General features: G+C 40.8%; 11 protein-coding genes and 1 long non-coding RNA gene across 13 annotated transcripts; 3 read left to right on the plus strand and 9 right to left on the minus strand.

Moving 5' to 3' along the window:
* Positions 1-10,825: 10,825 nt before the first annotated feature.
* Positions 10,826-22,007, minus strand: LOC145446141 (cytochrome P450 2B6-like). Its single transcript, XM_080324366.1, has 11 exons — positions 21,701-22,007; positions 21,464-21,629; positions 18,143-18,252; positions 18,013-18,078; positions 17,813-17,953; positions 17,662-17,742; positions 17,468-17,594; positions 16,618-16,733; positions 14,278-14,460; positions 14,065-14,206; positions 10,826-11,318 (listed from the first exon to the last, which is right to left on the minus strand). Exons 1-11 carry the CDS (start codon positions 21,938-21,940, stop codon positions 11,116-11,118), a joined length of 1,575 nt encoding a protein of 524 aa, XP_080180492.1. The 5' UTR covers positions 21,941-22,007; the 3' UTR covers positions 10,826-11,115.
* Positions 22,008-24,681: 2,674 nt separating this feature from the next.
* LOC145446140 (autophagy-related protein 16-1-like) lies at positions 24,682-39,882 on the minus strand. Its single transcript, XM_080324365.1, has 15 exons — positions 39,104-39,882; positions 38,926-39,040; positions 38,151-38,318; positions 37,027-37,108; positions 36,787-36,956; positions 36,655-36,714; positions 36,229-36,282; positions 36,135-36,167; positions 35,290-35,398; positions 29,579-29,684; positions 29,174-29,316; positions 28,102-28,337; positions 26,277-26,432; positions 26,070-26,216; positions 24,682-26,008 (listed from the first exon to the last, which is right to left on the minus strand). The coding sequence occupies exons 1-15, from the start codon at positions 39,189-39,191 to the stop codon at positions 25,921-25,923; spliced, it is 1,755 nt and encodes a 584-aa protein (XP_080180491.1). The 5' UTR covers positions 39,192-39,882; the 3' UTR covers positions 24,682-25,920.
* Positions 39,883-42,922: 3,040 nt separating this feature from the next.
* LOC145446809 (uncharacterized) lies at positions 42,923-45,139 on the plus strand. Its single transcript, XM_080325175.1, has 6 exons — positions 42,923-43,083; positions 43,770-43,914; positions 44,225-44,352; positions 44,411-44,493; positions 44,549-44,610; positions 44,809-45,139. Exons 1-6 carry the CDS (start codon positions 43,044-43,046, stop codon positions 44,861-44,863), a joined length of 513 nt encoding a protein of 170 aa, XP_080181301.1. The 5' UTR covers positions 42,923-43,043; the 3' UTR covers positions 44,864-45,139.
* LOC145446808 (zinc finger HIT domain-containing protein 2-like) lies at positions 44,518-48,438 on the minus strand. The gene is made up of 3 exons (XM_080325174.1): positions 46,929-48,438; positions 46,434-46,859; positions 44,518-45,711 (listed from the first exon to the last, which is right to left on the minus strand). Exons 1-3 carry the CDS (start codon positions 46,993-46,995, stop codon positions 45,026-45,028), a joined length of 1,179 nt encoding a protein of 392 aa, XP_080181300.1. The 5' UTR covers positions 46,996-48,438; the 3' UTR covers positions 44,518-45,025.
* Positions 48,439-50,794: 2,356 nt separating this feature from the next.
* On the plus strand, positions 50,795-54,910 carry LOC145446884 (mediator of RNA polymerase II transcription subunit 18-like). Its single transcript, XM_080325258.1, has 5 exons — positions 50,795-51,076; positions 51,418-51,547; positions 51,743-51,865; positions 54,224-54,302; positions 54,359-54,910. The coding sequence occupies exons 1-5, from the start codon at positions 50,950-50,952 to the stop codon at positions 54,545-54,547; spliced, it is 648 nt and encodes a 215-aa protein (XP_080181384.1). The 5' UTR covers positions 50,795-50,949; the 3' UTR covers positions 54,548-54,910.
* LOC145446885 (uncharacterized) lies at positions 54,238-55,597 on the minus strand. The gene is made up of 2 exons (XR_013917379.1): positions 55,459-55,597; positions 54,238-54,719 (listed from the first exon to the last, which is right to left on the minus strand). It is a non-coding gene; the product is annotated as an uncharacterized LOC145446885 (long non-coding RNA).
* A 99-nt stretch (positions 55,598-55,696) lies between these two features.
* Positions 55,697-59,844, plus strand: LOC145446883 (NADP-dependent oxidoreductase domain-containing protein 1-like). The gene is made up of 6 exons (XM_080325256.1): positions 55,697-56,004; positions 56,103-56,302; positions 57,071-57,251; positions 57,322-57,485; positions 58,002-58,194; positions 59,681-59,844. The coding sequence occupies exons 1-6, from the start codon at positions 55,829-55,831 to the stop codon at positions 59,832-59,834; spliced, it is 1,068 nt and encodes a 355-aa protein (XP_080181382.1). The 5' UTR covers positions 55,697-55,828; the 3' UTR covers positions 59,835-59,844.
* Positions 59,845-61,967: 2,123 nt separating this feature from the next.
* On the minus strand, positions 61,968-106,266 carry LOC145446881 (protein GREB1-like). Of its 2 annotated transcripts, none has more exons than XM_080325254.1 (40): positions 93,041-106,266; positions 92,747-92,981; positions 92,004-92,151; positions 90,642-90,816; positions 90,465-90,572; positions 89,532-89,587; positions 87,856-87,953; positions 86,506-86,748; positions 84,097-84,528; positions 82,148-82,356; positions 81,965-82,037; positions 81,179-81,345; positions 81,000-81,120; positions 80,823-80,936; positions 79,940-80,190; positions 79,401-79,527; positions 79,236-79,329; positions 78,351-78,443; positions 78,162-78,291; positions 77,997-78,103; positions 77,220-77,373; positions 77,033-77,158; positions 76,681-76,743; positions 76,506-76,618; positions 75,099-75,271; positions 74,053-74,190; positions 73,347-73,447; positions 73,103-73,200; positions 72,896-73,045; positions 72,306-72,366; positions 72,089-72,245; positions 71,638-71,750; positions 70,952-71,122; positions 66,390-66,618; positions 65,718-65,874; positions 65,037-65,255; positions 64,493-64,630; positions 63,973-64,147; positions 63,438-63,579; positions 61,968-62,648 (listed from the first exon to the last, which is right to left on the minus strand). In XM_080325254.1, exons 1-40 carry the CDS (start codon positions 93,068-93,070, stop codon positions 62,473-62,475), a joined length of 5,865 nt encoding a protein of 1,954 aa, XP_080181380.1. In that variant the 5' UTR covers positions 93,071-106,266; the 3' UTR covers positions 61,968-62,472. The 2 variants fall into 2 exon arrangements, with proteins under 2 accessions (XP_080181380.1, XP_080181379.1); XM_080325253.1 differs by having other exon boundaries at positions 90,642-90,823; positions 92,005-92,151; positions 93,041-106,265.
* Positions 106,267-109,282: 3,016 nt separating this feature from the next.
* LOC145446882 (uncharacterized) lies at positions 109,283-130,843 on the minus strand. Its single transcript, XM_080325255.1, has 22 exons — positions 130,110-130,843; positions 127,799-127,966; positions 126,535-126,679; positions 126,062-126,121; positions 125,523-125,623; positions 124,964-125,112; positions 124,805-124,894; positions 124,700-124,741; positions 124,522-124,632; positions 124,123-124,288; positions 123,296-123,438; positions 122,136-122,309; positions 119,458-119,646; positions 119,265-119,378; positions 118,985-119,180; positions 118,795-118,915; positions 118,402-118,505; positions 117,262-117,372; positions 115,144-115,300; positions 114,790-114,897; positions 110,855-112,646; positions 109,283-109,364 (listed from the first exon to the last, which is right to left on the minus strand). The coding sequence occupies exons 1-21, from the start codon at positions 130,234-130,236 to the stop codon at positions 112,397-112,399; spliced, it is 2,826 nt and encodes a 941-aa protein (XP_080181381.1). The 5' UTR covers positions 130,237-130,843; the 3' UTR covers positions 109,283-109,364; positions 110,855-112,396.
* Positions 130,844-136,801: 5,958 nt separating this feature from the next.
* Positions 136,802-137,978, minus strand: LOC145447113 (putative methyltransferase DDB_G0268948). The gene has a single exon (XM_080325532.1). The coding sequence runs from the start codon at positions 137,814-137,816 to the stop codon at positions 136,974-136,976; it is 843 nt and encodes a 280-aa protein (XP_080181658.1). The 5' UTR covers positions 137,817-137,978; the 3' UTR covers positions 136,802-136,973.
* Positions 137,979-138,873: 895 nt separating this feature from the next.
* Positions 138,874-139,869, minus strand: LOC145447101 (putative methyltransferase DDB_G0268948). Its single transcript, XM_080325521.1, has one exon. It carries the CDS (start codon positions 139,847-139,849, stop codon positions 138,992-138,994), a length of 858 nt encoding a protein of 285 aa, XP_080181647.1. The 5' UTR covers positions 139,850-139,869; the 3' UTR covers positions 138,874-138,991.
* Positions 139,870-139,925: 56 nt separating this feature from the next.
* Positions 139,926-141,359, minus strand: LOC145447100 (uncharacterized). Its single transcript, XM_080325520.1, has one exon. It carries the CDS (start codon positions 141,270-141,272, stop codon positions 140,121-140,123), a length of 1,152 nt encoding a protein of 383 aa, XP_080181646.1. The 5' UTR covers positions 141,273-141,359; the 3' UTR covers positions 139,926-140,120.
* Positions 141,360-144,179: the final 2,820 nt, after the last annotated feature.

Consider the following 144,179-nt stretch of genomic DNA (forward strand, 5'->3'; position numbering starts at 1 on the left):
AATAATATTGTTACGTGTATATGAGCAAGTGGTGTCCATTCTTATCAATTACTTCGTTGAAGCACGGTTATTTGGTAACCTCTGGTAAAAATTGACTAAACTTTAAAGATTGGAATCGCTGATACATACCACACCAAATTTAAAAAAACTCCTTTGATCCGGCTCGTTCGATTTCAAATTAGCACTTTTTAATGGGAGGTGGCAATATCTTCCTGTTCCAGTCGGATTTATGTCGGAGGGGTCTGATTGCAGAGACAGGATCATTCGGCGCCAGCCATTTAAGCACCCGCAAATCTAGATCGAAGACTTCGGAATACATGCGTCGGTTTTATGGCCGTCAATCATTTTGGTAGCGTACTTTATACGGAGTCGCATGTAGCCTGCTTTATATGTCTTCGTGAATCCCGGAACGGAATTTGCCGGAACTAACAGTCCCCAACCGCCATACTGAACTGACACCCATAGACTCAATCAACCAACGACCTCGGGCTACTCTAGTGTATCTACTGCTGGTACTATTGTATTCCCATAATTGAGGATGCAGCTACATTCAATTATGGGTAGTTGCTGAAGGATTTTTTTAGGGATACCAATAATAAAATCAAGACATGTATGGACTGGACACTAAATCGCGCGAGGCGCGAAGAATTCTTTAGGTTGCATTCACATTCCCCAAAATCCTGTAATATTTATTGATTTTATGAAATTTCCCAAAAATTATTGCCCCATTCACCCTCCCCTGGCTACGCCAATGGCTCCAATAACGATTCATTAGTCTTTGGAAAGCGTTGTCGGGTATCGCGCGCGCACGTCATAGTTCAAAATATAATGACGTTTATGATCATGATATTTCTTGTTTTGCTCGGCGTTGTACTAACGTAAAGTTTTAAAAACTTGAATGTTGTTCGCAGACTACAAGCTGAAGCTACTATGCTAGCATATTATTATTATTCGTCACAATAACTACTATGACTGCATGGTGTAAGTAAGACGATGGGGGTTTGGGACTGAATTTCCCTGCGTAAGAGGGATATTCTTGTTTACTCGCTACAAAATGCCTCGGACAATACGGCACTTTCAGGAAAACAAGAAATTAGATTAAAACTATAATTAGAGCATAGAGACATTTCATAAATTAGATCAGAATTAGAATTAGAGCATAAGAATATTTCACAAATTAGATTAGAATTAGAACTAGAGCATGAAAACATTTCACAAATTAGATTACTGGCTTTTTGCTCTAGTGAAATTAAACAACTATAGGCAACTTGGTAATAGGATCGAATGCAAACATCCGATTAGCCTAATAGCCTCCATTGCTCTTCCATTGTTATCCCATAGAATGGTCACGGTAGGATAAAGTCAGATAAGTCAGGACGTGCTGCTTTTGTTTTCGCTGCGTTCAAAGCGGTTCGTGGTGCATTTGAGTTTTAACTAGCAAAACTATTCTTTCATATCGTTGATTAGTCGGGTTGTAGTTAGACGCATAGGTGTCGAACAAGGTATGCTTGACACGCCGTGCTTGCATTATAATTGCTGTGGGTATGCGGCAAACCTACAATTTCGTCATCAGCGTAACCTTGCTGACCAATTGTGGGATTTGAAAATAAACGATGAATTACATGTAGGCCTATGTATTTTGCGAAACGTATACTGATCGTCATCAGAGCAAGCTAAGGACACTTTCGAAGTACCACACATGATCATCATCGTAATCAGACGAATCTACACGAGCAGATAAAAACTTGATCGCGTTAGAGATTGCGACACAGAGATAGAGAGTCTATATTTTTCATTCAACCAAAATACATGACCAATAGATGGCAATGATGGTGGTACAGAAATATGCATGCAAGATATTCGGTATCAGATAGGAATGATCAATGTGACCTTGAAGGTCAACTAGTCTGGTCACACCAGCATCAAACAGAGACTTGTCTCTATACAGTCTGGCTGTGGAAATGTTATTCATACAAGTGCGCTGAGAGACACCTTATCCTATCTCCATAGACGAGTTACGCGTTTTCCGGATTAAATTGTTCTTCCGCCCATAAGCGCCGTCAATCGAAATCACCATAATTCGCGAGTCACATTTTCGTGATAGTCTGATGGCCAGTCATCTGACAGCACCGATATGGGACTTATGGTAGGGTTACCATATTTCTGCAACCCAAATTACGGCCACTCTTTAGCGCCCACTAGTGGATTTTAAAATGAGTCATGACGTCACACTAGCAAAGCTTTGCTCATAGATCAGAGGCGGTCACGATCCGGTTCAGGAGTATGTGGCGGTGTGTTGTGTAACCGGGACCGAAAGCACATGTTTTGATCCCTTCCCGCCCAAATAAACAATGATTTTGAGCCCAGACTATAAGGCGGTGGTTCCCAACCTTTTTCCACCCGCGTACCATGGACTTTTATACAGTGCTCGCGAACCACTAGGCGGTCAAATATGTTTTCACCATTTATGACGTCATAATCACGTATTTGACTTATGCGGGGTGTAATAAATTGGGCAAGTTTTTGAAACTTTTGAAACTTTTTTACAGCCAAAATACTGAGAAGTTACGTAGTATGGCGTTTTAAGCTGTTTGGAGGATTCTATGGAAACTTTTTTCCATTTTTTTCATGCAACTTTTTGTACCTTCTTTCGATTTTTCATGTAACTAACTTTTTACTGGAAATATTTGGCACTGTCTTATGCAAAGAGATCGCTTGCTTATTTCACTGTCGTTTAAATTTGAGGTCCTTTCTGATTAGACGTACATTCAGGATAGACCGCGGAATAATATATATTTTTACTGGGTCAATTTTTTCAGGCTATTGATTTTGTCGAAGTCTCCAACAGTGAGTTTTGCTACAGTGCCTTGGATACGGATCGATTCGAGTATCGCATACTCTAATAATTTCAAGGAACTTGTCCATAAATGCAACTTGTGAGTGTAACTTTGTGAAAATAAATGCAACTTTCCACGAATTTGACTGCAACAAAAACTTGCCCTAATACCAAATTCTGTTAAACTAGGCAATATCTGTCAGGGTTGATGGGGTCCAAAGAATTGTTTTATTCACCACCAGCCACAAGATGAACGACATAGTGAAATGAAATAACAACAAAAGTAAATTTATGTAATGTGATGGCTGCATTCGTTTATTTTCCACTATAGCTGGTCGATGCATGACATACGTTTGCTCACAGCGCATCGAAAGTAATGCATGGGTGCAACAAGTCGGTTTCGTTTCTTCGACTTGATAGTCATCAGGAAAGAAATCTTTGCTCGCACTCCCCCGTAGAAGGGAAAATTAGCAGCTGGAGAATAGCGTGAGAAGCTAGCGTCGAGTACGAGGAGGTCATGCCAAGCCAGAAGTCTATTGAAGGACTAACTTCTCAAAATCAACGCCACCTGAACTAATAATAACTCTCTTGGGTCGTAAAAAAAACAGAATCTATTCGCGTACCACCTGGAAGACCTTTGCGTACCACTAGTGGTACGCGTACCACAGGTTGGGAACCACTGCTATAAGGTAATCGACAGTGTTGGGATGACTCGAGTCATGACTTGACTCGAGTCAGACTCGAGTCACCTTTTTCGTATGACTTGACTTGACTCGAATCACTTTGCTAAAATGACTTGACTTGGACTTGACTCGGCGTATCAGAAATGTGGATTGACTCGTGACTCGGAGCAAAATTCACGAGTCAATTTCAAGTCAACAAGTAATCGTTGTCGACAAAAATCACTGTATCTTGCAAATGTTCGGATTGTTCGCGAAACGCTGGTGTAACCCGTGAAAGCGACCAATCAATCAATGATCGTGCGTTTTACTGAGCCTCCATTGTTCTCTCACAAATAAATTGACCGCAAACGAAGTGCTCGAAGCTTACAGCTTACGCTGTCGTAAACTGGTAGTAAAGTAATAGTAGCAAAATGTCTCTTTCTGTTCCCTGTTCTTACCTTAACCAAACCTCTTGTTTTATCGAAATTGAAGTCCTCAACCATTGGCGCAGGGTCGAATTGTATCATATCAATTTGTAGATTAGTAATGCATTGCATCTTATCAATTCGTTTGTCTATTCTATATTTTGGCTGGTAACTATAAATTGAGGCTATGCAATCACTTGTGTAGTTTAACAGGGCCTTCTTGCGTGTGTTGAACTCTATATTCGTTCATCGCTTCGGAATCAATGGCTACGCAATCTGTAATTCATTCAGTTCAAAAAATGCAACGACATAATCATGCCTCACACTTCGAAAAAGCAACTTGACTTGAATTGTGACTTGACTCGTGACTTGAGTTGACTTGACTCGACTTGACTCGAGTCACCTTCAAAAATCGAGTGACTTGACTTGACTCGAGTCACCTTCGAAAATCGATTGACTTGACTTGACTCGAGTCAAAATGTGCAATGACTCGAAATGACTCGTGACTCGAAGGTAGTGACTTGATCCCAACACTGGTAATCGATGCAACTTTTGGGGGAGGGTGCTTGCTATATGAATCTGGTTTCTGTATGCATCTGGTCGTTAAATTATTTGAATGAATTCTGTCAATAATATTTGTTGTTCCATATAATGATATTTAGATACTACTCTCCGCCAACATGATCAGAGTTAGCGGTAGAACTGGTGGAGAATGATGAGCTCGAAAATACAGGGAGCGTATAATTGCACATCGTTAAGTCATGTTCATGTCATACCGATAAGATTGTTCATTAGCTTCATGCCGGTGCGCCCCACGGAGCTTTATAAACACCCCACAACCATTGGTTTCTGACCTTTTATGGTCACGACTTCATCTCCAATTTGAAAATGTTCCGTGGCCTAGACCAAAATTTGACGAAATGATTGCTAAAAGAGGTCAGCACCTTTGCCCAGACTTACTCACGGGGTATTTTGGTAGCTGATTACGGTCAACATATTCGCAAACCCAGAATAAAGGCAAACGACCCCTCTCACACGTTTGGAACCACGATCTCTAGGAATATACCGTTCTCCTATAATTGCGATTACAACTAGGCTTATTCCAGTAAATAAAGGTTGTTCTTATTTATATTTTATTGCAGTTTTTAAGGGGATGATATTCTCCATAATAAAATCAATAAAGGTGATGGTAAATCGCGCGCAGGGCGAAGAAAAACTATCATGCATCAGCATAAATATTCCCAAAAAATATTATTTTTATGCTGATTTACGAAAAAACTATGAGCCTCCGTCAAGTCTTTAAAATTCCGGACATTTGGCATATTTTAGAAATTCCTCCCGGACGCTAGTTTGAACAGTGAAATTCCGGACGTATGGCAACCCTAACTTATGGGTACACAAGCCACCTGCTTATCCAGGGGTCACAGGTTAGGTTCACTGTTTTGGCCTTAATAGATCCCCACAACTCAATGATTTAACCCCGACTATGCAACATTGGGAAACTGTGACGAACTGTTGTCTGTCCTGGTCTATACAACAACAGTGTTCGAGGAATTACGTATCTAACTAACACTTCTGGAGTATTGAACTTGCCTGCAGATAAAATTTTTATATCACACCGAGATATACGTATGGTACATATAATGATAAATTGGATAGTAATCATATGAAACGATTCATTTCCTTACGCGAACGAATGGATGGATTAACAGGCGCTTATAACGCCGTCGTAACGTTTAGTTTTGCTCCAAACTTAAGCAACTGAGTAAACGGCCCACCGAGTAAAGGTTCAACTGAATATTGAATACAAATCGAAAGAACCTACCTATATAAGTGCTGAAGATATATCCAGGCTCCTAATCTCCATCGGACCCGCAGAGGCCTAGATGAAAAGCGAGCTTTGCTAAAACTCGGCAGTTCGGGAATAGTATGCTAATGAGGAATATCGGCCATGAAGTGTCAAATGGCCAAAGTAGCAGAAACACTATACTTGAAGGGGCACTGCGCTCTAAAAATGATGTGGTCTCAAATTGAAGGTCAAAACGAACAAAATTTTTGGCCGCGGCCATTTCCTTCAAAACGCCACCGTAATGGAGCTGCAACTTGTTGAAATTTCCACACGACCTTCACGCTCCAACTGCCGCGGCTGCTTAACCCGTAACATGGAACGATGTCTTCACGGTCGCATAAGGCAGTCACGCAGAGAACGAATTTTAGATAGTTGTCAGCCGATGTTATGAAGGAAATATGTCTAAAGTTCGTTCTCTGCGTGACTGCCTTATCGCGTCGAGCAAGTGCGACGGTTAAGACATCTTTTCCGTGTAACGGGTTAAGCAGCCGCGGCGGCTGGAGCGTGAATGTCATTTCAATAAACTTCAGCTCCATTACTGTGGCGTTCTGAAGCAATTGGCTGCGGCCAAAACTTTTTGTTCCTTCTGCCCTTCAATTTGAGACCACATCATTTTTAGAGCGCAGTGCCCCTTTAAGGACGGTTTCAACGGTCGGTTCACGTTCACATTTGAATCGACCTTACCCAATACCCAGACAAATGCACTACGAGAATATATATGCTGGGCTGGCTTGGCGACTATCAACATTCGAATGAGGCTGGCTATATGATTATCACCGAAGTGTATAGGTATGCTCTGATGCTACCTACGAGTAGCCTATATACGCTAGCATTGGTTCTTGAACTTTTTGGACCTCGACCCATGGCCATACCTGAGTTATATTTTACCTCGCGACCCTAGCTTCAAACATCGACACGAATGCATATTATGTCAGTGTGAGTATAGTACAGTTACTCGATCGTATCTATGAAGTAAAGAATGCGCAATTGCGCATGCGCAGACAACCAGTTGCCAGCAATGCAGTTCTGTGACACATGTGTGACGCACGCGATTTCAAATCGGGAGTATTATTTTCCATTCGGCCATTTCGAAGACCATGCATATCAATATTGAAGGTTTTGGTCAATCAGCCAAGGTTTTATCGCATTTTCCGATGTTGCTAGCACCGCAGTTTGGCTAGGCCATGTAGGCCAAAACTTCATGTGTTCGTTCATGTGTCCCAGCGCGGGCAGAAAGGGTGGCCTCGAAATGCCGTTGCACACCCCCAGACTAAAGCACCTCAACGGTCTCCGGTGGCGTTAAGCGATACAATGAATGCAATCAGGGCCGTAACAGCACTTCGTCAGGCCCCCCCAAAAACGTTGGTCTTGGGCCCCCCATACGGTGATAACCCGCCCTTTCCCCCATCACGTTGTTCGCTTTTGTCACGAAATTAGTCGTACTGTCTAGTGAGCCAATTTTCGAAAATTCATGATTAGGGCTGGGCAAAATCGAGTACCTGAGTTATTCGATTTTGAATCACGTAATATGCTTCGAGTCGAGTCGAGTAATCGAGTATCACCCATTATGACGCCATGACATAATATAATACGTCAAAGTTCAAATATCTAAATCTTATGTCACCACAAGTAATTTAATGCCTGTTATCCGTCTCATAAATGATATTTTGGTATTTTTTTCGACCATACGGATTTCATTTCACTTGGTGATGATGTTGTGGGATAATCATGACTTCGGAAATGTGCTACATCCAGTAACCTTCGTAGCTTTGTAGCCTACCATATGTTTCGTATGCTACGATACAGCCAATCAAGGTTCCAAGGCTTCTACAGTGAAAATGAGTATCGAAACTATTATTCTCGTTGATAAATTAACATTCTGTGGCGAGAAGAGTACAATTTCAGTACTCGAAAAAATCGTGCTTTACTACTCGACTCGAATCATTAAAATTAATACTCGATTCTGATTCGAGTACTCGAATCATTGTGCCCAGCCCTATTCATGATAAAGGCAGACAATAAGATCTGGAATTGCATATATATTGCTATCAATTTCTTGTCCTCTCTGCTCACGTTATCAGATTTACAGGAAACTGTAGGGTCCGTAAATAATAATTAAACATCTTCGGACGGGCGGACCCGTTGGTATGACTTCGTTACATGATGTGACGTGACGTGACGTGACCTCCTGTCTGCTATATCAAAAAAATATAGAATAGCCCAAACGTACTAAACTAAAAGACGCAGACGATTTCAAATTGATATTTCTTCACTGGCATATAATTTTTCGATGCGGGATGGTATTTGTCTTGTGAGGTTCAGATTGCCAAGACAGGAACATTTGGCGCCAGTCATTTAGGCGCCTATTGACAATTAAACCTATATGTATTTTGTATATATAACGAAGTTTTCGGACTGCGTAAGGGCGGTCCTTTTCGGCCAAAGTTTTCGCACTGCCGATCGTTCTGGAACACTTCCTGGAGTCGCATATAATATGTCCTAAATCGTTCTATGTCTTGGTGCGGTAATGGCCAACGCCGATATGTCTATTTCTATAAATCTTGCGTGTTTTTTCTTGGAGGAAGAGTAGGCTACAAATATTGAACATGTTTTGTAGCTTGACATCGCGCGCAGCGCGAAAATTTTTTTAAAAAGTTGCATAAATTTTTAAAAAATGCTCTTCAATTTATGCTAATTCACGAAATAATTTTGGGCCCCCTTCGAGCTCGCCCCCCCCCCCAATTGGGGGGTTTGGGGTGCGGCAGTTACGGTGCTGAATGCAATGCTCTTTCACAATTGCAAATATAGTTATTCATTTCTGTAAAATTAAAAAATATATATATATTATCGGGTGCGGCAGTTAAGGCCGCGCTCTTTCCCTCCCTTTACCCTGTCCGAGTATTACACGCAGGGCCGTAACAGCACTTCGTCAGGCCCCCCCAAAACGTTGGTCCTTTTCGATAATTCAAGATAAAATCAGTCAATAAGATCGGGAATTGCATATATATTGCTATCAATTTCTTGGCCTCTACACTCTGTTGCTCACGTAATCAGATTTACCGGTAGAGCTGAGTCAGGTGTTGTCTTGGAAAATGTAGAGCCCGTAAATAATAATTAAACATCTTCGGGCAGGTGAACCCGTTGGTATGACTTCGTTACATGATGTTATATTTCGTGACATCCTGTCTGCTATATCAAAAATCTACAATCGCCGAAACGTACTGGACTAAAAGATCTCACGATTTCAAATTGGTATTTCTTCACTGGCATATAATTTTTCCCTGCGAGGTGGTATTCGTCTTGTGAGGTTCAGATTGTCCAGACAGGAACATTTAGGTGCCAGTCATTTAGGCGCCTATGGACTATTAAACCCACATGTATTTTGTATATATAACGAAGTTTTCGGTCACCATAAGGGCAGTCCTTTTCGGACAAGGTTTTCTCGCTGCCGATCGTTCTGGCACACTTCTTGGAGTCGCATGTTACATGGCCTAAAACTTTATATGGCTTTGTGCGTCGTGGCGAGGTAATGGCCGACGCTGATATGCCCATTTCTATAAATCCTGAGTATTTTTTCTAGTGGGAAGAGTACCCAATACTCAAGATATTTGGCAACTTGAAATCGCGCGGAGCGCGAAAAATTTTTGATAAAGTTGCTTAAATTTTCAAAAAATACTCAATAATTTATGCTAATTTACGAAATAATTTTGGGCCCCCTTCGAGCTCGCCCCCCCCCAATTGGGGGGTTTGGGTTGCGGCAGTTACGGCCCTGATTACACGCGCAGGTTAGACCTCTCCAGGGAAACGAATGTCAGACGAATCTTGCTTTGACATCATATTAAACCAATTTGCGTAATACAGACTACAGAGGTCGGTATATTTTCATGACCAAGCCATTTTAGTAACCACTTTTCTGCGTGTCTCGCTAATCGGCCAGGCCATTGTACCCAACACAGTCGCCATGTATACTAGTGGTCGGGAACCTATGGCTCGCGAGCTATAGATGGCTATTTGACAAATTTATCAATATTGCAGCAACTTGTTGGTAAATTTTCATGCAGGCCAAAATAATTATTCTCAGACAGTGGGGTATCCAAGGTTAGGGAGTCGTCACCCCCTTTTTGAAAATCCTCAGATTTAAGTTGCTGTCGCGCCGGCCACTAACACCACTCGTGAATTCGATCTACCCGCCATCGCGCGCCTCGAGCTCTTGGATTGCGCGATACCTTGATTGATCAGAGAGAATAGCAGTCATGGCGACGCTTGTGGGACAATGCAGTTTTCAAACATTGTCTTCTTGATCTACGCCGCGAAATAAACTGCCTTGGAAGTGATATTCACAAATACAAATTCAAATTAAAAACAACTCCATAGCTATCCACGTTCTTGATTGGTAAGTGACTTTCTAGCACCGCCGTAAAATGTAGGTGCGTACTGTGTAGTGCAACGTTATGTTACGCCGAATACCTTAGAAGTCGATCCATATTTAAATTTTCGGAATCGGCGACAATTACGTTTGATTAATATCAGTGATTGGAAATTCTAAGCTATTTACGATGAGTTGCGCTATCACAGGTGAGGTTTGATACGTCACGTGTGTTCCTCACCTGTGCCTTACCTCTTCTTTCGCGCATTATTTTCGAACAATAAATATGAAATTCCGTGATTTTGGGAATATAAATGTTCATAAACATCGATAATACTAATAATCATTGAAGGTTTCACAATTTTCCTTCACTCACCCCTGACGACATGTGAGGCACTGCCTCGCTTGCCTCCCCTAACCCCACGTCACTGACGTATCACACCCTGCATTGGGGATGTGCTGCTGTAGTGGCAATGTTTAGCTCCACCTACGCACGTGGGTAGTAAAATAAGGCGCACACTATACGCATATCATTGTTTTTAATGTGTATTACAATGTTGTGGCCTGCAGTAGCCTTTTGAACCACAGACTATAATTATTTGTTCCAAGTTACTCCAACTAAACTTATTACTACGGAACAACACGAATTCTACAACTGCTTTCGTTAGCGCGGACAGGGACACTGAATTGTGTGTTCAGTATATAGTTTATTAATACCTTCATCAATCCAATACACCACAAGATTTCGATACAATAAGAAGGAATAGGAAGGGGTGCAAACGTATTGGAAAGGATGTATCAAACATACACTAGGCTTGACCTAAATATAGTATTAAAAATTGAAGAACATGCTGACAATAGCAGGCCTGCGGAGGTGGGGTCTCAGTCACAGATATATTGTGGTGGTAAAGAGGACCAACTCCACAGCCCTTGACAATAGGCATACGGGGATACATCAATGCACACACAATTCCAACCTAGCCACGTCGTGAAACCAGAGTAACAGGAGTATCATCCGGTGCGTTTACTGCAAGTCCGGTACGATACACGTCGTCAAACACCCACGGGCGTTCGCATCCAGGCTGTGGAGTTGGGATGACGTCAAACTTCTGGAACAAGGTGACGAAGAAGAAGAAGACTTCCAGCTCAGCCAACCGACGTCCAATGCATTGGCGTGGACCTAGAAAGAAAAGTATACTCAACCATGGCCTGCTTAATAACAAAACGTTCTAACGGTTTCAGGCACGGGCGTACGTAGAAAAGCAATAACGTAGCCCAACTCCAAACTTTATAAGTCAATCAGAGCGAAGTCATTGGCGTCGGAATTCGTGGAGGGATTTGTCGCTCGAAATGTGACTATACTGCTTACGCTTTAGATTTAGAATACAGTTAGCTGAGTAACCGATAAAGTTCGAGTATGTACTAAATATACGAGCCTACCAGATGGCGATACGCTTAAATCTTCTATATTCAATAGTATCAAATTGTGGTAGTATGAAAATACGCCAAAACTGTTGGCATTTCCCTACACACAATAGCAAAATTTGACATAGACGACTAAATTTTTCCTAAATGGTCAAGGCTCCGACTATACTGCAAAGTTTAAATCCGATGCAGGTCTTTTCATACAAGCTATATAGCAGGGGTTCTTCACCTTTAATTATCGCATACCCCCAAATTGTGGTCCTTCCATTTTCTACAATTTACAACAGGGGTGGGCAACATACGGCCCGCGGGCCGGATCAGGCCCGCGAAGGGATTTTGTCCGGCCCGCGGAAAGTTTTCCGTCTTACATGATAATGTGGCCCGCCGGCCCCAGTCTTCCGAGATTCCCCACTATACTTGCTCACATACATTTTAGTGATTGTATGTTTTTATACATATGTATGTACGGACAGCGAGCGAGGGTGGAGCTTACGCGTAAGTTCGTCGAAGCGAGAAGACTTGCATTATCGGCATTTACGATGTACTGAACCCTAATGTCATTTGTGGTAATAATGGTGTTTGTCGACGACAATGGTCATATACACCAGGCCGATATTTCTTATTTTTGATTCCGTAACCGCCGACTTGTAGCACGGCGCACACTTCTAGGCTTTTGTAAGACACCGATTATGCCAGGTGTCGCCAACTGAAAACGGGTCGCGGGCCAATTTCAAATTTCAAGGCCGCGGCCCGCATGAATTCAATATCGAGATAGACAGGCCGCACAGTTTAACAACCACGCTATCTCGTCACCTACTTAACCCTAATGCATTGATATCTTGGTAAATTTGGGGTACCGGGCTTATTGAATGCCTTGAAATCTTAATGAACGATTGCACCGTGTGTTGATTGATCAGAGAAAAGCAGACATGGTGGTACCTGTATGACAGGGGTGGCCAACCTGCGGCCGTAGAAGCAAATTCGTGCGGTCGTGGACACGTAATTCAATTAGTAGGTGTTGGCGGCCGTCGACGTATAATTTGAATTTACGAATTGACTCCCGATTTTTTTGAAAGATTTTAATTATTCTTGAAAGTTTCTTCGCGCAGCAGTGCGCGATTCAATGTGACTTTATTTTTCGATTTTAATATAGTTGCGCACTTTGCAATCAGAGCCCCACAGTACAGTTGCGAACAGATGCGCCACATATAGAAATACCAACTCGGAATCGTGTTCTCCTCACTATATCGACAATCCTGACGGGAGGTCAAGACATGCAAAGAACAGCATGCAACAAAGTGACTAATAATAATTGGCCTGCCCTGACCGACCCTCCACCAACTCTACCGGTGAATCTGATCACACATGATGAGAAATAATATGTAGAACTACTCATTTTAATGACGAAATTCATGAATGAATCTCAAAAAAATTTTCGCGCTTTGCGCGACTATGAACAGCCTACATTATTTAATAGATTAGTACGGAGTTCGCCGGAAATGGACATAGACACTTTAACATGAGCATTTGGCGTCCTGCTAGTTCAATACGACTATTCCCTGGAATGCGGCCGTAGGCTACATGAGTAGTCGAAATGCAGCCGTGACTGGCAAAAAGATTGGCCACCCCTGCTGTATGACAGTGCTGTTCTCAAATCCACACTGTCTTCGTCATTATTGGCGAGAAATGGCTTTGAAGTTGCATTGCTGTCGTTAAAATACATTCATTAAATACGATTTATTCCTTGTATACGTGGATAAATGGGCGAATAATGTATCGATTCAGCAATCCGGCCCGCCAAGTACTTAATTTTCCTATATCCGGCCCGCCGACTTGGAGAAGTTGCCCGCCCCTGATCTACAACATAGAAACCACCGAATCCACGTTAAGTTACAACTTACCAATACATACAAAGACGTAACCATTTTTTCCTAACACAGTGATTTTGTTTTTATGTGCTATTTATCGCGGTGTTTGTTTATATATATGGTCAGTGAGCATTAGGTTTGTCCAAAAATAACTCCAAATCTGCTATACACCGTTTTAAGACAACTTAACAAGTCCATGGCATAGCCAGTAAAATTTCAAAAATATTATTCAAATTCAAAATTTTCAACCCTAGAGCTTCGCTTGTACAGATTGGAATAGCGCAAAAATTAGTATACAGCGTTGTTTTAACCAAACCAACTATTGTATCAAATAGCCAGTACAATTTGAAGAAATAAGTTATTTTTGAACAACCCTAATGACCATCGATTACACTGACCAGTTACCATTGATCATCTTACTACAGCAGATCGATATTCTTATTGGTAGGTAATTGCTTGGATTTTGCAAGACACTGCTGGTGTGGAATATAGCTTCTAGATAAATATTCAACACGAGGATGTCTGGAGTTGATCCCGGTCGGATTAGAGTTCGCAACTGATATTTCATGAATCAGTGGATCACACCACTATGCTATGGGCCACCATCTCTGCTAAGGTTGATATGTGCCTTACCAATTCCGAAAGGAATCAGGTATTTGGTTGTTATCACTTTGCCGTCTTCGTCGATAAATCGTTCGGGGTTGAATTCCTCCGGCTTGTCCCAATATTTCGGACTGAAGTGCACAGCATGCACATTCGCCAGTATCGTGCTATCCTGAAATTAAACAGGACCCCCACCAATAAATGAAATCTATTTCTTGTCGGTATAGTGTCCCGTAAACTTACTTTCGGTATTTCGTAACCCTTGAATTTGACATTTTCGTGCACGCAGTGTGGTACGAGCAGAGGACCCACGCTTCTGCATCTCATCACTTCTTTTATGACAGCATGGCAATATGTCATTTCTTCTTTGTGTGTGTAACGAACCTTTCCGTTCGGCCCTAGCACCTCGTCTATTTCTTGATGAATCTGAGTATAAATGGACAATTGGACATATAGCACTAGTATAACACATGTGACGTAAAAATTCTGAAAGAACGTAGGGGAGATGTGAGATCTATGAGACAGGGACCGAAAATACTTTTAAATTATTTATGACAATCTTATGATTACACCCCATGAGTTTGTTTACAATTGCATGCTGACAAAATCCTTCCTCACATCCAAATAACTTGGACCTACGCGATATATGGAGTCTGCGGCATGTGTTTTCTGTTTTGGGAGTGAAAATTAAATTTCGATTGACGCGTAATTTTTTATTTGTAACCTTCAACACGAACAAGCGAGTAATTATTTTTCATGTAAAGTGTTGGGCTTATATCAGGCTATATGACGTCACATACTTTTTATTCAATACCATCATTGAGGGGAGTTTTTCAATTCAATTACACAATTTATAGAGCAGTGGTTCTCAAACTATTTTAGACAAGCCCCTCTTTATGACAGTTAAAACTTTCGCACCCCCTCCCCCTATCGTCTTATCACAAAATGAAACCAGAATGGTATCAATCCAAATGGATATTTTGATGGCATGGAAGGTTATGGCTGTTAATAAGAGAATTCTCAAATGTGAAATTCGGACTATACACAGAGCAATAACCATGAATTGGAGATAAATCGCGCGGAGCGTGAAATTTTGTTCAGTTAACCCCAGTTTCTCCCCAAGATGTTTTAACGCCCCCATTGGGGACGCGCGCCCCAGTTTGAGAACCGCTGTTATAGAGTGTGGACTGGTGATATTATAGTCAAATCAAGCAAAATAGCTTGGATCAAGCTGTGGAGCCAGCAAAAGATCTCTTGTTCTCGGATGAACATTCGGGGGCTAGGGAGCATTTTGTAATTTTTGATCCATCGGCACCGCATCTTCCATATATCAGATGAACTACGCACTTGCTCGACTGATCTCAGTGATCATGGCGGGGGCGGCACTATTTACCCAAGACCAGGTTTTAAGATGGTGTCGTCGCCATATATACTGCTACTGCTGTCACAGGGACCGATAAAGCTCGACTCCACAATGTATACATATAAAATATAAAGATTTAATATGCAGATTATATCGGCCTGGCGTAAAATTACTACATATGCCGATACACTGTGATTACAAAACAATAACAACACAACGGGGGCATGTAATCATTTTCCAACATTCATCGCAGTCCAAACAGTGATAAAACGCCTCATACCCCCTTTCATGTCGTCTATAATTTGGTTGCGCTTCCAGAACAATTATGATAAGATATACAGAACTTCCGTTCAGAATTAAAATGAGTATGCCATCCTATCAGTTTTTCATTAAGAGTTCATGATCAGAAATACACCGGTATATTTCGATTATCCAGTTATCCAGTTAAGGGCCTCTGATTGGAATGAATGCGTAACCGAACCCCCATGTCATTGAAAAGCTGTTAAGCCGCTGTAACTGCTGGTATCAACAAGATATCACAAGCTGGAGAATCAGAAAAAGTCTTTACAAGTTAAATTGAGTCGAATCGATACTGCACGATTTATCTCAAACAGTGCCGATTTCAGTTCGTTTCACAAGGAAGAGGAAGAGATTGATCATATTTGTAGGTAAGACGACTAACGCTCTGTCAGCGACACAATTCCGTGAAAACTCCAGGACAGACCCAGTCAACAAATAAAATCGTGCTGTGCGGCGCACAACAGTTCCAAGGCCATCGGACGTCGTCGTAGTGCATTACGTGCTTAAAACATCATCATGCTACGCACGCGTTTGAATTTGTTTTCAGGGCTTGCGCCCGCTGTATTCATGGTTTGGTTGATTGATTAAAAAAGTCATTGTTGCATCAGAGTGGTGACTATTTCTGATTGAATGAGTTTCGCGCAAATCGAAAGACCCGACGATGTATTCATCCGTCAAATTGTGTATACTTATAGAGCTATTAATTTCCGGATTTTTTCAATCAATGTTCTATAGTGCATAACGGCCAATCGCCAAAATTGGAGCTAGCGCCCCCTCCCAGATCGCTGCCGCCCCTTCTGACAACCACTGACCTAGAATTTAGACGACCTCAGTAGAACGCTGTGACGTCGGTAATAAAATCTATCGTTTTCAAGTGAGTTATTCTTTCCTTGGTTAAGCCCATGCAGGAGCCCGTATACCTTCTTCCGGATGTGTGGCCGGTTCGCAAGCATGAGGCAACTGAAAATCATTGTCAATTCCGTTGTTTCCAAACCCCCGCCGAAGAGATCTCTGACCATTAAAACCAGCATTTCGTCTGAAAATATAGTAATCGTAGACAAATTAGTGGTATTGACTCGACTTGTACTCGAATATTGTGCATGACTCGAACCAAGTCATACGACTTGAGACTATAGGTCGGTCAAGACAGACATTTCATTGTAACTTCGAAGAATAATAAAGTCACCCCCTAGTGTTTCGTCTGTCAGTTCAGATACTTGGAAAATAGGGCCGGAAACTGTTGGGACTGAGGGAAATGACGATATTACGAATGCGAGCCATTCTACATCGCTCGAGCAAAGTTGAAAGTGGGTTGAACCGGAATGAACTCAAAACTGAACAGTGAACACGATGACTTGGACTCGGGCTCGAGTCACAACAATATGATTCGGACTCGACCCTTTACTCACTGACTTGGACTTGAATCAGAGGTGAATTGAAAATGACTCGATTCGAATTGAGTCAAAACTATAATAGTGAGATTGAGCTGTGACTCGGAACCTTGTGACTTTGTTACAACCCTGGCGATAGCCCCCAGCGAATACTATATGGATAATGCACCTTGCCGGTAAGAAATCGAGTCGCTGTTTTGTCGGGGCTTGCTTGAATATAGAAAATGGCTTCCAAGTCCGATTCAAGATCAATTCTGCGTGACCGTGGTTGCCTGGCAACCAGAGCAGAGTTCCTAGGTCGAGTCACAACCGCAAAGAATATCTCATAATAATAATAACAAAATACCGAAGCAAGAGATTTCATATTAGTTAACCATGCCTGTGTACAGATGCTTGGTGCCATTATTCTTTTGCTCGATAAGAAATTCATCAATGAAATCCTTAGGGTTTGCGGGATCCAACATTTCTTTATGTTCTTTAACGCGTTGACGAATGAATTCCTCGTGCTACCATATGGAGAAAGACCAAGTTTTAATAACTGAAACAACATTTCGAAACTGCTGTATATCGAACCTTATGTAGTGAAGTTCGGACGTACGTCGCGGATTGACGGAGCTGCGGAAGATAGAGTAATGACGGGCTGATCAGGGCCGCCTGCGAATTAAGAGCGTCAAGAGCGTTCTACTAATTTGAGTAAGGTCCAGAAGGCTGCTAGGGCTATTACGTTGAAGGCAGGTGCTCCGAGGTGAAAGAAATCCGCCCACCCATTCCTCGTAGCTAGAAATTCTTCGTCCGTCAAGTCTGGGAATCGCTTTCCGGTTGTAACCTGTGCCAGTATATTGGCTGACGCGAATTGAATCTTTATCTGTGATTTGATCAATCGTTGATACAAAAATACGACGAATCAATTGTACAAATGCTAACCTTCGCTGCGTCGTCTAATGGAACTTTCCCATCTCCCAGAGATGCAACCAATCGAAGAGCTTCATCCTAAAATGTATGCACGAAAATTCTCGTCGGTCAGTCACTATCTCATGGCATTATCGTAACTTACAAGAACAGGGACTTCCATGGCTGACTTCCCGAAGCCTAACTTTCCGAGAACACCATGAGCAAAGTTTCTTTGGGTCATAAAATCCTGAGAATAGTCGCTTCCCGAAAGCCCTAAAATCGAAATAGGTCAATTCCTACTGCAGAGAAAGGGCTTGGCAAGCATTTGCATGAAGCGTGCCAAAATGTCAAACAATGTCAAAATATTACCAACTCGCGTGCCAAACATGTTTGATTTTGTCATATTTAGCGTTTCAAGCAAGGAATCCCACCAACTGCTTAATTGCAGCTGACAGCGGCATCAGTTACGTCAGTGCATTTTAAAGTATTGGTCGCGAAGCGTATAAATTTTGGTCACTGCCGCACTAGACCCAAGCAAAGCATTAGACCAGTGGTTCTCAACCTTTTTCTTATACACGCCCCCCTTTATGACAGTGAAAAATTCCGCGCCCCCCTTATCGTCATATCACAAAATCCAACCGGGATGCTCGCAACCCCAACAGATTGTTTGATGGCATGGAAAGCTATGACTGTTGATGAGAGAATTCAAAAACATCAAAATCGGTCTATATATAGAGAAACATGCGTGTATTGGAGGTAAATCGCGCAGAGCGCGAATAATATTTTCAGTTGACCGCTTTTTCGCGCCCACCTTCAGATGCTTACACGACCCCCCCCCCCCCCTCAAAGGGGGCGCGCCATCCAGGTTGAGAACCACTGCATTAGACGCTGGATTTACGTAGTTTTAGCATCATTTATTTTCATTCGCGCTGTGATCGCGCTTTGGTCGTTTCCAAGTCCGCCATATTCGGTACCATAGCCAATCAGTTTGTTTGTTTGTTTGGGGTATTCATGGTGTTTGTCGACTACGGTGGTCATTTACACCAGGCCGACCAATAGCACGGCCCACCTCTAGGTTTTTTGTAAGACACCGCTTATGCGGATGAGGTGGCGAGGAGATAGCCAATTAGTGACAGGCACATCAATTTTGTTACGATGATATGGCCTGATTATGAAAAATGTGCACCCCCTGGACCATACAAGTAGGTTTGATGTTACTTTAGGTTGGCCCGGCACTAGATTTGTCTGCAAAGCTCAAAAGTTCGCGGTAAATCGGTCAAGGTCGTTGTTCCAGATACATTGGAATAGCTTACACGTATCAGACGAAACTAAAAGAATATCTCCTTTCGTGAGACGAACACGATTCTAAATTCCCATTTCGACACGGGGCTCGTTATTTTCCTCGGCGGGTCTCCTTTCATACGTAGGGCTCAAGCTGTGGAGCATGAACTATCCGACAGTGGACTGGACATATCAATGTCGAACGTTTTGGCCAACACGCGGCGGTTAATTTTTCATTATCACCGCCAATCATTTTGGCAGCGCACACACCACATGGAGTAGCATGCTATGTTTAGGCCGTGACTCTGAGCGTGAAAATACCCAGCGCCGAAATGCCGGTTAATATACTAGTGGCGCTCCCGCAGGCTGCACTAAAGCTTCCGAACGGTTTCATACGATACTAGGTTGCCGTTCATTCATAATTGCTAATACAGGTGAACTCATTTTTGTACATTATGCAAAAAAAGTTATATAAATATATAAATTTTTTGGTGTTCCCCCATTATTATCAAGTAATTAGGTTCCAGTAAATCAAGCCGCGCGCGGAAAATTTTCATATGCAAATAAAATCTGCACCAAAAGACTATATTTTATGTTGATTTACGAAATAATTTTAGGTCACCTACGAGCTTTGTACATTAAAAAAAAAACTTTCAGATCACTTTTTGCAAAAACATGGCCATAATATGTTGTGTGCGATAAATAATTTGACGTGCCATGTAAAACTATCTCGCGTGCACAAATGGCACGCGTGCCAGGGATTGCCGACCCATAGGTATGTCTTATTACCTTTAGTCAGGTATTCTGACCCATACGCCACGGAAGCATTCCGTAGTTAGAGATATATGTGAAATATATATAGCTACATGGAAAATTATGAAGCTGGCGAAAAGCATAGACTTATTATATACAAATACATAGCAGTAATATATGTTGAATATCTAAAATCTATTGCATTTGACGTTTTCGGGCGATTCTCATCAGGAGGAAACACCAGTAAATGCGGAGATCGAATTCGAAATTATTGTGGCTGTGACGCAATCATGATGAATAAACGGGCTCTGTAATGGCATATGACTATGTAGATTGTAGATAAGTAACCTACGGTTAGTTATCTATAATATGACAACCCCACGGTAAACAGCAGTGGGAAGAAATTCGACTAAATAAAAATAAACGGAGTCAAAGTCCAACAGAATTAAATAATTTCAGATTTATGTGACGTTCAAAACTATATGTTTACTTAATTGTCACTTTACGTCACAAAGACAGAATTCTATTTATACATCTTCAAAATCGGAAATTGTGCGACGAATATAGGTAAGCACCACTCAGTGGTGGCTTTTGGGGTGAGCGAGCTGGGCAGTCGCCGCCCCCCCCCCCTGGTCGAAGGGCCCCCCTATTGGGATTTTGCGCTTTTTTTAAGGATAATGACGAATAAACATGGAAATCCGTGTACCAAGCAAGAATATGATTCCGCACAGATGTGTCAATCATCATCAAATCACTGCATATGTTAGAAAAGTCCCGTATCCCGATAATCATTACGTCTGTGCATGCGGTAGAATTACTTAGTTTTGACGTAGTCTATCCTTTCCCACATGCAAAATAGACGTGCCCCCCTCCCCCCCCTACCCCCCGTTCGTAGGGCCACCACTGGCACCACTGCAGTGCTAGTAAATATGGTAGGGATTGTTTCGCACGATAAATGATTGAAATCAATATACCTATTGTCACGTAATTTGATTAAATAATTCCGCCAAGTCGCAGATGAAATAGGCAAAGGTTGATTGGAATTTTGGCAACAATTCAGCATAATTGGATTATAGACCGTTCTACATATAGTCAATTCTTCTAACCCTCTTAGCAGCAAACAATTGCCTTATATTACTTCGCTGTAGTTTTATGGAGAATGGACGTATATGTTCGCGATATTTAAATAACTTAAAGGGGGTAACAAACTTATTTCAAAACAATTTGCAAACCACCCTACAGAGATTGAATAGTATATCCATATTGAAATGAACCCGAATATTTTCGAGTGACACTCGTCAGGTGTAATCGTCAGCAACTGGCAGAGAATTGGAAAGAATGTTGTATAACAATCGTATCACATTCACATCACAGAGAGAGAGAGAGTCTTTATTTTCGTCACCGGCATGAAAATGCGAATAATCGGGGCGAAGAGAGCGATCAAGCTTACCCGATTTCCGTAGGCCTTCGGTGAAAAGAATATTGTTGGGACGGCTTCCAAAGGCACTTCCATACTTGACTAGCGCCTCTTGGATTTTTTCATACGAATTCAACACCACTGTATAGTTGGACCCAACCTTGAACCCTATCACATCTCCGTACTTTTCAGCCCATTTCTGTGAAATAGTAAGTGGTTTGTAAAAAATATATTTGCATCAGGTTAATATAACATTTAACGAATACGTACTCTGAATGTAACTTCAGGCCTTGTCCCGATAGAAAGAGCAACGCCCAATATCGGCAATCCGGTTGGCCCCGGCGGAAAATTCTTCGGTTTCTTCGGAAGATACACGAAAACGAACCACAGGGACACCACAAAAGTTGCGATGAGACTGATATTAGTCGATATGAGATCTAGTACAGCGTTCATTCGGGCTATGTCAACTGTTTTAAGTACAAAAATTTCCACAAATGACAAATTGCACATTTCGCCGTGCTGCTAGTCAGCTGGTGCATAAATACTATCGCGTGGAGTATCAAAAAGTACCTGTCCACTGTCCAGTTTCGTTTTAACATATGGTACCTCTTAATTAGTCAGGTTCTCAGTCAGTATGTACAAATTGTACAAGTACACTCGTACAGATTGTACACTTTACAGCAACGCATAACTGTTTAAAAGTCGAACGCATTTTATTTTTGGCCGCGATGACTGCAAACTTTTTGATTATAAATATCTTTCGCTTTGTCGTTTCGATTACTTACTCGGCTTTTCGTCGTGACGCAATATTGTTAATATTAAATACGATAAAATTAGTCAACGAACGAAACCTCTCATATCTTATCGACTATGTAATTAGAGCTTGTCACGATAACCACTTCCCATTCAGATCGATACAATTATATACCGGCTAGTGCTATATAGTGACGCCGTACAATTCTTGCAATTGTGAATATCAAGCAAATAGCTTGATAAAAATGATAAATAATAAACAAGTTGGTGGTATATAATTCCATACTCACCTATCTACCCTATTTATTGTGTAATGTATCTCCTGATAAAATTACAGAAACCATCAATATATATTATTTAAGATAGGTAAGGTTAAAAACTGTTATAAAGTCTTCTCTGATAAAACGTAAACGACATTATCACTGCAACTGCACCTTTACGGTACCTGCCTGATTCACGATGCTAGGTCGAGAGAATTACGCGTACGCGTACGCCGTACATCATTTAGAAATCAATCACTCATACGATTGCTATGAAATAGCAAAATTCAATGCTTCGTCGAGCGTTTGTCTCGCTGCCGCAAGCGGCATGATTATTGAGACGAGACGACTATACGTTGATACGAAAACGAAATGAAGAATAGAAGAAACGGAGTATGATCAGTGCTCTTTGGCATTGCCCAAACGTCCACGCCCATGCCATTTGTCGCGACTATACTCATCCGTCCCGGCATTCCCTTTCTAGCCGGAAAATGAGAAAGTCGCTCATTTCCGTGGCTCATCTGGCAAACGTGAGGGCTTCTGTGAATGAACTGAATTTTTCCTGTAAGCACTGACGTAATTAAGCCGCACAAGCCTGCATCTAAACGAGAGGACACTACTCTTGGAGTAAGCAATAATGATATGCCTACGAAGTTGGTAAGAAAAATTAAGACCGAACGTTGTATGACAAATCATAACGTATGCATCATTCTGTTTATCTACATTGGTCAGAGTTGCTGTCGTAGACGTGAGTGTCAGAAGTTGTTTCGGTCGCCGACGCCAGCCAGGCGAATCCAGTGTGACAACGAACGACTCAATGAAGGTGAAACGGATGAGAGCAGCAAATGCGTGTAGCTATAATAACTCTGAGTTGAGTACATAACTGCGCAGTGCGCATCACCTTACAAATCTTCAGAGATACAAGTCTGCAGTTTATCGAGTTGCTCTCAGAGCTCATAAAACGATACTTAATACAACTGTGGATCGCCTTACAAATCCTCAGTGATAAAAGTCCGCTCGGGGCCTATATCGTAGATTCGGTCCGTAGTTTATCGAAGCTCCTACAACAGATCCAAACGATATACTCGCATATACTACACACTTCGTCAATATACATTATACAAACATACATGTCTACGTTGTCTAGGTCTACACAAGAGTATTGTTTGCTAATGCGTCGCCTCATCTTTACAGACCAGAACTTCAAAAATGTAGCCTACTTTCGGTTACTAATAACGCGCGGAGCTCCCAATAATATCCCTCTTTGCCTTTAGTGAGGTCCAACAATCAAATAACTACCCCGACCAATCGCAAGCACTAAAATATAATTTGTTATTCCTAAAACAGATTTTACAAATATTAATTTCGTACGGGCTATTATAGTGATATGTCCATCATTGGCATATATGATTGCCGAAAGATTGTTTGCAAAGAATCTAAGAAAATAAACCTTGGTAACTGATACTATCGCACCGAATTTGCGTCGTTTCAATGGTTAGGCTCACGCGGACGATTGAATTCTGTCCGAATAACGATTTATAAATGGAGCGACATAAAGTTGTCATTCCCACAAAACAATTAGAGGTATGCAATTTTCACATAGGCCTTTATTTCAACGACACGATGACCTGTAGACTGAGGCTCACAGCAATCGCCATCGTACCTACTGCATATAATAGTAACGCGGGTCCTACGATAACTTATCGTAGGCCCCGAGTAACGTATTACTAATATAATAATATAAACCACAGTAGTCTGTCAAGGATACAGTTGGCACACGAGTTGTGCCATAGGCTTATTACTGGCGCACGATGAACTGCCAATTTGAGTGACAGATTTCTAAAATTTATCGTTTTCAAAAACCGCCAGTCTAAAATATCGAGTATTTGCATGTCCGCAAATGTACGTGTAGTGTGTTTTGAAAATATTTCCCTCGAATGGCTCTTACTCAATCGGATATTTGCATGGGATGTCGGTCACGTGACAGGTTGCGCAAAGCACGACCGAACGGTTCGCAAGCTACACTGTACCGCGTACGTGCTTATGGTAAGGTTGTAATTTTAAACCTTCGATTAAGTCATTGAGGTTTATAATGGGAACTATACCAAAGCACATAACGAAGATAGCTTGTTTATCAGTCGACCGTCGGTATCCGCAACCAACCAACAATCATTTAACAGAACCTTCTCGGACTGGGACTGCAGCTAGTAAATATTCTTTCCACAGGGTAACATCCGATGCAATACAAAAAATTTATTACGCAAGTGCATATCAAGTATCAGCGAACATCGACTCACGGTACACGACAACCAAACCAAAGCGGCCGGCGACCACAGATGACGGCCCAGAAAGCGGTATATATAATAGAATAAAAACCACGACATGCCGGGCCACATCGGAGAAGCGCAGAAATAATTACAAGGATTGCGACTGCGGAAACGACGCCATGAACTCCGCGAAACGTGACATTCGAGTATCTGAATCCGAGCAAGAGCAATATAGCAAAAGCCGCAACTGAACAGGAATAATCGGACCCAAGACGCAATCAAATCAATTTTATTACCGTTAGGGATGGGCAAAATAGAACTGTAACGGGATTCGAAACAGATACTGAAAATCAGGCTCGAACAATCACCAGTCACCACCCTTCCATATTATTTTATCGATGGAAATTAACAGCGGTACATTGGGGAGTCGAAACAAAATCCAAAGCATAGATCTATTGCGTAATCAATCAAAACAATCATGGATCAGAAATGACCTTAACAGCGTCAGTGTCGCACTGCTCCCACAATAGGAAATGTAGTCCTTTCGGGGCGCTAACTGCAACGGTTATGGGAACCTAAAGACATCTATTCGCCAGTTTGGATAAGTCAAAAAGATCTGGCCGAAATGATCAACCTGATATTAACCACATAAATACACCGCAATGCCGCATCACATGTAACTGCCACCGACCATTTCCATAGGAAAGTTGAGCAAATAGAGGCGTTTCAGCAGCCACATTAACATGTATGAGCGAGATTCTTGAACGAGCAGTCAAGTGTTAACAAGATTGAAGTGCTTCTTCGCAATGTCGCTTCAAGTTGAAAAGGATGGATCTCTGAGCACGAGATCGCCTCATACAATTACAGTTACGACTGCACTCTGAGAGCCCTCAATCAAAACCGTTGAGTCACCAGCGTTGTTTTCCTCGGCTCGACACGACATCTCCGATTCGAGCCGTACATAGCGTAAATGATTCTATTCCGAATCAGCAATCCGTTTTACCTATCCCTAGTCATCACAGTCTCTCCTTATTGGAGCAGCATATACACTACAGTATGTGTGTGAGTGCATGTGACATTCACATTGCGAATATCTCTGCCTTTCCAAGATATACGAGATGACCACAAAATCCGCAGTCACTGGGATTGGAGATCGATTGGGAGCCCTGCTAGTCGAATAGCATGGAGATTCCGTAATGCGATCAGCGATTCAAGTGTCCGTCCACAAGATACAATTTTTACCCTTATCGCCAGTCAGAAGACTGCCGCCGTTCCACGAACACGATAGAATAGGATCCCTGCACAAATACAGCAGTGAGCTATCCTAGCAATACTTCAATAGTAAGCATTCGAATATACTTATGCCCGGAAGCAGTAGTCTCAATATCTCCGCTCACCACGTCCCAAACCAACAATGAACCCTCCATGGAACCGACGGCCACATACTCGCCGTTTGGGCTGTACGCACAGCGGCACTGGTCCGTAGCTACACGAAACAGTTCATGTCTAAAAATGGCAGATGTTAAATAAGCCTGATCGCTGCAGAAGGCAACACCGCGTCCTTACTCGAATGATTTCAGCACGGCTCTTTTCCGCAAATCGACAATTTCCAGAGTGTGATCTTTGGTGCAGCAGAGAATCGTGTTTTTGTCCAGAGGAGTGTCGAGCGACGTTATCCTTCCGCGGACTGGAATCTCGAAGTTTGCGGACGACCCCCCTGACCTGTAATATGCAGCCATAATGTATCAATATTGAAATAAACCTGAATATTTTCGGCTGACATTCAACAGGAAGAATCGTCCGGAACTAGTAGAAAATCGGAAAGAACACTACATATGAACAATCGTATTGCCAAATATGACGTCACCGGCATGAAATTTCATATAATCGAGGCAAAGTGATCACGTACGCTCGATGTACTATTTTTAGATGGTTCACGAACTCCTTCTGGTTGGCTTATTTTAATAAAGTCGACGCCAAGACACACAAACGAAAGCGAACAGCTTCTCCCGACGACTCCGAATCTGTGGTCTCGATAATTTTTCACATTTTTCAAGAGAAATATCCAACAAATGTTTCCCAATGGCAGAATTCGTGGTCTTTGCCTGTTCTGAATGATGCGGTCCTACAAACGTTGTGTCGTTCTTCCCACGTAGCCACAATCGCAGTGGCACTTACATTCACAGACTACAATACTTTGTTGAAGTGCAGGGAGAGAGGAAAAATTTATAATTTATCTGTCTTGTTTGTTTTTGGTGTTGTTTGGTGTAGTGTTGCTGCTTCAGATACTAATGCCACACAATTTCAAGCAACAAAAAATAGTATCTGGGTGTCTGCCTAATATGAGTTTTCTCCCTCGCTGGTGCACACAACATGAATAAACGCAGCGAACTCCTGAATTTGTCAATATATACTTAGACTTTTCGGAGTGCTCAAGTCGGTTTTCCTTAATCGCACCACTTACTCAAGTGTTCATGTTTTCAGACTACTTCCATATCTACCGAACAGTTATTTTAGCAAAACTACGTGGATTTTGTAAAGTAGAAAGAAGTTTTGGACTGTGTAAATGAGCTGTAAGAGCAGAATTGTCAGACTACCGACTGCAACTAGGAAAAATAGCCTTCTGTATCATGGTATCGCCGTATATTTTTGGAAAGAGTATGTATTATTGGCGTCTCGTTAAGCATGAGCCGCAAGGAGCAACCCGTAATTTTTACTTCCTACTAGTACGCGACCCCTCGATCAAATTTACAACGTTACCTCGGACAAACGATGACGACTCTTTTTTGCCATCTCTGTAGACTCGACAAGTTAAATTGCCGCCGTAAATACTATTACTAGGGCTGAGCACAATCGAGTCCCCCAAGTGATTCGATTCAGAATATTTTATTTCACTATATGACAACACTGTGGGTTCTTCGCGTCTTCACAGATATGTCATTTTCGCTAACGCTCGCAGCTTTGATACGATACGACCAATCGAGGCTCACAGCATTCCACAGCGGGAAAGAGCATCGAAACTAGAATAACCGTTGATATATTAACTCCTAGTGCCAAGGAGCGTATAACTTCAGTCCCACAAAAATCATCTCACCACCAGATTCGACTCACATGACAATCAATACTTGATTCAGATTATCGTACTCAAATAATTGTGCACAGCCGTAACTAATGCTTCCAAAAATTTTACTGGACTTCTACTTGTTAGAGTTGAGCCAAATTCGGCCTTGTCATTACGCAACCTAATAATTTAATCATCGAAACTGTCAAATTTGGACATTTGGAGAACAGTCCGTGCTTATATACCTTTATATACGTGCGCTTGCGTACAGTAACGCATGCAGTCAATCTGTGACCGCAATTTCTGCGGCCATATCCCGTGCGTTCCTACCTCGTGTCGTAAAACCGCAGTTTCTTATCGAAATGCCCGCTGGCCACACATTCGCCAGACTGGTCCGTCGTGACGACGTCGTTGCAAGACGAGCCGGCGAGGTAAGTCTTAACGCAGGACCCCCCCTTCAAGTCCCAGATCTTCACAGTGCGATCGTTGCTGCCCGACACCATCTTGGACCCGTAACTCAGGTATCTGGCGGCGAGAACTTTTCCCGAGTGGCCCGTCAAAGTCAGCTAAACGGAACCGGTAACAAACGTTCTTCACATCCATAGTAGCAAACTCAATGGATCTCACTCAAGGTTATCGAATGGGATTCGATGCGTCAATACACAAAACGTCAGAATAGAGTTCCTTTTGATGTATCGGAGAGAGGTAGAATGAGATGAAACAAACCCAGGGCAAATTGAAAATTAGATCGAAAAGTTTGAATATATAACTTTTATTTGGCCAAAAATAATATAATGCTAGTTGCACTACAATGAAGATGGTTTGGTATTTTTTGACCTTGACCATTTCATAGTGCTCTATGACAATGCTCCTAGTAAGTCACTATTTCACATAATCGTCAACGTGTGCAGCATTGTACTCCATGTTTTGGACGCAGGCATGATTTCAAGGCTTCCACGACAGACAAGATATTATCGACACTGTAATTCTCATTGACTCAGTGGATATGGGCGTATAATTTCACTACAAGGTTACATTCAAGTGCAATGGCACTGCACACTGTTTGACTGCCCTTGTAAGTTAGTATTAGTCATGCTGGGCTTCCTCCATCAATGTGTGGTAATATTATGAAGAATGAACATAACCCGGGTTGCTGACTTTGTTGACGCCGTTCATTAGATATCATATCATATACATTTAACTTTGTTACCTAGACATCAGAATTCGGATGGCTTAGTGATCAACATTCAAACGGGCCTGTTAGGGAGTACCTGTCATTGCCTGATGACCCATGATAAATATTTATAATGACACAAGACACAAGAACTATTAAACAGGCTATTTTCAATTGCGAGATATCTTCCAATTGGCTGTGGCATGCTCTTGTTACCATGCTACTTACTTTGAGTCTTTGTATTGATAAAGCGAAAAGTCTTATTGCATAGTCGTTAGAACAAGCGATCAGCAGTTGCTCATGAGCGTCGAAATCAATGCATGTGATTCCACCATTGCTGCCATGCAGCGTATGACTCAAAACACACTTGTCTGTAAAAATAGAAGGACAAATGAATTCGGGCTGGACAAGATTAGGTATCTGATTGATTGATTGATTGGATTTTGAGTCGAACATTCAAGAAACACTGACACTTAGATTTTTATACTATTACAATTACAAATCAAACAAGCTTAGCTACGAAGAATCCATAATTGTTCCAGATCCCAGTGAGGAAAATGGGGACTTCATAAAAATGGAAGACATTATAAAGCCTGCAAATTTGTAATCGAATCACGTTACATTTCCACAAACCTCCTAACGGATCCCATATCTTGATCAACTTGTCCGAGCCACCCGTCGCAAGAATATCACCGGACATTGAAAATTTCACAGACGTCACTTCGCCCTCGTGGGCTCTCTGTGAATACATGCAATGCTTACGACTAAAAAAGGAAAAGGCAACTACGGAAACGCTGGCGATAGAGTCAAGTTCTAGCAGAAAACAATCAAGAATAACTTCATAAAAGTAGAGTCAATCTTCAATGACGCTACCTGCCATCACTACTGAAGTAGAATTCACAGCGATTGTGAAATTTTTAACTAATATGTGCAGCATGTAGTAGTTTGGAGGGTACAGGAATTAATGTCATCACCAAAAGAGGAATGATACTATTGTGTCATAACAAAGTTGGAACAGAAAACAATAGTCGCTATTACAATCAATGTAATTTCACGATCAGATAATTTTACACATATCAGAGAGCCCACCGGTGAACCTCGATGACTTCGCAATATATGGCAAGCGATCTAACTAAAAATGACCATAAATACAGGAGCCACCATGCAATGACTTCATACAGAGATGGTGGGCATTCTTAATGAAATAACAGTCATATGAGCTGCTGTTTTACAATACCAGCTATATAGAGAGGAAAGGAAATTCATAGCATTCACTATTCGTTCTACTTTGTTTGAACATGATTCATTTGGAATTCCCTGTTTGAAATCATGGTTTAAACCAGTGATTCCCAATCGCGGCCCCCAGCTAGCCTTTCTGCGGCCCCCACAAAAATATTGAGAAATCGATTTATGAAAATAAAATATTATATTTATAAAATACTCTTGCTCGGCTTGGAGTCTGGAGTTTTCAATTAGGATTGCAGGAAAGTTGTGAGTAGACTGCTAAGATTATACGTCATTGCTGTTTCAATGCAAATGTGCGCTAACTTTCCAGTTAAACGAGCAGTACCTATAGATATAGGTATAGATATATGTATTGACAGGACCGTAACTGCCGCACCCCATGTCCCCCAATTGGGGGGACCGAGCTCGAAGGGAGCCCAAAATTATTTAATGAATTAGCATGAATAATAGAGTATTTTATGTAAGACCTTGGTAGCTTTCACACTCTATTTAACGTCCACTTGCGAATGAATATAACTTTATTAGTTACACGAGCTTTCGGAGCGCTGCTCCATCATCAGGTGTCAAAGCGAAAGTAACGCAAAAAGAGCAACGCAAAAATATTTTCAATTTGAACATATGCATATTATGACATCATAGGGAATGAGAAATTCTAGATTCCGAAGTCGCGTACTCTATGACGTCATAGACACAAATATCAAGTTTTGATTTGAAATGCAAATAGTGAGTTGTGTGCCTAAAATCGGATTGGATAAGGTGTTTATATGCTAATTTGAAAAGAACAAAAGGTGTCAAGTCAAGCATTCATGGTGTGGTGAGACATACATCCTCTATCTATATTCAGCCCTTGTCGGAAAGTATCAAATTTGTCGATATATTTTTGTTCTGTAGCCTTGCGGAGAGTAGCGTGCTTCCATGTTCCCGACCAATACATTGATAGTCATGTCGCTCTCCGAGTGCCCAGCGGAAGAAAAATGATCACCGACAGGCTTCGATATGTTACCTTTCGAGATATCATGTCGGTGACCATTTACTCTCTTGTGGAGAGGTTGACTGGTTTCTCCTACGTACCATGCATTCGTACATCCTTTTCGACAGCGAATCAAATATACGACATTACTTGATTTACAAGTAAAATGGCCTTTGATGTTGTGCCGGGCGGGTCCTCTTGTAATCACCGTGCTGTGATTGAGAATAACACACGTCTTGCATGAGGACTGTCCGCAATTTTCCACGCCATGTTCTCGTCTTGACCGAGGTAGCCTACTATTTACCAAAATGTTACGCAAGTTGCGTGGTTGCCGTATGGCTAAAATAGGTCTTCTCGGGAATACTTCATTGCATTTCGGATCGTTGATTAGTATTCGCTGATGTTTTCGTAAAATCTTACGGATCTTTTCTGCTCCCGGGAAATAAGTAGTGACCAGCGGCACTCTGCGACCTTGTGTTTCCTCATTGTGATTTCGACTGCAATCAAGGAGCTTTTCTCGTGGTACATTGAGGGCCCTTTTTATTTGATTCCTTATTAGCTGTTGATCGTAGCCAGATTTGATTAGTTCGTGTTTCAAAACTTCCAAATGTTCATTTTTGTCCTCTTTCTATCTTTTTAATCAAATAAAAAGGGCCCTCAATGTACCACGAGAAAAGCTCCTTGATTTATCGTTTATATATATCGTCTGCTATCGGCGCAACAAAGTATTCAGAGTATTTTGTGAAATTTTATGCAACTTTTTCAAAAATTTTTTGCCCTGCGCGCGATTTCAAGTTTCCAAGTACCTTCATTATTGAATACTCTTCCACCAAGATAAAATATGCAAGATTTATAGAAGTGGGCATATCGGCGTTGGCCATTACCGCGCCACGGCGCACGAAGACATAAAGTTTTAGGCCATATAGCATGCGACTCCAAGAAGTGTGCCAGAACGATCGACAACGAGAAAACCTTGGCCGAAAAGGACTGCCCTTACGCTGACCGGAAACTTCGTTATGCATATACAAAATACATATAGGTATAATTGACCATAGGCGCCTAAATGACTGGCGGCGAATATTCCTGTCTTGGCAATCTGAGCCTCACGAGACAAACAGGCTACCATCCCGCAGGGAAGAATTATACGCCAGTGAAGAACTACCAATCTGAAATCGTGTGTATCTTTTAGTTTAGTACGTTTGGGCGATTCTATATTTTTTTATATAGCAGACTGGAGGTCACGAAATAATATCATGTAACGAAGTCGTACCAACGGGCCCGCCCGTCCGAATATGTTTAATTATTATTTACGGGCCCTACAGTTTCCAAGACACCTCACTCAGCTCTACCGGTAAATCTAATTACGTGAGCAGAAAGGACAAGTAATTGATAGCAATATATATGGAAATCCCGATCTTGTTAACCTATTTTATTTTGAATTATCGAAAATTTTAGCGCTCCACGCTGGCCTCACTAAACGGCAGTGTTGGGATGACTCGAGTCATGACTTGACTCGAGTCAGACTCGAGTCAACTTTTTCGATGACTTGACTTGACTTGACTCGAGTCACTCTGCAAAAATGACTTGACTTGACTCGGCACTTCAAATATGTGGATTGACTCGTGACTCGGAGCAAAATTTACGAGTCAATTTCAAGTCATCAAGTAAACGGTGTCGACTAAATCAATGTATTTTGTGCATGTTCGGATTATTCACGATACGCCGTTGTCACTTGTGAGAGCAACCAATCATTCACTGATTGTACGTTTCACTGATCCTACATTGTTACATCACAAATACACTGACTGCAAACGAAATGATCACAGCTTGCGTGGTCGTAGTAGCAGAGCAACGTATCGCTGATTGGATGGCTTTGTCCGTACATTGCAGGACGCTCACCTTTACCAACCCTCTTGTATGATTTAAATCGAACAAATATATTTTATGCATTTATATTCTCACGGATGTGCATAGATGGCTAGTATATTGTACGATATCAATTTTTTTCATCTTGTCGAGGCTTCGTATTCGATCCTCTATTTTGGCAGATAATAAGAGACTTTAGCATGTAGCTTAGAGTTGTCAAACTCAACTGACGTCGCGGGTCGAATTCAAATATTCAGATTACTCGAGGGCCACACCAGTCAAATGATTCCAAAATATTACTAACTCCTAACTCAATATATGCACTTTTCGCATTCTCAGAAGTCGAAATTGGATGTCCATGTCAGCGTTTTTCTCCTGGCGATGACTACAATCACCACTCCGCTGTCGGATGGTTGCTTGAAGGAATATTTATTAGTAGTATTTTTTGCCACAAATTCGAGAAATGTGTTGGATAAAATCACGCAATTTTCAACATATAGCCTACTCAGAATTTCTTCGCGGGCCGAATGAAATCATTTGACGGGTCTTATGTTTGACACCTCTGATGTAGCTATACAGTTACTGACGTATTTTATTAGCAGTTCTACGTGTGCGTGAGCGATACAATGCATTTTTGCATGCATATTTAACTTTATATTCGTTATTTGATTCAAGATAAATGACCGTGACCAATGTTCCCTCTAATTTTGGACGAGTCTGCGCACGCTCACTAATTCACTGCGCAGACCCTTGGAAAACAGTGCGTGACGACTAAAAAAAAGGTCATCACTTCGGATTTTTTGCGCGCAACTTGGATTTTCCGTGCGCAGAGACCGTGAAAGCACTGCGCATTTGTGCACGTGCGCAGCTTAGAGGGAACATTGACCGTGACCAATTGATCTCTTTAACACGGCTAGTAAAATATAATGAATTTGAATTTGCTCACTCATACTTCGAAAATTCAATTTGACTTGAATTGTGACTTGACTTGACTCGAGTCACCTCCAAAAAACGACTGACTTGACTTGACTCGAGTCACCTTTGAAAATCGATTGACTTGACTTGACTCGAGTCAAAATGTGCAATGACTCGAGATGACTAGTGACTCGATGGTAGTGACTTGATCCCAACACTGCTAAACGGTGATCCTAATTTCGTGGCAGAAGCGAACAACGGGACGGGGTCGGTTTATCACCGTATGGGAGCTCAAGACCCAAGTGTTTTGAGGGGCCTGGCGAAGTGCTGTTTCGATCCTGCCAACGGGTATACGCCCGAAGATGTTTAATTATTATTGAGTGGTCCTACCTTTTCAAACACAACTCACTCGGCTCAACCGGTCAATCTGATTACGTGAGCAGAGAGAGGATAAAAATTGATACCAAGATATTTTCAATTCCCGATTATATTGACCGATTCAATCATCAATTATAGAAATTTTTCGCGCCTGGCGCGATTAGTCGAGAGAAGCTGCCTAAGACGGACACCCGATTTAGATGATAAATAGCGGTAAACAGCCATCTAGCCTGAGGGGGCCAAGAGCAACGTTTTTTTTTGGGGGGGGGGGGCAACGAAGGGCTGTTACGGCCCTGGGTATTGATAACTAATTTACGGATAGATGTGCAACAAGTGACTCACGATTGAATAGTGAATACGCCGAGATGCGTACTGCTTAGCCGGCAAAAATAGCATAATTGGTGGTCCCATAGCTCGCGACCCAAGCGTCCGAATATTTTGATATGACGGTGTTTATCGAAAGGACGTGTCGCACTGATTCGAAAAATGCGAATTGAAATCTCGCTAGGGCAATAAAACTATTCCGAAATAGCCAGTAAAGGTTGATTTTTCTGAACAACGGGAGCGTGGCAACACAATGGCTAATGGCGTGAAGCGAATGATCGGAACAATGCGAATTTTCATATCTTGGTGACTATTTTGGGTTCCTTTCATTGCCCTGGTATTCGTGCGGCCCCGACCGTACTCTGAAATTCTAAATTCGGCCCTGCCACCGAAAAAGGTTCGGAACCACTGGTTTAAACAATTGCTCATCATTGTGAAGTAGCAAATTTCAAAGTCAACTATAGTGAATGATGAAACTATCACATTTGGACTCCGCCAAATGTTCAAGGAAAAAATGCATGTGCCTTTTCACTCCACCCAACAACATGAATATCTTTTCATAATTTGCTAGGGACTGTGGATTTTATCATGAAATTAGGCAAGACCGCAGGGTAAATTATTCTCCAAGCAAAAATACGCAACTTACCCATTTGCAACGTGCTCGATTGGGCAGTCTGACATAAATACATCCCTGATGTGAAGGAGTGCGTTCAGGGGCCGACTCAACTGAAGGGCTACGGGCAGCAGGTTTGCTCCTATAAATAAGTTCACATACGATCTTGTTAGAACTGCGAAAACAGTGATTTCAAACCATCTGCTACTTACCACCGAGTAAAATGAAATTTGCTCAAACGCATTGACAATACAAGTCAAGTTTACGAAATACGCAGTTTAAGCAAGAATGTTAACTTAATCACATGATTGGTAACTAAGGAAATTATGCTGGCAAAGGGCCAATTTGCAAGATATCAAATGCATTTAATGAAAAACATTTTTGTATAAAATCAACTCTTGCAAAATCAAGTATCAATTTCGGGCACCTCAACACCTTACCGATGAATTAGGTATGCTGAAGTTTGTGTGCCCACAAGTTGTATATACTCCAAGTTACTTATTGTTTGAAGCAGTTGGGAATCACAGTTCTGGAAGGCAGCGAAGTAGTATCTTGTGAATTGAGCAGGCCTACTGGTTGATAGAGTCAGCAGCATAAGCATAGTATCCGGGCTTCACCAAGAAAATGATAGTTATGCATTTTACTAAGTCATCAAAGGCCATTCAATAACATCATGTGTCAAGGTTTTCAAGACTTTAAACACTATCGCCAGATGAATAGGTGTGTCTGCAGTAAAAGCTACTATGCAAAATATCGAGTTAGCGACTGGTTATGACTTGTAAATTCTACACAGGATAGCAAGTAATATGACACGCCACCTATCACCACGATGTCATGCAGTCAATAGATTCATAGAAACCAAGCGCTGATAACTGTACCTGAATATGTCCGAAGCTCTTTGAAAAAACGATCTACAGAAAGAAACGATTACTCCATGAAGTTCTGTTTCCAGATCAAACGTAAAGCACTCACCGTTCATTCGCACTTTTTTGCGGACTACCGTCATTGCCAGGGGGAAAGTCATTTCTGAAACGAAAAACTTCAAAATCATTTTCTAAAAAGAATACAGTCACTTCTTTCATCATTTCTCTTTTCATTACATCTAATATTTACTACGATGATAACATAGCTCAATTGATTGATTGGCGGTATTTAAACTGTGAAATAAACACAATCGATTCTGTACCATAAATAGGCAAGCAGAATAATAGTGTGAGTTTTGAAATGGCTTCACGTAGTTCTTAGTCCACAACCCTGCATAGTGCAGGGAAAACGGGAAAGTGGGTCTATCGATTCAGGACGCCAAATATGAAAAGAATATAAAAAATCGCCTTCCAATAAAACACAGAGTCACTTGAACTAACAAAATTATAAATTTCCAATGTAATGTGGACTTACGTGCTTGTCATGGCAGGATTATTTGGATGAGATGGATTGATAGGTGTAGGTTCTATTCGCCTGAATGTAAACAGTATCATAGATATTAATTAGGAATGTACGTTTGAATGGATCCAGCACAAGAACACCTACATATTATGAGCAGTTCGTTCCTTCTCAATCTGATCCGCCTGATACCTTTTCAACTCGAGAAGCTGCTTTTCCATTTCGCTATTCTCAGACTGGCATGCCCGTAACCTAAGTTCCGTTTGATTGTACAACAAATGAAGGGCCTCGTGTTCGTCTTTGATCATTTCGTTCGACTGGAATGACAAGAAGTGTCCCGCATTAAAAGACATAGGCCTAGATTATGGAACATCTCAAAGCCCATACCTTCTGGCTGTCCGCGTATTTCTGCTTGATATCTTCGAGTTCTTGCTTCAAGCTTTCGATCTCTTTCGTCTTTTCAGCTAATCTGTGTGAATGCAAAAAAATGTACGCTGATGATTAGAATTTTCGGGGCAAATTCTACAATCCGATTTGCAATACAAAGTATCGTGTCGTGTGTATGGATCATTAACAGTCATTAATAAATCCCACGCAGTGCCCAGTATGAGTGTGACTACCGTTTTATTGCAAGCTAATAGGTTATAACCTCAATCGCACTATCATCTGAAAGGATAAAGAAATGCAGCAAACAATGCTAAGCTCTTGTGCGCAGCGTGAAGCCTGGCGACGAGCGACGTTAATCAGTGTCCAATAATAATGAGCCATAATTGAGGAACTAAACATATTACAGCATACGGCAAGTTGTGATATATCAGTCATATGTAGAAAAACCCAGTACTGAAATACTTCTAGGAAGTTAGTCAACGTTCCCTACTTGCACCACTTACTCAAGTGATTGTTTTATACTACTTCTACTTCAACATGTATCCATGCAGAACTAAATATTTTCCAACCTTTGCATAATGAAAAGTAGAAATTAGTTTTGAAGCAAGCCTGCATAAGTTATAAATGAAATTTGTCATGAAAAGCACAAGAAACAGGCCCTGTACCACAGTAAGAGGAACTTGCAACTCGCAATATTTTCGAAGATTGTGTACCTATTTGTAGTGGTCATTATTCATTTCGCAACAGTCCCGAAGATGCATCTACTCATTTCAGAAGTAGCCAACTCCGTTAAACTGCTTAAGTTAAGCGACCCTCAGTCCCCCAAATATATTTTGTCGAACTACTGACTTGAGTAGTTTCCAGACCTTCATATTTCTAGTTTCAAATGAAGTAGTTTTGACAGGTCTTGAAAATTTCTACTAGTACTACTCGTAATTGAGAGATTAACAACATTACTTATACTTCTATTTGAATAGCAACGCTGACTACCTTGACCCCCACTGGAAAAGCCCGATATACAACAGTAACCATCAATACGAATTTTAAGACTTTGGACTTGAAGAGGAATTCTACAGAACACTATAAACATGATACTATTATGGCTGCTGATGTTAGCCACTCACAAATCATTGGAAGAATTCTTCTCCTTTTCAGTCTCTTGCAAAGCCAGGTTGAGATTGATAAGTTGCTGCGCGTTGGCGCCTTTGGTACGATGAACTTCTGTTAACTCCTCTTGGGCGCGGAATAGTTTTTGCTCAAGGGCGGAAAATCGTTCGCTCTTTTCACCGCCGCTAAGAATCAAAACACGCCTTTGAAACGAAATGCTACACTTTGCCTACAAATCGGGAAAAACTGCCTCAGGAAAGGTTTGCTCACCCGCGGCACTGCCGGGTCATGATATTTTTTATCATAAGGAGAGGAATCTATTAACTGCATCATTAAATAAATTACAGGCGGCTACCGTCATGTTTTGCATTCCGCTGTCAAACCGCAGCAGATTAAATCGGAACAATCGTTTGATGTAAAAATATTTCTCCAATGATGAAAATGCAAAATATCAAACACTGCCTGCTGGGCCAATTTATCTTGAAAATATTATTGTGCAGCGAGATTTACAGTGCTCAAAACAAGTTTGAAATGCAAAACGAGTCAGAAAACCATTACGAGAAAAGAAACATAGCATTAGCAACTGTGATAACATAGGGAAATTTTTTTAGGTTTCTTCCAGCTTTATTAAGGGCATTGACGAGTTATTATTAGACAATAAAAAGAAAAAGGTATGGCCTCGCGATAGATATGAAATGCTTGATGATAATGATCGAAATACATATTTTCATCAAATCATACGCGTGACGTATGAGCATTCCTGGCGAGAAATACAGAAAAAGTACAGCCCACCCGGACTCTAACTTTATTCTGATGTCCTCGTTCTCGCGTCTTAGAGAGCTCAGCTCATGTGTCATGCGTTTTGTTTGCTGCCGAAGAGATACCAGCTCGTCAGATTGTTGGTTATCTGTAAAATGTTGATGTCGTGAGTATGATACCGAAGCACTGCAAACGCGTATCAGATACATACTCGTCTGGATCAGATCTCTATACAGAGATACCTCCGCATCTCTTTTTATCAGTCTTTCCAATATCAGGCTCTGGTATTGCTCGACCATTGTGTACAGCTTCGTTAAATTACAATCCCGGAATGTAGCCGCTAGCTGGTCAAGGACACTTCATGCACATTACTGGTGCCACGAAGTTGAAACGTCAGGACTTTGAGTTTAGGTTCATAGAAAATAATGAAAGGATATCTGAGAGTGGAAGCAATAATGAATCAGGGTGAAATATAACATGTGACGAGGCAAAACAAATCTATAATAAAGGCTTGTAAAAGTATAACATTTGTCGTGGCCACGAGACCTCTATTTTGGTCGGCTAGTGACTACGTACCATTTACGTCGAACTGAGAATTTTGACTGCCACGGACTTCATTCTAGCGTAGTTCTGGTTTTGAATCACCAACCACCAGCCGGGTTGGCAATATCGGGTTTATCGAATTACTTTGTGGACCGCGAACAATAACTTGGTTCGACTTGACTCAATTACGCCGGTACAGGTTTGGATCGGAAAGGATCAATTATTCGGACGAATCAAAAATGTATCACAATAATAGCATGGTATAGCATGTGAGCAGAGCAGATCACATACTACTGCGCGCATGTGTTGTAACTATGAAAAACGCAGACGGTCAGAATTGGGCTACCATATCTCCTCCTTTAGGAGGATTTGTCCTACTTTTTAAAAGAATGTCCTACAAGGATGCTTAAATTACTCTTTTTTTAGTCAACCTAATGATATTTTCGGTAAAAATTATCTTATTTTTTTTTCTCGTCCGCTATTATATCTTTTTTTACTCTTTTTCCGATCACAAAATATGTACGGTAAGTATTTTTCATAATTGATAACCCTAAAGTCAATGTTTATTGTTTTACACAGAACTTACTCTCATTAGAGTCGTGAACGTGTGGGGATTAAATAGTATAAGTTCTTTCACTATCACTAACACTAGCTAGGACTCTACCAAGAGATTAACGTAAAGACCTGTGCAACTCAGCCATCATCAGGCCGTGTTATTTTTGGCATTTCAGGAGCCAGATGCCAAAACTGCCAAAAATAAAAATTTGAAAATGCCAAAAATAACACGGCCTGCCATATAGTGTATTTCGTTCATGGTGTTGTGTTAAAAGGACCGCGTTACAAGCGAGAAGAGCGTTTATGAAAGGCAGGTTTCTTAATCTGGGTCCAGCCCACCCATTAGGGGTGAAAGCATGGTGTCCTAAATGGTGTGGGCACAGCGAGATTGAACGGCTGACTGCATTTGGTTTACGTCATACTTTCCATTTGTCCAAAGGCAATTTTACGAGCATTTTTGACCGGCTTGTCGAGCGCTAAATTTGATAAAACGGGTATCTATGAGAAGCTGCCGCAGTACTAAATATTAAAATATAAATTATATTCTGCTCATGGAGCTGGAACCCCCAAAATCAACCACGATTTTTGCATTGTGATCGAGTTGAGCATTGTGACGCAACAAACTGTCTGGCTATTTCTAAGCTGCATAGTCTCGTTTCGCCAGACAGTCTTGTTGCGTCAATGTTCTTAAACAAGCTAACCTTCCCAGGACTCTTCCATGCGAGTGGAGTTGGTAATACTAAAGCCACCTGATGTGACAAAAGTCCTCCGAAAATATATCGGTACACTGACGGAGAAATGATAGTCGGGCTGTGTTGAGAGACAACACAGGAAACTCCTGGGAAATGATCGGGAAGAAAATTCCTTCCGCGATGAGATCAATGGCACTGGCGAAGTGATCTCTTTTCATGATGCATGGAAGCCGGTTCGGCCCTCTAAAGATTTTAAAGCTCTGAAAACCTTTTATGGATGACTGCCAACATTCTTTCCCTCAACGGCTACTGTTGAAGCCGATATTTCCCAGATTTGCTGGGCGAGAAATGAATTTAGGAGAAATTTAGCTGATCTGAGTTTGTAAGCACTGTTACAGTGCAAATGATTTAAGTCTATTCAAGAGCTGTAACAATCAGCTGTAGAGCGTGTTTGTTAGGCTTTTTTTTGCTTATTGGCACCGACTCCGATGGATACTGCACATTTTGTGGTTTCGTTTGATATTATTAATCTATGAAATCGTTAGGTTTTTTCTTCTTCTTATTGTTTGTTGGCACTGATTATACGTGGATGCTGCACATTTTGTGGTGTCTTTTGACAAACTAGCCCAAATAAAGCGTTTTTGTGACTAATTCGAGGCTGAAACTATCTATTTAGAGGACGATGCCAAAACTGCCAAAAATAAAAATCGAAAAATGCCAAAAATAAGTTATTTTTGGCAGTTTTGGCATATGCCAAAAATAACACGGCCTGGCCATCATCAAAGCGATGCATAGCTGATACGGGTGTACGGTACGACCCATTTCTCTGTTTGTCTCTTAGGTGTTGCAGTATCACCGAAAACTGTTGAATGACTGCGTGGGCGACGGGGGCTCTGTAAGCGACGAGACCGACGATCATTGATGTCCCAATGTAGTAAGCCCTGGATGCAAAATCTTTGGTAAACGAATGTCCACTTCATAATAATAGCATAGCCTTTATAAAGAATATGATAATAGTGTCAAAATATCGTCACTATTATATATAAAGAGGTATGGGATGCGACGTTTTGGTGGAATTATTTTTCTTTCGAATTCGAAACAAAAACGGAACGAAGATGAACTAGACTAGACTAATATTGCTAATGGATAACGAATGACATCACGAATAACCAAGAACCCAATGTATTTACTGCAATTTCACGACCTCAAATGAAAGAATGGTGTGAGAACTGAGAAGTATATTTAAAAGATGAAAACAGAAAATGCCGCAACTGCAACGCAACAATAACAAAAAACGACCAATAGTCACGACAATCAACCACTGAGCTATCAACTGATCCGCGTCCGATGTAACAGCACTGAGCTATATAAACAGTCAGTACACAAAATCTACACAAAGGCACAAATGGTATTAGTGACATCATCATTGGTTTATTAGCAATTTTATCAGTTCAATACACCACAAAAAATGCGATACAATGAATAGACAGGAAGATGTCGAAGCGACTTGGATTTGTCAATGGAATCGGACACCCACCTTGGCCTAGGCGTAGTAAAGAGGAGGCATGCACACTGAATGAAAGTAAAGAATACAGTATAGAAAAAGAAAGCGACAAGAAATAGGGCGGCATGTCATGGGAAGCGAGATCGATAGGTCAGTCGTGGTCCGGTAATCTTGAGGATGGACTGTATTTCAAATACTTTGTCACGTGCAACATATGTGATTTGCACTGATTCATTCCATGATTACCAGGAAAATTCAATTCAATCCAATTTATTGCTAGTAGTAGTATCATCATTTCAATACACCACGAGACTGCTATACAACGAAAGATAGGAAAGTGTCGAAACGACTTGGAGTAGCAGACACCCACCTGGCCAAAGCGATATAAAAAGGAGGCATGAACACTGTTGCACAAATCATGTCCGGCATATTTGATAGAGCGATGATCAATTTATAGATTTATTGGAACATACCTTCATCGTAGAAGGGATTAGTCGCACAGGCTGTGGTTAAATTAGAGATTCAACATTACTGCATTACTTGCGTCGATCGACATAATTTTCAACCTTCATAAATCATACAAAGTCACATTGAATTGCATTGTAATTCGCAGTGTGCTGTTATTCCGAATTCATCATGTATTATGAGCTTAACAAAATGTTTTCAACGTAGTCCTAGTGGTACTCATTGTTCTCTTCGCATTCGTTGAGAGCATTAGTGGCGTAGAAATATTCAAATCACCACTTAAAAACAGTGGTCATCGCAAACATTGCCGACTCGGGTAATTGTGGTTGGAGCGTAAAGAAATAGTGTTAGACATTCGGTAACTCAATTGGGACATCGAGAACTAACCAGATATGCCCCGCTCGAGGTCTAGAAGTCCAAGGAGGGGCCATGGTAAGTACCAGTTCAACCTTACTTCGATCGCAGTTTTGTGGTGTTCTGAAATGATGAAAATATTAATAAACTGATACTTATCCTTTTTAGTTCATATGCTATCTCTGCTTCGCACTGTATATATGTTTTGGGTTTGGTTGAAACTCGAAGAAAGGAATCCTTCAAAGACGTTCCAACCTCTTCCTATTTTTATATTTTGTCGCATTCGTGTGATGTTTTAAAATGATATTGTTATTGATACACATGTTAACAAGTTTATTCACGTTCCGCCCAATTACTGTTTTTATGCTCTTGAAATTTGAATTGGAATATAAAGGAGGCCCGGGGTGCATAGTAATTTCTATCCAATTCATATAAGATCGAAATTAGCATCTCTGACTCACAAATCAACACCTATACCGTTGTATACAATTTGGTAATCTAGAGTGGAATTGGTGGTAACGTCACGCAGAACTTTCTGTTTAATTACTTAATTATTCTATGCAGAAAAGCTCTCAGGATTTATTTCAAAAAATGAACCGAGATTCCATAGGGGTTGGTAATGATATCCAATTGATAGTTGGAAAATTCTGCTGCGACTCCACGCAATCCAATATTGTTTCTCGGCAATGATCAATGATGATACAGATCACACCCCCAGAGGTAGAAAACGTAGAGCCTGTAAATACGAGTCTTTTCTTTTATAGACCGTCATCGTAGGAAGCGAAGTCGGTCACCGTACCAACCGAGTCGACGACATAGATCAAGATCACGCTCCCCAAGACGGAGAAGATCGAAATCTCGGTCACCAGTATCCAGAAGGCCCAGATCACCTTATGGCCGCCATCACTAGTAAGCATACTTAGTCAACCAGATTAATTCTAGTTGTCCAATTAGAGCGAGATCCCGGTAATCTAATTCTGATTTGTGAAATATTTCTATGAGACTTTAATTATAATATAATTTCTGGTTTTCCTGAAAATGGATAGAGCGAAAGGAGCCACGTTTGGCGTACAGCCATTTGCCCGACGACTACGACTTGGTTTAACTCAATTTCCAAGTTTTTAAATTCAGTAATTCTACTTCTAATCTGATTTGTAATATCTGAAAATTTCCCAGTTGCCTAACTATGATCCTGAAGCTCGTGTTCTTCCTATTTTAGCAATCGCAATGAACGCGAGGACGGGTGGAAACCAACAGCCAACCCTGCTGATATGACGCTAGGAGGAAGCTTGGGGGTTACAGGTAAAAAGAAGCAAAAGAAGAAGAAGGTTCAAAACACGCAACTAGGTAACCTCCTTCGAACTCTATCATCGGGCACGATAACTAACTGAATTCAATTGATTAGTGATGGCTGACATGACCGAGATGACTGACGAAGACAAAATGATGCAGCAAATAATGGGCTTCCAAAGCTTTGACACGACGAAGGTTAGTTGTGGCTGTCTTCTCTAATTTTCTATCGCAAATCAATTTTTATTATCAGGGTAAAAAGGTCGAAGGAAACAATGCCTTTGCCACAAACAAAAAGGTAGAAAGGAAATACAGGTATGAATAACACAGGATTAATCCATACCCATTACAGCACGTAATGCTATTTTTTGCCTCTAGTGTCTTGTTAAAAACAAACGTTTCAATTGATCAATTGGTCAACCTTAATCTTAATGTGTCTTCATTAATGAATATAATCAAGATTTTGGTTTCATCCGTGAAGTAAATAAACATGAAAAAAATCTATTTTACCAGGCAATACATGAACAGGAAAGGAGGCTTCAACAGGCCGCTAGACTTCATGCCGTGAACAAGTGTTCGTTGATCACAATTCATTTGGACGGACTATAGGCTGGAATATGCGGTGTTCTGATTTTCCAGCACCAGATGTCCGTGACTGTGACATTTTGGTGTTTGAGGCAACAAGTCACCATCCCAGAGAGCGGTGAAAGCCGCAATAAAGGACTGATGCTCAGAGCTCTGTGATTAAATCTCTCTTCACTGGAGGGTGACCTTGATGACTTCGTGACATTTTATGCATTTCGTGTTCGCTGAATAGACTGATTTTGGATTTGTATATTCCAAACACTCTCAAAGCCAACACAGGAAATTCCAGAAACGCATGGTCAGCCCAAGCGTACAGAAACTCAAGTTTTCTCAGTGCATTTTTAACAAGTGTCCTATTCACAGTGGATGGCAGTTCGCGGCAGCGCTTCAAGGCGGTGCAATATGAGTGGCATTCCGCCAATGACACCTTGGTGTACAACGTAACATTGCCTTTATCAGGACCCAGTAGGATGTGATAAACATCCAGCAGCACTTCAATCGTTTCGTGAGGGACAGCTGTGTCCCTGTTGTGGTTTGAACAAGCGCTCATTGTTATTTCCAGAGCTTCTTCAAGCGACGGGCGTGTTAATCCGTTCAGCAGAAAGGTCGAGCCAGAAATCAGGTTAAAACCTGATTCGCTAGGCAAGTCTGTTGTGGCGCCGTTGTACTTCCGACAGTGATAGGCATACGTGTATAGAACCTCAACCAAATTGTTGGATACGAGTGGAGACGGTTCTTTACTTTTCAATAGCTCGGTGAGTTTGGGCACATTCAGTTTTCGTTGTGGGATTGCAGAACTTGTTGCGCATTTCCCTTCCACGCTCGACTCATCTGTAAAGTATAATAATATTAACACTTGTTCTAAAACTTTGTAACAAGTATGTTGAGAATTGTGTTATCCTTCGTGTTTGCACCTCAGTCAGGATATTCTGCATTTTCCATGCATCATCCATCTAATGCTAATCACTGATTTCTAGAGGTGGTCAGTAACGAAGTAGCTACGGTACTTCTAATTGTTCCTAGTACTCGAGTGGATACGTTTTTTTACTGCTTCACTTCTTCAAATCAAAACTACATACTTTTTACCCTTCAGATCTTGTAAAGTAGAATTGTAAAGTAAATTGTAAAGTAGTAATTGAGTGGAAATTTACAACGTTACTTAAGTAGCAAAGGTGACTACGTTGATTACTTCTGCGATTTCTCACCATCGAATATTTAGTGCAGGTATTCATTTTGAAGTGCATATGTCATTGTGAGAATTATCAACTGGTTTTAAAACAGATAACTTTACATATGTACTTGTACAGAAATTAATTTGAATACTATATTCTTATGAAAATGAACCCGAACATTTTCGGCTGACACTCGTCAGGGATAGTGATCAGCAACTAAAGTTGGAACGAGCATTGTATATCAACAACTACATCAGTGATATGTAATACAATTCTTTACTAGTTCTTGTCGATTACTCCTGACAAGCGTCACCTGGAAATAATACGTTTTATTTCAATATGAATATATTTTATTCGATTGTATACTGAAGTTCTGCTCACCCAATTCCACAACCAAGTTTTTTTCATGAGAAGTCCACCATGGTTTCCACTCATCTACGAGTGTCCCGTTTTTGACACCATCCAGAAACTCCGCTTGTTCGTCGGCAGTCAATTTCTCCCAAACACTATCATGATCGTCCAGATTTATACCTTCCAACCGACTGTGCAGCGAATCGTCAAATTCAGCTTCATCAACGCAGTCCTCGTCAAGATTTTTAATCATTTCCAATATCCTCAATTTCTCGGAAGTGCTGACCGCTTCTTTTGACTTCATCTCCTGAAGGAAGCAGTCTTTGTAAAACGATTCCGAACATCCAGCATGCTTGGTAGAGTTGTAACACAGCAAAGAGCAGTATGATAAATTACATCTGGGACACGTGTACTTGCTCTCAGTTTTGAGGCAGACTCCACACTTTTTCTTCAATTCTGAAAAAGTGAACAAAAAATTCAGAAAGGTATATCACAACTGAGGTTGCATAAAAGTTGTACACTTACCTAGCATCCCATTATATTGCAGGTCATTAGCGCCTGTTCTTATTTCTGATTGCATTGAAGTTGTCATGATACGTCGGAGTATAAAGTATTGCTAGCCTACAATTTGATGGAGTCCTCCCTTTATCAGAGTAACATAATATAATTTTGTGAATTCCATGTCCTTGTGAGTTGTGACATCGCTATGTTATGCATTAATCTTGAAGACAATTGTAATTATGAATCATCACCTATACTAGGGTTACCAGTACCATAGTTAGGAATCCAGAAAGGAGGAAACTTTTTAACATTCATCAAAACTTAGTTTACCGATATCGAAATCAGCTAATTTTGAAATTTTTACTGGAAATCTTGCTGTGTTGATTATTTGACTAAAAAGGTCATCACTTTGAATCGACTCCCGAATGATCCACTCAAACGACCGCATGACCTACTTTTCATACAGTCTCACACTTCTTACCAGTACTTTCAATAGACTAGGTATATCTTGAAAAAACATTGCTTTTATGATTGACATAGGTTTACAACAGGGGTGGCCAAACTTTTCAGCCAAAGGGCCACATTCGATTGACGTACTATTGCGCGGGCCACTAGCCGCGCGAAGCTCGAAAATTTTTTGAAGTTTATAGGTCAATAATATTGTCACCTGACTATATTGCGGGCCTGTTGTTGTGTTGTATATCGCTGGGCCCAGTTTGCGAGGACTGGGCTATTCGGCGCCTGGACCTATCGATATCAAAAGTTTCGACCTAAGGTTTCATAGTCGACAGTCTTTCTGCGAGCGCAAACGCAAAGCCGCATATGTCGAACGACACTTTGTCTCGCTATCGCGAATATAGTTAGACTCAATCTGATACATCAGGCGTTCTTTTATTTTCACAAAGAGGCAACAATATTAAAAGCAAAAAATCGAGTGACAACATGCTGCGCCAAGCGTGTAGAAAATTTTGACTTTTGATAAATCTTTCGCGAATTATTCTGCTTTATTGTAGTGTACGAAGATCTACCAACATGTGACTGGCTCATGGATCTGCCAATGCGTCGGAACTGATATTTTAGTCAGCACATCTCAAGTGTTGCGGCCAAACTAATCAAATTTTTGGTTGGCCTTACAAGTTCACAATCTGTGCAATCCATTTTTGATAATATTAGAAATTTCGGAAATTACGTCGCGGGCCACTCAAAACTTTCTCGCAGGCCACATGTGGCCCGCGGGCCACGGGTTGGCTGGCCCTGGTTTACAACATTCTATACTTGTACTCAAGTAAGATTAAGGACTACTTAGACTGCCTCTGAAGCTGAGCATATTATGTGCTTAATCGCACAGACCCTACTTCGTACACGGGGCGCCGACGGTCAGGTTCAACTATATTCTGCGCATTTCAGTGGTGCAGTATTTATGTAATATGAATGTGCCGTAGCACCGTAGCACCGTAGCACGTACCAACAACAGCTGATTTGCCAGTGCCATCAAGCTGGCGATATGAACTACGTGAACGAAGCCGACGGACGCATATTTATAAGTGTCGGAACAATACATAGTAGAGTAAAGTTCGAAAATCGCTTTTCATTTTGTGCGGTGCGGTGCACTGCACTGAATCTTTCGATCACATTTTTGGTTTGCGCAACCGTTTGAGAACCATTGGGTTGGTTTTCTACACTCTATTCCCTGCATTTTTTAGTGTGCATGCCTCATATTTACTTGCTATAATTATTATCTGTAGGGTGTTCTCTGTTCGTTGAAAGACGATATAAAATTTTGACCCAATGACTTTTCCTATTTTGAACAAAACTGTCCTTATTGTGAACATAATCGAACCAACCCTACGGGATACCCGCGCTATCACACAAGTGATACTTGCGACAGCAGCGATACCATAGTAAATCTACGCGGTCTGCTAAATGCTTGTGCAATGTGCATTAGGGTTGTCCATAATTTGGAAAATCTCAAAATTTATGCGTATCCATGTCTCATTTTATAGAATATAGATAAAAAACGTCAATGAACCTGCAATAAGCTCACAGGAAAGCCGTTAACATTTGTCTAAATGCGTTTGAAAGTAGGTGCCGTAGAGTGGGCGTGTCAGCGACCATAGAACGGCAAGCAGACTAGTAATCACGAAAGCACGGCGCTTGATTGGCTACTCTGCTATGCTTCAATGATCACGACAGTGGCGGCTTGCTGATCAGCTGGTCAAGGAGTCGGCTAACGGCGGTGATTCTGTAAGCGCATTGTAGGTTGGTCCGCAGAGAATGATTCAAGATAATTCAGAACATGTTTAGTGACGAAATACATGATGAACAAAGAACAGCTGCTACACAAAAACTTCAAATAAATGACTTGATGGCTTATTGTGAAGGCAACCGTTGTAGCCTGTATGCCTTGTTTTAATCGAGGGAAAGCACAAAAACACGAGAAGAAATATTGCAAAGGCGCTTATGCAAGTGGCAAACGAACTTCTAGTTTCAGATGGGATGTTCCATGATTGAATACAAATATAAAACTTGACATTGACACTACTGTGTCTGATCTTATCTTGTCGTGGTAGCCTATATAATTGAAGTCTTAAAAGCTGTACGGGCTGGATGAATCAGCCATTTATGCTTGGCACTTGTCACATTCTTGCAGCATAATGAATCATACCCGCGAGTGCTGTCTAAGTCCTCGATGATGCCCCGGAAGAAGGTCTAAACCTAAAGGCAAGCATAGACTATGTATGTTGGTAGGACCAGTAAAAAGACTGCGTTCGCTTGCATTGTTTAGCATGTCCATAATGAATCTTAGATCATTACCGGCTGCATCACGACTAATGCTTGAATCAAACCAGACATAGACATAAAAAAGAATGTATTGAAGCGGTGCGGTAGTTGCATTTCTTTAGAGTCCCAATGCAAGCTACCTGATCGGCCCACATATCTTCTGAGCATATAGGATTGTGTCCAGAAACTATCTCGCATGGTGTGCTGCACCAGTTTGGCGATAACTAATATACTTTACCGGCACTGCATCCAGAAAAGCAGGACCGCTTGGCGTAATCTCAATCATATCAGATAGGTATTTCTGGGATCTATAAGTTCACAAGCATTCGCTGTTTCACCTCTGTCATGCCTGCAAGAGGGTATTGTTGTTCTGAACCTATCGTTATCTAGTTTCAACACTAAAAATTCAATGACCAAGTGTCTCATTTTAGTATTTAATCACCAACGTACAATGCGCTTACAGAATCATCATTGCCGTTAGCGTACTTCTTGAACTAGTAGAAGCACATAATCAGCAAGCCGCCGTGGTTGTGATCATTGAAGCATAGCTGATTAACCAATCAAGAGACGTGGTTTCGTGATTACTAGTCTTCTCGCCGTTCTATGGTCGCTAACCCGCCCACACTATGGCAGCTACTTTCAAACGCATTTAGACAAATGTTAACGACTTTCCTGTAAGCTTATTGCAGTTTCATTGACGTTTTTTATCAATAATCTACAGAATGAGTCATGGATACGCATATATTTTGAGATTTTCCAAATTTTGGACAACCCTAATGTGCATAACAAAAGTGTAACGCGACGCTAACGTTGTTGTTAAGTTGTGGCTTCGTGCAGCGTTCACAAGATTCATAATCAGTACATTAGATTGATTATTTGCAGACCAGTGGCGTTTTCTGATACGGGCGTGGACATGCGATGGTTATGTAACTGGTGATAATTCTCAGAATGCCATGTCTTGTTCTGATTACCAGTGAACTCGGCCATTGATGACTTCACCAAGGGCCGAGTTCACTGGTAACCCTTAGACTGATGGTGAATATACAACTTCCTGACAAAAGTATCCTATACCCTCCATAGTACATTTTGTTTCATGTTGTCTACCGCATGAACCAATGGTGGGATGAATAACTGCCTCTGCGGTGTAGACTGTTCTAAAACTCATTGGAAGGCATGAATTTTCGGGTAGTGTGCCTTTAACTGATTACACTTACTAGACAGTGATACGTTCTAACATTATCTAAGAAAACTTCGGGACGCACAGATGGAGGCCGCAGAATATACACCTCTCTCGGGAAATGCCGTTATTAGTAGCGCAAATTACCAGGAGTATTTCTTGCAAGGAAGCATACTCGATTCTGAAATTCATAAGCTTCTTGACAGGCTTCAGGGTGAGATCACTTCTATGAGTTAGTCTATACTGGTGGATTGGGGTGATATATCTGACACTTTATTTTATATCAGTTAGTTTAGAGGCATTTATTTCTGTTTTTCGCCCCTCGTCGTTATATAGTGATTGTGTCGATTTCATTTATATCTATTAAAGATGATCTTAAACCCTTCCTAGGCTACTTAACTTAACTTCAAAATAATTAAAAAGTAGTTGAGCCACTGAAACAAAAAAACTCTCTAATAAGTTATGCATCTAGTGTAGATAAGATTGACTTGTAGACTCGTAGAATGCCAAACTGCATATTTGACCTAATTGATTATTGTCTTTCTTGGGATTCAGGTCTTTGTGACAACATTCCGAGAGAGCAATTCACCGATCAAGAAAAGATGTTTGTTGTCAAGGGTCCAAATGTGCCACAAGTACTAGTCAAATCCTGCAAGGCTCTCAGCAAAAGAACAGATTGGCCATGGTTAGTCACTAAGTATGTTTATTGTTCATTGATCTCGTGTATGGGCCTTCTACAGCGAGATGGGTACCTGTCATGTCACCACTAATTTAATCAAATGGAAGAGTGGTTCTTAAGCAACTCATTTCTAATGAAAACATCTGAAAGTGATTTTAATTTGTAAGATAGATATTTTCACTTTTTGACTCTGATTCTCAGGCAAATAAAATATATCGGAACTACAGAAAGTGGAGACAGAGCGAAAAGCTCGTTGATCAGAAGCTGCGTGACCGTGGCTTCATCTAAAGATCCGACAAAATTTCTTGAAGAGTTGGGATTCAAGTGAGTGAGTGGAATACCAGATAGAATGGCAGCTTTAATTAAAAGACTATTTCCAGCCGTTCCGTCTCCTTCCTATCATTTCATTTTATCGTAATCTTGTGGTGTTTTGAGACAATAAAGTGGACTGAATATATTTCGTCAGAGGTGATCAAAGCAGTCACCATTGGTACTCAAGTAGAAGTAGCAACCTACAAGTAAGTATAAAGGTTTTGCCCAAACAAATTAAGAAAACTGTCAAGTTGAAGTAGAAGTCTTCATTCATAACCACTTGAGGAACTAGTTTGAGTAGGCAAAATGTACTTTAAGTACTGCAAAAAGTAGTACTTCATTACTGATCAGTTCAAAAGTAACTTTTTTCAAATTTTACGGGTTACTTAATAAAATTGTTATGTTGCCTAAAAGAACTTTGCACACCAATTTTGGGTCAATTCTAACTTATAGACGCATTGCTAGAAGAAGAAAGTTTTTAATTTATTCAATAAAAATTAATATAAAATTGATCAAATCTCTTTGGCTACCCCATGAAATGATACACAACAAATTTTGCTGAATTTCAACAATTTGGCATTTCAAATCATAATATATGGTGGGTAGGTCCAAGGTCTATAATAAATAATTAAAGAATTTGCCCCATTGAATACTATGTTTTTCAGATTCAAAATTTTGTACTTTTCTGATACTGCAGTCAGGATTGAGCCAACAATGTTGTGCACCGTTTTTTAAACAATCTAACAATTTAATTCTGAGTAAAATTTGGAAACTTTTACATATATTTTTATTAAATAAATCCTAACTTTTTTCTTATACAGCGATACTTCCATACAGGGGCGTAGACAGGGGGGTAGAATTGAAGAACGTTCTACCCCCTTCCAGGCTCGATTCTATCCCGAAAATCCCAAGTCAACGCTATTGCTATATCAACATTTCTTCACGTTATCGCCTCATTTCAATTTGCTGCGCGCGGCGCCGATCGCCGACGCTGATTACATGCCTTTTTCTCGTCGATCCCTAGTCTATGGAAGCGCGTCTATGCAAGCGTGAAAGGGGCATTGTTAGATTTTTCTCTGGCGAGGGTTAGCGATCAGCTTAATCCCTTTATTCTGAATGCAGTCGTCGCGCAATAATAACATTTGTCTCGTCGTTCACGCCTTGTTTTCTCATCAACAGTTCATTGTAAACGATAACGAACATTAATAACATGAAAATAACAACTTATAACTGAATGAAATCATGTTTTAAAGCAATCGCATCTGATTCGTGCTTTGCCGAACTCAAGCCTGTTCCCCAAAACAGCGTGAAGACACAATACATTCCATTCGCATTTTATATTTGATGCCATTGTTGTGCATTGGCTTGACCTCAATGACCATGTATACGTCATACTGGATTATGCCTTTCGTGATCGGTATCCCACCGGGACGCATTCAGCCTTCAATAGCCGCGCCGAAACTTGTTTGAGATTCCCTCGCTTTGCGAATAAGTCATTATTCACACGCCGGTACAATTAGTATATGCGCCATGTTCGAAATGAATGTAATTAAAACGCCGAGAAGACGTTACACTTACACGCGAATTGAATCATGTCAAAATTCATGAAGATATAACAGATTCTGCGCTGTATAGATTGTTCGTTGTGAAATGTTGTTCTGGTATTGTTTCAAGGTCGATTACTTATTTGAATACAAATAAGACCTCCTGCACTGTCACGGGATGAGCGCGTGCTCATGGTAACATGATCCCCGTGCAAGTTGTTGATTGCTAACACGATCGATCCTCGTGCAAGCTGTTGATTGCTAACTCGCTTTCAGTAATTAGATCCGACAATTAGTTACGCTTTCAAAAGCGTAGGGAATACAGAAGTCGCTATCGTTAAGGTATGACGCATAGAGGCTCATTCTGCCCCCTTTATTCAGTTCTACCCCCTTTTTATCTCGGCTGGCTACGCCCCTGCTTCCATATGTTTTTATTGAGCCAATATCGGTGTGAAGAGTTTTTTGGCAACCTTACAATTTTATCAAGGAGTAAAATTTAAAAAAAAAATTATTTTGAAGAGTGCTTGACCACCTCTGTATTCCATTCCTCGTCAATTTTGTTCAGCCTATCGTTGCGAATGCCTTCCGTTGAATTGCATTCTCACATTGATAGTGATGCAAAGTATCCAAAATCCAAATTGTATAAAGTATATAGTTCTGCCTGAAAACTGTTTATGTAGATATAGTCCAAAAGCATGACTGCTCGAGAACTCCCCTGTGCAGTTCGACACCATTCCGGTGTGTTGGAATCTTTTGATGTACGGTAGTGAAATGATAAGATTCCATACAAGAATGTGACACGTTGAAAATTACTTTTGACTTTCAGAATACAAAGCGAAATGGTGACAAAAGGCTTTTTTTTCCGAAAGGGACGAATAAAAATTACGGTGACAAAATTGCACAAGGTGAGTCGCCTGCTTGAGAACACGACAACTTCAGTTGATTTGTTATGCCCGTACAGCATGTTTCATCGCAAGATCAAAATAAAGTGGAAGCCATCACGCTGTCCAATCTGGTAGAGGTCAGTATCTTTGCCCCGGCAGGCCAGGAAAAAGCTGGGGAAGAAGTGCGTCAATTTTGCGAGCAGCTGAAGCCACTGGTAGCGTTCGATGTGGATCACCGAAAATTACAGCAACTTGCTCCCATGTAGAACATATTCTTGGTTCTTTCGCACTGCCGATTGTTCACAATGGCGTTTGTCCAGGCGCCCCTTCCGCGTATAAGCGTTATACGGAGTAGCTCAATAAGCTCATGGATAATGACAATATTTATTGATGTGCGACATCTTGCAAGATCTGTCGATGGCTTTACCGTCATGTTACCTGAAAGAAGAGTTCTTGAAACCTTACAACCATGTTGACCCTCATGTAGCATATGTTGTACGGTGGTGTAACATCCTCACCCTAATCCCACTAATTTTGAGTATATGTGAAATGGAGTGTTTTTAGTATTCCTTGAATCTGAATTCTGTGCGGTAATTCATGATTTTCGCAAATATACTTCCTCAGATATACATTTTTACCAAACTGAGTCCAACAAGTTTTCGCCAGTACAAATGATAAGCGGCAGTTATCTGTAAATCGATAGGGGGACAGTAATGAAGCACTTCTACTTATTCACGGTACTCCAGATAGGTTTTGGATACTCACACAACCACTCCACAGTCCACACTTTTCGCTTAGTTGAAAATTGCTACTCAAGTAGAAATTTACAGCACTAATTCTACCTGAGTGCCAACTATGATTAGTTCGACCTCCGGTAAATTCCGACGAAGGTGAAATATTATGATGTATGGCATAGGTAAGAATCCCTGCAATGCATACGCGCGAATGTTACTGAAATATCGGTTGAGGGTAAGCTCGGGTTGTCTTGTATTCGGGTAGATAGAGTTGCCATTATTACGGCGATATTTCAGTATTGAAATCTGCGTACGGTATTTACGTTTAAATGTCCAGAATAACCTCCGACGGCGGGACTTGGCCCGGGCCGCCATCGTATGACGCCGACACTCACCACTATAGGCTATCTGACTTGAAGTAGTCTTTAAAATCAGACACCCACCTCGGCATAGGCCCTAGGCGACGTAGAGAGGAGGAATGCACACTGAATGAAAAGTAAAAGAAGCTAATACAAAAGGAAAAGCTTCTACTTCTATTACTCTTCATCAGTGTTCACTCCGCAGTGCAAGTGCATGTACCTTCTTTACATCGGTTACCCTTGGGTGACTGCTACAAGTCATTCGACACTCTCTTATCGTCTCATCGTATCGCAATCTTGTGGTATATTGATCCAATGAAATTATTTATAATCAACTGAACTGAACTGCAGATATTGTCATGCGTGACTTGCGCCGTCGCAGCTGTACCGATTCGGTTCAATGGCTATAACGAGATGCTGTTGCCTTGGATAAGCAACGCTACTTATACTCAGGATGTCTGGCTTCAGGAATCTAAATGATATTGCTCATGATTTGAAAACCTTGGGATTTGAAAGTGGACTGTCGTCCGAGGAAATAAAATACTTACCTCTGCGAGTCAGATCGCATGCTTTCACAGTCTGCATATGCGCGAACGCTAGTTATTTTGTAGCCAAGCTAAATGAAATCAGGTAAGACCATGTGACCATGACCAGTACACAAATTTCTGTTCTATTTGAGTTCCGCATTAACTGATCCTTCGTGACGTTTTTTAATTTCATATTGTCAGAGAAATTTTATCGGAAATACGTCACCCGGTGAACAGGAAGACGCTCAAATTTGTGAAGAAAACTAGCCACAGAAATGCAGTAAAAATTGGATTAATTGGATGTGGTAGACTTGGAACACAACTGATCACCACATTACTGACATTTTCTGATGTTCGACCAGAAGATGTAATCATTTCTACCCGAAAGCCTCATGAATTAGGTAAGCAGTAATATATAACTTAGGCCTACTGGAACCGATATGACTATATATTTATAATTTAGGCTTACCATACGTCCTCTTTTAAGAGGATTTGTCCTCTTTTTTGACTTTTTTGAAAATGTCCTCGGAGGACGCCCTTTTGTCCTCTTTTTTGAAAATTTAGGTCAGATATCGAGGAAATCGCGAGTGATATGCCGTAAATTAGCGCAGAAGTGAAGCTCCGGCGGGTATTTCGGAGGGAAAAGTGGTGATTTAAGCACTGAGCGAAAAGAAGACCTATTTTTTTTTTTTTAGTCATCCACCTGGCAATGTAGAGAGAAAAACGACGGAAGTGAAGACCTTTTTTTATTTTTAGTCAACCGATCACGAAGTGGGAGAAATTTACCGGTTTTTGAGAATTCTTCTCCAGTTTTGCATGTCTGAAATTTCTGAAAAAGTGTCCTCTTTTTACATTTCCAAAATATGGAAGCCTATTATAATTACACACCGGTACCGTACTGATAGGCCTACTGATACAATTTATACATATAACTATAGAAATAACCAGAGACGGTCTAATCACTCAGCATTGCTGCTCAATTATAAGTAAAAGTAACTATTTCCAAGATGTGTTAAAAGTTAAAACTACTTCAATTGACTATTTAAAGTTGTTCTTATGACAATTTCACACATAAAAGTCCCAAAATCAGATTAATCCGGCCACTTCCGTTGGTCCATTTGCTAGCAGCTCTCAGATCTGATTCAGGATTCTAAACATCTCCATTTCAGCGTCATTCCGCGACTCCGGAATCGAATGTGTATTCGACAATAGACGCGTAGTTCAAAATTGCCACATTGTATTTCTCGCCTGCTTGCCGTGCCAAGTACAAACAATCGCTGAAGAAGTTCGGGATCACATCTCACGAGACTGCATAATATACAGCGTGGTCACTGCTGTATCGTTACCTAGGTGATGCGCATTTTTGCTAAACGAGGTGCACTTTGCTAACAATATATTTCACTTGTGGTAATGTGTACAGGTTGAAGCAGCTTTTCCATCATAACAATGTGATCAAGACGGAATTTACATGGCCGGCGCCAGCCGAGGATTCCACGTGGCCAGTGGGTTGCAATGTAACTGACACGTTAAAGCAGGAGGAATATGCAGAATTGACTTGTCCGGTGAGCCGTAGAGCCCAGTCTGGTGAGTTGATTTTATGTTCTTAACATATTATAACACATTGTTGGCTCAATGCAAATAGAATTTTCTATGTAGTCGGGACTACCACCTGTTCTTTCATAATGTCATGCTAGTGGTTACAAGTAAATCTGGATGTTGAATTTGGCACTGGAGGCTCCTAATCTTAACCTACGCCTTACCCAAATACATTAATAGGCCTACATACATACCAAGTTCCGTAAATCACAATCACGTTTATATTCTGTGAAACATTCATTTTCCAATTTTTTAATACAATATTGATGCATCGCTTTCATAATTATAATAGTTATTCCATTTCTAATGCCATATTCACCGAGTTCCGAATTCGACATATGCCGAATTCACTGGTAACGGTAGCCTTGTAGAATTGATATTTGGATGTGAGAATTACTCATATGCAGATTTATGTATGATGCATAAGTGTCCATATTGATGAAAAATTTACTGGCATCAATGTATTAGTGTGGTATTTCTTACTTTTGTCAATTCTTGTCTCAGATGGCGTTGTATGGCAGAGCACCAAGTTATGCGAAGTAGCTCTTTACGCCGCCCTCAATATGTGTCCCCTACTAAGTGTGACAGCGGACGAGGCGATACATTTGGTGAACCTCGCATTCGTGGGACCGAAGAGACAAGACCTATCTTGGTCCCAATTTCTCGATGCAAGCTCAAGTCAACTGATCAAAGATGGGTGAGGGAATTGATGATAGAAAGCGACCAAACCCGAATTAAGCTTTGCTGTCTCTCTATCACAACTGAGTGTCAGGCTGCTGCAAGGCAGCATATATGATCAATAGAGCGATTTTTTCCTAAAACACGGAAGATTTTGGCCTAGAAATCAAAATTTTGACATTTTTAACTTTAAAAACCTAAATTTTGACCAAATTTTGACATCATGTATGAAAATTTGGTGCTTTCCCACATAATGTTAAAATTGTTCTACTTATCTTCATTTCTGGTTGGAATTGTCTGTCCTTACAAAGTAGTTTGGCCTGAAAAAACATATTTGACTTATAACCTGACAAATTTTTACATTAAAAACAACTTTATTTTAACAAAATCTGGACCTATGAAGAATTCCAGTAGTTACATCACGCATCATGGTAGAAATAATAATAATTTGTTGTAGTACAACGAAAGATACTTTCCTTCATTCTTGGGTAGAAAGTGTCTGTCCTTACTAAGTAGCCCCCCAAGAATGGAGAAAGTACGTTCAACAGCAGCAGTAGTTGGCTGGCAACACTGAAGTTGTGCGTACACTGCTGGTGACACACCATGTTGCTACATTCGGACAATGTTGTCTACATAACAATTTTTCATCATGTGCTTCTTGATCTGAGAAACAATGCCCTGCCCATGCAGTATTGCTTCAGTTAGGATATTGCAGTACGTTAAGCGTAACACTATAGAATGTAAACATGGATTGGCTACGACCGATTTTGCAGCTTCGTTCCTCTTCGCTGAGGCTGTATTCAGGATTATAAGCGTGAGCGACTGTAGAATTTCTGGCAATCCAAAAGTTATCTTCCAGAGCACAGAATTTACTGGATCTGGTCTTGATCGAAAGCTACTGTCGCTCCGATTTCGAAAATATAAATTGAAATATGATCAGGCACTGATTCACCTAGAATCCGCCCTCGAAGTCTGAAATATCGGCATTGTCCGAACAATCGGAGAGCCGCAACGGGTCATTGTTTTGCGGTTATCCAATTGTTCCGAACAATGCGCATTTCAGATGTTGAGGGCGATTTTTCGTCAAAGTCTGGAGCCTGGCCATATTTTGATTTATATTTTTGGAATCAGTGCAACAGTAGCTTACGATCAAGACCGGATTTAGTGAATTCTGCGCCCTGGAAGATTACTTTTGGATTGCCAGAAATCCTACAGTCGCTTACGCAAAAACAATTCTGAATACAGCCTCAGCAAAGCTGCAAAATCGGTCGTTGCCGTTCCATGTTTACATTCTACAGTAACACCATGTCAACATTTGTTTCATTTGACCGTTTATCATTCACAATGGGCCCTCTACCACGGTAGGCCTGTAAAGTAGGCTACAGGATGTCAAATGATATGATGATCGCCCTAATGATCAACAATGTAGTGATGTCTGCTAACATACAAATTTTATCATGCCACATGAAATCTTCAGCAACATCCTCAAACACTTCTGCTTTCAGAAACCTACCCGTGTTTGATCTTTATCACGTAGGGATGAACGATACGCCGCTCACAAAAGCACTGGAGAGCGAGGACTTGCGTGATGCTATAGTGCAAAGATACTCTACCGTTTTTGACCGTTTCAAATCTGCCGACACCTCAAGTAAAACATGATAACAGTTCAGATGCATGTAGAAATGCTATGGGAGCTTGGTACTGATGAGGTTGTGAGCCAGCAATAGGGATGATCGACTATCAAATTGCAACAGTGAAAGTATTCATATGATGGCAACTGGAGGGCCTTCCTATTACAAAATCCTATCAGAGTTGGACACTATATAATTCTTGATGGCTAATTTGAGTGAAATTCCGATAATTCAAATCTAATTTGTGAAATGCTCCTATGATCTAATTTTAATTCTAATCTGATTTTTCTGAAAATACGACAGAACTGTATATAGTGGGTAACGAGTGAAGCTAGGTGTACAGACATTTGCCATTGTCATGTTTCTGACGAGTTCCGATCTGATATAAACTTGATTTATGTTGTATTTATTTCAAATTTGTAGTTTAAGTCAATTCATTGCAAATTCAGTAAATCCAATTTGGAAAAGCTGTCCGACTCTGGACCTGAGGATTCACGGAGAACACTGATTGGACTCTTCCTGCTTTTGAATTTTTCACGATGCAATCAAACCCAAACCTAACCTTTGATCTGGTGTAACTAGTGAAAGTCTGATCGCCTGCGCTTCCGACTGATACAAATTATCTGGGTAGCAATCATGGTAGATTGCATCAGCCTTTCCCTATTACTATCTTTCACCTATCCGCAGTTCACAGTGCCCTTTCTTATACGATAACACAGACCATTTGTATTTCGTGACAACGCACACGCACAAACCTACATCCTTACACAGAAAAGATGACATTAAATCTTAGAACCAACATCATTAATTATCCGATTAAGTAATACGAAAACAAACTGAGAATAACAAATCGACCTCAGCCCCACCATTTTACTCACTTTGCACCCACAGGGGTCGACCCAGCAAAAATAAGCTTGCAGTAAACTACAACATTGTATCACGCTTTGAAAGGACATACTACAATACTAGTGTATGGTATTACTAGCAGTATTTAGAACCTGAGGTATATGTTCTGCATTACGGCGGCGTACAGATAATATTTTACGACCGGGGTTATGAGTCCACACATCTGACATCCATACGGTTACAAATATCTTACTCAAGCAAGAAAATGAAACCGTGAATAAAAAATAGGTTAAAAAATTGAAGAAAAAATTTGAGGTATTTCAAGATACATCTAGCAGACAGACATGACAGCGACAGACATCGATCGTTAGAGGAAATTAACCGGATCTTAATGGGTTAGTTGGGTGGTGAGAAAACAATCTCACCAATGGACGCGAATAGGCTCAAGTAAAATGAAACACAATGTCACGGAGAGGCACAGAAAAGTACAACGCTTTGGATCAAATAAGAAAAACGGTCGTGTCCCTGAGACCAGAAAATGCAAAAAAAAAAATTTCAACTGCTAGATAAAGAAAATAGTATTTTACGAAAAGACAAAGGTAAATATATGTACACAATCAATGGCTAAGCACTGTAAACAGCCTACGCTCGAGGCATTCCTAATTCATCAAGCATTTCGTTGAAGAATACTCAAGCATTTCGTTGAAGAATACTAACTGTTGAAGAGCATAAATCAAAAAAGTGTCATGGGTATGTGTAGCAAGGTATACTCTGTCTTTGTGGCAAAACATACTCACTGATCGAAATGACCAACATCCGAATTATTTGGTTTCACCCGAACTAACACACAGCTGCGTATTAATCTTTCGAAGTCAACTGAGACCAATGAGTACGGTCTGCCACACAGACAGTGCAAACCCGCCTTACAGTTACACGTATCGGGAACATGAATGTCGGAAAAGAAAACCTGAAGACAAACGGCGTTTTGGTGTTTCGATTACTACAGTATGAAATCACAGGGACGAGTGAGGTATTAGTATTGTTGGAATTGCTTCGAAACGCAAACAGGAATCGTGACAAGATAAGGAACATTGGAAGTATTGGTCGGTTCGACAGGAATTGTGAAAAATATATTTCATAATGAGTGACGCCAAACAGTAGATAACACACACGTAAAATGAATTATTGAAACGTAAGCAATCTTAGAAGAGTCGATGAGGCTGTTTTCCGGACAGTCAGTATAGTGCCGTACATTAAAAATCAAGACAATGTCGAAGAACATATGAGCATTAGAGCGCTACCATCTACTAGCGACGCCGTCATTTACTAAGTCATTCTACGACCCACCATAAGGATACCAATCGTATTACAATGGCAGTAACAACTACCATTGTACTCACAACAGCAAATCTTCGAAATAGCAGCAAAGAAGCGAATTACCAATACCAAACGTTGGATATTCCCGTGCTGGTGGGCGAATAGATGCAAATAAACACAGATCCCGCCATCACTCAAAAACAACTCTATATCCACAGCGTAAGAGTGTGAATTATGGTGCAGTTAAGGGATACTTTACTTTACTTAAGGGATACTTGACTCGGAGTTCACTAACGACAGAAAGACTGGCAAGGACATATTGATTTCATTAACGAACGAAAAGATTCGCGCGGACATTAATTTCATTACCACAAAAAAATCGCAAGGCACATATCGCTGGAACACAAACGAGTGGAACATTGCGTATTCGAGGCCGGACTCTGTTACGTTTTTGGCATTGTTGTGCTTGCATAAGATCTCGTTTGTAAAAAGGAAACGGCCTGCTATCTGGACGCTTGCAGCACGCCCGTCAAGTAGAACAGAGGCTTTCCGCAAGTTGCATCGTTCGCGGTCTGATATTCGTCGGGCAAACGAAAATGCCAGTTCTCTTCAAGGTGTAGGTCGACTACGGTTTGGCGGAGAGAGCTGCGGTCGCGTCCCACGACACACACCGTGGCGTCTGATAAAACGGATAGAGGTTAACGTGCGTTGATAAATATCATCGAGCGCAATCGTTGCGTGGTTCTTGCAGGCGTGGCTGTATGAGATTATCCATTCTAATATACACTCGCGAAACCACTCAAACAGCTTGGTGAGCCCAAGTGTCTAAACATCAGAGATGGCAAGTGATGAAGTAGTTTTGCCTAATTGCATAACTCGCTCAGTGATTACGTTTCTAGACTGCTTCCACTTGACGGTTTTGAAGGTAAAACTACTTAATTTTCAGACATTGGAAGCTTGTTCAATATAAAAAGTTGTTTTAGGGTGTTTTTGCATCATATATATGGGTGAAATTGTTAAATCAACTGGGCAAAATAGCTCCTGTACCACGGTAACTGATGTTATTATCACAATTTATATCTGTAGTGCCATATAGTCCTTTCGCATTAGACGCACTCTGAACAACTCTGCCATTTCCAATGTAGCCATCTCCAGTCAACTGCTAAAAGTAAGCGGCACCTTGACCAGTACTATGTAGTACTAATTTCACCACTTGTGCTCAATATACACAAGAGGCTAAAGGTAAATCGCCAATGGGACACTTGTATCCTAATTGGTGCTGACAAATAACAATCAATGTTACTAAAATTATGTCAGCAAGATGGAATACGGTATTTATTCGCACAATATCATGAGTTATCCTCGGACAGAGCCGACGTTCGAGCAAGCCCGACTGAAGAGCGTACTCGCGAAACCCGAATCCATAATCAAGTAGTGAAGTAGGCCTACAGCTCCGCCGCAGTCTCACCTGTAGAAAACTTGAACTGCTTCAAGAAAGCCGACGAAATATCGCTTGACTGACAGTGCAGCAGCAGTCCCGAGTAGGTCTTCCGCGAATTCACAGCCCAGGGCAGCGCGCCGGCCTTGCTCGACGCAAACTCCACGTAGACCTAAAAAGAAACATCACACTTTACTGTAATTCCTACGTCGAGACTCTCGGGGGGCACAGAAATTCAATAAACAATTGAACAATAATAATATATTCACATTGAAATTAACACGAGTATTTTCGGTTGACACTAATTAGGAAAAATCATCGGCAACTAGTAAAGAATTGAAAAAAATATCGTGAATCAACATGAACAAGCAGCTGTCTTTCACTGTACCGCTTACGGAAGTATTTGAACAGACCTTTGGAGGTACACCACTTTGTTATACAATTGAATACTATATTCATATATCACCAATCCTACGAAGGAACACAAGCAAAAAACACATACTTCGGAACCCAGCGAGACGTAAATCACCAATCCTACGAAGGAACACAAGCAAAAAACACATACTTCGGAACCCAGCGAGACGTAACGGTCGACCACCAACACTGGATTCTTTGCGTTTGCTTTCCCGTTCGGAAACACAGTATGGCCTAGATGACACAGGAACGTCTCCAGTAGAAGGCTGGGATGCTTTGCGATGGGAGTGTGTTTTGCGTCAGCCTTGTTCACGAGTGATCCTGGGCTGAAAGTGTTAAAAAATCATTGAATACACTTCTAATTGTCAGAGCCCAAGAGAGCTCTACCTATCCAAACGTTGGACTTTACTCATAACACCATACAGAGATGGCCGGATTAGCCCTCGTTGGCACTCAAGTCAAAGTAAAGTCACAGTTTCCTATTCAAGTAAAATTTTTAGGAGTAATAAGGCCTATATAACATAATAATTACTTTTTTACATCCCCCGAAATCGTTACTTCTATGAGTAGAAATTTAAGATGTTACACGCACATGAGTACCAACGAAGATTACGTAACAACCTATGTAGTACGGTCAATCCAAATCGAGTGATACCGCATTTAAAACTTACTCGCTGCAAGATACCGCGCTGGAAACAATGTCCGGCGCCGGTAACGCCTTACAAGCGAACGCAATCTCGTTCAGACGAAGTACGGTCATGTCAGCAGCGGCAACCCTGACGCACCAGTCCACGTCCTCGTGTAAAAACCTGCAGTCAATAAGAATCAATAAGTCAATAAATAAAGCTCCAAACGCCACAAAGCTGACCAGACTTACACAAACTGCTAATCAAGTTAGTTGGCCGTCAACTAACTACTCGTTTTTGAGTAGTTCTAGTTATGCTTAAAAAAATCAAGCTGCCAAACTACTACAGAACAGGGGTTGAGTTGTGGGGGTTGAAATCCCTCCCATTTCAAACTCAAAACCCGTCAAAGTCCAGGAATTGCTTCAGAATTGCATCTGGTAAGTTGTGTTTTAATAAGTTAATTCAAAATGTTAAAAAGTGAATAGCTCTAGTTCTAGTTCCAGTTGCAAATTTGGAAAACTGAGTAGTTCTACATCTAGTTGGGCATTTTGGAAATCCAGTAGTTCGCGCAATTCTGAATCCAACATACTTTGCTCGATCGAACATCTCGTCTTTCGTGGAAACAACATTGACGACATAACACGACGAGAGACAGCATTTGGAGAAAACAGGCGCGTCCCGGCCTGGGCCAGTCTCGTTGATTTGCGACGACCACGCTCTAAATCCAATTGCGGCGTAGCGCTCCACGCAAGGCACCGATTCAACCTTCTGCAATACGTCGGTCAGCGACAAGCTTTTCCATCCACAGCTGTGGAAAGTACATTCAATGATGAGCTGATTTATTATATTCGAATCTGAATCATGTTCCCCGTAAGAAATAATCTTGTATTATGTGGAAATCCAAGTAATAAATCCTGTAATGACTGAAATTTGTTGCAAAAGTCGCTTAAAATTTAAAATAATTAAGGCATTCTACATACTATTCAACTTCTGATTTGCGAGAATATAATTATATATCGGCACACTAAACGTAACTGTTTTCATCTGAGTGCTTCGGCTATGATGACTATTTTATTACCAGCCTCCCTCCCATACTATACTTATCTGTATATCATATTTCACTGAATTGGATTTTTGTAATATATAGTATTGATTTTTATGGTTATCAAATAAAGATTCTCTCCATCTCTCGCATCAAATCAAAATCCATGCTAATACTGGTCGGTATGCGTCCAGCTGGTTTGTAAAAAAAGGTGACGGAGCGCATTACCTCATCTCTGCCGTCTGCTCCTCCCTATTCGTGGTCCACATCACCACCGAGTCGTCCAGCAGCATCGCAAACGGCCACGTGTCCACAGACTGGTTGTGTTGTCTCATGTAAGCGACAGATTGATTCATCACGCGCTGAACGGCGTATTTCATGGCCCCTGTTAACCAGAATTGCACTTAAACTAGGTTTAGACGGTCTTGAAGACAGCTACTTGTACTCAAGTGAAGTCCCGGATGGAGTCTTGGTCAAAGAAAGTTTTGTAACACACTTCAACCGAAACGTTATCAAATGCTACTAAAAAGTGCCGTCGCAGTTATAGAAGTCATCAAGTTATTCTGGTTGGTGGACCATCACAAACTCAATTTCTTTCTATGAGCATAATTTAATTTTAATTAATAAAATTGGTTGATTCACTTGGTAACATCGATAAAAATGTAATGAACGCATAATTATCCAAGTAGATTTGAAGAAAATATTGGTAGTTGGAGCCGGTAAATCGAAAATGTGCGTAGTAGACGAAATTATAGTAGGTTGTAAAGTAAAGCGAGTCTATTGCCTTGTTTATAACTATTCTAGTGCTTCTAGTTCTTCCATCTACTCCAATCTGGACAGGTATCCACAACCAGAGATTCGTTTGACTTTTCCCCACATAATCATCAAACAGTCACGAACCTGCGCCAAGGTCGTCAAATTCCCCAGGTAGAGCCATCAAAATTTTATCGCTCCAAACGCGTTCATACTCCTCAAAATCGCCGCGTCTCACGACAATCACGTGCACAGGCCCAGCGTCGGCGATATCGTCCTCGGTCGAAACCCGCAGGGCATGGTCCAAATTGCACATGCTGTTTCGAGCACCGCGAACGCCCAACGTAAACACGGGAGTCTTCACCCCTGGTCGGTCCTGTAACGGCAGTCATCGCGGTCAGTAACGAACTACTTTGACTTTGAGTACTCACGTAGGTTTCATCTACTCGCATAAGTCAAGCGTTTCCACCTCAACTGATTAGCTTTTATCGACCGACTTTTTAGGGTAATTAAGCAGGTTGTGACTACTTGCTCCACTTACTCGAGCCGTTCAGAATAGGAATAGGACGTTATATGCATTGTCCTTGATGGTTCTGCGGCTTATACACCGACTGATGAAACGCATACACAAGATCTGTGCAGTGCATATACATTCCATCATACCATATGGACAAGGAAAGTGCAGATATAGCCTTGTAAGGCTTTCCAAGTCTACATTATCTTGTCAGTTATGTTATTAGACTACTTTTACTTCTACTTGAAAAATTTTACAATTTGGATCAGACATGGGGTGATTACTTCATGAATGTAATCGATTGCGATTACGATTACTTCTGAATCACGCGATTACGATTACAGCAAAATCGGGAAGTAGTCGATTACGATTACATTGGAAAAGTAATCACGATTACTCACGATTACATTTATTTTGCATCGTAGTAGTTATATTGGAAGACAATACATGGATTGCGCTGGAAAGGCCCAATGATATAACAACTGTCTTTAAAAAAGATGGGACATTTCCTTGTTACGTCATAATGTACCCATTGCCCATTTTATATAGGACGATTTATCGCACCCAATGATTTGCATTCTTGCCAGGTCCATAACTGCCGCACCCTCAATTCCCCAATAGGGTGGGGAGCGTTGTTGGAGGGGACTCAAAAGTATTTTGTAAACCAACATAAATTATAGAGTATTTTCGAGAGATTTCATCAACTTTGAATTTCTCTTTGAGCTTTGCGATTTGAAATTTTCTAGATAGCTTGATTTCGAAATGCATACGTCTCCCCCTCAAGAAATAAAGCAGGCATAATTCATAGTAATAGGCATTTAGGTGCCAGTCAATACATCAAAAGACATATGCAGTTTCGGCCAACATGAGACTCCACGAAGTGTGCTATTAAAGAAAGACATTGGCCAAAACTTAGGGCAAGGGTCGGCAACCTACGGCCCGCGGGCCGGATCCGGCCCGCCAAGCGAAATCGTCCGGCCCGCGACATAATAATTAGTTATCACAAGAATGCGGCTCGCCGTTTCACAATGAGTTTCAATCAGCAGTACAGCACTGCTCGGAAAGTATGCGGCATTGATACGATATAAGTTGCCTACATCGTATTAGTCTATTGTGACACCACAATACGAAGGCGGTTGAAGTAGGAGATGGAGATTGTCTAGAGTAGACTAGATCAGTGCTTATCAATCGGGTGTATCTCGCCTCGCAACCGAAGGTGTACGATACATTTTGAAGGGTTTACCGATGGGGTGTTACAATAAAGGTGTCCTTCCTCTGCTTCAAAAACGCTTGGAACATCTCAGACGCAATGACAAAATCTCAAACTTAAACTGTTTAATTACAGATAACTAGCCTCTGTAGGCTAGTTATTCATAGTTTAATTCTCCAGAAGGCATTGTGCGCCAATACTACAAACCTGAAGTGTTTTGGCCACAACGATTAAAACTGTAAATATCATTTTGTCTCACAAACTGAATCACCAACATTGTTACGACGGATAACTAGAAGCATAGAATCAATAGAAGCATAGAATCAATAGTATAGAATCAATAGCATAGAATCAATAAGTCGAGCACTGAGAACTGAGAAATGAAATAGAGCAACTTTCCTCGAAAATACAAATACCGCCGACTTATAATCTTGTAATCGAAAATAGGTATCTAATCTTGCTCTCCTGGTACATTTAACGTCACATCTGAACAAATTGAATTTGCAACTTCGGGGGGGGGGGGGGACAACTGAATACATGAGATGTTGAGGCGCATTTGAAACAAATCTGCGGCTCGGGGAATGTCAACAGTACAGAGTAAATTATGCTCACATTCCTATACTGAATAAGAGAAAACCTAGTACCAACACTATATTTGCAACTGTGATACGAAATTTAATTACTGGATATTCACCCGCTTTTCCGACATTCCTTCTATACAAAATAAATTCTGACTATTCAGTACTCCATTTAATGTGGACGCCAATACCATTGTCTGAAAATTTCAAATGGGCCTTTTTGCAATGCGATGCAGTTGGATTGAATGACAAATTTCATACAAAGAGCATATCACTGCATGACTTTGACAAAGAGTACGTTCTTGAAATCGATCTTTATCCCAGCTTATCAAACGATGCAAAAGACATCGCATCGATTTTTGGCAGCACGTACGCATGTGAGCAATAGTTTTGAACAATGAAACTCACGAAGAGCAAGCCAAGATCACGTATCTCGGACGCCCATTTAGAATATGGTCTGATTCTTGCTTCATCTGACTGTTACCTGAAGTTGAAAACCTTTCACAAAGCAAGCTCCGTCAATTGTCATATTTATTCTGCGTTGTTGAAGTGCAAATACATGTGTTTTATGATTGGTGTGATTGAGATTGCAACAATGTAGGATTATATACCGAAGTTAGCGGAAAATATAGTACTAAGAAAAATTCCAGCCCGCCAAAAAGTTGTACACTCGAAATTTGGCCCGTGACTAGCAAAAGGTTGCCGACCCCTGACTTAGGGTATGTGTCCATTGTTAATAGCTGCGCTAGGTGGGCGTGACTAACAGTTCATTCCTTCTTATCTGAGCCCACGATGCAAATGCCACCCGGGCACCCACATACCATTAGACATGACAATTTGTGTGTGCTTCTCACGCAAGTTTTTCTTTTAGTCTGCTGTTTGGGCCACTACAATCAATCTTTTGGCTATATGACAGACACAATTAACAACATACAATAAAGTAATTATTGCAAGATACCAGATGTTATGCTTATGAATTACGCCGACAGGTCAAAATGTTCAGTAAAGAATTGTGAAATAGCGATTGGCGCCCGTTTTGAGAAGAATAATATGAGAATAACAGAAAGTGAACATAAAATTCTGCCTTCAACTTAATGCAGATTATGCAATGCAAGCTGCCATTACGAGAAAAGGCAAAATACCGGCCCGATTATGATATATATCAGCAGCTGTTGATCTTAATGCTTCGTTGTCGAAAACGTAATGTTTTATTTGACGAGTACAAAATTTTAAACCTTTGTCTGCTGTACGTTCGTACCATATAGGCCTACTGCTCGTCAAGCAGCAACGGTGAAACTGCATTTAACTATAGAATTAGAACTATTACATTCTATATTTTAACTAAGCATAACAAAACATCGATACAAAAGTTGCTATTTTAACTTAGGCATAGAGGTGATTATGATTAATTATCCTGATGCGAGCTAGTGGCGTCTGAAATGTATTGATAAACCGATGTACAGCACGGTGGGTTTTCTTACAATCACACTACTTTACATCGAATATCTATTTACTATGTGTGGACAGCTGGACACTTCCTAAGCAAAGACGAGCAAAGCTAATAGGCTACCTCTGACGTAATAATGAGCAGTGGCATTTGAAAATCAGACGTTTATGGTCTCAATAAGTGGTATAATACCTCTTCCTTTTTCACGAGTGTTCGGTTTATGTCACAGTCCTTGTACAAATAAAAAGTAATCGTTCTTTCACAAAGAAATCGATTAAATATGGGAAGTAGTCGATTACGATTACGATTACTTCGGGATTTTTTCGAATGTAATCGATTGCGATTACGATTACTTGAAAATGCTGTAATCGTCGTAATCGATTACGATTACTAATCGTGATTACCCCATGTCTGCTTTGGATTTCGAAAAGTAGAAATACTTTTGCGATAAGTTTGAAATAGCTCCTGTATCACTATACCTGAATAGACTTTTGGAGATTGTGCCTATTTGTAGTGTCATTAGTAAATTTCGTTAGAAAGTGCCACCTCTGATAAAATACCAAAAGATAGCGACCGACAAGAAGCGTCCGGCTTCTTGATCGGTAGGTCGTGGGTTCGATCCTCGGCTGGGTCAGACCAAAGACCTGAGGAGTAACACTGGTATCCATGACTTCCCCGCTTGGCGCTCAGCATTACCGGGATAGCATGGAGGGGTGGTGCAAGACTTGGAAAGCCTTACAAGGGTATATCTGCAACTTCCTTGTCCAACGGCTTATATCATGCACTAATGGTCGATCGATTCAAGTAATTTTGACATGACTCTGAAATACCTGCTTCTACGTGTAATGTAGTCAAACTTTGCGGAATTACTTCTACTTCTACTTGAGCAGTTATCCAGACTACTTTGACCACGTCTGCCTGCGTGCGACGTCGTTGCACAAAATTCAAACAAACTCATACTTTCGTGGAAAGGTTTATGGCCAGAACGTTGCTTTCCTCAGCTTGGCCGAAGATAAAACGGTGCCTCTCCGATTGCGGAATCGAGAATTGAACATTCAACGCGTCTCCGCTGTCGTCGCAATAGCTTTGTTGGGTATCGCAACTCGTCATCGCAAAGTTATGTGTCGTCACCTGAAAAAATTGCAAGTTGAACTGCGAACGCTTCGAACCAGAAACCCTGGTTACATGCCACGTGCGATATAAACTGAACAGCAGGGTTGTAACCAAGTCGCAACGTTCCGAGTCGCGAGTCAATTTCACTTTTATAGTTTTGACTCGAGTCAAGTCGAGTCATCTTCACTTCACCAGCGAGTCAAGTCAGGGAGTAACGGGTCGAGTCCGAGTCATAGCGTTGAGACTCGAGTCCGAGTTCAAGTCGTAGGGTTCACCGTTCATTATCGACATCAAGACGCTTCTGTGAAACACTTGGGTGACATCAAAAGCCTCGCTCTTGTAATATACTCATCTTCTCACTTTCAACATGTTAATGGGTTTATGCACCACCATTCTTCAAGTATCGGTCCTGATACACGAGAATTAAATCAAGTAATATAGAATGTCTGGAGTCTTGGTTGATTGAGTTGAGTCGAGTCATTTTCCATTGTTTTTATCACAGCCCTGCCGAACAAGCCATCGTAACTACTCACCACACGGGCGGCGTTCCTGTATCGTTTGCAGCGATCGCATTCTCGATGGCTTGCGTCGTGAGCCGGATATTTACCGACCATGCACAGCGATGTACGAGGTAGGGTGTTTGATGCTGATAAATAAAACGCAATAAATATTTTGCATAAACTCCTGGTAAGGCTGGGCAGAATCGAGTGTTGATTGTTTCATTAAGGGTTCTGTTATCAATAAGAATCATGGTTTCGATATTTATTCCTGCAGTGGAAGCCTTGACATCTTGGCTGGTCAGTGGTCATAACAAAGCATCCAAAACATGTAATACAAAGCTACGAATGTTACTGGAAATGACATTTCACAAAGAGCAATATAGTACCGTAAACCGGGGTAACTTTGGACTTAAGGGTAAGTTTTTCATGTAATTTGCGGTAAAATAGAATGTATATCGAATGGAATGTAAACAAAATCGTTTACCAGCCTCCAGTTCGTGATGGCTTTTCCCGTTGGTGATACAGCTCATTTTCGCGCTCCCGCCAATCGTCGATGACGTGTCGTACGACATCTCCAACATGGTGGTGTAAACAGGCCAACACGGAAATGTATCAGCGTCAATAACCGTATAACTGGGACGCTGCCAGATTAAATAGGATAAATATGAAAAAATTTCAGAGGCGAGACTGCGTCGACGCACCTTCTCAGCAGCGGAAGGCACATAATCGTAGACCTCGACTTGAAGTAGCTTCTTTAACGTTCTGTAGGTAGACACAAGAGATTTTTTGCGTAAACTCTTTCTCAAGAACCGAAAATGATTGTGTCATTTCACGAGGTGCTTAACAGATACCATATTAGTTACACACTCGAGTCATAAAATCGCAGGTCACAGAATTACATGAATGTACGATGTACAGTTGTACACACTGATAGTCAAGCAATGCAATCTATCTGCCTACCTATAGAATTTTATCATACAGACAGCTGAAATTTCACTTTTTACCATGACTTATCATTAACCAGACTATTACAATAGGACCTTCTATGATTCAGATAAGCTTCACGATATATATAAGTCACAGTAATTTTGAAAGCTTTGTACGAATACATACAACATGAAATCAATTAAAATGTGTGAGTGCCTAGGTCTATTACTAAAAGATGATTATGACTACAAGAGTTTGCGATCAAATCACGGTAGATACGTTCACCGCTTGTCGTCATTTTTCGCGCCCAGTTTCAAGACACAAAAACATAACAGAAGTCCTCGGTAACAAACTCCAGCCGTACCTGTTCAATTGCATTGCAAAAAGACAGCAACCGCCCGCAACCCTCGTGGGCGAAGTCGTAACAATCAACACAGATTTCGTGTCAAATCGACCTGAAGCGTACGTTTGGCTTTCAAAGTCTGTATGCTGCGAAAGCGGACGAGTCCATTTCCTACGCAAATGCGGCGTTTTAGTATGCGGCACTGCGCATATATAAGTCGAGTAATACCGATAATACTCAAAATTTTGTTCTCCTTTGCTGGAAACCCGCTCCTGACACCATTGCGTGTGCGGATGTGGAGGTAAATCCTGATATTTCTGAGTTTTCTAAGAGAACAAATGCAATATCTTTGCGCAGGACAATGAAAATCTTAGCTGAAGCCAGTCAAGAGACGCTGAACATACACAAAGAAGGAACGATACACCAAAATGGCATTTATACACAAAAAAGTAAACACAACGCGCAAACTTACGCTGACATAGCTCTGCACAATGTCGTGTAAATCTCTCGATACGATCACAGTGGGAGATGATATTCGGAAGGATGGTTCATTCGATGCGGCACACGAGAATTCTACAAAAAGTGGATGGTGTACAGGGCACTGTGCGGATAGATGATGGTTAGCAGAGGTGGCCGGAGATGGTGCGAGACTAGCTCAGTTTCATGCATTTTAGTGAGAGCGCGAAAGTACAAATATCAGTGGTTGCCAGACATTTGAGCATGTGACCCAATAACCCCTATCAGGAATTACACTAAATAGAGTAAAATACAGGTAATCTAATTACAATATAATTTCTGATTTTTATGAAAATGCTACAGGGGAACTCTGTAGTGCAAAAGGAGCCAAACTTAGTGAATGAATTTGATATGAATGAATCTAGTAGGAACTGAACTTGATTTAATTCGGAATTCAATTCAATTTCCATGATTTTGCGAATGCAGCAATTCCAATTCCGATCTAATTGGCAAAAAAGAGCATAGCCATACCGTAATTCTAATTCTTATCTAATTTGGAAAAGCTGTAAATATCCAAGCTATCCAACTCTGCCCGTTACTAAGCCGAATCCTAATCAAACCCTTAAACGTAGTTCTGATTTTCACCCGCACTTCATATTTCTCATGCCAAAATGCCATGTCACACTATGGTCACGTGAAAATAGCAGCAAACGCCCACAGACCTCTTTTCCGCTTCCTGGTCTCGGAAAATTCCAGGGACGGCGGCCGTTGCGGTGAACTTTCGTCAACGCTCTTCCACTTCAGAGGCTCCTCCCTTTCGGATGAATCGTCCGAGAAGGAATCCATGCGAAGTGCGTCATCTGCAGCGTGCAAGAATATTACAGTTACACCTTGAACACTCGAAACGATTCAGAATACTCGCCAGTTGAGCATACGGCACTTGAGCATCCCAAAATTAACGCTTTCGCTAACCCTAACCCAAACCCAAACCGAGCTCTCAACCAACCCTAACCCTTCCTCCTATCGTCATGCTCAAATGACACATCCTATTATGTCGCATGTTCATTGGGGTTCTTCAAAATATCTTTTTATTCTAATTTTACAGGCTACTTGATACAATTGTTAGGTTGCCTAAAAAACGCAGCACTCCAATTTTGGCACAATTCCAACCTATAGAAGCATTGCTATATAACAGGGACGTGCAACAAACGGCCCGCACAGATTTTCTACCCTGAAAGTGAAATTCTGTTCCGAAAGTATTGACAAACTTTATACGTCACAGATTGAATCCAAGTATGTCAATCTGAGAAACTACCTGCCCTGTTCGGCTCTACATACATTTGCGACCATCAACATTAACGAGACAGGGCTACGTTTCGATATAACTGATGTTCACGTGCATTCTTTACTAAGGGTTGCTACATACGACATGCAGCCAGAGTTCAAAGAACTTGATAACAACTTCGACCGACCACAGATTTGTGATTGATTTCAACAGATACTGTTAATAAATTCATTAAATACTGGTTTTAGTATCATGAAATACGATTTATTCCATACGTGGCTAAATACGTGATTGATGTAGATATTTTGTAATCCGGCCCGCCAAGTAAATGTCTCTACAGGTTGGAATTGAGCTCTAATGTTGCGTTCATATATCCACGGAAAGATATTTACAGTGTATAGAATGAAACGAATTGTTTGACACAGCTTACTCTGGAGAAGCACATTGACAGCAAACCTCTCCCGTTCAAAAGTAAGAACCCACCTTCGCTGTCACTTTTGCATTTCTTTTCCGGGGGCTGTACGTAGTTTTTGGGCCGTTCGTCGCACACAATCCGAGAAGCCAGTTTATAGAACGACATTTCCGCAAGCAACGACGATTGTGTCAGAGCACTGCAGGACGTGCCAAGCAACCGCAGGTCGACGTGGGTCAGGTTGCTGGAAATAATGACCGGGTTACCGTTTTCAACAACAGCACTACTAAATTGGTCTGGTACGCCGGAAAATGCGGCAAGCTCGAATCTATTTCAATGAAGGATGATAATGTGACAAGTAGGGTGATTTTTTGACCTAAAAAGGAAAGATTTTGACCAAAAAAATCAAAATTTTGACTTTTCTTACCACAAAAAACTCCTCATGCAGGTAAATTAGGTGTTTTCCCACATAATGTTAGAATATTACTACTTATCTACATTTCTGGTTGGAGCTGTCAGTCCTTACGAAGTAGTTTGGCCTGAAAAAACTCTTCGACTTGGGAACTGACAAATTTTGACATGAAAAAACGCTATTTCAACGAAATCTGGACCTATGGAGAATTCCAGTAGTTATACATCACGCATTATGGTAGAATTAATTAAAATTTGTTGTAGTACCACCACGAAAAATACTTCCTATGTTCTCGGGTAGAAAGTGTCTGTCCTTACTAAGTAGCTTATTGCCAAGAACATAGAAAAAACGTTGAACAGCAGCAGTCGTGGCTGGCAACACTGAAGTTGTGCGTACGCTGCTGGTGAGAAACCGTGTTGCTACATTCTAACAATGTTGTCCAAATCACAATTTTTCATCGTGCGATTCTTGATATAAGAACCAACGCCCACGCACTCTTGCTTCAGATAGGATATTGAGGTACGTGGAGCATAACACCATGTCAGCCTGTTTGTTTCATTTGACCGTTTGGATTCACAATGAGCTGATAATGGGCCGTCTACAACGGTAGGCCTATAAAGAAGGCTACAAGCTGTAAAATGTCAAATGACAAGTTCACCGACAGTGCAAGCATCTATGTTACAAACGAAATGCAGGTTTCAAAAACATTTGGAGTTTGTAAACAATTTTGACAGCTTTTTGACCTAACGCTACAATGTTTGTTGCTCGCTTGTTCTTATTTCACTCGCAAAAGTAATGCAAACCAATCTAAGAACTATTTTCGGCTTTACAAAAACCCAACTGTAAAAAGTGAGCAGTTTTATTAATTGAGGTACTGGTGCTGTAACGAGCATTATGGATAGTATACAAATTTGTGTGCTAAGAGTCAAGTTGAAATTTCACCACAACCAAACGGGAACCAATATCATTTCCAAGCGTTCAAGTCCAATTTAGGTTTCTGGCTCCTCGCCTTGGCGTTAAAGATCAAGAACACCACAGTACGGAGATCATGGTAAGTAAATTTTACCTTGGAAGAGCTTGCGTAGCCAAATTTCGTCCAGTGTATATCAAAACCAAAGGGATGCAGTCGATCTCAGACAAAGTCTCCGGCGTCCAATCGCCAGACTTGCCTTTAGATTTCTGAAAACGAATTTTAAGTTAGGAACTGTACGGGGACACGTTATTTCGGAGACCACACTGACCTTGAGTACTTTAAGAAAATGATTGGATAGGAACGGCGCCCTGCTCATAGAGTACAGCATAATCTGGAAAGGAAATTGCGTGAAGTACAAAGAGCCATGTTTGATCGAGTGGCAATGAAACTCGGTTCTGCAAAATGACCGTGAAACCGCAATGGCCCAGGAATGAGATGGTGGATTCTCAATTGAAAAAAATCAGACATTGCTTCACAAGTTTTTGCTTAACAAAATTATTAATTACCAGGTGAGCATGATGATTCAATTTGTGTGGAAGGAATATTTGTCCTTTTCCAGCATCGGCACTTCAGTTCAAGCATTATGACGGGGTTCATATTGTCCGGTGTGTTGTACTTACCTCAAAAACGTTCTGCATTTTCAATTTCTCTCTCGCGTCGATCAAATCGTCGGCCATCTTTTCGGCGATACATTCGTGCGGAATCCGCAATAGCACGGACTTTCCTCTGCTCGAGGATAGCAAGCTCTGCATCGGGGAACATTACCGTTACCACCGGAACATCATAAAATCTCCAAGAAACGCATACCGTGACTATAGAATAAGTTAGAGCGGACGAATTCGAAGTGACGTTGGATTGAAGTATATCTTTGCGGCTATGAGATTGATAACGTTGAAACGAAGAGATGTAATCGGACAGTACGATTTGCGCTTTGACTAGTGACGAATGGACGGACGGAAGACTGTAAAAGCAAAAACAGAATGATAATATCCAATATACAGTCATCACATCATTGCGATGAATGGCACTACAAAAAGAAAGAGTTAATATTCTACTTCTACTCCTCAAGAGAATACGTAAGTTATTTCTTGGCTATGAATTTGGGACTTATCAGAACCGCTGACGATACACTTGTATTTTAATACATTTGCTACGCATTTCTTCTACACTCCAGTAACATCAGTTAGGTTGCGATTTTTTACTGGAGAGATAATGCAGTTTGACGTCACCTTACTAGCACAACAGGCTTTTACCGCACACTCGGCCAGGCCGAGTCTCATTCAATGGTTGATTTTGCATTGAAAGGTTTAAAAACACAACTCAAAACGTTGCAATACTTATTGTATTACTAACTGCGTGTATTTTCAAATTTCCACCAGACAATAGGAATAGGACGTTGTATATTTTTATTATTGATGTTTTTGCAGCATATACACCGACTCATGATATACATATACACGATCTGTGCATATGCGTACCATGAGTGCATGATGTACATATGCCGTTGGACAAGGAAGGTGCAAAAATAGCCCTGTAAGGCTTTCCAAGTCTTGCACCATATGCACCAACCCTCCACGTTAATACCTTTTCAATATCTTTGCACCTCTTTCCGCAAGACTCGCGTCGCATATAACACGCGGCAACACGTTGTCGGTACGCGGACAGTGATCAACGTTGGACCGCAACCGGGTCTGTCGATAAAACAATAGCTCGTTCCAGACACAAAACAGTCAACGAGTCACCACCCACCTCAAAAAGCACGATGTTCTGATTCGAAATGGAGGTATTTTGGTTCAGCAATGCTTGCGGAATATGCGTGCTGTGGTACACGAGAACGTTTTGACGCCGAGAAAGCATCGGAATCCATTCGGATCCGAGACTGTGAAAGTAAGAAATTTGTCGCCATCCAGCGGGAAAAGCGGTAGAATACAGACTCACCTCTTCCTATCACAGTGCGTGTGAGAGTCAGCACAGAAAACTACGAACAGAGTCGATGGGTCTTGCTCTATTTGCTTGCAAAAAGACTGGAATCTGAACACAGCGATTAAAGAATGTATGTCGCTATCGCAGCCGACAGATATGCACCAATGGAACTCATCCAATAGCTGGGCACGACGTTTAGAATACTAAAATCTGAGTTGAGCTTCGGTGACAGGCAGTTTTCTCAAAACAATATTACTTCGCAACTAGAGTAATGTTTCAACAACGGAAACTAATGTTTCAATACGGTAGTTGATTTCGATTACAAAAGACGCAATACGTCGGTTAGTCGTATCTCAGCATCGAAAATCACGTTGCAAAAGGCTACGAATACTCCAGAAACTACATTTCCGTCAAGTAGTGATAGAATCTCAGAATGGGTACAAAGCGCTTTGAAAAAGTCATGTTTCAGAAATGCGAATATATTTTATGTCGCACGCATCATGACTTAACATTGTCGCCGCAAAAAATATACATATATTTTAAAACTTATATAGTTATTATTACTGTTATTACGTCATATTACGAATCAGAATAGAATCCCCCAGGTACTCAAATTTGCCCAGCTTGAATTAAGACACAGTCAAAATATAAGTAATTAACGAAACTGGCACAGCATACTCCTCATAAGATAGCCAGTCGCATTAATTACAAGCTACGAAGAGGAATGGATGCCAACATATATATATCATCGATGCAGCAGCGTCACTAACGCAAAGCCTAACCAACACCCAGGCTGTTAGGATTAGGAATTTCATAAATAACGTACATCTCCATATCAATCATCGATACAAAATGCTATCAAAGAAACACGACAGTTTTACTACACTTAACATCACTAACCGTTCTCTTGATTTGAAATCCGTTGTTAAAACAATGTGACGCGCGTTCGTCGGGTTTGAATTTGACGGCAAAGTGTGCAATTCTTCGATCAGTCCTGAATTAACAATATGTTGAAATTTCCACAGCACTTGTCCCTGTCCCAGAGGGACAGGAAAAGACACAAACCTGATCTGATGATATCATCGATTGTCTCTGCCTCGACAACGGCAGACGGAGGTAGAAGAAAAAGGCATTGTAATGACGAAAAACTGGACAACGCTACGTCCGAGCTATCGGAAAAGATCGTGGATACCTAAAACATCACCTTGTTTAATATTACCATCATTGCTTTTCAAATATAATTGCATCATATATAGATATACAGATATGCACTAATCGACGGGTTTATATGTATACTCTGACCTCCTACTTCAATTCATTCATTCATTTATTCATTTTTATCATTACAGCCAGCAACTAGTATCATTGTATTCTGGATGATATATAGCAGTCTAATTTTATTTATAAAATTTTGCTTCTCTTTTCATAAAAGAATCTGTTCAACACATATACTGTATTCCTGAAAATCTCTGAAGATCATATATCACTCAATACCAATCATGATTGTTCTGGAGCAAAAATTTACGTGGTTGTTTTTTTCTCATTCGTTGGCGGAATAAATCTCTCTACCTTGCAAATTACTGATAATACTTATGATCGCTCACGTGTGAAAAAAGTTTTTCGCAAAGGTTCTTGGCGAGCGATTCGCTTTCCTTAGTGAGGTCGCCGCGAGCAGTGTTGTTATTTTCGTCCGCGTCTGAACCGCGTTTGTTTCCTTGAGTTTGAGAGGTAGTTTGGCCCAATATGCTGACACTTTCTTTGTCGTGGTACAAATGAGAAACGTCTGAGGTAGAGGAATCGAACAGAGGCGATAGGCTTTCGTGCGGTGCGGATGCGGAAGATTGTGCAAAGATAGCTGCAAAAATAAGATTGGTAGGCTGAAATCCTGTGTATCAACCATATATGATCATAATTATCATGAACTCTTGAGTCTATATAGGCTTTCGTGCCGTTATTCATCGTAAAAATTGATAAAACCAGCTTTTGATGTCATTTAGTAGGTTAATTATGATCATCAGCACTTTTTTGGTTACTAAAGATAGATGTAACACGTGTATTGCCGAAAAAAAGTGTTGAGAACACATATTTAATGCGCTCCACGCGGGGAGAGATGACTGAAAACAGTGATTATTTGAAATTTGGTACAGTTTAAGCAACCCTGTTAGATATGCCCACTGGCAGATATTTTCACAGTTTGCCAAGAACGTACACTGCCACATTCTTTATGTAGTATGGATTAATCAGTCTATCGCCCATCAGCTATTTATTGACAGGGTTAAAGGTGTTGAAATTCACATGGTGGTAAAAGGGTTCAGCTACAAAACACTCTGATTTAGAAAGACGGGAAGTGTATCCAACCTTTTTCCACCTAAAGAGTTTTCAGATAGCACCCTAAATGGTGTGCTGAAACAAGCAGACGTTCCAACACTCACATTACATCTCTACATTACATCCTACCCTTTACAGCTGCAGTGCATAGTTCAATACCTTGCAATTTTTCATCAATTTGACGGAAAACGTCGGGAGTACACGAGCTTTGTAGAACATCAATCTCTTCAGCGTCGCTCAATAAATATTCCCTTGTAAGCCGTGACGTGTTGCCTTCAAACACAATAAAGAGTTAAACCCATTTCACAGGCACAGTACCAGACCATGTCATTGCACCTGACAATAGCACTGACAAATCCAACACAGTGTTCCCGTTAACATGGGCGATGATATGGCACGTGGGCCCGTCAGGTCTCAATTTAGCGATACATTCGTTAATGGCGTGCGCTTGAGATTTCTAAAATTTTGATGTAAAACAAGAAGATTCCGACACTAATTCAGTTAATCAGCCTTACTTGCGATGTCACAAGCCCGATTTTCTCTTGAACATTGTTTACAACCATCTTTACCAAATGGACGATATTGCTCCCACTCATTTGCACAGGCGGCATTGAAGATAGCAATTGCTGCGTGCGCCCAAACCATGAAGACAGCGATGACGGCATAGGGAATTCATGATCGCCTGCGTCACGATAAGAATATCGTTGTTATTCTTCTTAGGTGTAAGGTGTTGGGTGAAGTTATTTCAAAGACTTTTTGGAATGCACACCGGAGGCTTTCTGAGATGACGTGTACCAGGGGTTACCGGCAACATCAAAAACTTCGTTTAACAACAATCAGCATTGCTAATTATGTCATCACACAGAGTAAAATATTTGAGACTTTTAGGGGTACATAACTTTTATACAGATTTCATTTATATATTCATTATGTAAATATAATATAACCGGAAGCTTTGAGTTATTGTCAGTCAACACTACCAGTTATTCTTAATATTTCACACACGAAATAACCTATAAAGATGCAATCTTAAAATCTGTAGACACAGAGTGCCTCATATGGATAGATTTCTTTTTGTGGCCAGTATATTAGAAGGAAGTTTCCTGATATAATGTAATTCCAAATCGATGATGTACAGTACCATTTCGTTGCAGTTGCTGTATGAAAGTATCAAGAAACACAAAAATAAGACCTTGATATTGCTTACACACCACCTTATTTGACGTCCACTTGCAAATGAATATCACTTTATTTGTTACACAGTTCAACAAAGTAGGAAACACAAAGTAACATAGTTTTACCCAGTGATACGAGATACTGCGCCGCAATGAAGTAACACATCTCTTTCGACATAGGCGTCAGCGTTGAATTACTCTAAAATCGAAACAATTGAGAGCTTGAAATGCAACGGAAATCGCAATTTCAAATGCAACATAGGTATACATTGAACGCGTTTTAAAATAGCAAACGCGATGGTCACTTACGTTCGAGATGGCCTCTTGAAAGCACTTGGCATAAGATCGCGTTATGTGGATGTTGTGAATGTTGCTCTGCAGCTGTTGCCATTCCCAGCATATCAGTATCAGAGGGAGGCCCACGTATTCGGGAAAGCTTTCCGGCAGGTCAACTGTTGCATTGCGGGAAGTGGCGCCTTGCTCACAAGAGCTCTGGTGATTCGGACGGTCAGAGTTTTCTTAGAAAGGAAATAATCAAAATATTGACGGAGCCATTATTGTTTTCAATACACTGTTGCTGTGCCACACATCGATATAATATCTTTGCCTCATGACACAAAAGATGACGTAATCAAACACGATCATTAGAATGGAGTTGAGGACATCGTAAGACGCTGGTGGAGGCGAATGATGCCTTGTAAAGAAAGATAAGTACGCTGCAAGTACTTTGTTATGTTAGTAGAGTTATCGGACCAAGTCTATTTGCATTGAGTGATACAAATAAATTTCTTGTAGTCAGAAAAACGCATATATTTGATTAATTATATTACCCAAATCAGATGCACGAATGGATCCAATTGTCAGATTACAAAATACAGTCATACTGCCGATGATTTGAAATATTAACAAATTTCTGACGCATGGAAATAGATACAATTCAAGACTTGATTAAATGAACCCATATGATGCGACTATTGGGGTGACTTGATTGCAAGACAACAGAGCTTTTTCCTCGGCATTGTAGCGAAAGACAACAAACCCCCAATGCCAAAAATGAAATGCTATGGAATGTTTGATATGTGCAGACCAGTCAACGATACATTCAACAAACTATACTCATGCGGCCATGTTGTCATTATACGAAATGTATCCTATAAGTTATAGGCTAGCACTATTGACTGCATTTTACATTGAAAACAACTTAGTGTCAAAACTTGATTGCTCAGATTCACAGGCATGTTATGCATTGCAAACAACAAGGCCTTGGAAGTAATTTTTCGGCTTTCTGTGTAATATGGTAAATGGATATCTGTTGCGACTTCTGACTCGGAGGAGTCTTCTATCTGGACCGGTGACGCAAAAACTACATTTGAATTAAAAAAGAATCTTTCACGCGCCCCAAGGTGTGTAGCTAGGCAGCCTTCCACTTGAAATACATTCCTTATCAGCTTAGTACAGTTTCCCATTATTTTGCCACGCACCAACCGAAAATCATGACAGAGCAGGTGGCACAGATTACGAAGAAATCTCAAGTATGACAACCCTTCCAATAATGATTACTCCATCTCACCAAAACTGACTCAATAACGAAGATTGCTTCATTAATCATCATATCAAAAATTTCCGACACCAAAACAGGTCTCAAGATAGAAACAGTGAATCATAGCAAAGAAGTGCAAACAATAGATAACTATCGGCGAGAAATGAGTGGCGTTAAGACAGCGTCCACATGAATATTGCATGCCATGCCAAGGCCAATAGCCTATACGCAATACGCATATTTCAGCTTGTATACCTGTACAACTAGGCGGAGAGTATCAAATGATACTAGGGAGAATTATGAGTAGTAAGACACAAATAGAGCTTCTTGGAGGTACGGAACTTCAATATACAATTGAAGAGCATATTCATATCGAAATGAACCCATATATTTTCGGCTGACACTCGTCAGGGGTAGTTGTCAGCAACTAGTAGAGAATTAAAAAGAACATTGAACATCAACAATCTTACCACAAAATAATCGGAACAGAGAGAGCGTATAAGCTCAATGTACTATTTTTAGATGGTACACAAACTCCTTATGTAGGCGAAGGTTTGATTAGTTTATTGTTGATATACAGTGTTCTTTCCAATTCTCTACTAGTTGCTGACGATTACCCCTGACGAGTGTCATCCAAAAATACACGCGTTCATTTCAATATGAATATACCATTCGATAATAAGATATAAGCTCTGAATGAAAAGTAAAACGAATTTACCTGATACGCACGCTTTCGGTAAGGGAAAATCATCGGAAATAGCAGGTGCTGACATCATACCGACTCCTTGACGCGGCGTTGTCAGCGATAGCACCGATGTCTTCGTCGGAAGCAACATGCTGCTCATCAGATCGTGCTTGCCCATCTGCCCTGGCGCGTGCGGCGAATCCGGCGCGGAACCGCTTTGGCGTTGAGGCATCGGCAATCTCCCTAGAGACCCGTCCGAATTGGGCCAGGGGATTATGGCGCCCCGGACGCAGACATGCGGCGGGCTGGGCTCGCGAAGTACAAAATGCCGAGCGTGTCTTTGCAGGAGGGCGATGCCAGACAGGTTTACGTTGGCGCCAGCCTGGGCCGCGCTTCTGAGATTGACGTGAGACGCGAGCGCGGCGAAGCTCAACAAAGCGGCGTCCCCGCAACCGATGCATTGAGCTGGAAACGCGGAAAGAAAACATAACAGTTGAACATCCGGCTGGCGATTCGCCGACGAGATAGCGTTGCGGTAGAGTCTGGGGTTCTTAAAACTTATTTAAGCGCAGACCCTAAATTTTCTGGGGAGATGTCAGGGTTGTAACGACTCAAGTCACGATTTTTTGATGACCCGACTTGATTCGAGTCGATCTGTGTATTGACTCGACTGTTCTCAAATCATTGCGCATGACTCGAACCAAGTCATATTAACTCGAGACTCAGACGGCCAAGACCGACATTTCATTGTAATTTCGAAGAATAGTAAAGTAACCACCCTATTGGGATTTCGTCTATTGGTACTGGTACATGAAAATACGACCAGAAACTGCTAAAAGCGAGGAGAATTAGTATACCATAAGTGCGAACCATTCGATGTTACAAAACAGAGTTATAAAAAGTGGGTTTAAACAGACTTTAACTGGAAACTGAGCAGTCAACACAATGACTTGGACTCGGGACTCGAGTCATAATACCACGACTCGGACCTCTGTTCGATGACTTGGACTCGGACTTGACTCGGTGGTGAATTGAAAATGACTCGACTTGACTCGATTCAAAACTATAAAAGTGAGATTGAGAGTAAAAATGTCCCAACTTAGACCCTATATCCGATCACCAGGAAAGTAGAATGTCGAGTTCAATACTACTTTAATATGCAAGACACACAACTTAACCACATTCGACAAATAATGGCGATACCCATGACCACGAGAGCAATTTAACCCACTACAATAACCACCTAAATAATGATTACTAACATAACAGTTAATAACTAAGGAAAGGTCATCTCTTTGGGTTTGAGCTACCTGATAACTAGGGCGATTTTTTTTTGACATGTCAAAATTTGTCAAAATTTTGTCAAAATTGTAGCGTTAGGTCAAATTAGTCAAAATTATTTGAAAAGTCAAAAAAATTTTGACCTCTGTATTTCTTTGTATCGTAAATTTTGCACTGTCGGTGAACTTATCATTTGATATTTTACAGCTTATAGCCTACTTTATAGGCCTACAGTTGTGGACGGTCCATTGTCTGCTCCCTGTGAATGATCGACGGTCAAATGAAACAAATCGGTTGACATGGTGTTATGGTCAACGTACCGCAACATTTTAACAGAAGCAAGACTGCTTGGGAATTGCATGGTTCTTAGATCAAGAAGAGCATGATGAAAAATTGTCATGTAGACAGCATATTCGGAATGAAGCAACACCATGTGTGTCACCAGCAGTGTACGCACAACTTTAGTGTTGTCAGCCAACAACTGCTGCTGTTGAACGTTCTTTCTCCATTCTTGGCAAGCTACTTAGTAAGGACAGACACTTTCTACCCAAGAATGTAGGAAAGTATCTTTCATTGTACTACAACAAATTTCAATTATTTCTACCAAAATACGTGATGTAACTACTGGAATTCTTCATAGGGCCAGATTTTGTTTAAATACTAGTTCTTTCATGTAAAAATTTGACAGTTTTTAAGCCAAAAACGTGTTTTCGGGTCAAACTACTTCGTAAGGACAGACAGTTCAAACCAGAAATGAAGATAAGTAGTACAATTTTAACTGATATGTGAAAACACCTAATTTGCATACACGAGGTCAAAATTTGGTCAAAATTTTGATTTTTTAGGTCACAATCTTCGGTTTTATAGGTAAAAAAAATCGCCCCACTGATTACTAAACAAACTGTCCCAAAACTACTTTATACTTCACAAAAGCCTAAAAAATTATTAGTTTTGCCAGAAACACTATCAAGCAGAAGTTGAAGTGGTCTAAAAATATTAGGACCGAGCAAGTAGCGTAGGTCAGCAAAAGGTATTTCAACACTCAGAATAAAGTACTTCGTTAATGGCCACCTCTCGGTGAAATCGCGTTCAAAGCTCACAAAGCGCAGTCGTGACATTTCGTAATTAAAATAATGAGATAAACGCAAAATCAGCTCTTACCAAGCACTGGTCCCAACGAGTCGCATTTCTGCGGTGGCAGGCACATCGAATTGATCGCCACAACGACCATGCCTTCGGAAGGAATATCCGGCGGGTGATAACCGCCCGTTGGTTTGACGACTTGCGGCACAGACGGCGAAATAGACAGCGCGACGAGGGTGTAATCGACGGGATAAGGCAGAACAAGGCTGCCGTCTTGCTGCAGAGTAGACAGGCGGACGTCTTTCCCCCCTTTACAGTAACCTGCATGAAGAATGCACAGTAGAAATGATCGTGCCAAATAACAGTGTCAGTGGTTATTTGGACTTTGAAATAGACACGCTATGATTAAATAATGAATAATCTGCAAGCGAATGATACCGAAAGTCGGATTGGATTAGAAGTTAACTTAAAAAAATTTGAACCAACTATTGCTCAAACTTGGATCAGGATTGTAATGACTCGAGTCACGATTTTTGGTGACTCGACTCGAGTCAATTTGTGTATTGACTCGACTTGTACTCGAGTCATTACGCATGACTCGGATCAGGTCATATGACTTGAGACTGTGTCTACCAAGACAGGCATTTCATTGTAATTTCAAAGAATAGTAAAGTTATCACACTATTAATATTTCGTCTATCAGTACTGATACTTAAAAACGCTACCACTGTTGAAAGTGAGGGAAATAAGTATATTATGAATGTTGAGCGTTCTATATCACCGAACAGAGTTGTAAAAAGTGGGTTTCACATGATATTATCTCGGAACTGAACGGTCAACACAATGACTTGACTCAGACTCGAGTCAAAACACTATGACTCGGACTCGACACTCTACTCGATGACTTGGACTCGGCCTTGACTCGGTGGTGAATTGAAAATGACTCGACTTGACACGAGTCAAAACTAAAAAAGTGACTTTGTGGACCTTGTGACTTGGTGACAACCCTGACTTGGATATTTGTTTTCTGAGTAATCGATTTAAAGTTTCGGTCAGATATTGAAGCTTCGCAGCTTGTGATATTGAATTTTCATAAACTTTAGGTGAAAAATAATGCAGATACTATTTATTGACCATAAAATTTTGCGAGAAGTGAAAACGAACGAGCGACATGTATACAGGTATGCAGATATACACTTTCAAGGCTACATTCGTTGGTTTCAGTGTTGTTAATACAAACTGTACCGAACTGGTTTTCATTCGAATCTCTGTTCAAGTGCTTGTCAGTATGTCATTAACTCTTGATATGGGTTACACAAAAAGTATTCAAATTAGTAAATTATACTGCAATGAACGTGATCTTGAAAGTAATACCGTATAAAAGCTTAGTACAACCAGTTAAAATTCGAGTAAGACACCCCATTTTACCTTTCCGAAACATCGGTGAACCAGGAGAAGTGGGGCCGGTTGTCGCTGTCTTATCGGGGCCTCCATTGATGCTAGAGGGAAGATTCGGAAACGCATTTCTGGAGAAATGAAATATGTCAAACATTACTATAGCAAAATTAGCAACATAAGCACACAAGATGGGTGATTGTGACATGATAAAACACTGAAATATGCAATACCACACATCCCTGGAACGGTAATCCACCAAGCTCATCTGTAGTTACCGGGAAAAACTAGCCGTGTGGTAACAACTAATGCGAAAGGTCACAGAAAAAGTGTGTTGCTTTGATAACAAGTGAGTAAGTGTAAAATTACTAATATCAAAAATCAGCTCAATCCATGAAAGATTTGCATTTCATAAAGATTTATCATATTCCCATAGTTAGTCTTGTAGTAATTCTAATAACAAATCACACATGTTTATCCCTCCATACCACAAAACGATGCAAATATTTCAGTACCATCATATGTTACTCAAATAAAGCGACGTTCAGTAAAATTTTGGCAGGGGTCAAAGGGTAATATTTTAGAATCATGTGAATGTGGGGCAAACGTCATTATCATGGTAAAAGTAGGGATATCAATACTAAATTCCCCTGAAAAACCAAAACGAGGTCGCTATCAACATTAGGAGGCAAACATAAAAGTGGCATATTGACTCAGCACTTGGTATTTAGACATGGTTATGATGCCCACCATAAAGAGTGCGTGACATCATCAAGATAAACACAGTTCACATCGATGGGGATCATTTTTTCTATCAAAGACCGGGACCGTCCAAATCATCACACCCACGCTCGGCCAGAGTTGAAAAGGGTTTGAACCGAAACGCCATCGTTTATGATTAAAAATGCTATAGGAACAGCCTGAAGAGGATGACGGTCAGATTAAAAGTTTAAAAATCTCGGTCAAGACGCTGACTCAACCGTTGACTCAATGGCAGATACAACAGCGGGAGCGGATCTCATGTCCAGCGTATGTCAAAGATACAACAATGGTGGCCGAGCACGGAATGTCAATGCTTCGTGAAGTGGGCGTTTTGTTGACACAAGGAAGCCCATTGCTGATTAATAATTTATTTCCGCGCTTTCATACCGAGGCCATGTCGTATCCGTGAACTACTATCTATTGACCGCACGCTTAGAATGTTTCAATGTCAACATTAGGCACAGATATTTCTTGCACCATCATCACGCACCGATTGCATATACAAGTGGTTCTCAACTTGTGGTGGACTCAGTTATTTCAGGTAGTACGCAGTAAATGCAGTTCTTTTCAAGTAAAATTACAGTTTGCACAAATTGTTAACGTAATTTTGTTCTAATGTAAATGTCTTCATCGAATGCATAGTGAAATACTTTGTTTCATTCGATTCAGTTGAAGACCGTCTAGATGAGCTTGTGGAGAAGAATTTTTTGTTAATTAAGAACGTCGAGATGGCACGCGGTAAGAGAAAGGTTGAGAACCACTGGCTTTGAATGTTTATTGGACTGAACGCACAGAAAAATCAAACCTAGCGAAAATTAAAATCACAAACACGGAAACATAGCTTACTCAACACCCAGGAAACGAAGCTACCGCACAATTCCCAAGCACTCAACATTCAACGACAGAACATGTCCTTTAAAGCTACTACTACAAAGTACATCACCCACCTGCCCAAACCGGAGGAAGACAACATAGGGTTGAAGAATGGAAGTCTTGGCATTTGCTGAAAAGGAATAAATGGAGATAGTTAAATTTGGTGAATGCCTACGCAGTGCTACTTCACATTTGTGATCTCATTTTCAGCGGTTGTAAGCTTGTAACGTGTGAGTTATTGCATCAAATTCCGATTTCGGATTATTACCCTGTCCACCACATATACGAAATTACAATATAGTAGTACAATATTTGCAAGATCAGCGATTTCTATCATGGCTAGGGCAGGTCGGGTTGAGTAGTTAGAGATTATTTTTTGAGTACCTATACTGAAATCATACGCTCCTAGCCACTAAGAGTTAATTTATCAACGAGAAATATAGTTTCGATAGTATTTTCCACCGTGGAATCCGTGAAACCTGAATTGGTCGTATCGCAACATACAAAACATGTAGTACAAAGCTACGAACTTTACCGGAAATGACATACCCGCGAAGAAGTGATAGACCAAAAAGCACTGTCGTAAAAGTGCATTGAAATGAGCACTTTCTAAAAACTACGAAATTATCTTGAACATGATGCGGAACTAGCATTATATTCTTTATGGTCCCTTGAAACGTGCGTATTTCTCTACTCTCCGTCACAATGAATGATATTCGACTCAACTCGCAGCCAAATACTTGATTGTGTATCCAATCACTGGATTTTGCGCAGCTGTAATCATGATGACAACAAGTCACAATATCGTACCTTTAACCTTAAACACGATTTAATATCATCATACTGAGCCAAGCGAGCGTGTCAAATATGAGGGGAGTCGTTACGAAATTTGGAGCAAAATCATGACGACCTTAGACCCAGTAAATTATCATCGATAGCAACAGCAAAATAAAAAGCAGGTCGAAAATCCAAGCTACCAACATTGTACAACAGCACAGAGAACTTACCGATAATGAATTTGCCACAGCGGCCTGAGCCTGATGATGGTGTTGTAACAGGCGCCATTTCTGAAGCTGTTGCAGTTGCTTCACCTGTTCCTGGGCTTTTTTGAGTTGCTGTATTGGGGATGGACGGACATCGCGTTAATAGTGCGCGGTAACCCAAACGTTGACATCTCGTGTTACCTCGATTTGCTGTAAATTGCCAGGAAGCATCGCGGGGAGCCGTTGCATTAACTGCTTCTTGGTGGTAGGCCTTGCGGAAGGGCGTTGTTCATTATTGCCTGAAGTGATTGCCGGTTGTTGTTGAATGAATGATTGAGGCATCAGTAACGGTGGCGGGCCTCTTGACGCCGCGATCCCAGAGACTGAATGAGGGTTGCAATATATAATACGGCGCAATCTACAAATCAGACATTTTCATCCATGAATGCAGAAAATACAATCAATGACTCACCGTGATGCTCATGACTATATTTATTTCAACTACTATCATCAGGTTATATATCACTCAATAGCTTTATGGAGTCCATTCTAAAACGAATTCACTTTGAGAAATGACTTGTGGCTACATTGACCTAGAGGTCAAATTTGCAATGGATTCTATCATAAAATACACCAAAAAGCCATGACGCACTTGCTTCATATTACTATGATTATCAGCATGAGCATGACTCCTCGCTGTTTATGCTGTAACACCCCGCGCAAAACTATTGTAAAAATCCATCGGCGCAACTTTGAATACTCGTCAATGATTGTTACGCTTACAAGCTGAGAATAGCCCAGTGATTTATAATAAAATACTTCTATTACATTAGGCTGGTATGGTTCATTCAGTTTTGCTTAAATTTACTCAAATTCGAGCAGAGCTTTGAGTTTAAGCAATGTGTATTAGGAGTATCGAAAAATTTGGATTTGAATAAAATAGTATTCACGGTAGACACACCTATAATGAATAATTGAAGAATTGGTCACCGTAAATACTATTTTATTCAAATCCAAATTTTTCGACGGCAATAACTCTGCTTCCACTGGTTGGAATTGAGTCAAATTTGGTGAGCATCATTTCTATAGACAACGTAACAATTTCATGGGGTGAACAGAAAATTTTGTTATTTATATTTATATAATAATTAAAAAACTTTATTCTCCTGTAGCAATGCGGCTACTGGTTGTAATTGAACCAAATTTGGTTTGCAGCCTTCAATTAGGTAACCGAACAATTTTATCAAGTAGCCAGTACGATTTGAAAAAAAGTCATTTTTGAACACCCCTAAAGGCCCTAATGTGCTAATATTGCTACATTCACATTTGGAGTGAGAAAAATACTTGAATGGGTTTAGCTTGTAGCAGAAGAAGCTATCACATCACCGCCATTCAGTGCTACCTGCAACGGTATTTGTTTTACCAGAGATTTTTTTCTAGTTTTATCAGTAATAACAACAATGATTGTCAGTTGTAACGACCCGCTCCGAACATCGTAAAGTCAGTCTTTAATACGTTGAAATCAGGTGATTAAAGTCCAAGTTCAGCATTTAAGATACTGTACCGTCTGCGTGCCGTTCCCGCGGACTCGCGCTGGAAGTCGTGTTTTGCGAGGGCGTGCGCGCTTCGTCTGTGCTGGCATTGTCCTCCGCTGGTCGGTTGTTTCGCCGTTCGAGCTCTCGATTCAAATCTTCGATATCGGGTTTCACATCTGCGCGAATACACTGTTCGATTACAATACACTTTTAGCAGACCCGCGTGTATTTCCTCGTTGACTCGTAAAAACCAGACTGTCTCGAAACACGGGTTAAAAATTAACCACTCCAAATATTCAAATGCCACGTCTACGACTAAGCACCGCGACATCGCCAGTTGTTTCAGACGCGAATATTCCCATTCGTTTTTCTCAACCTGTCGCCTCTTCCCTATAAAAATTCAAGCGCGGCCAGACAGAGACATGCCGCATTGATGTTGACTCAAGCAATCCATAATCTCCTTTGGGTATTGCGGAATGGGGCCGGCACGATAAAATCAAAGTCATAGATGGCAAAAGCAATGGAGAACCGCCGATGAATCAGATATGACGCAACAAGACACAAGATTATAGCAGGGTCATTGGCGGCACACAATGAACTGTGGTTTCCTACGATTCGCCGAAAGGAAAGGGATCGGCCATTTGGCCGGGATATGAAATAGGACCTTTAAGGCGATGTGAATGATGAATACCATATCTCACGCTAGCGCGAAATGCAATCACAAATCATTTCCAGGCATTGAAAACACTAAACGGCAACGAACCAACCGACCTAACACGTCTCCATTATTGTCAGGTGCGGCGACATTGTCTTGATAATATTCCAATGGAGTCGCAAGGTTGCTTCCTTGAGGTTTGGATCTGTGATATAACAATGAGAAGATACGCAACGACGGAGCTGCACCATTTGTTCTCAGCGACGCCTCTATCGACGACTGCAACGCCTCTTCGAACCCGCCTCTGGGCGTGGGATGGCTCCCGCTCATTTGAGACGGAGGCAAAATAACCTGGGAAAGATCGCAGACTTTGCGCGTTGACCTTTGATTGCATACGAATTCACGTTTACCTGAAGAGGAACTTGGTTCTTGGAGCGCATTTGTCCAAGTGATCTTCTTGATCAAGCTTTCGTTCTAATTGTAGCACGGATTATTTGACACAAAATTAATCGGACAGAACTTGACAGCATCTTCAGTATCCGTTTGATATATTGCTACATTGCAATTAGGATTAAGTTAACACTGTATCTGTATGGATATACACCAATTGAGGAGTGATTCAAGGAACTACCAGTTTCGAATCGAGATTCCAGTAGCCACAGAACGTAAAAGTATAGCTGGGCCAGCGGGATTTCAGCATCTGAACACTTTTAGCATATACTAATATTCATAACCCTAATCAGGAATTGAAATCCACACAAACCAGCGTACCGGCGACAATGGGTAGAAGTACAAAACATAGCGGAACAGGAAACATCTGCAAATCGTTACATCATAAAGAGAATGGCACCAGAAATAAGACAACGCTGAATGTACATTTGCACAAGAAAAATCGTATTTAGGTCGGAAATAAATAGCCGAAATCTGATTTTATCTACGAAACTATTCGCGTACAATCAAAAAGCTATCACGCTGTAGATGAGAGGCATCAGCAATTCACGGAAATGAATTCAGTAGTGACCTGCAGACGATATTGATTAGGCATACGCTGGCCAGAGCACACTTTCAAAAATGTACAGCTACATGTATTTTTTCACGTGATCACACCTAGCCTAACATTGCATTGTCAATATACTGCGGTGAAACTAACTTCTAGCTGCAACTTGATTAGCAACGAAACTGTTGGGCTCACGGAGTAGATTCAAAGATATAATATCTAGATATTTATAGGTAGAGTTAGAGTATATCAAATTTGAAAAAGGCAACACAAACGGTATATATTTGAGTGCGATATACCAAACCGGTATATATATATGAATCATACATCCGCCAACGACTGATATTCAATTGGAATCTATGCATCAAAATCACATTTAATTCACCGCGTCGCCTAGCGCTGTCTCCGTTGCATAATACAAGCCGATTGTAGCGCTCGCTGTGTTGATGTTGCATGAAAACTGCGCGGGCGCGTGCCGGTAAAATACACGTATATTCAAAACCGGCTTTTGTTTACAAAGCGCACAGTGCGTGCGTATTCGCAAAACCAGGCCTGGGGTCGCTAAGAGAAACACTTCCTGACCTCGTAAGGTTGCGCGATTGCTCGTGGCGTGACGACTGAAGATGCAGGTAAAATATTCGATCACGGTCACGAACTGCAAACGTCATCACAAAACTGCGTAGTAACGCGAACCCGGCATGCAATTAAGTAATCAGCAAAAAAGATATCCAGCAAGCCGAAAATCCAGCCCTGCGTTTGTGATTAGCGTAGATTTAGGACAGACTTGTACGTACATTGTACAATGTAGGTGCAAACTACCGGTACTGTATTTTCAAAACGCGCAACTAGAACTAGAACTGGAACTATTCACTTTTTAAAACTCGCAACTAGAGCTAACTGATAAATGATAAATACAAATCACTGAATTGCAAAGGAGCTAAGAATTATGGGGGATCGAATCGGCATTTCAAAAGGACGAGGTTTCGAGTTTGAAATGAAAGGGGTTCCTACCCCCAACCACCCTGGCTACGCCACTGTTACTAGTGATGACTCTGAGCGAGCAACGGCTGCGAGAACATCACACAACAGCTACTAGAACCAGAACCAGAACTAGAACTGCTAAAAAAACGGTAGTAAGTTGACCGTCAACTACCCAGTTTGGTGGTTCGTACATGACTGATTGAGGGGCGATTTTTTCGGAATAACTCAATGGCATTTGGTACTTATAAAACAATAGCCTACTTTACTCCATTTCCCTCATTCGCATGCAGACTTCAAAACACGAAATCCATTCCCCATCAACCGCCTCGCGTAATTAATTTGCGCAATCAGCTCCGTCGTCGTTAGCGAGTAAAAACGCCGTAAGTAGCACAGCAACGGAACCACTGAATAACGTCCGCGTAAGCGTACACCTCATTTGAAGCAAGTGCAAAGTACCGATGACAAAAAGAACGATAACACTTCGTCGTTATCAAGAATGAGCATGTGACACCCGACCCGGCCTATTGAACATAACTCAATTCTTCGCTTTAGAATTGGAAGTTCGGATTCACTCCGGACAATGAATGTTGCGCCACAAAACAGAATTTCACCGTGGGACCCTCAGTCAACTTCGCGTACCGGTCGCGCGCGCGAATTTCGCCATTAGTAGGGACAGTAGAATGCGTAGGATCGGGGCCTACAATTAGTAATGACGTAGGATCAGTAATGACGTCACGTCATAAGCCACTGGAGGACTCAACTGGCGGACATTTGCAATGTTGAATCTGTCAACATATCAACTATTTTTTAACGTAACCAAATCCATTATCCTTAATTTGCAAGATTAAATTGCCAAAAAATGCCAATTTCGCAACTAGCTGTGACTAACGGGATAATAAATACATTTCGCTCATTCTTTTCAGCCAAAACCACTCTTAAGTGATTTATCGAGCGACAGAACGTCAATATACCATTTATAATGTATATCCATATTGAAATAGTCCCGAATATAGTCGGCTGACACTCGTCTGGGATAATTTACTAGGTGCTGACGAATACCCCGGACGAGTGTGAACCGAAAATATTCGGGTTCATTTCAAAACGAATACAGTATTTAATGGTATGCTACCGCTTTACCGTATTTTTACATCCGTCACTGTAAATCAGGGGTGTCAAACTCAACTTGCGACGCGGGCCGGATGCAAACCTTCAGATCGCTCGCGGGCGGCACCAGTCAAATGATTCCGAAATATTACCTCAGAACTCATGCCATTGTTTTTTATTTGAATATTTTATTATCAAGCTGTACACACGATAATAGGCCTATATCACATCATATTACGGATCATAGGGATTCTATTTTAGCTACACTTTTATTCGCAAACTATGGAGTTATGGCAATAATACGATGACTGGGGGGTTGAATACAGCTATAACTGGCTAAAACAGAGGCTCTTACGATAAGATGAGTTGTCATATTTCTATGCACCCTTTGATTTAATCGTACTCTGGCGTCAGCCCTGCGTGTGCGTTTTGAGTAATACAAGTGCTGACCACATATATTTGAATTATATTTCCGTGTAACTATTATATTCTCCATGTAACCTACATATAAAGGTTTCGCACCGGAGTTTTATTCTGTGAATAACTAGTTTTGGGCCCCTTTCCCCATAACACACGGAACTCTGTAGGCACTTTTTTGCCTTCTCGAAATTGGGTGTCAACGTGAATGACTTGTTCCTAGTGGTGACTGAAGTATTTCTTACTAAAAATACCAACATTCGCTGTTAGAAATATGCTCGATAATACTGTAAATTGCTTCGCGGGCCGGATGCGGCCCGCGGGACGCATGTTTGACACCTCTGCTGTAAAGGATTTCGTGAGATTTATAACGGACCTAAGCGATTCTTGAACTTTTTGTGACTGGACGTCGGCTAAAAAGTGTTAAGTGGCCCTGTTCTACATATTGAAAAGTCACCCTTACCGAACAGTAGTCTAACAGGAAAGTAAATTGATTATACCGCGTGCCTTTGTCAATAACGAGCTGGGATTCGCCAATTCCATGTATTTCCTTTCCTGTTCGAGAGCGTACTTGCATTAGTAACTCCCTGACAATTATAAACGGAAATATTTTACCTCGAAGCTGGAATCTCGCGCAGCGCCCAATCCATTACTTCGTGTCTTCGGGCTACTGTGCTATTTTGCGACATTATGTCCTTCCGGTTGAGGGTTGCTAGAATATTCAACTTCCCTATATTTACGGACGAACAGGGGTCAGTTAGAAGTGAGGCATTGTGGGAACAACCCTGATGTCAAGTCTCGCTTCTGCACTGACTTTGTGTTAACTTTATCAGTTGAACCTGGCGCTGATACTACTACATATGAAACCCGATATCGCTTAATCCGTACCGTAGGCATCCAATCAGCCGAACATTAAAAAAGCGACAAACTGCTTTTAATTCCCATGCATTTTCGCAAATGAGACACTATTGACTATTCCTAAATATTACTATTCCTAAATCGCATAAAAAGAACATCTAACGGGACTCGTGTTTGAATCATAACTCTACGAAACGATCGCCTCATTAAACAATTCGTTGCAATATCATCACAGATTCTTGCCAACGCTGCGATTCAACACACGATACGCGGCAAATTACTGTGCAGTCTGCAGCGGTGCTTGTCAACCCATGGAATGGTACTAGAGTTGCATTTAAAACAAAAGGCCTTTAAAAAATTGTGTTTTTTTCAAGCTGTATAATTATGCCATAATTGTGTAAATACTTTCCTAAAACATGTTGTATGAGCCAGCGGACGATTACCATGCGATATAGCCGACTTATACGATATGGAATGGTCGGAACGCTTGAAATAGTCGGTTCAACGGCTATAGTACGTAGATATTTCATCAAAAGAGCTACATTTACCCTGTATTTTAAAGTGTCAATGTCAATCCACTATGGCGCGACAACTGAATATTCCTGACGTCATCGCGTAAAAAAACAATAAAACACATGTTTCAGACAAGGGCCTTGTTTTAATCATGTTCGTTTTAAATTGATTTAGTTTTTAAATGCAACCCTAGAAGGTACGCACTTGCGCGGATGAAAAAAATCGCAGTGCCGACTGCGGATGACAAGCGTGGTGCAGACGAAAATCCGGATGAGTACGTATGAAAATCGTAAATAATTGTGACTTTATCTGACGTAGAATAAGCCTAAAAACGAATAGGAAATTCGAGTGCAGTGACTCCCTGAATTTTGTCGTTGCGGCACATTCGTAAAAACTTGTTTTGACTTGCCACTAATCGCAGCTTTTACAATAACTTTGTCTCGCACCAGCCGGAGTGAATTAAGGTTTGCGCAGTCTAATTAAAATCGACTTTCTGCTTTCTTCATCTTGGTAATAACGGTTCGATTAGCACGGCGCACGACGGCCAAATATCCTCTTTTTTCGCAATGCGTCCTACTTTATACAGCCAGGCGATTATACAGGCGCGCGAAGACGGCTTATTCTGCATATCAGGCGAGAAAGAGATGAGTTCAACTCTGAAACCCTTTTTTAGTCAATTCACCGTAGGTACGTGAATAAATTACCCGCTCATATGTCCTCTTTTTCGTATCCGAAAATTCAGGGGGGCGAAAATTTGTGTCGAGCTTGATAAGGGGCGATGAGTCGAAAAAGGTTGGGAACCGCTGATCTACAGGAAAATCAGAAATTAGAGTAGATTTAAAATTAGAAACATTTCAAAAATTAGATTCGAATTATATATTACCGGCAGTTCGCTTTAAACAGTCTATGTAACTAGACTACTAGAATTGTCTGGTCGTCCAAGTCGGCAGCCATAAGTTCAGGTCCGTTCGCCGCGAGCCGACTGCAGGCAGATGCGGCGAATGAAGCCGCGATAGCGCGGTACAACGCAATGAACTACACTCAAATATTTTATACATCCGCCCATTGTCGAAACGACGGACGCTATTCCACTCGATACCGCGGATGTGGGTCATTTCCTATAGGATAACGCCTTTTCTTTACGGCGCGAGCAGTTTCAATGCGACTCGGCAGCGGTGGACAATGAATTTCAAAAAATTGCTATTGGCCAAGGTAGGATATTGTGTTACACCCGCCATATGGTATGACACTACGACATCGCATAAGCGCGATGCGCCGAATCAACATGAATCACGGGAAATTACCCGACGGAGAAGATTTACAATTTCATCCCGCGGACACCGGCACCGTTTCGAGTCTTAGCTTTGAAGGCGACAGGCCTAATTCACTTAGGAAGGGCACCGTCCGAGTCAACGTCTGTAAAGTCTTCGCGGAAAGCTGCCTCGCGTGAGTCACGGCGCCGCAACGTAGCGCGCGACATCTGCGGATCGTCCTCGCGGCGAGAATATCCGACTTGTTAACGACATCCGTGTTATTCCGTCACGAGATGATGTCATAGCGGCGGGGGAACGGTAGAATGGTAGGCCAGACACAATGATTTGTCTGAGTGCTGAAATTATACGTTATTTTCTACCAATAGCGAATTTTACAACGAAAGTTATAGTCACTGCGGAAGACTGTAAACCTTGATTGGTCGTATGGCAGCATACGATACATGTTGTGCAAAGTTACGCACATTTGTCGCCAAATGACATGTGACTAAAAGGGGTGTTTAAAAATAACTTTCTTTTCAAATTTCACCGGTTACTTGATAAAATTGTTAGGTTGGCTGGAAAAAACTAGGCACACCAAATGTGGTTCAATTCCAACCAGTAGCCGTATTGCTACAATAGAAGAAAGATTGGGATTTATTTTATAAAATTAAATTAAAATTGTTCCAAAATTTTCTCTTCACCCTTTGACGTGGGTAGGTTGTCTACAGAAACGATGCTCACAAAATTTGCCTCATTTCCAACCAGTGGGAGCGGAGTTATTGCAGCTGAAAAATTGGGATTTGAAGAAAATAGTATTTACGGTGAGCACAACTATAATAAATAAACAAAGAATCGGTCACCGTAAATACTATTTTATTCAAATTCAAATTTTTCGACGGCAATAACTGCGCTTCCACTGGTTGGAATTGAACCAAATTTGGCGAGCATCGTTTCTATAGACAGCCTAACACTTTCATGGGGTGAACAGAAAATTTTCTAATTTTTTATCATTTATTTTTACATAACAAATAGAAACTTTCTTCTCCTGTAGCAAAGCGGTTACCGGCTGAAATTGAACCAAATTTTGTGTGTAAGCTTAAATTAGGTAACCTAACAATTTTATGAAGTAGCCAGTACGATTTGAGAAAAAAAGTCATTTTTGAAGAGCCCTAGTGTGTACTGTGCAGCCTTTAATTACGTAACCTAACCTAACAATTTTATCAAGTAGCCGGTACAATTTGAAAAAAAATCATTTTTGAACACCCCTGTGATTGTGAAGAAGTATCAAAACGCATCGCAATACAGTGCTATAGAATACGTAGTCTATAGTAGATAAAATACCAAATTAACATTGAATTCATGTAGAACTGGCGTTATATTCTTTGTGATTGCATGACAGGTACATATCTGAGCTTTACACATCATTCATACCGTGGCGACGGCAAAATTAGTGCCTTGGGAAATGACTAGCTTCTGCGTTACAGAAATTAGTGACCGCTCGCACGTCAACTAATCAAGTCCCGGAAGCCAAGTTACGACAATGGATTCACAATTCACATTCACTATCAAATTCGACAGGCATGACGCAATTAATAGGTTGTTTTTTTCGCAAATCTGACCCTCACAAAATCACGGGCTGCTGAACAATCCGAACACACACAGTGCACACGAGTTTCTGTTACGCGTCAAATTGAAATTACATTGAATGGGATGTGCAATCAGTGAGGGTATGTAACATTGCAGCCTAAACGCTAATTTAGGCATTTTCAACGTAGAGGACACACATAAATTTGATTGGGAGAAATTAGTTTCGCGGTATTAATTCGGAACATCATTCCTATATCACCCGGTATAGTAAACTAAACACAATGCTTATGAACTCCAAAAACACCATGTTCCGAGATTCCAATTGTGGAACTCCATTCCTCGCGTCGGGGGACATACCTTCAGCGTTGCAGTTGCAGTGACACATAATACCAAAGTATTCTAGTTGGAAAATACTTCCGTAGATGCAAAAGTGCATTGTAGTCTCTGCGATTTGATGAACTCAAATGGTACCTTCAAGTCGTAACCTTGGCTAGGTAATAGGTATATTTTGATTTGCTCACTATCTGGAATTTAGATCCGAGCCTGTACCCAATCAGGCTGTACTCAAAACACGCATTTCATTTCGTTATCGGTATATGCGGCTTTACAAACGATCGAAGGTATGACCACGACGAATAGCTTGCGACCATGATTAGACAAAATTTAGGAGTATCAGAGTTACTTGTCATAGTAGATGGATATCGCCAAGATCCTAATCCATCGCGTACTGCTTACATGAATATCCATTTGCTAACAACAGCCTACCGCAATACCAAAAACGCATAATCGATACAGAAAAGTAGCACGCGTATTATTGCCGAGATACCTGCAACTACATGCGACAATGTCTTGACCATCCGCAACGTGGTCAAACATTAATGACCGAACGAGCGTCGCTGTGCAAACAATATTGCCCGTACAATAAAATGACCATCTACGGCGGAATCGTAAGAGACACAAAACACGCGACATTTACATTGTGAACGAGATACGACATTCATGACATTATACGCGACCATCGTCAGCCACGCCGTTAATACGCTGAAACGGCACGGAACAGCATATTTCCCTCACAAGTGCGCAAACGACAGGGAAATTTGTGCGATTTTGACTGAATCCGACAGATTATTATCATTGAACGAAAAGGATGTTAACGGCGTTCATTGTGTAGTTTTGTCAATAGTATACTTGAGGTGTGGAGCAAATCACCGTCGGTGCTCTCAGTCTCCGGACGTGGTAGGATTGGACAATTCCGGCCACAGAAACCGCGAATTTGCATTGGACTCGCGAGAGTCAAGTGTTACGTCACCACATACCTCAAAAATTAGCATATACCTTCTGACTGCATTTCCACGTAACTTTACACTGCCATTGTATTTCCTACGTAACTTACACTGTTTCTACCTGGGGAGTATAACACACGGTCACTGAATGATAAGAATCCGAACTAAAGGAAGCAAACGCATACCGACGAAAGACAAAACATCGCGCTTAAAAAGTCAGTTTGCGGCAATTTGAGTGAGAGACACGAAGAGTCAACCATTTCATCTGCCCAGCAATGCTTCCAACAAATATGCGAAGCGTTCAAAGCTCCGACCTACGACCGGAAACAAATTGGGTCAGCACGCAATTACGCGTGCATCGTGCTCACAGCGACACCAATTACGCTGGCCGCGACTTAGCCGCATCAACCAAGGTGACAAAGGACTCCGGTCTTAGCCCCGGCAGCCGGACTGTTGCGTTCTCAGTCTTTGCGGGTGGACAAAATAAGAGTACATGAGTTATGACGTCATATTCAATGAGTGTGATTGCATATGACGTCATCACAGCCTGAAAGATGTGGACAATTCAGATATGTACCTTTTATGCTACTACAATGAATGAATATAGTACCAGTTCTATATCACAATAAACACAATTTGGTATTATTTCGACCATGTATATTTCATTGCACTTTTTGACAATGTTGATCACGACTTTTCAGAAATCTCATTTTCTCTAACGCGAGTAGATTTACACTTTTCGTATGCTGCGATATGTCCAATCCAGGTTACATGGCTTCCACAGTGGAAAATACTACCGAAACAATCATTTCCGTGGAAAAATTAACTATTAGCGGTGAGGGGGAGAAATTGTCAGCCTACATTATGGAGCAACTGTGCTTCACTTATAACGGTGGCTTAGTCTCGAAAAGTATGCGTAGGTTACCGGCGCTCAGCCGACGACGTTCAGCCATGTATAATGTATAATGTAGATCTATGTGTGAAGTTTGTTATATGCTCAGACTCAGAACTAAAACTTTGTAATAGAAGCTGCCATGCTCGGCTTGCAAAAAATAAATTAAAACAGCGAGATGCTACCTACCATTTTGCATTCTGGATTGCAAAACTGTCAACGTCCTGCGTGGTGTTGAACACCTATCCCCGTTTAACTATGCTGGTACTGGAGATTTTGAAAATCCGTTCGTAAACTAGACTCCACGCCCACGCAAGATACAGTCTCGCAAAATTGATTACCGGCAGTGCACAGTAGCGCACACCTCGCCGCACGTTTACCGTTACACATGACAGTATAACACTGACCAGCACCAAGTTAACTCCACGTACATTAACGTGACTACTACGCTGCTGCACGCGGCAAATTGTCATACTTATAATGACGCTGCTGATCGAGTCAACGCCACGCCGATGCACCAGGTTTTACAGCGTAATGTAACAGTCCAGTCAAGAGTAATGCGATAGGCTATTTCCCGCGCCGTGGACGGCCATATCCGTTGCGGGCTTCCGTCAACATGCACGGTATAGTTCGGGCGGTTCAATGACCGATGCGTAAATAACAAAGCACGTAGATAATGCACACTGCGTAGCTGCACATTTGCACTAGGGACGCCATTGCACTTGCTTCAAAACGGCCGATGACGAATCGAAACGAAATGCAAATCGAAAAAATGAGAACAGCGAAAAATCGCACGCATGCTATAGGCAAGGCATGCAGGATCATGTATCGAACAGATTATATTGGGATAGGTATCGCTATGCCTACCATATGTCCTCTTTTTGTCTTCCTTTCTCAAGAAAAGTGAATGGCCCTCCGAGCCCGTTCAAAAATTGTCCTCAGTTATTTTTCGCATTTCGAGTTACCGTTAGTTGCTTCTAATTTCAACAAGACTTTTAGACGAGACTGTAGCGTTGCAATTATCAAAAAAAGTCGGTAGCCATGAGACATTTTGTATATTGCTGGGTTAAAAAAAAGGTTTTTCAACACATTGCCCAACCTTCTTGGTCGTACTTGCAAACATTGTTCGACGTTCTCTATATGTGTATATCAGTTGGGTCATTTTCGAGCATCTTAAAACAAAGTATATAATTTCAATGATATTTTGGGGAAGCAATTTCACGAACTCGTTAAAATGATCATTCCTTATTGGCATATCGTTTTATGAGATAAACATGGGAAATAAATTTGATCTGTTGTTTTTTGTTTTGTAACTTTAGCTTTGCTTTGTTTTTGTAACTTTTGCCTGTGAATACTAAGGATATGTAAAACATCGTCAACTCAAACGTAACAATTCTACTTGCATATTACTTGTCGGCAATAAGGTCCCCTTTTTGGGTGGTGAAACTATGGTAAGCCTAGGTAACGGCTTGCAATAGTGAAGGGGGCCACGCTACTCATGTCCACGCTCGCTTATATATTTCTTATCATCGCAATATTGCGACGCCGCGGAAGTACAGGAAAACACCGAAACACCGTGTCTATTCGAAATACATCAGTTTTACGAAAACGGTCAATATAACATTAGAACAATATATATAATCAAATAACTGGTAACTTAATGGCAACTAGAAAATGCAGGATATATACAGCCGGCACGCTAAAGATTTGAGCCATATTTTACCGGCAGCGTACGTATTTATTTTGCAGCAAACAATACGTTCATATTGTCAAATTTATTCCACAGGAAGCTTTTCGACTGGCTCTCTTCAGCAGTGAACGCCAGTAAATGAGGTTAACCAAGTTCGAAATATAGAAAGAATTTTGTCGTTGTGACGTAATAATGACAAGTACATTTATTTCGACGACCCAAATTCGGCGCGGTTGTACGAAATAAATTACGTGAATGGACGCCTTAAAATGTGCTTTGACAGGACGCGTGACAGCATTTTTTAGCGGTAGCGGATGCACCCTGGATTTCATTTAGATATTCGGCCGTATGCTACGCACTTCGAGAGTAAAAATTTTTGAAATGCCGCACACTCTATCACCGCCGGGATATTTTGGAAGATAAGTTGTGGACAGTGGATAGCTACACGAATGCTACTTCCAGACTACCAATACCGCATCTTAAACTGCAAGGCCGCAGTGTAGAGCCATTGTCCGCAATTGAGCACCCTAGTCCTTACCCTTGCCAATTCAATTCACAACCAGTCATCACCGTGCACTGATAAGCAGTCAAATCCGTACAGTGAAGTGAACACACAAACCTGTCAATTGCAGTGTCAGGAAGACGGTCCTCTGAAACGATGCTTAGAGGCGCGATTCCGCTACGCGATCAGAAGATGCTCTTTAACAACTCAGAAAATATACACAGCAATGACCTTGATAAAAACCAAATACGCGTATTAAAACCGATTTTCCATTGCGATATTTCAACGAAAATATTCGGCCCATCCGACCATATATCGTACCCGGGTCGGGTCACCAGTGAATTCGGCACTTAGCGATCTCTAATTCTTATCCTAACTCCTAATCCCATACACAGATTACATACCACGCACCCAGCGCCGAATTCAACTTCCAGAATTCGCAAAGTGCTGAATATTACAATTCACGATCGTATTCAGTAAAGGCACAATCTTGATGCATCAATTTCATAATATTTATAGTTATTTCAATTTTCATCTGTCACGCCAATTTCAAGATGCCAAATTCATTGGATATTATCAGGCCAGAAGTTCTGCCGCCTACCCTCTACGGCTAACACCGCGGTTAACGCGCGGATACCAATGAATTCGGCACTTGGCGGCTCCCAATCTGATCCTAACCTACCCAAAATCTAACCCGTAATCCAAATAAATAAAAACACAACATGTATACCGAGAGCCGAATTCAACAGTGCCGTATATAACAATCCGCGTTCATATTCAGTGAAACATGCATTTTGGAATATTTTAATACAATATCGATGTATCACTTTCATGTATTCTATTTCCAATGCCAAATGCACCAAACGTCGAATCCACCGGCAACCCACGGCGCGACAAAGACGCATTCCGCGACGGCTACCTTGTACCCGCGCGAAATGTCGGCTGGATCCTGGGAAAGGAGCCTTGAGCGATACCGGAGTAGGTCACGGGACGAGATAAGTCTCGATTCCGACAACACGACATTCTCTCTCGCGCGCGAACGCAAAAACAAAGTCGCGAAAGGTCTAGTTTCAAAATCGGCCAATCGAAAATCTCGGCCGGGTCGGAAGGGTGGAGGCGATGTTTTCGTCGAACGGAAACTGGGTCGCGTTGAACCCGCGTAAACCACCGCGCATCCTGCGCAATTATTCTCTCAACCCAAATTCCGCGCGATGTACACAATAAAAGACGAAGAAGTCAACAGCCGACTTAAAATGTCATTTGACGGTTGACGTTATAGCATTTTTTCCGTTTTTAGCAAACCAGACGAATGAAGCTTCCGTTATCTCGAACAAAAATGACCCATTTTCTTACGTCGCGGACGGATGGACAAACCAATCTTTCACTGATCAGTTTATTTCCGTCAATAGACGCCGGCTATTAAAGCGGCTTCATCAATATATTTCGCCATTCAATCATTAATTCACTTCATTAGTCTAGGTCAGAGATGGCGAACTAGAAAATTTTCAACATCTACAAATTAGATTGGAATTCGAATTATGGCTACCTACACAGTTTTCCGAATCAGTTCACCGAATTCGCAAAAAAACTTGATGAGTCAAATTCTGAATAAAAAATACAATAAAAATCGAGAGTGTATAGCAAATCAGAGTTCATTGTCATAACAGTCATAAGGGTTCACACTACACAGTTTTCCTGTAGCATTTACAGGAAAACGATAATTAGATTAGAAAAAATATTACAACTTAGATTAGAATTAGATTATCGACAATTTTCTGGCCAAGGTTAGTCTACTTGAACGATGTAGTAGGCTAAAATCCCGTACATGCTTTGAGATCAATAAGTGAATGCGACATGGCGATAGCCTATACAATACTGCGGTAAGTTGTTCGACGCGTTTTCGTAATTAAAACATGAAACAACGCACCGAATGCAGGCATCTCGTATTTGGAAATGTCAAAAATAGATATCTGAAAGTGGATACAAATGGAACTAATGGAGGTACTCCTGAATTATGCGCGTTGCACATGCACGCAATTGCACAATTTATGCTAAATAAAGTACTTAAAAAATCGTTTAGAATTATGATAGCAGTCACAATTCACGAGCCAATAACCAATTTCAAGCATAAATATACCTCGAAACAATGACTATAAAAGTAGGTGGGTAAATGCTGAAAAATATAAACAAAAAAACTTGAGGTTTTAGATTATGCACTTGCTTACAATATCGGCCGTGACTGATGTGCAAATTCGCAGAAGCAGCGCACATCTACCTGTACGATAACTCCACAAACTCTCAACTCTCAACTCTCAACTACAGAGAAGAGGAATGTATTGTTGTTACAGAGCCAATGCAGCCATTCTTAAAAATAAGAAGTTGAATGCCTGTTTGATATGGTAATATTGGTACAGTCATACCGAAATGGTGTGAATTTCGAGGATTTTCGAATACACGGAATCACACCCATAACAAAACACCATTTCCTCTATTTAAAAAAAACGTCAACAAAGCAAACAAACGTAAATAAATCCGGACTTCAAAACTGTCTAATTCGTGAACCAAACGCTGGTATCGTAGGTAAGTGGTCGAAGTAGTGACAATTGCTACTAAGTAGAAGAAGTAACGCCGTAAATTTCTAGTTAATTACAAGTAGCCTAGGTCAAAACTACTTCAAGGTCAACTAGAAAATATAAGGCTTAAAAAGTATTCAAGTCTGTAATTTGAAATGATAGATTTGGTCAAGGTTTTGCATACTTTAGGAAGTTAATAGGAGGTTACTTCTCTGAAACTGCAAGATTTAACTTCTCAACTACCGCAAAATGGGTACAATGTTCGACAATATATTAAGCAGTTAATAATTATATATATGATAAATATTTCATGTAATTCTTTTAACAATTTCAGATAGGGTACACTGTACACAGTGTATAGTGTACACACTACACAGTGATGAGAACTACACCCTAAACTACTTTTCAAAATCCATAGCGTGAGAAGTAGTTTTGCCTATAAGAATGTTCCAGTAGAAGTGGAAACAGTCTAAAAACATAATTACTTGAGTACTTTGAAAAAGTAGAAGCACTTCATTATTCACCACCTCTTATGCTACTCAAGTAGAAGTATCAAAGTATCTTGGAAGAATGAGCAATAGGCAACATATAACATATTCTGTTGATACTGAATTAGCCTGGTGTATTAATATAGTAACACCCAAACATATCCTTCATCATTGAGATAGATTTGTACTTTCGAGTTATGATATGGCAATTCAATTCATACAGTGATATGAATTCTTTTCAGAAAATATCCCTGTACACTGTGTACAGTTTTGTAATGAAGATAGAAGAGTACCGGTATGACATGAGTATGTCAAAAACGGTTATGATCAATTGATCATATTGTGTAGCAATGCATCAAAAACCAGTTTACTATTGTAGCCACTGCATAACTAACAGGCTGTTTATCGCTGGCAATCGTTTTATTCTGCTCATTCGTAACGTTTGTACAATGAAAGACCACAAAATAACGGTAAGTGAACAGCTCAACGTCTCTGAGAACTATTCAAAACGATATTGATCTTTTAGTGCTGAAGACAGTAAGTAAAAAAAATGTATAGCTGAATTAACTTCAAATACCAGGTCATCAATGGGTAAAATTATTCAAAAGTTACATGATATCGAAGGTAATGATATTGTACAACTGGTCATCTTGGCAACTGGTTCCCTCATACGCATTACCGGTGTCCTATAAGTAATTCAGGAAAAGATGCATGAGAGGTCTTTCAGAACTGTTGCTCGTACACTGATCAATTTGTCGACCATACAATGTTCAAATAGATTTAGAATGCTGCATAACACAACATACATTCAAGTGTTACCAGTTCAGTGAATTTAGCACCATGCGTTCCTACTTTACATCACTAATCCACTAGTACTGAACCAATACTGTACAAACAATGTAACATTGTTAACTATTAGGATTAGAGGATGTTGGCCATGTCACTATGTCTCAACTAGCATTGTACCAGGCACAATACTCTGTTAAGCAAATCGAAGCAACCTGATATTCCCAGGCATTCCCGGGGTAGCAAATCCGACTATTTGGCAAAATGACATAGGCTACAGGCCCTACAGCTTCAGAACCATTCTATTAGCAATTTTCAGAAAAATATATATGAATATATATACAAAAATATTTATAAAAGCAATACTTTGTACTCAGTGTCACAGGCTGCAGCTGACTAGATGATCCTTCTACTACTCTACACTCTCGTTATGCCTGGCTCTTCAATTTATACAGTAATCAATGCTAACTATGCTTTAGCGCTGAGGTAGAGTAGATCCTATCGGTTGTGGCATGTAAATACCTATTTACCCACCTCTATATTGACTTAGACATGGCCTACGTTAGCCAGCAGATTTTACTCTGGTCATTCACGCTCACCACATAGCTCACACCTAACGCCCACCCCAACCGATTACTGGTACACATAAACATCACATTATCAACAACAAAACTGTTGAGAAATACTACAAGAATTACAAATTTACAATACCAACAGCAATCACAGAGTGACACCTAGCGTTCGTGGGTACTGCTGATACCAACATGTCCAGTCCATTGTCCATTGTCCAATGCCATGTCTATGGTCAAACTATAGAGGATGTACATCCTCTATAGCAGGGGTGGGCAACATACGGCCCGCGGGCCGGATCCGGCCCGCGAAGGGATTTTGTCCGGCCCGCGGACAGTTTTCCGTCTTAAATGATGGTGTGGCCCGCGGCCCAAGTTATCATCCGAGATTCCCCACTACTTGCTTATACATACGTCAAATGTTAGTGACTGTATGTCATTATACACATGTATGCGCACTTGCGCAGCGAGCGAGGGTGGAGCTTATGCGTAAATCCGTCGAAACGAGAAGACTTGTTGCATTATCAGCATTTACGATGTACTCAGCCCTAATGTCATTTGTGGTAATCATGATGGTGTTTGTCGACTAAAATGGTCATTTACACGAGGCCGATATTTCTTATTTTTGATTCCGTAACCGTCGACTTGTAGCACGGCACACTTCTAGGCTTCTGTAAGACACCGCTTATGCCAGGAGTCGCCAACTCAAAACGGGCCGGGGGCCACTTTTAAATCTCGTGGAAGCCGCGGGCCGCAAGAATTCAATATCGAGATAAAATAGGCCACATAGCTGAACAGTGAACAACCACGCTATCTAATGACAAGGACTAGAGGACCGATATTGATTTTTGCAGGCCGATACCGATACCAATTATCGGCACACTCACAAGGCCGATAACCGATATCATAGGCCGATATTAAAATGGAAGGAGCAGAGAACTATTTTGCCAAAAATATTGTATATTAGGCAAGATGACACTTCTACATGCAACAGAAAGCTGAGCAACAAACGAGAAAACTGAAGTAAAAAGAATATTTGCTTAATTGTGCACATTCATTGAAATTTCGGCTAACCCAAAGAGCAAAACGCGATAGCCTACAGAATTGCAGATCAGTCCAGTGGAGGTAGTTGTAATGCAGGAAGCATAGTTTCTCTGCGTGTTCACTCAGTTTTAAACTCATCCCGCAATGGTAAATCTGTAACGTATCGCCCGTTGCGTCGTGGATTTCTTGAGATTGAGAACACGGAGCATTGAATTTCCAATATTTTTGAATCTTTCCATATACAAAATATCGGCCGAGTTATCGGCCTCCATAGGCCGATATCGATAATCGGGAAGGGTCCAAATATCGGCCGCGATAATCGGTCGACCTCTACTAAGGACTTGATATCTTGGTAAACTTGGGAATACCGGGCTTATCGAACGCCTTGAAATCTCAATTAAGAATTGCACCGTGTGTTGATTGATCAGAGAGAAGCAGATATAGTGGTGCCTGTATGACAATGCTGTTCTCAAATCCACATTTTCTTCGACATTATTGGCGAGAAATGGCTTTGAAGTTACATTGCTGTCGTTAAAATACATTCATTAAATACGATTTATTCCTTGTATATGTGGATAAATGGGTGAATAATGTATCGATTCAGCAATCCGGCCCGCCAAGTTCATAATTTTCCTATATCCGGCCCGCCGACTGGAGAAGTTGGCCGCCCCTGCTCTATAGTCAAACAATTTTGGTCTGCGGTACCCAGATGTAATGATCATGTAATTCATGAAATGCAGAGAACGCAACATATTTCCATCACGACGATAGTCTGACACCCGCAAGCTACGTGTGATAGTATAGGTTATATTATAAGCCGAGTAGGCTGATACGAGAACGTGTTCCGCAAAACTTGCTACTAGCCTTTGAGGCGATTTAAATGTTCCAATATCTCCTATGAATGATATCTTCGTCCAGGTTTCACCAATCCTTGTTGCAAAGTGGATTATTATTATTAGGTCGCGTATTATCGAATTTTAGTTTCCTCAAATAAACTTTATTGTGTTCGAAATTAACTCATCTATGCATGTACTAAATTTCGGAAGATTTGGGAATGTGGTGGTTCCAACTTTTGTTGTCCAGGTTGGGAATGGCCCTCGAGTCATCCCAACACTGGTCGAAACAACCTGGAAAGTCTATCAATCAAATATTGATTGGCCTAAATCAGGGGTTCAATACCTGTGGATATCATGGCCCTAGGGGGCCACGGGCTCTTTTATGGTTGGGGTGTCAGATAAAATTGACTAAATTTATCATCTACTATCTATCTAAATGTACTCGACTATAACAAAAGAAATGAATTGAAATTTAATGCAAATACTATTAAAGCAATAAGCTACTTCTTCTTCATGCATTTTCATTCTCCACAAAACCACAAACCAGTTATTACAAGATAGACTATCAGAGCAAAAACAAGCTTAACGATCACATTAACTGAATATGTAATGATCAATTGATGTATTACCGTGTTTATTCATATTATATTCATACATTCCAACTACTGATTACTGAATATACCATTTTATAAATTGAAATAACGTTTTTTGGTATCGTAAAGAACGGAAGGGGGGATATTGATTTTTCAAAATTTTAAAAGAGGGCCATGGTGTTTGCAACCCCTGGCCTAAAAGTTGAAGAACACAAAATGAAAAGCGAGGCACCGACATTGCACATTTGAATAGTGACTGAAAAATATGGAAGGATAGCACACATAACGTACAATGAATGAAAGCGAAAGAGACACGTGTCCACGAGAGAAGTAGATGAATGGAGGTATTTTATTTTCGTATGCACCATCGATGTTCTTGCATTGACGCTGGATTTGCGAAGGAACCGTAAGACTATCAAGTGAGCACCACCGTTCTCCCTCGACGTCATCCCATTTAGTGCTGCTCAGCGTCTAGCCTTGGATGCCCGTTTTAGTTTTAGTATCCACGACGATCTACAATGGTATATTTTCGGTTGATGAAGAACGGGGAAAGTGGATGTGTCAAAACCTCGATCCGGCAATCTCAAAGCACAGGTTTGATGAAAAATTGCTTGACTTTCGACTAGAAAGGCGCGTCCAGACATTGGCCTTGTCGAGGACGTTCTAATAGCTTGGCGAACCCGCGATGTACAATTCCACACTTACACATATGGAATATCGAAAAATACAGTCGACATACACTTGCGATTCCAGAAGTAATCATCAAAGAATCAACTGTCATAGAACTTGTGCTTTACCCTTCATCTGGTATTGGTGGAAAAGCCTTTGATGATTATCTCCAGGTTACCGTCGCGTGTACTGTTACATTTAATATCCGGGAAAGAAGGGCTTTCTTTTTCAATACTCAGTTGATCATGTTCCGTATCGCCATGATTTTTCTTCGTCTTCCTCTTTTTCAAGTGCATTTCACACAATGCGACGAATATGCTCGACAACATGCTCCCGATTAATATTCCAAAAGTCCACGTGAAGGAACGAACATCCAAATGTCTGTTGATAATTTTTCGAAAAATTTCATTAGTCTTTATATATTTATATCGGGCTGGCGGTAGGCAGCAGCAACAACAACGAAAGCACTTCTACTTTTCCGAACTGCTCAAGTGAATTCCATTCATACTTCCGCTACATTACTATATTTTGCGTTTTATAATTTTTCAAATTGAAAGTAGTATATGGATAGATTTATTTAATTTCCACCAGTGAATTTGCCATGGATATTGCTGAATGATGCAGAACCTGTATGACAATTACAAATTGGACTTATTTTACTTGCCATTAGTCTGCCCTAGCCGCGAAGATGCATCTTTAAAATATGAAAATCGGAATCTACGATTGACCAACGCATCGAACGTCTCGACGCAATCCGCCTTTGAAACCACTTACCCATCATAGTTTTCTTTTCCTACTTATAATTGAAGTGAATTTGGCATACTTGTACAATATACGGTCATTGCATCGTCATCATAGTCACTTGCGTTAATCAAATATAGAAGTATTCTTGTCAAATTATGTACAAAAACATGAAATTTACCTATATGTGAAAATATCCTATTAGATAGGCCACACCCCCTGAAGAAATTCGAATTCAGAATCGTGTACGTATAATGAAAGTATATTTTCGATTCACTTGGTTTGATGTTGATGTATAAGTGTGATTGATTCTAATATGTTTTGAGTGTAGCAAAAATCCTTGCCGGAGATCAAGAAATATAACCACATGCTTCAACATTGTAATTAAAACCAATGGGGCCGCCCGAAGCTAGCCCGTGAGAAGTACTTCTACTTTTTCGAAGTACTCAAAGTAGTTTTCCTCTACTTCTGGTACTTACTCGAGTAGATTTTTTTTCGCTACTTCTACTACTACTTCCTAATCTTTTGTGAACTACTTACTTACTTTTTGCGTTTTTCAGTTTTTCAAGTAGAAGTAGTTTAATGAAAGTTTCAATGAAAGTATCGATGAATATAATTTAGTTGCCGGGTTGCGTGGCTCCGTTTAAACCGCATTGTCGCCTATATCAAATATTTCATCACAGTAAATATGGCCCCAATAACGTTAGAAACTACCGTTTCGCAATCTAGCAATTACCTGTCATATCGTAATCTAGCAGCCAATGACGTGTCCTAATCTGAATTATACTGCTTTTTAGAAGTATAGTAACTGTATTTTTCTTTTAATCACTTATACTAATCGCGCAGAGTATTGCTCTTTGACTAAACCAGGGACCTTATAATATGGGGAGGGCACCATGTCATGATATTCTCTAAAACGGGGTGTCCAAGTGAGCAAAGTATTAGTAATGCATTTCCATATCAATATTATCATTTACATTCCATGATGTGAACGACTGCTTAATCTGTCAAAAAAATTGATACCTACTGGGAATTGGAATGCATCATTATGAATCAAACTCTCTGTATCTTCCTCATAGCTCAATTTACAGCTTGACAGTCCATGCGAACGAACTACGACCGTTTTCACGACGACTTACTTAGTTGAGTAGATTTAAAGTCATTCAATTCTACTTCTACTTCAAGTAGTTTAAGGTTGCTTTTAAAAGTATTACTTCTACTCGTATTTGAGTACATTTTTGCGTCGCTACTTCTTCTTCTACATGAGTAGCTTTCTTGGCTACTTTGACCACCTCCGTAACTAACGTAAACAGGCTGACATTAGTTATCTATAGTGAGAGCCTCATGTATAGTCTTAAACGTGTGACTTGAACATATCGAAAAATTTTCTAAGACACCACCTACGTCATTTTTGCCGGTAAATCTGATCATGGCGGCCGGGGGAGTATAAAAACTAATAGTAATAAATGCATTTATGCAGGTTCCAATACCATTGAGAAAAATCATTCATCTGCTTTAAAACACTAATTCGTAGTGAGATTTCATAATATTAGCACTCATTTTGGTGCATATATAATAGAAAGTCGATAGAAATACATGGATAACTTTTCGGTTGGCTGGCAGTGACCTGTTCCGGTCGGTTCGTGAATCTCATAATACCGTACTCAATTCGTCGCGGAAAGTTGTGTCAGTGTGAGTTATGCCATTTTGAGAGCCCAAGACTAACGTATTTCGGCTTCGGGCGGCTGACAAATTGCTGTTACGGCGCTGTTGATATACACACCGTGAGTCATCAAGAGAATAATTAGTTGGGTCTTGGTCACAAATGGAGTCTCTCCACCAATGTTTTTTCAGTTCCTGTATTCTTCCAGAGTTTTGAAGTTGCAAGATTCTTCGCAGTTTTGCGTTTTGAAAGAAAAGCGAAGTCGGTTATGGAATACACGCGATGCAATTCATGCAAGATAAGGCATAACCTAAACATGAGCTCGCAGGCATATAGACATCAAATGGCCTCCAGGGCTACCGTACTCGAACTAAATATAACCTATATAACGTATAATTTTAAATATACTTTGTAATGGTGTCATTAGCACAGGATATTCAATATGAACAAAATCCGAAAATGATCCCAACTTACCCAGCGTTCAGCGAACTTGCTACAGCATTGCCTTTCCGGAGAGCGATAACATATCCCCTTTCCAGCATAAAATCAGGAGACATAAACAATGAACAAGTCGTATCATTTTGTATCAAATATTCAAGTACTGAACGATCCCAGAGAAGTGCATAGCTACCTGTAAGAGAGTTGGATGTGTGAGATACTGCCGACCTGGGCACGAATAATTTTTTACTTGTAACAGGGTTTATTAGGGATCAGTCCATATTATACAGCAGTGCTCTTCAACCTTTTTCGACGTGGTACACCCTTTTAACGTTTGCTCAAAACTCGTACCCCCCTGTTCATTAGGGGTCTTCAAAAATGACTTTTTTCCTCAAATCGTACTGGCTACTTGATAAAATTGTTAGGTTACCTAACTTAATCCTACACACCAAATTTGGTTCAATTCCAACCAATAGCCGCATGGCTACGGAAGAAGAAAGTTTCTATTTATAATATAAAAATATATAACAAAAAATGTGAAATTTTTCTGTTCACCCCATGAAAGTATTAGGTTGTCTATAAAAATGATGTTTTTCAAATTTGGCTCAATTCCAACCAGTAGAAGCGGAGTTATTGCCGTCAAAAAATTTGGATTTGAATAAAATAGTATTTGGTCACAGAGTCTATTCGCAGCCAGTTAGGTCGCCCGCCACGCAAATTGGAATTCATTTCGTGTCAGCCCCAAAACAGCATGACATTACGAACGATAATCAACCTAAATGTAACAGTATTGGGGAGAGAGTAGGTAAAGCTACTGCTGCAGAAGCGGTAATTCTGATCAGCGATGATAGCAGGCGCACCAGCCTACTGCGTACCAGGCCTGCCTCACACCACACACACACACACACAGTCGATAGTAGCACATGGGCTGCAAGAGATGTCAGTAACCTCAGATCGTATGCCGCTATACACAGTCTATTGTCGCTAATTTGCACACTAATAACAAAATACTAAATTGCAAATGTATGGCGAAATATTGGACATAAAATCGGCATTTTAAAACAAAAGGGTTTCGATTTCAACATGGAAGCTGTTTCGACCCTGGCTGGCTACGTCACTTCATTTATGTCACATAAATTATGTGCATTGCGGTATTTATTAACTTCGGGTAGGAAGTACCGATTCAAGAAGTCTGAGCTATCGCGGCGGTTTCCTCAAAAATCACTAAAAGACAAATGACTAGCTGTTCAGTGAACACATGTTTGTTAACTGCATACTTTCCAACACTAAACGGAACCATTGGTCTATCGCCGACGGCTAAATGAATACGAGAAATATTTGCTTATGACATCACAATCAAGCGGTGTACAGTATTACACTTGAGGTTGAGATAACATCGTACCATATTGCTCATTAACCTGTGCGTCAACCTGTACTGACCCATAAACCGGTCTTTGTGATAGCTAGCCATCGGCTCATTGTGATTCGGATCTGGTACACCCCTGTACACCCCATCCGAGTGGTACACCCTTTGCCTAGGGTGTACGACAACCCCGGTTGAAGAGCACTGTTATACACCACACATATCAAGAAAATTGTTGCGTCATATATATAGGCCTACCTAGCGTTGCATTTAAAACAAACATGTTTCAAACAAGGCCCTTGTTTAAAACATGTTTTTTATTGTTTGTTTATTGTTTGTTTTTTAGTCATGACGTCACGAGTATTTAATTGTGACGTCAAAGTGGATTGGCATTGACTATTGAAAATATGGGGTAACTATGGCACCTTCGACGAACCGGGCTTCTGATCACTGTCATAAACAGACCAAAAATATCTTTAACCAGAACTACATCATTATGCAGCATTTTTACGGTCATCATGATCAGAACACCCATTCTGTGTCAATGATCTATATCTACGTGCAAAAACTGTGGAACCGATGACGATTTCGAGGGTTTCAGCCACCCCACATCGTATATATCTACTATTTTGGGTGCAAATCGTCCGCTGGCTCATACTGCATGATTTGTCGGACGTATTTATACAATTATGGCATAATTAGACAACATTTGAAGAAAAAAAATACATTTTTTTCGAAAAGACATTTGTTTAAAACACCGTTTGTTTTAAAGCAACCTTATATATACTAACCGAAACTCCGCTTTACTCGTTCAACACCGTCTGCAAGTAGATTCACTGAATGACGACCTATAACGCTGTACAGATCCGCCCAGAATGCGTTACGTGAGTTGACTTTGGAGCCTGGTACAAGATACGCACTTTATGCACTAACCACATACACAGTTACACACTTTTGTTAATATAATTTATCTAAGTAATCTGCAACTATGGCTTGCGGGACTACTACTTAAACAGACTGGACTGGACTGGCGCTAGAATTACCTAAAACCTCTCCCGATTGCAATAAAAATAGTTGGCCCTAATTGAATTAACTATTTTTATTGCAATCGGGAGAGGTTTCAGGTAATTCTATCTTTATTGATAGGCTATACATCCATGTCATTATTTATGGGGTAAACCTAAAAACGGAGTTATTTCCTAACTGATTACCGTCATAATTGCTGTCGATGGGTAGCCATATCTCTTGTTGTTGTTTGTGGTAGCCTATTCATGGTGTTTGTCGACTGAATGGTCATTTATACCAAGCCTATTTTCTTCATTCTTATTCCGTAGCACCATAGCACGACCCACTTCTTTCTAGGCATTATAAGACACCGATTTCACGGATGAAATGGCGAGGAGGAGCCTCGTTCGGACTCGAACCCGCAACCAATTAGTGTTAAATATAGGGTTACCATACGTCCCCTTTTAAGAGGATTTGTCCTCTTTTTTTTAACTTTTTTGAAAGTGTCCTCGGAGGACGCCCAAATGTCCTATTTTTTGAGATTTTGTCCTCTTTTTTGAGAATGTTGGTTAAATATAGGTCAAAATTCGACTGAGATACAGTAAATCTGCACTTTGCACTGACGTAACGCTCTGGCGGCTATTTCGGGAGATCGGTCGGTTTAGTCAACCAACTGATAATGTAGAAGAAAAACTGTATTTTGGGAGCTGAGCGAGAAAGTTGACCTTTTTTAGTCAACCGACCACGAAGTGCAAAAAATTTACCATATTGCAAATTTGCAAGTCTGAATTTTTTTAAAAAGAATATCCTCTTTTCAGAATTCCAAAATATGGTAACCCTATGTTACACATGTGGATTATACGGTATACCACTGCGCTATCTCTCTTACAGGCACCTATTTTAGCACACATATAGGCTATACTGACCTTTCGTTTCAATAAAATCGTAAATGTCGCTGTCAAAGATGGTACCGTACTGTACATCGGTTTGTTTCGACAGTTGCGAAAAGGTAAGGATTCCATTATCAATTCTAGAAATTTAGAATTCGCTAAAATATTTGCTATTAAATGAGTTGTCAATTGAAAATAATGGAGTATTGATACCCGGTTAAATTCTCAATGTAGCGATTGTTAGTCGGGCAAAATGAGCAGATAAAGGCATTCATTTGATGTCATCACAATATATAGGTGAGGATTCGGAGCAGGAACCTGTTTTGTCTATGACAGCGAGAGTGATCGCTCTCGTGAAGTAAATTTACGATGCGCTATCTACCAATGTATTGCCTTAATACCGAATACTTCCTTGATTCTATATCTTACCTTAACCATGTGAGATGAGCTGCCAAGTTAGCTGTGAATGAAGACGCAAAAATGAAAACAGAAAACCACCATGCACCGACGATTATCTGCGATGAAAGTGTCAGTGGTCTGGAATCCACTCCTAACAAAATCAATAGTTTTCAAGTCTTGATACGCGTGTTGCGATTACTGCAACGCGACCACGCCCTACCTTGCTGCAAAAGAGCACTGTAAGCACACCATATCGCTTCACGAAAACCTCTTCTCCGTCTCGTGGGACACGACGGTGGATTTGGTGATATGATGTTCACGAGATACAATAAAAAAGCAACGGTAACCCATGAACTAATTATGGCAAGCCATAACTGTCGTTGAAACGGATCGAAGAAGGAAAAACTTGGATACATCTGGATGTAAGGTTATTCATTAACACCGTCACGTCCGTCTGAATATACCGCTTTGACTAATAAGCACAAATAATGATATCTTACACGTTTTTTCGTCATGAGTATGCCAACTGAATAGTCCATGTATGGTAGAGTAAAGTCGATATATTTCTCGCGAAGATAAGTCTTGGTAATAGCGGCGATGGCTATATCAGCTTTCTGTTTATAACAGGGCGGGCTTTTCATGCATCGTACTCGTAACCAGATGTTACATATCGTACATGCTCATTTCACTTACCCCAGAAATCAAGTCACCGATAATCCCAGTCCAAGATCCATTGGAATAGCTACCATACCTTTTGTCCCCTACTTCATATATTTCATACTCAATGCCATATGTCGTCATCAGTGCATTCAGCAGTTCAATGGAAAAACCATGAAATTCCCGTTTCCCGTCGTTATGCTTAATCACGACAAAAGGAGGATCCTAAAACAGTTGAATCCTGAACGTTCTCGGTGATGGTACCAACCACGAACGACCAGGGTGTGCTCACAGGCTGTTTGAACTATCGCAGTTACCCGTCAGAGTCAAGTTAAACATTGTTGGTTATATGGCTTATGATGAAATAGAATAGTGGTAAATTCAGACGATCCTTCGTATCTCCTGCCCCGTGAATGTATTTGAGAAATAATAGAATTGTACAGCTATCGAATCAGTTTCTACTTCAATTGCTTGACGCAAAATCGTTCTACGAAGATTCTCCTAGCACCCCAAAATATACTCGGCAAGAATTAGCGAACCTGCAGGTCGAAAACTAATCACAGATCTATTAAAACTTTACCAACAAGTTGTTAGAAGATCATGATAGGACATTACCATTTCGTGGCAGCCACTGACAAGCGTACTCTGATTAATAACGGCTATACTACACTACCACAACAGAAGAGGACGAAGAAAAGGTTAAAATTGATATGTGTAGGAATTAGCATTGCGATATAACGTACCGTAATGCGTCCGTGTTTACGTTCACAAAAAATATAAAAGTTAGTGTTCGCGCGAGCCCGAATGTTTTAGGGGTTCTCACACTATCCCTGAAATATCCCATTTCATAATTTATGTCATTTTCATTGCAAACCGAATAAATACGTAAATTAGACCTCAAAAATCTATATATAGTATGTTTCGCGCTTTAGTATCATGTAATCATGCATTCCAAGATTACATTAAACACTTGATATGATCGCTATAGCGAGTCAATTTGTTATTTCCATTCTTCAACCCTATATATATATAGCCTATACGTAAACGAAAGTAAGTTTTAGCCGTCTTATAAAAGCTGTTCTTAACTGCAACCGCATTGTTAATTCCATATGGCAGGGGCGGGCAAACAGCGGTTCTTTAAGCCTTTGATTGTTTCTCTTTAATGATTGTACGTGCAGTCGTGAACATGCACACCACAATATGCCCATGCGTTTCGCCATTTTGCTAGAGATTCAACCCGATTATAAATTGATGCATTCTATTATGTATTAACAATATGCGTATTGTTTTCGTGTTGTTTACGTACACTTGTACGTACACTTGTAAAATTTATGGAAAGGTAGCACTACAGGGTTAGAACTTTGCAATTGAAGTCCCGAATCAAGTTCACATAAACGTTTCACCCGCAACAATGTTGCATGGTCATGGTCAGCATAGAGAGGACACCAATCAATGGGAAATCATTGTGTTCAACGATGGACTTCATAATTAGTCACGGCAGAACAGGTCGCGCTCATTTCCGGGCGGACAATGTTGAATGCGGCTCTTCAACTTGCAGAGTTTGGCCAAGAAAATGTCGTTAAGAGATAATTGCAAGACAAGAAAGTATGAACAGGAAAATAAAACTTTTTTAAATGGAATTGGTGGAGGAGTTTTCAGTCAGTTATAATGGACGTAAGCCACTGTACTTAATATGTTAAGAGTCACTCAATAATTACAAAGCTAGTAACTTGAAACGCAATCACGAACCAAACTACATAGAGTTCTACATCCATGGCAGGAGACGCACCGTATTATCGCAACAATAATGAACTTCATTCGATAGCCTACATTTCATTGCAACGGAGCATATTCGTATTTTTGAATTTTTGTGTTTTGTCTCTTATAAATCCAATATTTTTGATATGCTGCCCGTGCATGCTGAAGCAGGTATGCCCACCCTTGCTATTTGGGAGCTACAACGTAAATATTCATGAAGAGGGTGTTCGTAAAGCGGGTGCATGAAGTGACATGTAAATTTCCAGAAGTTGCCAGATGATATGACGGAATAATCATTTCCAGCAGTAAATAATATACATAATGTACTTGTCTCCTTGGACATAGCGTAGTGGTGACGATAAAGCGCCTACTGATCCGGCGGAGCCGGTTCGATTCCCGTCGGAGGTTTATCTGGGCTCCTCTTCCCCCACCGTTGCCGTTCTTACGGCGATAAAAAAAAAGCTCAGAAAAAGACCCGACGATAGAAAGCACTCACAACGAATAGAAAGAACTAGTAGAAAGGTCCGCGGCTTCAAAAGATCAACATCGAAAAGAACTGTGACATCGGGCACTGTAGGCCGACGTGGATGTTAAATTAAAAAGGATCGCAACTGCGTGTCGTTCGACATCCTCCTATCTTGTTCATGACATCGCATTGTGTCTTATCGTATTGTACATTGTGTGCGACTTGTTCAGATGAAAAATATAACTCAACGATAATGAATTACGCCATGAGACTCGTACCGCAACACTAAGTTGTGACGTGACTATACTGGACGTCAGTTCCTGATTAGTACTAAGCAACATTTTCCCCGTCAGAACTTATCGTCATAACGTGGATCATACAATCAACACGGAACATAGAAATGAACAAATAAATCTGGCGGCGCGAAGTTACCACATAAGTTCAGATGTCAGTATATGATTGAAATGACAATGACTTACTCTACTCCTACCTCAATAGTGGCAACCCTCATAACAGCTTGAGTTCCGTTCTTGGCTAGATCCAAATGTGTCGGCCGTATTCTTGTCTGTGGCATAATGTTCTCATTGCAATCTCCAAGCTCGACATCATAAGCTGCGGCATCCGCATTTGTGAGATCTGATTCAACTATATCACTGCATTTCCACTGTGATTCATTGATTCAGTTACAATAGTAATTATCTTTCAACTTATATTTCCTGAGCTTATAGTCTTAACATTCACACGTGCAAAAGAATGCAACGTCGCCGAAAAGAGGTCCAAACATAATGAGGGTCCGAATAGTCTGACTTCAGACACCAGGGTCAACAGTGATCATTCGAAAATATCAATGACATCAGTTTTTTATACTGATTCTAACGTTTCATCTATTGACCTATGTACCGCTGAATTCTGTATATATATTAGCCGCTACGCTTGCTTCCAAGTGCTCAACAGAACTTTGATGAACGGGCTTTGGAATGTAGGCAAATCCCCGCAATTACCGAATTTAAATCTGAACAGGAATGATGCTGAGATGGCGAGATAGCGTATAGTGGTATGATCCACAGCTGCCACACCAATGGGTTGCGGGTTCGACTCCGACCGAGGCCAACTTCAGAATTCCTATCTAAGTGTTGGAGGTTTATCTAGGCTCCTCCCAGCCATCTCAACCGTGTAAGCGGTGTCTTATAAAAGCCTGGAAGTGGGCCGTGATATACAAGTCGGAAGTTACTGAATAAAAACGAAGGACATTGGCCTGGTGTAAATGACCATAGTAGTCGACAAACACCACGAATACCCAAAAAAATAAACAAACAAAGGAATGACGCTCATGCTCAGAAGTTGAGAATTCTTTTCACCGGTGTCATGTCATTATTAAAACCAATGATTCAAAGTCTTGTTATAATTATTAAATGAATTCTGCAAGCAATTACTTGCGAGTCGGGTGGATTCGTAATTGGAAACTGGAGATCAAGTGGCGGCGCCCCTTAAGGCTCACTCGCACACACTTTAATTTGACTTACGTCCCCCTGGTTGATAACCACTGTTCTAGTACGTTAGATTGCTTTTTGTTGCTATGAACCCAGGTCTGAACACCCCTGATGTATATGTTTCGTCTTATGACAATGACAACACATGTGTTCACCGTACCTGCCCAAGCATAGTTTGCTCGCATGACTTCAAATTACTAGTTATGTTCCGAGCTATTCTTGATCCAGAAACAACCATACTCAGATCCACCACGTACTCCTCCGCCAGTTTTGAATTATTGTATTGCTTCTTTGTAATTGTTTCTGGATATTAGGATGGCAGGATGTTAAAATAGTCATGATTATTATATCGATCCTTTTGCAAACAGTATGCAGTCAAGTGAACATTAACGGTCATTTTTCATAATGTTCGATGCAGTTTTTTCTGTGACACGAACTGCTCTAAAGCTAGTTGTAAAACTATACCAATCGATAACATTCACGCGATAACTTTACGCTTACGACATCTATGGGGGTGTTGTAAGCATCAGATTTTACGGAAATTGGTCACCCTAGCCTAGTAAATCACGCCTCTGCGGTGAGACAATTCGACGTAAACAAATTCAGCGATTGCTGCTACAGTTTGTGAGTAACAATTCGTGAGTATATGACGTTAATGTTAAGGAAAGGCGAAATTATACTCCTAGATTCGTAATTTAGATTTTTTCAAATGACTTTGTCCGGGGCCGAATGGTCTGTCGAGGGATCGCGATCGTAAATGGCTAAGGTCAGAAATACCGTCAATACTCGCTCTAAATCTGACAAGACAACAAAATAAAGCTGGTAGGCGTGATATAGCAATAATAAATTCAATTCGTAGACAATTTGTCACCAATCAGTTCAGAAACAAGGTTCGCTTCCATTGGAGCCAGTCCCTGCGTGGCTATGAGCCTGCCCATGATCTAGACTGCACAGAAAAAAATTGAGCTGCACTTGACATTTTCTTACCAAAGAAAGAATTTTCCAGCTTCGCAATGAAATTCGACATGAAATATGTAGGAATGTGTCGGACGCGCTCCGCGCACCTCAGAACAGGAACGGTTTCTTGAATTTCAAGTCCCAGCAACACAGTCGCGGCCGCTGATAAGACTGTTTCAATACGTTTCAACAGCTCCTGAAACACGTTCACAGATCTAGCAAGAGCAACAGTTGTTTGCCTGCAGAAGCAGTTATTTAGTAGCAAACCGTAAAAGGAAAGTCAAATCACACTGAGGAGATAGGCTAATCACAGTCTTATTAGGTTCCTGCTCTGTTTGCCAGTCGATTATACCATATTCCTGGTTCAAACATTCAAGGTAAGAGTAGGGAGTGAACTTGCTACGAGGTGCCAGTCACCATATCACCTACCTGTCGAACTTCAATGTGTGAGGGAAGATGCCGAGCTGTCGTTTCTATATCTTTTGTTATCCAAATTAGATTAGCACCTAGCAGAATATCATCAAATCGTTTTTTCCAACCCTATTAAAGAAGCAGGAATGGACAAAATATGAACTTATGCGAAATTTTCAAGGCTACTACAACTTACAGTGTCGACGACGTAGAAACGAAAATTCAAGTATCTCGGTATCTAAAACAGTTCGATATCGGATTGGATACAGTAGATATAACACGATCTGAGTGCATTTCTCACCGTAGCCATTGTAAGGTCCATGGCCACTTGTCTCTTTGCCCAAATAACAAATTTCACAATCGTTTTGCAGGCATTACTCGATGAAACGCACTGTATATATCAATAAAATAGATAGTTTTAATTTACTAATGGAGGGGAAGTTGAAAAAACTAGGCACACGTGAAACCGTCGTATTGAGTAATCGAGAATGTCAGTTGCCGCTGCTGAGTCGAGTTTATTGTTTTCGGCGATTGTCGGAAGTTTTTGCAAAACGACTTTATCCATCCTTCCCCCCAATTGTTCAATAACATGGCCCAGTTCTTCGAAGTCTGAATGGTAATCAGTATATGCGATACTTAAATATTATGCGATGTATTGCCTAACCCTATATACCATACGCTACACATAATAATGTAGTATCGAGGCTGACTAATATAATATAATATATATTATATACGTGAATTAATACGTGAATCAAGCAGATGAACTTATGTCTTATATAATTGTGGTTGGCGATGCGCGTCTCTTGGCGAACCCGTCACAAATTCAGCGAAGTGACAAGATACAAACCCATAGTGGAAAGGCGAAATACCATATTTTCCCCATATATGTCAGTTTAGATTTCTCGCCCTACAATCTTACATGCAGATTGCAGATGCTGACAAGACAAAGCATGCAGTCGACGTAATTGGATTTCGTGCTGCTTTACGCGTACAATTTTTAAAATATAATTCGTTACCCATGCTATCGTCGTAGAGCACAATCAGATAACTCCATTTAACATTTCCGAAGTATTTTCCAAGAATGCTGCCATACGTAGGTCCCAGACGGTTCCCAACTCTTCACAATGCAAAAACATATGATGTAGCTATCAATAAACGATAGTGTAGTGCAGTGGTTCCCAACGTGGGCGATTTGGCGGCCTAGGGGGGCGAAAATGACGAAGGGGGTGATAAGGGGGCGAAAATGGACAAAGGGGGCGAAGATAGCGAAGGGGGCGATAGGGGGGCGATGACGCGTTAAAACGGCTATATAGGAGTCAATTCGGAGAAATGACCTTTTTTTGGTCAACCAACGGAAATTTGGTTGCAAAAGTGTAAAATTCGACAACGATCCTAAAAGTTGACCTTTTTTTTAGTCAACCCGCCGATGACTACAGATTGTATAGCGAATTTTCGGTTCGCAAAATCTGGGGGGCGATGATCGGCGTTGAGCTTGAAAAGGGGGCGATGAGTCGAAAAAGGTTTGGAACCACTGGTGTAGTGTATGTTATATCACCTGTTTTCCAAGCTTTCATCCTCTGACATATCCAGTAATTTTCCGCCTTTCGGTTCAAATCTAATTTGATGTAAATGATAATTATCGGGGACTGAAGGAAAGCATTGTAGCGTCGGTATATGAGACATAATGAAACGCACAAAAATTCAATAAATTGATTCTATTGGGAATGACTTCGGTACCTTTTCGGCTAAGATTATTTGTTGAAATTAGCGACAGTTAGTTGAAAGGGATACTTAAGTCATGATGGTAGCCTATACTCGTTATAAGAAGCTCACATTAACGATTATTGAAGTAAGTGTACTATAATGATATATGTTTACATCTCAACATTGCGATCTATACATTATGGCATATCGTTTATAATACATGCATCGACGTTAATGTTGGATATATGTTTGAGGTAGAATAGCCTATCTCATATTAGTTAATCGCATATTTATTGTAACTACTAAATAAATACATGCAATCACCTGGACTGACACGATCCTTCTAAGCCGGTCCGAATCAATATTACTGGAGTCCTAACAGCTTCTGCGATTGCATAGAAATATCGAGTAACTGGACAATCTGTGATAACGAGAAGGAACTCCGGAGACTTTTCAGCAGCTTGACAAACTGCAATATATATACGAGGCGATGAATATAGCTTACTCAGAAAATCTTTATACACTACATGACTTAGTGTATAGGTAGATTATTTATCGCACCATATTGTAACATGAAAATAGGCCTATTAGGAGCGCGGGATCTCTAGTGATGCTCCTTTAATGTTATACGTGTCCAGTACGTATCTCTGTACATCGGGGTATATTTTAGCATGGCATCTATAATCTACAAAACATTCTTAGGTGGCGATTATATACCAAATTTCCATTATATTCAGAGCATACTTATGTACGTTTTCTCTATATCTGCAAACCTATTCGAACTGAAATGATTTTGTTCTTAGGCTTCTTCTACTGATGGACCATTGAATTGCTTGTTGATGTTTGAATTTTGTTGACTTTCTAGAGAATAGATTGTATGAATACATTTGAATGAAATGTGAATACATTTCCCCACGCTAAAAAATTAGAAATTACATTTGCTGATGGTGTTATTCGCCTTTTGTGCGTTGGTTATCGAGATGCATACTACCATTGTGAAAAAATATGTACGATGTGCCTCATTCCAACTAATTATTCAATAGCTATCGTGGGGATATTTCGTTTCATACTATCCTGATAGCATCTTTCGCCCGGCTTGGATCGAAAATGCTTGCAATAGTTAGCCAAGTATCAAACTATGGCATTCGAGACCACCTTCTTCCACATATACGTACGGCTTGTAATCTATGACCTCAAAATCGCATACCGCGATCACCAGGGTTTCTATCACGAACAATGGTTGCATAATGCATATATTGCATATAAATATGCGATATTGACGATTTCAAATATTTGTATCTACTTGTCAGAATTGCTCATTGCATTTAATTGCTGCAATTACACGATTCAATTCATGAATTAGTAAAAGCCTCAATAAGCATCCGCAGCATATCGCTTCGCTTTTGCGACATTTCAGTTTCGGTCAATGTAATATAATTTTAAGATTGATTGCTTAGACACAAATTCATGCATATTTCAAGATCGCGTTGAAGGATATCGAGTCATGGTTATTCTAAGCAACCATGACGCAACACCTATTAGTAGATATATTTCTGAACGCCATGTGGCCGCAACCTTATTGACTCACGTTGGGACAGGACGCTGGATGAGTTTCCAACAAAGTCAGAATTTGTTTCGAAAACTTTTTTCCACGTGACCTTTCGCATGATCGAGTGAACAGATGGGCCGTTTAACTGAACAACTTTGTTCAAGCCTTGAGATACGAGAAGCGGTATAGAAGTATCCGTCAACACTCCTGTTAAATAAGAACAAATCATCAAATAATTGCACGGATTGAACAAAATGAAGTAGTGATGGATCCGATTAATAGCATTACCTAGGGCTCAAACGAAATGAAATTGTTGCTTACTGCTGAATGCTGATGGCAGTTGAATGTTGCTAGTTATCAAATTGCATTGCATATATACGTAAGGCAAATACCCAGTTGCTAAATTTTGTATCCTTTATTTTATACGACCACACTGGACCAGTGCAAATCAACCAACCCAATTACAATTTGTGAAAAAGAAATTGGTACATCCTGCAGCAATAGCTATGACATAACGCTTTAACGCATGCGTGACACATTCCTGACCAGTTGCTGACCAGTCAACTGAAATGTATGGTTACCATGACTTCGTGGTTACCAAAAGTTCGTGGTCCCCATTCTTAACACGATTTAGACCTGAGATATAGGCGGATAATATCACGACCATCACTATAGTCGGATACAACTTGTGATGTGTTCCCTATGTTGTTCACGAGAGTTTATATACTCCAATTAGAACAAGTTACCCGTAATAAAGTTAGAAAGGGTTCGTCATGTAGAATTTATGGTTTGACTACCCTCGGATAACGTAACAAAGAGTATACTCTTGGGCCTATAGGACACAGAATCATGACGACCTATTGCCAAATGGATGTCCCAACGACGATATCCTCGCCTAACTTATCAAAATATGAAGTGGTGATATCACTCATTAGAGCAGAGGTCTCAAACTCAAATGTGATCGCGGGCCAGTTTTTCAGTTTTTACGACGCCGCGGGCCGCAGCTTTTAAAGGGGTATTCTTTGCCTTTCCAAGTTGGCTTTATTTGGCGGGAATGAATTGTCCTATTGGAAGTGAGCCGACGCAGCAGACTGACAGTAAACACACATCGTCAAAATGTGATTTACTCTTGTATCAATTTAGGCCTGGCACGAAAAGAATCATCACATTTATAACTATTTGAATAGAATTGTTGTTGTACTTGATGTATATCAATTATAAGATAGAGACACCATATGGGCGGACAAATGTATGATGCTATCATAAAAGCTGCCGGGTTATAATTTTGCAGCTACTATGAATATTTTGAATTTAACAGATTGATAATAGAGACTGATCTGATATCAAAACATTTTTAAGTTGAGCATTGTAATTCCAATCCAGGATTCGGGTATACTTCTGATAAGTAGGTTATTAATCTCATGGCCAAATATTTTCAAATATAGGAGCAGAAAAAAATATAAATATAATATAAATATATTAATGAATGTGTCCTAGTGATTGAAATGTCGAAACGCCGAACGGCCTATTGTTGTTACATCGTTGGAGCGTACCACTGCGGTACTCGGTACTTTTAAGTGGCCTTAATAACATGGTTTAGCGACCAAAGATGTAACTAACAGATCGCCAGCAATAGTTGCCATAACTACTTGCTTAGTTAGCGAAATACCAAGCTGCGACATCCTGATCTATTGCTATTCCCCTGATACGCTATTAGCTTGTTGCGTCCATGATTCTAACATATTCATGGCATTCCGAGTCACTCCCAGTCCACTCGAGTCATTTTCATTTTGCCATCGAGTTAGCCCGAGTCTGAGTAATTCTAAAAAAGGTCGCGCCCAAGTCAAACTACCAAATTTCAGTGACGAATCGTCTATAGGTCAGGTTTTGTCGTCATGAATTGGAAATGCGGCGAAATAGTGAGTCTTCCACTACATGGTAGCGTTTGCAATTGATGTGATAGGCCTAGCGAAGTTTAAAGAATAGTTTCAGGCTTTCGGAGCGATTTAAGAGGGAATTTTCACTTTATAACCCGAAAAGATATATGTGACACTTGAATATTGTCAAATTAATAAAAATCTAAAATGTCATCGCGGGCCGCACAAAATGCTCTGGCGGGCCGCATGTTTGAGACCTCTGCATTAGAGCAACGACCCTGTCCTATCTGCATAATGATGAGTGTAAACAAAGGTATAAGCTAAAATTCCAGCGGTTTGCATTCGATGTAGGGTTGCATTCGTTATAGAGTTTATTTGACGGCATAGGCGTACATGTGTAGGTGTACATGTACATTGAACAACTACACATTACCATTGCAGTTCATGGTGAGTCCTTCCGTCCTATCACTTACCGAATCTCACAATCCTTCTGCTCGGCATCGAAGATGATTGCTGCGCAAGGACGATTGCTATAAGTATTACCAGCGGAATTTCGGCTAGGCTCCTGCATAATCTTCGCGGATGAGCGAATATAGTCATTTGAGCAGTTGTTTACCTGTCAATGTGTTCGTATAGCCACCCGTTTATCGTATATACCGGAGAGAAGCGACTTAGAACGAACCCTTCTACATCACTATACTACAGCGCCCCATTTGCTGCACTTCTCTAAGATAATCATTGATTGCCGATGAATCATACACTTTATTATGTCCCAAGTTACTGATCGGGTATGGCAGTAACACCATGACGAGAAAATTGACTCGACGATCAATTCAAACGAATGTAGGCCTGCCTTTCCTCCAGAACAATTTCGACAAGCTGGATGCATTGACAGAGATAGAAATATCATATTCTCGCTTTGTGCATTAGCTTGTTCTATCGGAGACAATCTCAAATTTACTTTCGATCAAGACTCCAATTCGTATTTTACGCCACCTGTGATCTATAAGTTTCCCTAAATCCCCCAGAGCTTATGCCATGTGTAAAGACAATTATTTCAAGCGAATGCGTGACAAATCACTCTGAAAGCTGGGAAGCGATGTAAGTATTATCGATTTAGTACCCGACGCAACAAAACTTCAGAACTGCGAGCGTCTGTATTCACTCGGCTACCATATCCGAGTCCGTCCAATTGCGCATGATGCAGTGTCGACTTGAGCATCTCACTTGTGAGCGGATGTCTGCTCAAAACTCGTACACCCCTGTTTATTAGGGGTCTTCAAAAATGACCTTTTTTTCTCAAATCGTACTGGCTACTTGATAAAATTGTTAGGTTACCTAACTTGAGCCTACACACCAAATTTGGTTCAATTCCAACCAGTAGCCGCCTTGCTACGGGAGAAGAAAGTTTCTATTTAATATATAAAAATAAATAACGAAAAATTTGAAATTTTTCTATTCACCCCATGAAAGTATTAGGTTGTTTATAAAAACGATGTTCTTCAAATTTGGTTCAATTCCGACCAGTAGAAGCGGAGTTATTGCCGTCAAAAAATTTGGATTTGAATAAAATAGTATTTGGTCACAGAGTCTATTCGCAGCCAGTTAGGTCCCCGCCACGCAAAGTATAATTTTTTCGTGTCAGAGCAAAAACAGCATGACATTACGAACGATAATCAACATAATGTAACAGTATTGAGGAGAGAGTAGGTAAAGCTACTGCTGCAGAAGCGGTAATTCAGATCAGCGATGATAGCAGGCGCACCAGCCTACTGCGTACCAGGCCTGCCCCACACACAGTCGATAGTAGCACATGGGCTGCAAGAGATGTCAGTAACCTCACATCGTATGCCGCTATACACAGTCTATTGTCGCTAATTTACATCACTAATAACAAATACTAAATTGCAAATGTATGGCGAAATATTGGGCATACAATCGGCATTTTAAAACAAAAGGGTTTCGATTTCAACATGGAAGCTGTTTCGACCCTGGCTGGCTACGTCACTTCATTTATGTGCATTGCGGTATTTATTAACGTCGGGTAGCGGGTAGGAAGTACAGATTCAAAAAGTCTGAGCTATCGCGGCGGTTTCCTCAAAAATCACTAAAAGACACTAGCTGAACACATGCTTGTTAACTGCATACCATCCAACACCAAACGGAAACATTGGTCTATTGCCGACGGCTAAATGAATGGAAGAAATATATTGCTTATGACATCACAATCAAGCGGTGTACAGCATTACACTTGAGATAACATCGTATATTGCTCATTAACCTGTGCGTCAACCTGTACTGACCCATAAACCTGCATTTGTGATAGCTAGCCATCGGCTCATTGTAATTCGGATCTGGTACACCTCTGTACACCCCATCCGAGTGGTACACCCTTTGCAAATTCTGGTACACCCTAGGGTGTACGACAACCCCGGTTGAAGAGCACTGCCTTAATATCTTGTGTCGTTAAATAGATAAACACCGAGGAGACATTTGAAATAGGAAACGACTTTTTTCTCGTTGTGACGCGATAATGACAAGTATAGACAGACTCATGAACAGAGACGAATTATAGTCATTATATTTGGTACCATGAGATCATTTCACCAAGTGTTGTGTTGTTTTTGGATTATTTTAAAATAATTTCTCTCTGCGACCGTGAACTGTGGATTGCCATATGTCGTTCACGAGCCGGTATTACGCCAGAACTCCAAAATTCTTCCAACATTTTGAATTAGGTTTGCGCATTTTTGATACAGTATCAGCTGCAATACTTCTGCTACCTACAGGTAGTCTGCAACGGAACTATACGGTTCGATATTATTAGAGTACATAAAATAGTTATCGATAAAAGAGAAAATGCAAGTTTGCGGTTGCCAATTCCACTGTTAGCGACCTTGCTGAACATATGTTCACTATTAACACACGTCAATCTTATATGTTGCAATAATAGCGCCAAGTCTGTCGCGTATATAATCAAGTGTAAAGTAGGCTACGCTTTGTAAGTCCTCAAAGTAATTTGTCATATAACTGTTGAAAGAATGTGTGCATGTTTTTGATGATTTCAAAAATATGTATTCCTTCTTTTCGAGAGGAACGAGAATGCCTGTCTAGCTCGTTCCGACTATATGGCTTCTACGTCATGTGGATTTAGGTCTACACCAGATGAACAATTGAACATAGGGCGGGTTCTTAAACTGACATAAAAGCTGACATTTTACATGGGTTCATACAGTCTTAATTTAAGAGTTGAAAGTCATATTATATGTATATATATACATGTCCCGACAGGAAAGAGAGTGAAGTAATTTATCGATCTATGTAACAATGTGTGACTGACAGAAGGGGGTTATTTCGGAATCCAATGCGGATTTGATTGCAATATTAAAGCATCACCAGGCTTGTGTTCAGATTCCGTCACGCGTAACCTGATAGAATAATCACAAAAATTCACTCGTACAATTCAACTATCAATATATTCGGGTTGGAAAGAGTTGAGTACCGTACCCAAGTTATTCGATTCGGAGTCAAGTAACGGACTGAGTATACCCATATAATGACGTCGTAACAGCAGAGGTGGTCAGTAACGAAGTACTTCTACTTTTTCGAAGTACTAAAGTAGTTTTCCGCTACTTGCGGTACTTACTCAAGTAAATCTGATTTCCGCTACTTCTACTTCTACTTCGTAAAATTTTGTGATCTACTTACTTACTTCTCGCTATCTTTAGTTTGTCAAGTAGAAATAGTGTAATCCTCCAATCAGAAAGATAGCCTGACGAATTTTGGGGCTGTTTTCGCGGAGCCCTAGCATTAAATTTTCATAAAAGTTATGTAAAGACCAGAATTTTCGTCGCGCTTCGCGCACCGTAAATATATGGATTAAGAAATATGTTTTCAGGAAAGTATCGGAGAATATACTTTGGGTAGCGGGTTGAGTGGTTCCTTTCACGCCGCATTGTCGCCCATATGAAATATTTCATCACATTAAATATGGCCCATACGTTTGAAACTACCGCAATCTAGCAATTATACCTATCATATCGTAATCTAGCAGCCCATGGCGTGTTTCCTAATCTGGAAAAGTGGACTCTGACTTTTTGTGCGTTAGACCTGTTTTAGCAGAACACCGTTGAAACTTTCTGGACAAAAGACATAATATATATTTCCCGCTTTTTAGAAGTAGTATTGGTATTTCTCTTTCAATTCCCAGTATCATACTTTAAGTTCTAATTAGTTTCAGTTCTTTTTCTGGAGATCATACATGATGAAGTATAAAAACAAGTGTAGTAATTCCTCTATTTTCCGATAATATAGCTACACTATATGACATTTTTACGATCCGATATATATTTTGTTAACGTATACTAATCGCTTGAAGTGGAAAGACCGTTTTCGAGACAACTTCTCCGTATTGCTGTTCGACTAAACCAGAGGTCTCAAACACGCGGCCCTCGAGAACATTTTGTGCGGCCCGCGACGACATTATGAAATTTCAAGTATTCGACAATATAGTCAAGTGCCACATCTCTTTTAGATATAAAAACTTGAAGTTTACCCTGAAACTACTATAAAAACCACTGAAATCTCCACAAACTACTCTATCACATCACTTTTAAAAGCTACCATGAGGTAGAAGATCAGCTATTACATTTCTAGTTCATGATGATAAAACATGACCCATTGCTGATTTGTGACTGAAAATTTTGATTTGGTTTGGTGCGACCTTTCGTAAAATTACTCGATTTCGGATTGACTGGGTGATTAAGAAATAAAACGGACTCGAGTTAAGCCGGGCAAACGTTACAATCACACAAGGACTTGCGACTCGGAACGGTGACTTGGTAATCCTACGGACGCATCAATCTATGAAATTGTCATGGGGAGAGAGAGAGAGAGAGATATGATATTCTTTTTCGCCTGCACCATCGAGATGCTTTGACGACTGAGTTGCGATACGGCCCAATGAGGTCATCAGTCTGCGCCCCCGTTTTTTTTCTCCTCTATGCTATCCGTGATTGCTGCGCGCCTAGCAGGGTAGCTGCGGATACCAATTTTCGAGGCTTTGGTATGACCCGGCCGGGGATCGAACCCACGACCTACTACCGCTCGAGAAGCCGGACGCATAACCATTACACTATCTCGCTCGAATAGTGATATATCAAAAGGTAGTAGCTTTTGTTGCGTATGGTATCTAGCTATCTTATCAGGTCAGTATGGCAACCATCGGTATTGTGAGACCCCTGTGACGTATAGTTGTAACATGCTGCTGGGTGTTGTTTGTTCTCTTTATCCATGTTATTATTGGTGACGAGTAAGTTAGTAGTACGCTCCACAGCAGTAACATCAATGAATTCATCGGCGATTGGACGTTTCTATTCCAGGGGTTCTTAACCAGGGTCCGTAGACCCCTTCGGGGTACGAAGCCCCACATCAGGTGATACGAGATGCATTGTGGAATTAGGCCCATATGCTGTGGTATATTTCTTGGCCAATTTATTCAAATGGAAAATGGTCTTCGCGCTACGCGCGATTTTATGTGCATGTGCATTCTGATTTTAATATAGGTAGGTATGTAGGCCCTACAATTAGAAATTGTGTTGAAAATGAACAGGAGCTACGAGAAATCTTAATGGAAGCACGAGGGATACGATCGCTAAAGTTAAGAAACAATGCTATTACTATGGCTCAATAATGATTATGTTTAAGTTGTTATTGACATGTTCCAGTAATAATCGAAGGCAAAATCGAATGCTGATTTAATTTGACTTTGGCAACAATAGCATACTTATCATACTTATCACGACTACATCAAAACCAGGATTGGGCTACACCGCTCAAATGCTCTGATATCAGATCAATCTTCAGTAGATTTTAAAATATTCTACATAAAATTGTGGCACGTCAAAGGTCCACTAGCTGCAATATTATAACCCGACAGTTTTACAATGTCATGATGCATCTTCTCGCATTATGTCTATAACTCATTATTTTAACAAATTATGCCCGGCACAAAACAATTTTATTTAAATATTTGAAAATGTGATTTTTTCCGTGTCAAGCGTGAATAGTACAATAGTTAGTAAATTACGTTTTCACGATATTTGTGGAATGCCTGTCCGCAAGCTTCGGTCAAATAAGGGCTATATACTTGGAAATTATACATTGAATATCCCTATTATTGATGCTGCGGCCCGCGGCGTCATCAAAAACTGGAAATTGGCCCGTGAGCACATTTGAGTTTGAGACCTCTGGACTAAACTAAGGGCCTTGTAATATGGGAGAGGGCGCCATGCCATGATATGTTCTAAAACGGAGTGTTCGAATAAACAAAGGTTTAGTATCGCATTTCCATAGCAACACTATCATTTGCATCACACGAGGCGAACGAATAGTTATTCTGTCACAAATTGATACCTCCTGGGATGATCAATATGAATCAAGCTCAGCACCTTTCGCATAGCTCAATTTGCAGCTTTTGACAGTCCATGCGAACGAATTACGACTGTTTTCACAACTACTTACTTACTTGAGTAGATTTAAAGTCAGTCAATTCTACTTCTACTTCAAGTAGTTTCAGGTTGCTTTTAAAATAAGTACTTCTACTCGTACTTGAGTAGATTTTTGCGTCGTTACTTCTACTTCGACTTGAGTAACTTTATTGACTACTTTGATCACGTCTGCGTAACAGTAATCTAATAACGAACGGCCAAGTTCAAATTTTTCGGCGAAAAGGAAAATCACAATAACAGTTACACGTATATTAATCGATCATCGACCACTCGATTCGAGTCGTTTTTTTCGAGTCACGAAAGCATACGCTCTTCACACTATCAACGAAAAATATACCTTGATACTTTCTGTGTTAGCCTCGAAACCTGGGTTGGTCGTAAAGTTGAACAAGCGTATTGACATATTCACGGAAACTACATTTATGAAAGTAGTAATCGACCCGAGGTACGTCACAAAGCGTCATAAAATAGCCGGCATGGTCGAATAAATAAGGATTTATATACGTGTAACTGGCATTATGATTTTCCTTCTGGATAAAAAATTTGAACTTTGCAGCACTTTGGTATTTTCGTCCTCTTGTTTCTCAAAATCTCCCACTGGGGGCGATATCTCCCACGATGGGATCGGAAACCACTGATATAGTTCGACTCACAGCTATCATCGGACATTGCAATTTATTAGAGAACTATATGTAACGACGTATAATACAAGATATGAATTGAGGTAATTAGAAGGAAGGTCTTTTTCACATCATTACACCCGCAGACCTTATTAATAAACCCGAAACTCCAATTTTGTACCCGTGATCCCGATCATGAAACACGAAATTATTCTGGTCGCTTGGCGAACAAGATGAAAACGTCGTAAGTTACAACAACGTTTACGTCGGAGTCGTCGGAGTTCTCTCGTCCGTAAAGAATTTTCAATTTGTCCAGATAGTTCCTCACGATATCCGGACTTTTGTCGTCCGGCGCTCTCTCGCGCAGGTACGTCTGATAGCCGGACCAAGTCGAGAGATACTTACCCACACCAGACAACGTCAAGTGTCGCGTTATTTTCATGGAATCGTCGCGGGACTTATCTCGAGACGGTATAATTTCAAAGATATCCACGTATTTGTTGTTGACGTGGTCGATTCTTTCGTGGAACTTGCAGCTTTTAACGAGCTCCATCGTCAGTTGCCGAGCCTCATTTTTGAAATCGATACCGGTTTGTTCGCAGTCTACCGGTACAACATGCGGCATGTCGTACCCATATAGCGCCATACTTCCGTCCGGTTTCAAGACACGCCGGCATTCGGCCCAGAACCGGGGGAAATCAGCCCAATGGATAGCTTGCCCGGAACACAACAAGTCCACGGAGTTGTCATCAACGGGCAAGGACTCGGCGCACCCTACGACGAAGTCGATATTTTCAGGACGCTTCTCTTTCTTGGCTTGCTCTATTTGACTGGAACTGATGTCTAAGGCGGTTATCTTCTTGATATACGATGCGAAAAGTAATGTCGACTGACCGCTACCGCAGCCAACATCAACCATATGCGCCAATTTTCCATCTGCCTTGTTGCCTTGAGCATACTCGACGATTTTGTTAACTACTTCAATTGGATAGTGGGGTCGATACTTTGCGTACAGGTCAGCGTGATCCTCTTTCTCAAATCCCCGTAACATTGCAGACCTTATTAGATACTATTACTGATGAACGACGCTATATTAAACCAAAGATATATTGCCAAATTTTATATCAGGACACAGCAAGTTTAAGCAGCAATATTTGCTTTAGGTCGCACGCTGGCACACAATGCCAGCGGCTAAATAATGCGCTCGTACAATGCTGGTCTATATCTCGCAATTACAAACGATTCCTCAATTCTTAATTCTCATCCTTTGAACTTTAACTGGGGTTCCTAATACCATTTTGCCGCTGTCTAAGTGTCTATACATAGGTATTTTAATGCAAAGCAATTTCATGTTCATCTGTTGACAGTGTCTTGTGATCATCTGATCAACTGTTTTTCGACTTCAGGTTGTGTTCTATAGTGAACGCAGAGCCCAAAATGCGCTTATGATGACCATTTGTTTTCAGATTACAGTAAAAACTTCTCTAGCCTCTCTATTAAGCTATTGTATTTTAAACGCATATATCATATACCTATATATTCTTCACATAGGCTGTTGTCCATCGTCCAAGCTTGACCACAACATCTAACTGGGAAAGGTAGGTATTCTAATGATTCTTTGTAACACGAACTCTGATCCTTATAACTTTAATCCACGTTATCTAGTGGCGCATGCTCATTGCTCTAATGCTCATGATCATATATCTGCGGAACCCGTACAAATCAATGTTGGTTAAAAATTCAATGTATATGCACCAATATCATCTCATCATATGGGTCTCTTTTTAATTTTACGGCCATTGTATATCTCTAGGCAGGCTTTTGCAAAACACTGCCGATTGCAGATGGACCGTGGGTGTCGGTCAGTAGGCCTAGTGAGTACTGAGTAGCCTATCTCCATAAACTATGCATGCACAATTGCATTGCACATTGTACAATTACACATTGCACGCTGCACAGTGTGTTGACACTTGACAGTCACACTCTCAACCCATTACGGTTCTTTTTGTCGCCGGCGAATTAAAAAATACGCGCGGCCTTTCATCAAACCTCTGTATCACGTACACGTCGTACAGTCGTACGTACACACGTTACCAAAACACATCACGATCATTCGAGAAATTTATTATAATCGTTGAAGAGATGTGGTATGTTAGTTATATATATAAATATATGCCAAGATACACAATAATTGCGGACAATATAATCTTTCATCATGGTTTGTGTTTATGGCGAAACAGATTGAGGGTGTTTTGCGAACAGCATAAATATGTCCCATGTGACCAAGAGGTTTATGCTGTCATCAGATTTATCCTGACAGTGAAATATCGTTTTCAGATTATCCAAGTATTCGCGAAGCACATCTTTTTTGCCGTCTTGCACTTTATTCTCTGCCAAGATCCTCTGATACCCCGACCAAGTAGTGAGATACTTTTGAAATGTTTGCATGGTCCAGCGCCTTTCTATTTTCAGGCTGTCGTCCCTCTGTTTGTGTTGGGTTGGAATCAGCTCGAATAGGTCAATATAACGATTGTCCAGGTGCCTGAGTCGTTCGTGCAATTGACAAATGCTCCGCAAATGAATAGTGCACTTCCTAGCTTCCGATCTCAAATGCTCCAGCTGTTGCGTGGAAGTTATGCCTTCGGGAACCACATGCGGCATGTGATATCCGAACAGAACTACCGAGCCGTTCGGTTTCAAAATGCGACGGCATTCAGTCCAGAAATTATCCCAATCTACCCAGTGGATTGCTTGTCCGGAACAAATCACATCCACTGATTTGTCGCTGACCGGAATCGCTTCTGCAGAGGCGACTAGATACTCGATATTTGCACATCCTTCGGAAGATGATGACTTCGCCTCTTCAATCTGACTTGCGCTCGCGTCGATTGCCACAATTTTATCGAAATAAGGCGCAAATATTTCCGTTGATTGACCGTTGCCGCAACCGATATCGACCATAAGACCAGTTGAACTGGGCTTACCAGCATAATCAATCACTTTGGCTGCTACGTCGATCGGATACGTAGGTCGATATTTGGCATAAATCTCTGCGTGATGTCTTCCTTCAAATAATCGGGCCATTCCACTTTGTATTTTCTCTGCAAGGTCGTATCAGCTGCGATCTCGAAGGATTTGCTGTAACAATTTCACCTGACACTCTTGCTCGCATTCAAATGTTTGCAAACAGCATTCGACGAACATGGCTTTCCGTATTTGCACGATCAGCCGAACAATTCGTCACGGGCCGATAACTACTTACTGCGTGTCTTTACGGACACGGCTGCATGATATGCTAACAATGGCGCGCTGTTTCAACGTCAACATGGCTTTTTGCGTCACCAAACTCGACAAGTTACGTGCTCTTCACTGTCTTATGCTCAGCAACCGATACTGGCTCCGTTGTCGCATTATCTGCCCCGCTGTCTGTGCTCACACTGCTTTCAGAGCTCACGGCCCAGTCACGTCGACAAGGTGCAATAAATACTTTCGAGCAACCTCTGAAGGTGGCCAGGATACAGAGAACGCTTACCAGTATACCCAGGTCATATATTATATTATGAAGTGACCTGGGTAGGTATTTGGGTATAGCAACCGCAGCCACCACCATTGTCACAAGGTCAGACAGCATTGATATCGATGCGCAGATCACAGTTCGCCTGATAGTCTTTTGAATAGTGGTCCTTCGCTTCCCGCGAGATTTTATTTTACTCGCTTGCCTAATATAGGTAAGTACGTGATTGGATCTTTTGGTAGTCACCGTTTCGCTGTTGTCCGAAGTGAACATCATCACGTTTTTATGTCGTGATGATCGCCGTAAACTATGACTTTGTACGGAACTGTTGCGAATTATGGGATAAACAAAGAGACTCAGAAGTGCTACCTGGGTGATGATCAATAAGCTGAGTAATACGATATAGTCGATGCTGTACGATAAATCATCTGGCGCCGAAGAATTTCTTACTATACATCCCATCTCGTTCGAGTCGTAATCAACTGGAATTACGAACCACAACAGTATCGCAATACCTCCTGCGAGTAGTACAATCAGTGTAGCCCAGCTGATGTAATTTACATATCCCCCGGCTAATGTCTTCATCGCCGGGTGGCCGTAAAGCTTTCTCTGGCGCATCCATAAAAAGACATACACCGCTGTCATGGAAGTAAAGTAAAAGAAGTTTCCTATATCCAACAGGAGTTCACAGTTCTCACTTCCATTTGGTATACTTGAAACGTTGAATACAAACTGATTAACGATATAACGCGGAATTGTTGATGATATGGTGACGACTGCTGCGGTGTACACTGTTCCTCGGCTGACACCCGATCTTCTTTCCGATGATTTCCATTTGCCGGATTTACTCCCGTAGATCATCAAGCATACCAAAATGTAAATGGTGAATATCAGTATTATACACCCAATAATTTCGCAGGCGATGTATATTGCGTCCAAATCTTCGTTCAATTCCTGATTCATGCTGTGGTTATACGACATGGTAGCAGACATGCCTCCTACCTTATTACAGAGACATTATTCTCGTGCATTTTTTATGCATTTATATCTAAATAAATATGCAATAATATCCGTTTTAATTCTCTGGCCACTTTCATGAATGTTCCTTTTGGCACATTATGTATATAACTATGCGGAAAACCTCAATAGATATAGACACCGCCTATACCTCTCAGCTATACAGCACTTCAGTGACACGTAACTATAATTTTTGAATTACAGCTAAACTGCCGATATCTGCCTCTTCATTTATGTATTATTAATATACAGATCTGATCTCGTACGTGGTGGATGCCCTAATTTTCCGTTAAATAACAGACTACGCGCAATTTTCCGCAATTTTGAAAAGTTACAGTCTTACTTATAACAGTACTATCAAGTTCCCGAATAATGTTTTCAGCAGTTACGAGATGCGATAGCGCGTGAGAAAAACAATTACGATGCCATTCACGAAGGGATCTAAGTTTACACCCTCATTGTTGTGGGGCTTTCCACAACGTCATGTTAGACGATTTATATTATGTTATCAGTAACATATATACAATTGGTATAAATGAAAGTATTTACGATTCATTAAGTGTTAAAAAGGAATACGGATTTTTGAATATACATCATCATTTATAGCAACGCTATATCTATCATTATATAACATGTTACTGAGAGATTTGTGCAATATTATTTAAGAATAGGTCGACAAAAACCATAATTTGCAGTAATCACGCTTTCTAAAAGATCCCCAAGCCTCAGTAAGCACTAAAGGAGCATAAACCTAAGCTCAGTAAGCTGCATGGTATATCGAAGTAAGATCTGACTAAGACGCGCGCAGGTAGAAAATCTTGACAACGCATAGCCCAACTATAATGACTGTCTTGTTCTGCTTTTGCAACATGTCATCATAGGCGTAAGTTGAACTATGTCTGATCATTGGGTAGTAGGTTAAGCTTCAAACCCTGATAATTGCAATACTGAGTAGGCAAGGCATGGCATAATGTGACGATTTGCACCGCGCGTAAAAATACAGTGCGTAGGGAGGGATAGTATATCATGGGCATTGGGCAATCTTTTATTCAAATACACAACAGATTTGCAATTCGTCGTGTTGAATGAATATGCAGAAGTGGGCTTATTAACTTTCTGCCAAATCGGCAAACCGGGAGCAAGATACATTATACACTTATATTTTATATACAATTGTACCATCAAAATATGCGTGTGTTTTGACAGAGAGAGGAGAGTAGCCAATATATTTGTATTCAACTTTAGACCAGAAAACATTACCGAAACAAACACTTCTTGACACCAACACAACTCGCCGAAGATGTTATCATCTGTTTTGAGGCCAAGTCAGATTGATTTATTGATGTAAGAAAATGCATATATGCACTATACTGACTATAGTATTCATATAAATATGCCATGCTCACCATCCACACGCAAAGTCACATGAAGTGCCAGTAAATCGACAGAAAATGTTCAAAGCCCTATTCGGGACCGACTGAACGGTCATTCAAGTTATTCCAAGTACGCCACTTACTCGACGCAGCCTATAAACCGCTGAAGCGTACGAATCTCAGTAAAGGCAACTCATATACACCTACCAATGGATATCTCTATATTGCTATATCCTGACTGAAAGTCGTTACCCAAATATTAAAATGCCTCAACCAAGACTATGTTTTTTTGCGGCTCTTGATTGATCACAGTCCATTACAATCATAAAGTCTGCTTTTCCGATACACACATATTCTTGACACATGCGTTAACTGCGCTTCCGTGTCAGGTCGCGTGACTTGACGAATCATAGATGACAAATTTTAATATAATTTCGTCCATTTGATTGATTGATTCGTTCGTTACCAACGTGTCTCGACTGCCGAGCTTGTTGTCAACAGTCCAACGTCGAGGACTACCGGTAGATGCAAGACAAGACACGGAAATGCAGTAATGAATAACGCAAGGAACTTTGCAAACGTCGTAACGTGACTAGATCAACGACGCATTCGATGATCAAGGGGTCTGCAGTGCTGTCTATCCTCCCCCTCGCAACCGATCATTACTTGATGACACCTGACACGGCTGTCTACGTAAAAGACTAATCACAGCGATGTGCCGCTCTTATGCACTCGACCTTGTGACAATGACAAATATTTTTTGTTCCGAGAGCACTAGTTGCAGCGATATATCCCTTTGGTGCTGTCGAAATGTATTGTGCTTCATTGAGTACTATGTGTCCTTTGTTCAGCTGATATGAAGGAAACTGGGAGCTCTGATCAGTTCGGCAGTTACTGCCTTGAGATAATCCCTACGAGATAGCGCAGTGGTACGCTCCGCAGCTGCAACACCAATTCCTTTCACGTTCGACTCCGACCGAGGTCGACTTCAGAATTCCTACCTAAGTGCTGGAAGTATAGCCTATCTAGGCTCCTCCCCGCCATCCGATCGCTGGAATCGGCGTCTTGCAAAAGACTAACGAAAGAGAGAGAGAGAGAGTCTTTATTTTCATCCAACCAAAATACATAACAACAGACGGCAATGATGGTGGTACAGAAAATAAGCATGCACCTTATTCGGTATTAGATAGCAAAGATCGAAACGGCCTTGAGCAGGGGTGTCAAACTCAAATTGCGTCGCGGGCCGGATTCAAACCATCTGATGGCTCGCGGGCCGGACCATTCAAATGATTGAAATTCCATACCCTTGTTTTTTGCTTCAATACTCAATTTTTAGGCCTCACAATAATATATTACATTATAACGGATCACAGGGTTCTACTCTAGCAGCACCTTTATTAGCGAACAATGGAATCACCAAAATTAAGTATATGGCTGGTTACATATGGTAATATTAACTGCGAAAAGAGTAGTTTTAAGGACGATATACCTCATCTGTATGCGCTACGAG

Source organism: Botryllus schlosseri, chromosome 9, assembly GCF_051294905.1.
Source record: "Botryllus schlosseri isolate E-star chromosome 9, Bs_hap1, whole genome shotgun sequence".
In the NCBI taxonomy this organism is placed as follows: Eukaryota; Metazoa; Chordata; class Ascidiacea; order Stolidobranchia; family Styelidae; genus Botryllus; species Botryllus schlosseri.

Excerpts from the sequence above, each read along its gene's own strand:
- LOC145447100 (XM_080325520.1), bottom strand. The coding sequence starts at position 141,272 with ATGTCTGCTACCATGTCGTATAACCACAGCATGAATCAGGAATTGAAC.
- LOC145446884 (XM_080325258.1), top strand. The coding sequence starts at position 50,950 with ATGGAGGCCGCAGAATATACACCTCTCTCGGGAAATGCCGTTATTAGT. Across the intron at positions 51,077-51,417 it reads GCTTCTTGACAGGCTTCAGG|GTCTTTGTGACAACATTCCG; the intron begins GTGAGATCACTT and ends CTTGGGATTCAG. Across the intron at positions 51,866-54,223 it reads CTTGAAGAGTTGGGATTCAA|AATACAAAGCGAAATGGTGA; the intron begins GTGAGTGAGTGG and ends TTTGACTTTCAG.
- LOC145446140 (XM_080324365.1), bottom strand. The coding sequence starts at position 39,191 with ATGGTCGAGCAATACCAGAGCCTGATATTGGAAAGACTGATAAAAAGA. Across the intron at positions 36,283-36,654 it reads AATCCTGCCATGACAAGCAC|AAATGACTTTCCCCCTGGCA; the intron begins GTAAGTCCACAT and ends TTTTCGTTTCAG. Across the intron at positions 26,433-28,101 it reads CTGCGGTTTTACGACACGAG|GTCAGGGGGGTCGTCCGCAA; the intron begins GTAGGAACGCAC and ends TGCATATTACAG.
- LOC145446808 (XM_080325174.1), bottom strand. The coding sequence starts at position 46,995 with ATGACAACTTCAATGCAATCAGAAATAAGAACAGGCGCTAATGACCTG. Across the intron at positions 46,860-46,928 it reads GCAATATAATGGGATGCTAG|AATTGAAGAAAAAGTGTGGA; the intron begins GTAAGTGTACAA and ends TCACTTTTTCAG. Across the intron at positions 45,712-46,433 it reads AAACTTGGTTGTGGAATTGG|ATGAGTCGAGCGTGGAAGGG; the intron begins GTGAGCAGAACT and ends TATACTTTACAG.
- LOC145447101 (XM_080325521.1), bottom strand. The coding sequence starts at position 139,849 with ATGGCCCGATTATTTGAAGGAAGACATCACGCAGAGATTTATGCCAAA.
- LOC145446141 (XM_080324366.1), bottom strand. The coding sequence starts at position 21,940 with ATGTGCAATTTGTCATTTGTGGAAATTTTTGTACTTAAAACAGTTGAC. Across the intron at positions 16,734-17,467 it reads CACCAAGCATCTGTACACAG|ACGAAATGCTGGTTTTAATG; the intron begins GCATGGTTAACT and ends CTATATTTTCAG. Across the intron at positions 14,461-16,617 it reads GGCCACACATCCGGAAGAAG|ATTCATCAAGAAATAGACGA; the intron begins GTATACGGGCTC and ends ATTTATACTCAG.
- LOC145446883 (XM_080325256.1), top strand. The coding sequence starts at position 55,829 with ATGTCTGGCTTCAGGAATCTAAATGATATTGCTCATGATTTGAAAACC. Across the intron at positions 56,005-56,102 it reads GCCAAGCTAAATGAAATCAG|AGAAATTTTATCGGAAATAC; the intron begins GTAAGACCATGT and ends TCATATTGTCAG. Across the intron at positions 58,195-59,680 it reads AGTCAACTGATCAAAGATGG|AAACCTACCCGTGTTTGATC; the intron begins GTGAGGGAATTG and ends TTCTGCTTTCAG.
- LOC145446881 (XM_080325253.1), bottom strand. The coding sequence starts at position 93,070 with ATGCGCTCCAAGAACCAAGTTCCTCTTCAG. Across the intron at positions 76,744-77,032 it reads AAATGCAGAACGTTTTTGAG|ATTATGCTGTACTCTATGAG; the intron begins GTAAGTACAACA and ends TTTCCTTTCCAG. Across the intron at positions 76,619-76,680 it reads ATTTTCTTAAAGTACTCAAG|AAATCTAAAGGCAAGTCTGG; the intron begins GTCAGTGTGGTC and ends ATTCGTTTTCAG.
- LOC145446809 (XM_080325175.1), top strand. The coding sequence starts at position 43,044 with ATGCCCCGCTCGAGGTCTAGAAGTCCAAGGAGGGGCCATG. Across the intron at positions 43,084-43,769 it reads AAGTCCAAGGAGGGGCCATG|ACCGTCATCGTAGGAAGCGA; the intron begins GTAAGTACCAGT and ends TTTCTTTTATAG. Across the intron at positions 44,611-44,808 it reads AAGGTAGAAAGGAAATACAG|GCAATACATGAACAGGAAAG; the intron begins GTATGAATAACA and ends CTATTTTACCAG.
- LOC145447113 (XM_080325532.1), bottom strand. The coding sequence starts at position 137,816 with ATGTTACGGGGATTTGAGAAAGAGGATCACGCTGACCTGTACGCAAAG.
- LOC145446882 (XM_080325255.1), bottom strand. The coding sequence starts at position 130,236 with ATGACTATATTCGCTCATCCGCGAAGATTATGCAGGAGCCTAGCCGAA. Across the intron at positions 127,967-130,109 it reads CAGAAGGATTGTGAGATTCG|GAGTGTTGACGGATACTTCT; the intron begins GTAAGTGATAGG and ends CTTATTTAACAG. Across the intron at positions 118,916-118,984 it reads CAGTGCTCTTTTGCAGCAAG|GAGTGGATTCCAGACCACTG; the intron begins GTAGGGCGTGGT and ends TGATTTTGTTAG.